Source organism: Vanellus vanellus, assembly GCF_965231255.1.
Source record: "Vanellus vanellus genome assembly, chromosome: 20".
Classification (NCBI taxonomy): Eukaryota; Metazoa; Chordata; class Aves; order Charadriiformes; family Charadriidae; genus Vanellus; species Vanellus vanellus.
This window is the reverse complement of record NC_138925.1, coordinates 5,412,167-5,516,489: the sequence shown is the minus strand read 5'-3', so window position 1 is coordinate 5,516,489 and position 104,323 is coordinate 5,412,167. Positions and strand designations below refer to the sequence as shown.

At 42.5% G+C, this 104,323-nt stretch overlaps 3 protein-coding genes across 3 annotated transcripts; 2 read left to right on the top strand and 1 right to left on the bottom strand.

The window, feature by feature from the left end:
• Positions 1-1,412: 1,412 nt before the first annotated feature.
• On the top strand, positions 1,413-2,090 carry LOC309680019 (uncharacterized protein; the record flags this gene model as incomplete). Its single annotated transcript, XM_082493504.1, has 1 exon — positions 1,413-2,090. One exon carries the CDS (start codon positions 1,413-1,415, stop codon positions 2,088-2,090), a length of 678 nt encoding a protein of 225 aa, XP_082349630.1.
• A 31,994-nt stretch (positions 2,091-34,084) lies between these two features.
• PIK3CD (phosphatidylinositol-4,5-bisphosphate 3-kinase catalytic subunit delta) lies at positions 34,085-54,727 on the top strand. The gene is made up of 24 exons (XM_082493579.1): positions 34,085-34,377; positions 34,972-35,048; positions 35,418-35,581; positions 37,071-37,299; positions 37,705-37,934; positions 38,785-38,964; positions 39,619-39,768; positions 40,074-40,163; positions 41,408-41,629; positions 44,733-44,829; positions 45,240-45,370; positions 46,284-46,343; positions 46,545-46,712; positions 47,500-47,621; positions 47,772-47,915; positions 48,633-48,732; positions 49,590-49,768; positions 49,962-50,071; positions 50,683-50,761; positions 51,016-51,183; positions 51,989-52,112; positions 53,239-53,384; positions 53,557-53,689; positions 54,255-54,727. The coding sequence occupies exons 3-24, from the start codon at positions 35,441-35,443 to the stop codon at positions 54,390-54,392; spliced, it is 3,141 nt and encodes a 1,046-aa protein (XP_082349705.1). The 5' UTR covers positions 34,085-34,377; positions 34,972-35,048; positions 35,418-35,440; the 3' UTR covers positions 54,393-54,727.
• A 2,250-nt stretch (positions 54,728-56,977) lies between these two features.
• Positions 56,978-100,237, bottom strand: CLSTN1 (calsyntenin 1). Its single transcript, XM_082493611.1, has 19 exons — positions 99,873-100,237; positions 89,911-90,033; positions 81,941-81,970; positions 80,319-80,514; positions 78,005-78,213; positions 76,847-76,996; positions 76,563-76,748; positions 75,133-75,381; positions 73,268-73,389; positions 71,655-71,817; positions 69,895-69,945; positions 67,952-68,109; positions 67,169-67,317; positions 66,438-66,664; positions 65,847-66,017; positions 65,116-65,261; positions 63,508-63,643; positions 62,611-62,795; positions 56,978-61,925 (listed from the first exon to the last, which is right to left on the bottom strand). The coding sequence occupies exons 1-19, from the start codon at positions 99,970-99,972 to the stop codon at positions 61,731-61,733; spliced, it is 2,946 nt and encodes a 981-aa protein (XP_082349737.1). The 5' UTR covers positions 99,973-100,237; the 3' UTR covers positions 56,978-61,730.
• Between the last annotated feature and the right edge of the window lie 4,086 nt (positions 100,238-104,323).

The following is a 104,323-nucleotide window of genomic DNA, read 5'->3' as shown; positions in this document are numbered from 1 at the left end:
AATTTATGTTTTTATATTGTAATGTAAATTAAGAGGTGGCATAAGCTTTTAGACATAGGCTTTCTAAGCACAGACTTCAAAGGCTGTAGTTTCCTCCATTTATACTTTTATGACTCATGTTTTACTTTGTTAAAATGTGCTGCTAATTTGTTTTAAGACCTGGCAAGGTATTCTGTCTTGTCTTTAAAACCCTGGAGAAGTTCTGTGTATTGCTGCGCAGGAGGGGATGCACTTCTCAAACACTGTTCCTTTCTCTCCCTCTTCTTTCAGTGGTAGAGACCTGTTTGGTTCTGCAATCTGTTTTTATTTTCAACAGTGGTGTTCTGTTTACTTTCTTTTCCATGACACAGGGCTAGCAGAAAAAGAACTAAACTGTGGTCATACAGGTGAGTCTTCCTGTGCTCTGTCAAAGACTTTCCTTCTCCTGCTGTTGGCAGATTTGTTATAACTAGTAGGGAAGTTTCGTTCTTAATAATTTAAATATTTCCATCTAGCCCAGTGAAGGTTTTCTGTTCAAAGACCTGTACAGTATTTTTAAAATCTAAGACATGACAGCATTGTTTGACCCACCACTACTGAGCTACTGTTGATCGTTTTTGTAAACTGAGAACAGCCTGGCTGTCATCACTGTTTTCCTTCTGTTTCTTAGCTCTGTGCAACTTTTGGAAAAGAGGAACTGATTCCTTCCAGACTAGTGTGTCATGTTTTTTTTTTTTTAATTAAGGCCTGTTAGTGTGTTTGGGGGTTTTTTAAAAAATAATAGTGATCAAAGAAACACTTTTCAAAGGAGGACATGTGTTTTAATTAAATTACTGGCATCATCCCACTAATAATTCTCCGCATACAGATGTATTTTGAAGCATTCGGTGAATTGTAGCGCTTGCATGAATGCAACACTGATAAAATCGAGACAGTGGCAGCAGCGAGCTCTGCTCCTCCACCGTTCCCCCTCGGTACCTGCAAGCATCCGAGAGCCGACGCTTCCCCCTGCGGCCGCGGAGCTGGGGTACCGGCCGCGGAGCTGGGGTACCGGTGGGGACGGTGATGATGCTGTGCAGTGCATGAGCGCCAGATGTGTTTGCATATGTAAGTAAGAGGTGTACAGCTGAGCACCTGATCTCACTGAAACGGTAAGAATCGAGATACTGGACTGGTTTTACTGCAGGTAACCTACAGTCCAGCGCTGACCTTTGCCGGGGGTGCCCCCGCCGCGGCCTTTCAGCCCTCGCCCCCAGCTCCGCTCCCGGCCGTGCACCCCCCACACCCCCGGCGCCGCCTTTGACCCCTCGGTATTTGGGTTTGCCAACCCAAAGCGACGTCCTGACCCGCCCGCGACCCCAAACAACCCCAAAACGGGGCGGGGGGAGAGGGTTTAGAGGGGTAGCGGCGGGCCCAGGAGCGCAGCGGGGGCCATGGGGGAAGCGGACCCGGGGGAGGCGCGGCGGGCGGCGGGCAGCCCGGACGCGGCGGAGCCGCTGCAGAAACCTCCTTACTCCTACGTGGCGTTGATCGCCATGGCCATCCGGGCCAGCCCCGAGCAGCGGCTGCCCCTCAGCGGCATCTACGCCTACATCGCGGGGCGCTTCCCCTACTACCGCGGCGGCCCCAAGGGGTGGCAGAACAGCGTCCGCCACAACCTCAGCCTCAACCCCTGCTTCCGCCGCTTGCCCCGCCGCCCCGGCCCCGCCGCTCCCCGCCGCGGCGGCGACTGGGCTTTGGACCCCGCTTTCCAGGACATGTTCCCGGGGGGCGACTACCGACACCGCCGCCGACCGCGCCGCCCGCCGCCGCCGCCTCCCGCCGCGCCGCCCGCCGCCGCCGCCCCCGCCCCCGCGCCCTGGCCGCTGCCTCCGCCGCCGCTGCCCGGCGGTCCCCCGCACGGTGCCTGGCAGCTGCCGCTGCCCCTTGGGTGTCGCTGCCCCGAGCTGCCCGGTTGGGGACCCCCCGCCTTCCTGGGGGCGCCCGCCTGGCCCGTTCCCGGCGGCGGCGTCGGGGGGGCGAGGGCGGCTCTGCGCCCGGGCGAGCGGGATCTGGGGGTGACCTGCGAGTGGGGGGCGAAGCTGCCGCCTTCCTCCTCCTCCTTTAAATAAAGTCCCCGAGGGGAGATGCGGTGCCGCGGGACGGGCGCTCGTCTGCTGGGCAGAGCTCGAGGCGTTGCGGGGCGCGTCTGCATCTCGGCTGAATTCCTGAGAAAGCGACTTAAAAGCGCTGAGCTGTGGGGAATGCCTGAAAGGAAGATTGATCTGAAAAGTTCCTGTTGCAGTGACTTGAGATGTGCCACCTTGTTCCGACCCTCTGGGCTGCGAGGAGCGTGACTCGTGATCCTGCACTGCTTTATCCGTTTGGATTTGGGGACGGGGGGGGGTTACGGTCCTGTTGTTTGAACCTTCAGGCGAGGCTGAAGGGGCTGCAGAGCTTGCGCTGATCGGGATCTTGTCTTCTCGGGTCTGAAAGTACATGAAAAGTCGTGCAGATGCTCATCCTTGCAAAAGTGAAACTTGGTCTGCGCAGGGAAATTACTTTTTCAAGTGTCCTTAAACTCATCTTGGAGCTTTTTTTTCAAGGTTTGTGAAAAAGAAATATATGTAGTTTTGGAAAGGGGGGGTGGGGGGAACACAAACAAAAACCAACAACAAAACACTCCAAAGATCTTTGGAGAAATACCCGTAATCCTGTGGGTTTGTATTTAAAGTGAATCTATATGGGATTTTTCATACAGTGAAGGATTATTTTATATTGTTGCTTGCTATACGTGTTTGCATATGTTCGTTGTTAACGTTTCTTATAAATGATGCTGTAATTGCTATGTAAGGGTCTTTTCCCCTTTTAATTTTAGAGGGAGTACTTTCTATGCTTTTCCCTCAGAATAAGGATTCAGAGACAAAATATACTTCTAATAAGAGCTGTGTTTACGGGAGAAAAGAGCTCAAATACTGTTAGGTGAAGAGCAGCACTTGTATGTTATATTTTATGACTTGTTTAATAAATAGTACTTTCTGAGAGTTGTGGCTTCAGAAAGTACTTAAACTATTTTGATGCTTTCTTGATGATCCTTGAAAGAAGGTGGAACTTTAATCCAGTTTTATAGTTGTTACTTGTTATACTTACAGATACTGAATGTAATCTTAAAATTCTAGCAATATGATGCAAACAATGCTGGAAATACTATTAGATTTAGCAGGGGCAACAAATTTACGGTTGTTCTTGCAGGATGCCAACATATTCAAGAGCAGTTTTATGATTTTTTCAGGTTGCTTTTTGTTTTGTTTTGGTCTCATTTTTCATGTAGCTCCTGATAATTTTGAACACTAAGCCACTTGCTATAGTTTGAAAAACTGTATTTGAGCTTTGGTTATAAAATCAGTTCAGTGCCCAAAGTGGAATTACAAGTCCATAAGAATTATTGCATTTTGAACCTGGTGGTAAGTCTGTATGTAATTGAAACAAATTGTTCTGGGGGTTTTGTTTTAAATAATACATGGTTCTGTTCTGGTTTTGGCAAAGTTCTTTAGTTCCTGCTGCAGTTTAGAGCATCTGTGAATAATACATGTATGTGAAACTACAGCTGCTGAATTTGGTGTATCAAGTTTGACTCTACTCCCATTAATTCCACTGTGCACGGAATTATGAAAATAGGACGTGTTTCTGAAAGTCTGCATTTCTCTATGTGTGCTTCTCACAGATTTTTTTATCAGCTAAGCACCATATGCAGGTTATTGAATCTGATGATCTTTCAGTTGATATTTGTCTTTTCTGTAAAACAGACCTTACTCTTTGGAGTTTGAAAGAGTAATAACTCTTTTCTTCTTAAGGACTCCCATTTTATTCTAAAATATTGAATATGGAGGTGTGCATATGAAGAACAAATCAATCTATGATGTTGGATAATCATTTTGGTTCAAATAAAATCGCCTTCAGGGCATGGCATAGCTGGAGTTAGTACAAACAGACCCAGTATTTCTTCTTTTGGTATTTCTTTTTCCTCTTCCATTGTAGGTAGTGCATAAAGAGTGAAAATGTCCACAGCCACACATGAAATTTATTGTGCGCTCATACATTAACTATTTGCCCAGGTATTAAATAATTGTTTGCTTATGCATCAACTAACTTTGTGCTCATGCATGCACCAGTTGTGTGCTCATGCCTGAATTTTTACCTCATGCATGGACTCATTATGCCTTCAGGCATAAACTAATTGCTTGTGTGTAAACAAATAGTGCCGCCCTGCTTTCCGAGTAGGTGTAGCCAGTGTTAGTAAGATGGACCTGGACTCTGATAATATCTTCTTTCTCCTCTATTGTGTAGATAACTTGTGAAGAGTGAAAGTGTCTGCTTTGGTGTGTGTGTGTGCGCTTTCTCACACGGGTCTCCAGAGCTAGAAGCAGAGGGAAATCAAGTCTTGGAGGAGACTTGCTGAGGGTTTTCTCTCTGGCCTTAGCTGTAGTCCTGCCTTGACAGGCCCCATTGCTCCCTCGCTCCATTACACCCCATTCCCACAAAGAACGGGATTTTCTGGTTTTCTCTTCCCCAGGTGAAGCTCCAGTGCATGGGTCTCCTCAGAAACCCCGTGGTGGGCCGCAGCCCTGCATGCCAGGAGGCTCTGTTGCAGGCAAAACACTCTTGGCTCAGGGAGTTTTTCCACAATTGAATTTATTCTCAGTTAGTACAACTTCTGCTCACTGATTTACATACTGGAGGAAAAAAAAAAAGGATAAACAATCATCCACTTAGGGAAATGCCTTTCCTCCCCCTTCCACAGGCACAGTTTCAGCAGACACCTATATTTCTCCTTCCTAGCCCCAATTCCCTTGTTTTCACCCAGAGTTGGGCTCAATCCATCCCAATTGCTCTGGGGGGTGAGGCATTGGTTATGGGCATAAGGATTTCTGTGTGCCGCTCTTGGGCCTTCTCAATGGTTTTCTGTCACCTGTGGGCTGCAGGCTGCCTGGGTCATCTTAATTGCGCTAATTGTGCCCTCCTGTGTGCCAATGCAGTACAGGCCCAGTGCAGGCTGCAAAGCCAGGGCCTGAGAGGGGGATTTTTTGAGAAGGCTTCTCTGGTGTATTTTTTTGTGCATGTGGAAAACCCTCTCTTGAGGGCAACAGCTGCCCCACTTTCTCAAGGGCCAGTTAATAATTTTTATCAGGTAACTTCATGTTACCCAAAAGTCTAGGGACAGCTGGGGGGGCGGCAGGGCCCTCCCCTCAGCCTGCCGTGTGCTGGTGAGCACAGGCAGCTGCAGCTCATTATTGCTAATGAGGGCCAGAGCTTCTTTACAGGCACTGCCAATATCAGAGCGTAATGGTGGGGTTGAGAGGCTCTCCCCGTGCTGGGGAGCCCACCCCTGCCCATGGGTCCCCTCAAGCTCTTGGGTTTTGTCGAAGTTGTGTGCCTCTGTGTGGAAACAAGACCCGAACCAGGGATCGGTTTTGGAGCAAAGCGGCGGTTGCCTGACAGGGAATGGACTGGGGTAAGTGACAGAAATTCCTGACTTCCATACTGGTCTGTTCTGTGACTCAGCGCCCTCACACCGAGCTGTGTGAGGTGAGGGGAGCGCTCAGCCTTCTCCTTTGTGGGTGCTGTCTTGTGAACTCCTACTAAATCCATAGATAAGGCTCCTTTCATGTGTCCTTAAGTAAAGATTTTTCCTGCTGCCAATATTCCCCTTGAAAATAAGAGATTATATGGAGTGTATGAAGGGAATTTTATAGGCCGAAGAAAACAGTCCAGGTGGTTTTCTGGGGGCCTGTGTGCCCATGGCTCGTAAGGCACTTGGCAGTGTTGACTTTACATGGTTTAGAGGGAGGTATTTGTTACCAATTTCTGTTCAGTGTGTGCTGTGGTGGCAGCTGCAGGCCTCAGTCCTGGGCCAGGGCCCAGCTGAGATGGGCAGAACAAAAAGATGGTTTATATTTACAACCGTTTACAGCAACTTACAACTAAGCAAACACCTCACTGTAGGCGTTGTCCAGCTCGTGTAATTCTGCGTGTAGCAAGACATAGACATGTCATACTCAAAAGTGGACTTTGTTGTTTTTTGTGGCTTTTTTTTTGTTTGTTGTTATTTCCTGTTTTAATTTTCAGATGACTCTGTGACTTTAGTGTCTGAGGCATCCATTCTCACACAGGAGATGAGGGAGGAGCACAGTGGAAATTATTAGCTATGTCTGGTCCAAGGTTTTCAAAACTAGTGAATTTGGGTCCTGGACATGTGATACTCTCAAGATTTTTGAATATCGGGCATTTAGAAATATTTCAGTTTGGACTTCTGCAGTTGAACTGAAATTTGTAGCTAATTTATTATTAATCCTCTATCTTTGCTGATTTAGTAGTCAGAAGTTCTTTTGTACGTCTGAAATCCTTCAAAGACTGTCTTATCCTTCATCTTTGTGTGTAGTTCTCTCAGTAAATGATCTTCACAATTAATTTTGGCTTTTAAAGGGCTGGGGGAGGGAGGTGTTCTTGATGTTTGGAGGTGGGGTATTTTGGTTTGGTTTGGTTTTTCTGTTAAGTCTTCAGGACTTCTGAAGTGAAGCAGTTCTAGTTTTTAACTTTTCTGGATGTATTTAATTATAACTGTAGTTTCCTGACAGACTTCTGTGTAATTGTCTTCACAGCTACAGCGTTCAGGCCCCTGGCATTTCTATCAAAAAAATGATTACTGTCTAGAAAAGGAAATTGTGGTCAATACATGAGCTTCTGTTTTATTCAACAACTGCAGTAGAGACACTAGAAATGACATTTCAAGCAAGCTTTATATAATTACAAAGACATAGCAAGAGCTCTGGTTATATGTTAGTTTTCTGAAGAACAGGAAATAGATATGGATTGGGCTAAATCCTGAAAGAGAATACTGTGTATTAGAAACTGGACTTCCAACTCCTAAGATAAATTTTCTTTCCTGATCTTTGGGCACCACTTGTTGCAAAGACAGATTTCTTGGAATTCAGTGGTAAAGGTCTGAAGGGATGGTGGCAGTGCAGGGGAAGAGCTACTTGAAGTGTCATTGTATCTGTGAGGCTCTGGTCACACAGTAGCTCTGCTGCGGGATCGTGAGGCAGGCAAAACTGAATTCAGTGGCGTGCTAGTGCCTTTGTGCATTGGATAGAAAGTTGTATGTGATGCATGAAATGCTGAATGTCTGGTAGGCAGCAGAGGCTGTGAAACAGAACACAGTCTATCAGGAAAAGCATAAGAAAGTTGTCTGAAATTTCCAGTTAAATCTTATTTTAAGATTAATATTGTGAACAAATGGGCACAGTTCTGTGCATCAAGAAATACTTAATAATGTTGTTAAATTATGCAAGGTAATTATAGATGCAGGAATTTTATGTCTGCTCAGCCCTTGATTTTCATCTCTCTAAAAAAAATAAACAGGTGTATCAAGCTTTCGAGGACCCATAGAAAAGCAAAGAGCTTTGTCTTCTCTCTCCAGTGGGTTCATGTGTCATGGTGGCCCTTCACTACCTTTAGCAGCCTGTTTAAATTGGTAAGAGTGATTTATTTGCCAGCACTGATTGATTTCACAGCTTTTCCATTTGTGATTGCCACTAGGTGGTGCGTTTGTGCCAGCACACCAACGTTAGGGGTCGTTACTAATGAGGCTGAAATGGGTTTTTAGTGAAAGACCTATGCATCTCCATCCCTTCTGGAAAATGAAACAATAAATACACATTGGAGCAATGTCAAAGGGAGATTCTAAAAGTCTGCAAATGGAGATGGGAATGCAACTGCCATTTTCACCTGCAGTGGTTTCTCCTGCTCACCCCCTCTCAGCAGTGTTCCCCGTCATGCTGGGCTCGATTAATTTTTCGTAAGGTGGTGGAGCCTATGGGAAGGTCCAATCAGGTGTAGGTGGAATTTATTGTATTTCTTGTAAGAATAGTAGAAATGCACACAAAATATCCGTGGTCCAAGTATTTGGATTGCAGACCACGTTGTAAGGGACCTTGTTCTTCCTCCTCTCGTGCTCCTTATTGCACCTGATTGTCTTTTTTTTTTGAGCAGGTTTGGATAATGAGCCACAGACCCAATAGCAAATAGTTAGGTCTCTTACAAGGGTATGTTGATGTGAGTGCCGTGGAAGAGTTAATCATCTCTTCTAGCTGTCTGCCTTCTCCAGAGGCTCCTTCCATTGTCAGCAGAGATGGTCTCTTCCAAGGAATGATTCAGAGCATTTAGATGAAGGTCCTGCCCTGAATCACTGCTTGTAGGAGCTTCTCTCTTCATCGGTTATTTAAAAAGACAAAGCAAAATACCTAAGAGCCTAGGAAGGCTATCTGGCTAGCTCTGCCAACAAAGGGAGGTGCTGGGAATCCCCCTCAGTCTCATTCAGGCACTCTCATGCACCACCACCCCCCCTCCCTGCCTTACTTCTGTGGCTGGAACACAAAACTGCAGTATTGGCTGCATTTAAACCAAGGGGATTGTTTGTGGTTTGCATGGCTTTTTTCGCAGCTCAGAAGTCCTGGGGCCTCTCCTGTGTTTTGCACCCCTCTAACAGCAGGGGGTCTTATTGCTAAGCCTCTCTCTTTCGGGTTTGTGAGGACATTTACAAAACTTGACCTCTGCTTATTTTTTTTAAAGTTACAGCCTTGGGTCAACATTCTTATAGGTTCTATAAATAAACCACAGCACAGCATATCCCTTTGCAAGCAATACAGAGGCTTTGAAAATGACTGAGGAAATATTGCATTCCCCTTTCCCACCAGCAGATATCAGACTGTTTAATTCTTTTCCATTGTGTTGCCTCACATCTGTCTTCACTCCTTCCCCTTTTGGTTTTAGCAATTAAAAGATTGGTTTTATGTATTACTAACCGTAGAAAAGAAGGACGTTTCACCTGCGCACAGTGGTGAATTAGTACAAGTTTAAAAGACTCTTGACAAAATACAAACTAGTACAGTGTAGGAGAGATGCTGTGCTGATATCCCATCGTGTTAAGGCCTATAACTGATCCTGAGCTGTCACTATAGGATGTACTAGGTCATTTTGTGGCTTCATATTGTGAACTGTTACCCACTATGGCTCAGGTTGTGCATGCTTATCCCACCTGCGTTCACTTTAAATTTTGAGCCCTGGTCCCCAGAAGCACTAGTCAAGCTGCGTTTTGTGTTTGGCTTTTTCCCTTGCTTTCATCATCACCAGGATTCCTGTCACATTGCTGCTTTTCCTTTTGTTTTATCCAGTTAGTTGGCTGACATAAAAATAGATGTGGTTACATGCAGAGATAAAGTTGGAAATCCTTTACGTGAAATGGAAGCCAGAGTGTTTGCTTGCTTGTCAGGGGTTTGCCTGGCCTTTCTGTCCCCTGCTAGTGTTTTTGCCCCTAACTGTTGCTTCCTCATCTCCACCCTTTTAATCTCTCGGCATTATGTAGAAGACTGAAAAGATAAGGGTGTGAGCAATGAAGACTGCTGCAAAATAGAAACCTTTCTGTGAGAAGCTGCCAACAGAGGGTGAGTTGGGAGAGCTGTGAATGCTGAGGGCTGTAGACAAGCTGATCCACTGTCCTTCTTCAGTAGACAGATGGGACTGGAACATCTTTCTTATGAGGAAAGGCTGAGGGAGTTGGGTCTTCTTAGTCTGAAGAAGAGAAGACTGAGGGGGGATCTTATCAATGCTTATAAATACTTAAAGGGAGGGTGCCAGGGGGATGGGAACAGTATTTTTTCAGTGGTGCCCAGTGATAGAACAAGAGAAAATGGGCACAAACTTGAGCATAGGAAGTTCCATCTAAACATGAGGAGGAACTTCTTTACTTTGAGTGTGGCAGAGAACTGGCACAGGCTGCCCAGAGAGGTGGTGGAGTCTCCCGCTCTGGAGCCCTTCCAAACCCACCTGGACACCATCCTGTGCAACTGCTGTAGGTGCCCCTGCTGTGGCAGGGGGGTTGGACTAGATGATCTCCAGAAGTTCCTTCCAATCCCTATCATTCTGTGACTTGGAATCCTTATTCCTTAAACAGGTTATATACGGGTGTAAAAATGGTGCTAAGTGCTGTTTGTATGCAGCAGGTCGTAGATAAAGCTCAAATAGTCTGTAGAATGGTTGTCAGTAGATATCTGAAGATGCAAATCTGAATCTTGGTGATAAGGGGGATATGTACTTTTCCTTGAAGTTTAGAGCATAAAAAGGATGCAGAGCTGCCTGTAGAGTAGTGTCTGTTTTGATCTGTTCGTTTTACTCCGTTGCGCCCAGCCATCCCCACCAGCAAAGCCTCCTAAAGCAGAGAGCGCAGTAATGGGACCTCTTTGCCCTCAGTCCTGCCTTTTCCACCACACAGGAGTGGACAGCCTGTGCTAGGACTCATGTTGATAGTGAAGCGTAGCAGGCACTCCAGGAATCTCTGACACCTGCGGGTTTAATCTGGCTCTCTTGATATCAACTGCACTCCCGCCTCTCCCCCCAAGACCAGCAGAGTCTAGTGAGACGTGTTTCCCTTCATGCTGCAGGATTTCCCCTCCCTCAGTGGCTCTCTCGCCATGCAACTCCGTAACCGGTTTCCCGTCAAGAGCAAGTACAGCGTTTCTCACCCAGAACGTGGCCTGTGGTGAGGGGGTGGGGTGTGTGTTGGGGGAGCTGTTGCCGCTGCAGTTTCGTGCCTCAATCTGTATTCTCTCTTCTCTGCATGGCTTCCTGTTTTTTCACACCACTGCTCTTTGAAACAACAAGCTGCAAGCAGCAAGGAGGACAGGGGGTGGAGGTTAGTAGGCTGGAAGAAGCCTCTGGCGACACCTGCAAAAGGTCTGGATGCAGGCTCTGGAAAAGGCGCTGCGTGCTTATGTATTCCTCCGGGTGTGATCCTGTCATTGCGTACAGAAGCGGCTCTCTGAGGAGGTGGTGCTGCGGTATGCCTGTGCTCTGCAGAAATGCGTTGCTCAGTGCTGCGCGATTGCAGCAGAGCTGTCCATTAATGTTCCCCTTTGGCAGTTGTCTTCCTCAGCTGCTCTTGAATGGACAAAACGAGAATTTGCCCTATACTTAGGCATCTTGTGATAATCAGTCAGATGTAGTCAGTGTCAGAATAAAGCTGAAAGATGAACCACCAGTGCTGATTCCTGCAGAATTTGGGATTTTATGCTTTAAAAAGACTTCATGCAGTCCAGGTTGGCTTAGTGTGTGAAATGAGCGAGCATCTGGTTTGAAGTGCCACAGTTATGAGTTGCTCCCCCTTTCCCTGACCTTGGGCAGCTGGCAGCATGTGCAAAGCCTGGATGATAGTGAACTGCTCAGAGGAGTGATTCCCAAATCATGAGCCAGACAGCAATTGCTAACTGTCCACAAAAAACTCAAAATTCTTGAGAGCTGTGACTTCTGGTTTTCAGATGCCTGACAGCATTTGTAGAAAACAAAGAAGTTGCATTAGGAACTCTGCTGTCAGTGTAATTCCTGTATTTACTCCTGTTTTCTCCCCTCTGTTTTGAGAGGGGGAATTGTTCTGTTTGATCATCAGTAAAAGGCAAAATGTGAAGAAAGCTATTTCTTGGATATCATTGGGATGAGGGAGCTGCACCATAAGGTGTTCTGCTTGAGTCAAACCTATAGCAGAGTCCTCTCCCAAACAGAACTTGTTAACAATGTTATTTGAAAACATGTTTTCCAGTCTCCTAGAGACTTAACATGAGTGAGTTAAATGAATAACTTCAGTAGATTAATAACTTGTAGGGTTGAGGGAGCTGCTGTACCATAGAGAACCAGTATCATACTTGCTTCAGCATCTGATCTGTACACTTTGGAGAGAGGCACAAGGAGTACTGTGCTCTAGTCACTATGATTGTTGCAGAATGGCAGATTATTTTTAATCTGAAATCATTGTGTTACTGCCTTGTCTGCCAGTGAGTCAAGGATAAATTCTCTAGAAGCAAAAATTTTTTGTGGAATGGAGCTAGATGGCTACAGATAACTTTGGTTCGAGGCATGAGACAAATGGGTGTTTCTGAGATGCTATTTTTATGGGTGACATCAGAGCCTTGGTTTGCTAACATGTTGCTAAGTGACTTCAAAAGCTGCTCCCCTGGATAATCGTTGCAGGGTCCGGAGAAAGGTAAATAGAGGATTAGGTTGCATAGTCTTGTTCTGGCAATGGTTTTGCTCTGCAGGAGGCAGATGGGCAGCCAACTGAGCACAGCTGCTTGTGGAGTTCGTTGCTTGCCAGACAGTGCTGTAGAATGGAGATGAAAAATGGGAAAGATTGCATCAATTATTGAGCCTTGTAAAAATAATTAGCAAGACAACAGCAGGCAAATGGGCAGGGAGGAGGAGAAAAACAGCTGCCAAAGCATGGAAAGAGAGGACTTCACTGGAGATAAAAAAGGAAGGGTAAGGCGCCCCTTTAATCAGTGGCTGGGGAGAGAGATGAAAAATTAATGTATAAGCTTTGCATGCACATTAGAGCAGGGCAAAGAGGGAGGGGACATCTCCTCATTTCAGTTGCCCACCCTTGGCTTCCACCAAAGGCTCCTGCAGATTAAATGCCATTTTTGTGGCTTTTCAACGGATGTTACCAGTGGTACCAGGGATGACCAGTGACATAAGGAGAGGCAAGAACACAAATGCTTGTTGAGAAGGATTGCTTGGCTTTTTGTTTATGAATTGGTACCAGGGCTGTAAAGGAACTGGCGGGAACGCTGGTTAGTCCAGGTTCCCAAATGACAGGAACAGGCTTCCATTAGGATTCAATTTTCTCCTTCATTTTACTTTTCCCTTCAGAGCAACCAGCAAGTATATGAATGATTTCTGCACTGTAATGCTGTGGTCTCTGATTTGTGGGCAGAGCTGTCTACTGTGATACAAGGATGTAGTTAATAAGATTTAACAGTGAGTATCTACTGTGTGCTGAATGTAACTTTGTCATTGGTGATTTCATGGTGATGCCCATTCATGTCTTCCAGATGAATTCCTAAGGTTGTTATACTCCTGGATTTGTTTCCCATGACAAGTCTTTCAAGCGCTTTGGTCTAGAATTTAGCAGATGCTCTCTCTTCCTGGAGAGCTGCATCTGACTTGTCTCTCATCTGGCTCTATGCAATCTCTTGCAGAGATCTTTTTCTATATTACCTTAAGCAGATTTACCAGAACATTGTTCTTCACTTAAGGCAACCAGCTGAAAAAGGGAGGAAAGCGCTGTCAGGAGAAGCCCTGTTGCAGCTAGAGGGCTTCTGAGCACTTGCAATCTGTAGAACTGCTGATGTGCTCCTTTCCTTCAGGGAGAGTCAACTACACATATGTGGTAGAGGGTGATTCAGTCACCCATGATAAGATCTAACAGATATCTTAATTGAAGTAAATAAACAAGTATCAGCATAAACTTAATGGCTGCCTTTACTAGAGCTCAGTTGCCTCTCTGTAATGGAAAGTTTCAGGGAAACTTTGGGGGAATTTGCACACGTGCAATCAGAGCTACTGACTCCTCTCCTCATTCAGAACAGAGAAAAACGTTTTTTTTTCAGAATCGGTTATGCTGCTTTTTTTTTTTTTATGGCCTCTTCCTCTATTTTTTTTTTTTTTGTGACAGAAGAGAAGCAGTGTGACTGGTTTTAATTTTCTGCCATAAGACTGATCCCAAGGGAGTAAATGGGGACTACTGCTGGACAATTCACACTCAGCGTCTTCTCCTGATGCTGCTGGCAATGACGAAAACCCCTTTCCCCTTGTCTCAGATGATGGGAGCACTGTTCATTGGGCTTGTTCAGTTTTTGCTAATTCACATGTGGGCTGGACACGTGTTTACCCATGCCAGCTTGTAGCTACAAGGTCTCCAAAGTACAGCCAAGGTAGCAGGCACAACCATCTGTCGATGAGCTGGAAACACTGGTCATCAAGAAGGTGATAAAAAAAATTAATCGAGGTTTGGTTGTTTTGGCTGGTCATTTTGCTATCTAAAGTGCCTGAAGGGGAAGAGTTTGCTCTGTGAACAGTATTTCCTGTGCAAGTTTGTCAGGTGTCTTCATCTTTGCTTTTTTGCAACATAGCAGGATTTTACACGCTACTTTTTGTCATTTGTAAATTTAATAGACATTCAGTTGCCTTCCCTCCTTTGGTCAGCAGGACCTCACAAAAGAGGTTAAGGAAGAGGAGTAGGGAAAAATGCTGTGGTGCTCTGGATTGAGCAATGCCCAGTGCCACGCAATCTGTCACCAACAAACATGCTGTGGCATCTGAGATAAGGGAAGACATAGGTTCAGTAAAGACAAGAGCCATGGGGGACAAGAGCTCAGCTATTCTGGTGGATGAGATGGGATTCATGTACTTGTGCATCTCTCCTCTTGGCAAAATACATTTCAAATCTCTGTGGGTTTTTGCTGGTCCTGATTCAGCAATGAAAAAAAAGATCAGGTGTGGGTTTTGAGGGGTTGGTTGGTTTGGTGTTTGTCATTTGCTAATCTGAGGGAGTTACGCCAATCCTAAAGTTTGCTATGCAGATATTTATGTGACCGCAGGGAAAAGACTGTCTGGTGTTTCAGGAACAGAAAGCAGTGCTAGCCTCTGTTCCCTCACTGCTGCATGTGACCTCCCAAAACAGGGGATGCACAAGCAGAGTGCACGGGAGTACGCAGCAGCAATCAATAAAGCACTGAAGGAAGAAAGGAAAGGTAAATAAATAATGTGTGTGGAGGAATAGTCAGGGCATGACCTTTTAGCGCTGAATGGTCTGTAAGCAGGTGCTGTGGCTCCGGTTGTAATGGCATGATGTTAAAAGCCCATGTGGCATCATCAGGAGGTCTGTGTTTAGAGAGGGCATTTGTCTGGCTCCAGGGTGGGAGCAAGTAAAAGAGACAAGTGTGACAGGCTGGGAAATGGCACAGAAAGAGAAATGCTTCTGTAAAAGGAGAAGTCTGAGGAGGAGGAAGGATATATTTTTAGTGTCAAAGGGCTTGTGAATTTCTTTTGCCTTTGCCACCAAAGGAATCACGTGTAGTAGCTAGGTATATTTTTGTTAGGGGCTTTTGGGTGTGGAGAGGAAATGTCTTTAAAGGCCCCTTTTCTTTGCAAACATTTCTTTAGAGAGTTGAGTGAGTATCTTTGGCTCCCCACAGTGTCCCAAAGGAACCTGAGGGATGAGCAGGTGGGTGGTGTGTGGTCACCAGAGAAGCAGATGGGACACGCTGCCATTAGGGGTTCAGTGGGGTGCTGCACCATGTGTCTGCAGGCGGCTTGTTAACCTGTTGGGCATCTGACTGGTGAGCCACACATCTGGCAAGCAGATAATCACAGCAAGAGGCATTGTCAGTCATGTTTTACTTTCACCCCCCACTTCTCCAGCCCGCACAGCCTGGGACAGTTGCTGATACAGTTGGCAATTTTGCAAGCCATGTGCATCTGCACAGTAATGACAATGCTGGGGTGGCAGGCTTCATGCTACAGGCAGTTTGGTGCCCGTAAGCTTTTTGGACAGTGTTGAAGCCAGTGCTGCCCTGCAAAACATCTACCTCAAGACCTGGCATCTCTGATCTCTCAGAGCAAAGCAAGCAAAGTTTCCTGCTGTTCCTCATCATGAGAGAGCTGCTCTTTGGCTGAGAATATAGCAGTTTGAAATGCGGTGGTAAAAAGAGACAGACTCTTTGCTGACACTAATGTGAATGGAATAGTTCCCTTTTCTGGTGCCTTTTTTCTTGTTGCTAATTCTTCCAAAACTTTTCTTTCTAGAAGTAGGGTTTTATGGTCAGGTCATTGGAAACAAGCTACATCCCCTCTTGCGGTATTCTAGCAAATGTCTGTATTCAGTGTATGTTTTCAAGTGGTTTCCATGTTTCTTGGTATCTCCAGTGGGAACTCCAGATCATTTCATTTTCAGAGTCACACAAAGCAGTGTGGCTTGGCAGGGTGCTTTGGCAATATTACCGTGCTGTATGTAATAGCACTTACCTATGAAGCAGGGGCTTATTTATGGAAAGAGGTTGCACAGATTTCACTACATTTTTCCATTACATTTCCAAGCCTAATTCTGAAAGCATCGCTTTGCCAAAGTTGTGCGTGAAGTCAGTGGCACAATCCATCTCCTTTTTGACGGTGCTGTGCCCCTGGTTTCTTCCTGTAGGCATCCAAGTATCATGCCTCTTGCTGCCTGGAAGCTCTAACTATGTGTGTCTGTTACTGTCCTCTCCTTACCCCTGTCATTTTCTTATTTTGTCTGGAGACTTTGCTCTGTGTCTTTCTACCCGTGGCCTTTAGAAAAAGAGCAAATTGAAAATCTGGCTCCTGACTGTAGCTAATTTACACCAGTCACTCAAAACACTAAACAGAATGTGGGTAGGAGGAAGGAAATGAGAGGTTGAGGTTTTTCCTGTTGCAGGTAACAAGGAAATAAAATAGGAAATTCAATGCAAAGTTGTCATCTTGCTGAGCCCCCACCAGCATCAAAGGCTGCAGGTGTTTATGGCTGCTTTTGTTTGTTGATTAATTCCTCTTAGTGCCAGAGTAAAGCTGGATTTAAGGTCTTCATGATGGTGCAGAACAGGCTTACAGCAGAGATAATTTAGAAAAGGGACTTCCAGGCAGTCTGGATAAGACTGAAATTTTTCCTGTTTAAAAGAGATGGGGGGTGAGTTGCTGTGTGCTTGTCATACTAATACAGAAGCTGGCTATTGAGGACCTAGTGGAAATAAAGTTGTATCGCATTCTAAGATCTTTACAATTTCCAACCAAGTGATTGAACAGTTGTATATGCAAGGGATTATGAGCTGGGGTAATTTGTGTTGTCCTCCTGTTAAAATAGAAAAATCACTTAGGTGAAGCCTCATTACTCAGGGCTGTAAAATGTACAAATATGAAAATAGATTGCAAACTCTTCTAGTAAGCAATTAAGACTGCACATGGAAACTGCCATCATTCAATTGATTAAATAATTTAATTAATATTCAGTGTTGTTTACCAATAGGGACAGTTTTATTATCTGTTTAGGAGTAGATGACTTATTTAATGTGCTAAACTCAGCTAAAGCATGAGTTAAATGAGTGAAACTTTTATGGGAAGCTTATACTATGAAAATAATAGGAAAAGATATTCCTTCTCATTTTTTTTCTCTGTTGGGCTATCCCAAAAAGTTGCTTCTAAGAATAAGGATGATGGAGATTTTTAACTCCCTTTTTAGGGCCTGATAGCCACAGGGCTCTGGAATGTCTATTGTGAGGAAGGTCAGCATAGTGGTTTGTACACTAGCTTTTTGCACAGGGGAGATCTGGGAGCAGATTTGCTGCTCTGGTCCAGATCTGCATATCCCTGTGTTGGAGAGCAGCTTGGTCTTTCTGGACCTCAACTCAGCAATCAAGGAGGAAAAAACCAGCACTGAACTATGAGGAAAAAATGCAGACAAGTATAAAATTCCATTGTAACAAGCTGCCCAGATCCCTTAGAGAAAGAAAATGTTACTGTGAGACTGTTTTTCACCGACCCAAGTTAATAATATTAGTCTCTGCATCACTGGGTAGAAAATCTGAGTGTCATACAAAACAGTTCAGTACGGTATCAGTTGTTTTAATTTGCAAATCACACCGCAAACGCAAGTCTCTTAAGTGGTCCAATACCAAACGCTGCTGTTCCTGCTGTCCTGAAAGGAAAACTGAGGCAGCAAATTTGTAGCATGCCAGTGTCATGGAAAGGGGCACCCTGAGACCTGCAAAAATCCTTTGAGGCAGCAAATTTAGTTGCTTAAGTACATCCTGCTGATGTGAGGGGAGACCCAACCTCACTCAAATCCTGGCTGCTGCCACATTTTAAATGATGATACAGTAATAATAAACAGTGAAGCTTTTTATTTTATTATGAGGGGCACACTCACCCTTGTAGCACATAGTATTAGTGCTTAAGGTAGTTAATACTTGTCTGGTACAGTTTCCCAGTCCTAGTTCTGTTTAGGCTGGCTGGAATGTTTGCTTCTGTGGAATACATCTTCTTGTCTTTGTAAGTATTTTTAAAGACTTAATGAAAACAAACATTATCTATTTCTGCACCAAAATTCGAAGACAAAAATTTTGCACTTTCCTGCTACTGGAAAGAGTTTGTTTTTCCTTCAACGCTGTTCCCAGGGGAAAAGTTGTAGTTTTACCTCCAGCTATGTAAATGATTCTTCATCAATATGTCTCAAGTAGAAATTCCCCTGTTCACAAATGGAAATTGTACCCTGGTAACAGTAAAAATAATAATTTTCTTTCAGCCAAAGCCATCTCATTTTTGAAAAAAAGGAATGTGAAGGGATTTTTTTTTTTTCTTTTTCCTTGTTGTCAATGATGACTCATGCAATGGCCTTTGCTACTTATTTCTGACTCTTAAGTGATTTTTCAGGTGGCTGCTAAAAAATTCTTAAAGCATTTGTCACTGGCATCTGCCTCATTTTGTAACACAATACATATATTCTGGTTTTTATGCAGAGAGTGTATTTGTTTGGGTTCTGAATGTTGCTTAGTTTGGAATGCACACTTTAAACATCAAATAAAACTAAACAAACAAAAACCACCCAAATATAACAAACTCATGAGTTTGTGCAAAATATTAGTGCAGGCAGGCACCTGCATCTATCTGTCTTCAGTCTGCAGACAGCCACCCACACAGAAGTTTGCAAGATCCGGTATTACTGGAAACAGTTAATAAGGACCCCCAAAATTCCCAAACTGGATGAAGGTGGGTTTTTTTTGTTGTTGTTGTTTTTTTTAGTGCTCTGACTTTATCACTGAGATCTAGTTTTATATTTTTTGAGAACCCAACAGTCATGTGAACTGTACTTCTGAGTGTGGGAAGACTGAGTGCTGCTTTTCTTCTGGTAGCAAAGAAAAGGATCCAGAATCCCCTAAGAGTAATTTCAAGATTAAATAGCGTGGTTTAGTTAAACAGGCGGTTACAACTCATAATGGAAATTTATGGTTTTCTAGATCACTTGCTTTCTGCAAAAAGAAGTACTCCCAAGAAACAGTATTGCAAAAAAATAAGAGGAAAGTTGTTTGTCCCTCCTGAAGAACTGATATTCAGAAAAGGGAGGTAGCTTCTGTCCGTCTGTATTTGACATTCTTTGTTTTTGTATCAAAGAAACATCCTCAACAGAAGGGGGGGGGATATGCTGTGTGTATGTATGCAATTATATTTTGAAGTGATAAAGAAGTAAATGATATTTTGTGTTGAAACACTGGTGCTTTGAACTTCTGTAGCACCACCAGTTAAAGACCTCAGATGACTTGTACAAACAGCAAAGCTGCACAAAATGCCCTCTGAAACACAGAAATAATATTATCTGTATTCTGCACACAGAGAAACAGGTGAAAACTTATTAAAGGCCATGGCATCGGTGTCGATATGAGGAGTAGAACATGAGTACCTTACACCAGGTCCTGTCCTTAAAATCATTAAGTCTTGGGTTTTCGGAGCAGCGTGTGTAATTTTGGTGGGGGATTTTGTTGGCGTTGGCTTCTTTTTGTGTTTTTTCCCCAAACCATTTTGTCTTACGTTTTTGTAGTCGGTAACTCAAACTGTATCCCTGACATAGCTCTAAGCTTCACTATCTTGCAGAACTGGGTCAGTAGCATCTCCTCCCATCTAACATTTGACTAATACCTTCCACTCCGTTCTCTGGGATGTTGTGCTGCTTGCAACACCAACAATTAAGAGAACTTGCTTTTTCCTTAATGCAATACTTTGGCATGGGCAGGGGTTGTAACTTTGAAATTCTGATGAAGAAACAACCAAGGAAGTATCAAAGGAAGGCTCCTCGTTCATTTTGATAACCTCCTAAGGAGAACAGCCTCCAGGGATTTTTCTCCTTTAGAAGTCCTGTGTGGTGTTGCTGATGATCAAGATAGGAATCTCAGCTGCTTGCTGCAGCTAACTCAGGTCAGTTCTTGTTGCTTATTTTTTCTCTGCGAACATGAAAACATTTATGTGGAAATCATGGAGGAATGCATTGTTCTCAGGTCTGTGATATCCCTCATTTAAATGCGTAGTCGCACAAATAAAACAGTATTTTTGTCTGGGCAAGGACACCAAAGTACGTGATTCTGGCCTTCAGCAAGAGAGCTGAGTATCTTTGTCATCGTTCTCCCTTCTCTCTGTCATTCAGGGGTCCCAGGCTTGACATAATATCAGAGACTCTTTGAACCAACAGGCTGCTCAAGTCCTTGAATCCCACCCCTAATAATTCACCATCAGCTCCTATAAAGCTGATGAAAAGGTTTTGCTTCGTGAGATTTTCGTTTGAATGCATGTCCATCAAACGAAGAGAAAAACGTGATGAGTCTTTGTTGGGGTTTTCTTCTCCGAAATATCTCTTGTGACAATATCAACAAGCAAACTGTGGCCTTGTTCTTGAAAGAAAAACAGTTCATGTTGTAACCACTGTGCACTCAGCTGCCCTGAAGTCCAAGCTATGAAATAACTGCTGCATTTTTCTACAGAGAAATATCCTCCTTCTGGGAAGGTTGCTTGAGTATAGATGAAGAATAGGAGAAAAACAACCCTGAAACAGCTGCTGGTTAAGGATGTGTGCTTCGGGATGTGACAAGTTAGCAGCGCAAGGTGGTGCTGAGCCCAGGGCAGCGGAGACCTGGGTGCTCAGTGTCCCTGTAGCTGTGGTCCCCCAGCGTAATGCAACCCATACTGGATAAAGCTCATAAATATGCCTGTAAACCTTTGGTTTTTCTTCCCCTGAGTATCCTCACCTGGTGTTTGTGCCCTGCCTTGTCCTTAGCAGGGGATGTGTCACTTTTGTGGGACTTGAGCTGGGAGAAAGTGGAACCTGAGACGTGTGATAGTGACCTCTTGAGAGAGGTGGAAGTTTTAGTCTTTGTTTTAAGGTGTTGTGGTGAATTTCTCCTCTCAGTTTTATTCAGCGCAGCCTTTTGCTAGTTTCTGTTCTCTCCTAAGACCCATGTCAGGGGCTACTGCCCTGCAATCCTTGCACCGCTGGCTGCAACAAATCTGTGTTTCCTGACTGCTGCTCTGCCCAGGGAAATTCTCTCTGTGCCCTCACAACTTTCTTCCTGGCTCTTCCTTAGCCCCAGCAGGAGCCAGCATTATCGTAGGAATTTTGGGATCGTCTTTCTTGAAGCTCTTTCCTGGGTGGTCATTGCCCATCATCTCCTTAGGTTTCCACCAGTTGTGGGCCCCAATGCACTTCCTGCCCTTTGCCCAGTCACCTCCCAACCTGCTGCAATTATTATGGACCTAATTGGATTTTTAAGTCACCATTTCCTCCAAATTTCTTCTTCTCTCTTCTTCTCCTTACTGAATATATAGATGTTCTACAAGTAAACTTACATTACCCTAATAAAACAAGTCTTTCTGCGAGGACTCCAGAGATCTAACCTGATTTTTCCACCATCCCCCTATGTAACTTTAGGCCAATTTGTTTCTGTGCCTTGATTTTCTTGCGCATCAAGAACAAAGGAGGAAAAGCACAGGCATCCAGAATTTACAGTATATAATATTTAAGTTTTTTAAGCAGTACAAATGAAAGTGTATGTATTCTGAATATATTAACATTTACTATTTATTATTTAGTAGTAGTAGTGCTATATTCCTATGAAACAGGAATTTACGTCAAACTAGTTGGTGCTGTTGCAATCCCAGTGCTAGATCAGAGCTTGGTTTCCCTGGGATGAGTGTTTGCTTTGATAATATTTCTGGCTAGTTGAGCAGTTTGTGCATGTTATCTCTAATGTCCTATCATAGTGCTGACTGCTGTATGAATAATCATGTGGGGCTTGACATTAAAATTGTGAATTCATATCTGAATTTCCCTGACAAAGTTCAGGAGGTTTTGGATCTGGAACTGGTTTAAATTAGTCAACGCTTTCTTTAGAGCACTAGCACTGATTTTCAAAGTGATGAAGGTCTACTTTTCCCCCTCCTCTTTTGCGTTGCGTCCTACTTGAATAAACATCTGTAAAATACAGCAGTGTTAAGCTGTTTATGAAGTTCACCATAATTGGTAAAGCTGTGGCAGCTCTGGCTATTTGAAGATGGAGAATTGGAAAGTTCAAAAAATCAAATGTACAGCAGTTGGAGGCTGTAATGTGCAGTTAAAATATTTAGTACAGTTTATCCTAATAGCCTAACTTCCCTTCAATGTGCACATTGTTTGCTTGCAAGGTGCCCCAAATATATATGTGTTTAAAGGAATCTCAACAAAGAATGAAAAGCCTGTAACAGTGCAGCGTTATGCTATAGCACAGAAACCCTTCATCTAAGATGCAAAAAAAGAAAAGCCACAGTGATCTTCAAATCTTGAAGCACTGTTTGGTTCGGCCGTAGGCATTTCTCAGTGAAAGATGTGTCCTGGGCCTGTACATACAGAGATGAGCTCTGCTGCTCACCTCTGCGATAGCTGGTGTGGATCAGTGTTGTACGCTTCATCCGGCTGTGATGCTATTTCAGATCTTGTTGCCAAAAAAACCTCTTTTGACTTTTAAATAAGAGCAAGTTAGCAGCCGTATTTGCAGACCAACTGCATAGCTGAAGCAAAAAAGCGGTTTCCCGCCTCCTGGGTAGTGTTAACCACATGGAGCAAATAGTTTCAACTCTCCTAAAACTGCTCTGGCTTCCTGTTCACTTTGTGGTGCAATTAAATGTGGTGAGTTTGGCGGGTTTTTTTTGTTTGTTTGTTTACCCCATAGCCCAGTAAGTGGAGGATAAGAGAGGCTGCTTCTAGCCTCATCTGTAGAAGTGGTGAATACAGCTTCACAAATGTTACTATTTACTGAAATTGCTGGCATCTGTGTGGCTTGGGACCCAGGAGGGCAGGCATGGTGGTTTTTCCTCCAGGTGCCCCATTGGCAGTTGGAAGTGTTCTTGCCAGGCAATCCTGTAAATACCAAGGCACTGTGGTTACATTACTTGCTTGTTGTCATCCTCTTCCTCCTTCTCCCCCTGTTCCTTTTTCCTCCAAAAGTTGACCAGCTGTCTCATCTGGGCCATGAACATTGGCTAAATTTCTCACATGGCAAACTGGTGTAGAGAAGGGATTTGGAAAGGAGGCGGTTAGGAGCTGTACAGCCAATGTTTCTAACCATGTCTGTTATGTAAAGGGATGCCAAGATGGTAAGCAGATGTGCAAGAATGGTGTATCTGGAGCAGTGAAGAGAGGAAACAACCTGAAAAAAATGTGAGGATAAATGCCAAGAGGCGGAGCTATGAAAGACTGATAATTAAGACTAAGGGCTCAAAAAAGGTTTTGTTGACGAAAAGGGACATAAAAAGAAGGTATTCATGTGAGTAGTCATTGTAACTGAGGTACAGCCAAAAGATGAAAAGAAAATCACACTTTAGATTGGACTTTAGTATATATATATAATAGACAGGAGCCCTTAACCCTAGCCAAGCGCTGCAGGATTTTTATCACCATCTGCAGGGAGTCTCCCCTCTCTCCTGTGAGCTCAGGGCACTCCTCATCCTGCAAAGACTTGTAGTCTGAGCCAGCAGTTGTGTGACGCAGAATGTCTGAAAACTTGTCATCCCTTTCCTCCTCTCCATTTGTCTTTCTACTGTTTACAGTTTTATGTTAACCCTGGGTAGTCCCAGTGCATGTCCTTTATAACACAGCCTGAAAGAATATCCCTTCTTGTTTTCAAGTGAGTTTGTTTATGCATGGCAAATATGAATTTTTGAAATGAAAGTAATTTTGTATTATCAACAACTATGTCCACATCAATTTTGGATACCAGTTGTTCTTCTTTGCCTGATGCTTAGCTTGGAGCCCTATTTGTTATTATTGCAGGGCTCTTAATTGGGGATAGAACTGCCATGTCCCCATGGCAGAGATCAGCCCCTGCAATTACACAAAAAGTAACCGTTCTTCTCTCCTCTGCGCTCTCCCAACGAGTCCTGCGTAACACTTGGACCACACTGGACAGTCGTGAATCCCAGGCTGAGGGCTGCATCGTTCACTAAGCAGGATGAGGCTGACCCCTGGCTCAGCAGGAGCATGGAATTGTGTTTCTGGCAAATTCACCAGAATAAGTGGCACAGAGCATGTGCCTGCCACGTGGCAAGAGAATTTACAAGTTGAGAATATAAAACGTTCAGAGTTTTATGAACGACTCTGGGTAACTTTGTACCAGATTGGCATGGCATGGGGATGGTCTTTTTGAACTGGCATGCCTATCATATGCCTAATATTGGATACGTTTGAAATAATGCCACATGGATGCTACTGGTCCTTCTTAGCAGTGCTTTCTTTAAACCCGTTAGCACTGTTTTGTTCTCAGTAACGCAGAGGGAGAACAATTGACTGACCTTTCCCTTCTGTTTTTCCTGGAGGTCTCGGATCTTTAATCGAGCAGGTTGCAACTATTTTTCTGTCTTTGAGTTGCTTTTTCCCTTTCCTACAATTTCTGTTGTCCAGTTTCTCACAGGCTGTGTGGGCAAATGTCCTATAAGTGTTCAGTACAGTCCTGTATGTGAAACTTGGAGATGATGAATAGAAAAGCTGTTGAAAAGGAAAAAAATAGCAGAACAGAAACCAGAATTCCTGTAAACAGTCTGTTAAAAATATCTTCAACACATGTCAGGGCCAATGATTTAAAATAGACAGTTCTGAGCTTTAAAAGGTCACATTAAGACGTGATAGTAGATTCAAATGGAGTTGAAGAACGAATGTTTCAACAGTCACATTTTGTACGAATGGTAAGATATCCGTGTTGCCAACTAGTAATGTTCAGGGGAAAAAAATGAGTCATATTGCAAGAATAATGAGCTTTTCCTGGATTATAACATGAAAAAAAAAAAAAAAAAGAATTTATACCTTAATCACATGCCTCCAGCAGTAGAAGCTTTAGGAAAAATGGTGATTCTGGGAGTCATAAAATTGCAGGATGGGTTGGGGCAATGCACTAACGCTTACCATGTCCTATACCAAGATTGTTTGTTTTCATGTGTGGGAACGAAATAATTAAAAGCACAGATACAGGTTCACAGTCTCTTATTATTTGTGACCCAAGGTGTGGTGGGCACTTCTCGAGTGCAAGAGGAGATGTGTGAAAAGACAGAGATTTTTTTCAAATGAGCAAATGGTCTTTGGGTATCTAATTGCTGCTGAAAATTTAATGAGGCAGAGGAGAGTGATTGTCTTTGAACACTGGAAACATTTCTTATCCCCATCTGCTGCTTCTTTGGAACCACTCGTTTCCCGTGATGTGTCAGAGAGCTGTTCGGTGCACAAAGGGTGATAGCAGCGCTGCTGAGAAGTGGTGACCGTTGGGACACCTGGGGGCTCTGGTGGGATGGATGGCCTTGCACACTGGTTTGGTGCTGGGGTGGGTTTCCCTGTGCAACACGTCGGGTGAGAACAAAAATGTGTAGATGGCCTGTATGTCCCGGGTATCCAGCATGTAAAGGTGTGCGTGGTTCCTCTCTCCCCCGTCATTAGCAGGTGCTAGTGAAACACCAGGCCTGTTACAACCTATTGTTGCCCTGCTCCATCCGTGGGCCCCGTGTGCACCTCGCCTGCCCTGGAGGCATTTCGTCTCGTCCCCCAAGTCACTTGACTCCCCTTTGGTATCTGGGGTCCTCCCTATCCTTATGGCACAAAAGTTTTCCAGATGAAGAAAGGAAAATTGCATGACTGAAGTTGTCAAAGGAGCCCTTTCCAGTGAAGAAATGAATTCCAAACCATTTTAAATGTCCTGTGTGAGTAGGTTTGCACATACATGTGGGTTTAGGGCCTGCCTTCAACATTGTGTGCTATAGTTCATCCTTCAGCTTTGGTAGTAATGGGGCTGTCTGGTGTTACCAGCAGCGTGTCCCTGCTGTGTGCCCCACGTCAGCTGTGTCAGGACGGTGGCAGCTGTGAAACGCTTTGGACATTTTCTGTGCTTGGCTGCCAGGATTGATTTCTCCTGGGGGTGTTGCATTCCCTGTCATACATCTTCTTGTGCATGAGGCTGCACCAGCCGGTGCTCCTGGGACTACTGGTGTGCCGCACACAGCTAGAGCAAGCTGTGCGTGACAGAGGGCGACTGCTGGGCAGTGCTGGATTACTGGGCACAACACAAGGTCCCTGCTGCAGTGTTACTGGTGCATGATGCACAACTGCAGCTGTGGTTACTGGGGCCCAGTGTAGAAGGGCCGGCACAGGACCAGTGGTGCGTGATGCACACCTGGTACCAGGGTTCAGGTGCATGGCTGGTGACCAGTGTGGGGTAACTGGTGTGCAGGGTGTTACGGTTTAAAGAACTCACAACAATTTATTGTTGTTTAGACAATTATTTTATCACCCCACCCAGGAAGGGGAATCGGGGGAAAAAACAAGGAAACCCGAGGGTTGAAATATAAACAGATTTAGTAGAATAAGACTAAATAATTAACGACACTAAAGAACCAATATTGGTCCTGATACCAACATAAAATATACGAGGATTATATTCAGACCATTCTGTCCATAGAAGTGGTGTGCTCCGCAGTGACAGCAAATGTGGGACCCTGCGAGCTCTGTGGCTTCAGAGAGAAGGGAAGGGCTCAGGGCTCCGGCACCGGGGCGAGGAGTTCTCAGGATGGCAGCCATCACAGGAGAGAAACTCCCCAGCGAATGTTCTAATTTATATTAAATGTGACGTTGATGGTCTGAAATAATGCCGTTGGTCAGCTTGGGTCAAGCGCTCAGGTCTCGCTCCTCCTCGTCTCCACACCTGGCCAGCTCAAAAACACTGAGACCTTAAAACCCGCACACCATAGCTGGCTAGAAAGTAAATATTTTCACAAATTCTGGCACTGGAGTCTTCTAAAAATACAGTGTTCCCTAGCATTAGAAGAGACTCTCAGTAAAACTACTGAAGTGAATCCTGTGTCGCTCACACCGGCACACGGGGCTACCGACGGCCCCGGCGCGCTCGCCGCTGCCCGGCCGGCGGATGGGCGGAGTGCGCGCCGGCTGCGCGGCACTTTGCAGACGGTGCCCGACGCCGGAGCGCGGGCGGCCCCTTTGCAGACGGTGCCTGGGCGGGGCGGGGCCGGCGGCGGGGCCGGGCCGGCAGCGCGGGAGCCCAGCGCGGCCGCCGCCGCGGGCCGGCACCGCAGGTGAGGACCGGGAGCGGGGATGGGGGGAGCCCGAGCGGGGCCCGGCGGGGGGGTGGAGGGGGACGAGCGCCTGTACACGCCGGGAGCCGCGGCCCGGGGTGTGTGTGTGTGGGGGGGGGTTCGCCCTGTGTTTGGCGTCTCCGTGCGGCACATCCGAATTTTTCCTCGGGCTCTTTTAACTGGCTGCGTTCTTAAGAAAAAGCGTTATGAATAAGAGTCGGTAATCTACGGGTTGGCGGTGGGTTTGGGGGTCAGCCCTGGACGCCGTACACCCTGCAGGAGATGCGCTGGCGGCAGCACTGGGTTCCCACGGCGGCGGATGGCAGCGGCCTTTCTTGTGGGCCAGGAATTGGGTGGCACCCACTCGTGTCACCTGCTGACCGGCCCCATGGGGTGCTGGGGGGTCTTGTCCTGCTAGGGTTCCTGCCCAGTGCAAGGTTTGGCACCTTGTAGCTGCGATTAAGAGTCACCTAGGGGTGGGTGCACATTTGGCAACATCTGGCCACATCTGGCCATCTGTACCTCCTCTGGCGTCGGAGCTCTGCTGCCCAGGTTAGTTGCTAACGGTGGTGTGTGTCTCTACTAGGGGTTGGCTTCGGACTGGGTGTTTTGGCAGGGCATGAGGAAGTCTTTTAAGAGCTCAGCAAAGGGTCTGTTAACACCTAAGCGCAGCGTGCTGTATGTGCTCAAGATGGGAACCTGAAAGTAAAGAAAGTTGAATGTAGCGATGGAGGATGTTTAGAAATATACAGCTTGTTTTTTGTGTTCATCAGCAAGATGCACTTGGGTTTCTGGTATTGCCCACTCATGGGAGCAGTTGAAAAAGATTAATTTCAGCAACCTTTTCATTTATTGCAACTTCCTGTAACTCCCAGGCTATGCCCACGTTAGCAGTAATAGTGAAAGCTCAAAGATCCTAAACCACGTTGTCACAATTCTTAAATGCTGACATCCTTCATGAGATGTAGTTGTGCATATGAAAAAAACGAAACACAGAGGAGTTAGTTGTTTGGAGTCACACATCAAACATTTGTCAGAGTTGAGAATGGAACTTTGCAAGTTGTTGTTTTCAGGCTCTTGCTTTAACCACTAAATATACTGTTTCCCACTAGATGCTGCCTCAGACAACACTGAAAGTACAGTTTGACTGAACTTGCCTAAAAGGCTGCTTGAAAGTTTCCACCAGAGCAGGGTTCTCAAGTCCTCCTGTCAGGTGCTTTTCTTACTCCCTGATGTTCCTCTGCCTCTCTTTAGTGATACTGTTTTACTTCCAGAATGAGGTATGGCTTTACATTTCCACTTCTCTTAAGTTACTTTACCTGAGCTCCTCTTTTCCTCCCTCTGGGTATTACTTGTGGTTGGATCTAATGTCCTGCTGAGCTTGAATGATGGTACATCACTCTGATGCTTTTTCTCCAGTTGCTCTGGAGCTGGGAGCCCCACAGAACTGCAGCCTGGTTTTATCACCACGTGTATGTTCTGCTTTCCTATCTCCTTCCTTGCTGACAACCCCTTTCATCATCAGCCCTGCACACAAACAAGGTTAGCTCCAGTTCAGATTGCATTAGTGTAGTTCTGCTTCCCATTACTTTTCTCTGTGAGGCTGTTTTATGGGGGTGTGTAAGGTGGGCATTGAGCAATATAAATGCTCAAAGTAAAGGAGCTTTTATTTCATAAAGGGAAGGGCACAAGCCAAAGGGTGCTTTGGATCCAGTGGTTGTTAAAAGCTTGATCCTTGTAGTCTCCACATAGCTAGAAGGAAGGTGGAAAAATCCATGGTTCTCTGCTGACATTTTAATGCATGGAAGATGCTGATTTTGGTACATAAACACTAGTTTATATCAGACTCTCTGGTAGAGAAGGGGTTGCTCTGTAGTGTTTTAGAGGCCTAAAAAGTTAGGTGTGTGCATTTTCATCCCTTGCCTAGTTAACCTAGGCAGATTCCACTGTATGTTTACCTCAGTCTAATGGTCTGTGTAAGCAAAGTACGGAGTAAAGGTGATTAATCAGGAGCTTAGAAATCTCTGATAAAAGGCGTTATCGAACCGCTGTAACTATGTTTCTACTATGTAGGGTTGGATGAACAACAAACTACTGTTGAAAGAAGGAATGAGTCGGTGCAGGGAATTGGGTGGCTGGATATGAGATCAATGTATAAAACAGAAGCTGATAATATGCAAAAACTTTTGTATGATTTTTATATTTGGTAGAGGTAGAAGTCTTATTACAGTAAACTAAATAAAGGAGATTAGAATATTCTAAACTAGGATTTGAGGAAATGAACCCTGAAGATATAAAAGCATTGATTTTAGGGGTTGTTCAGTATTTGAATGCTTCTCCACACCTTTTCAAGGGATCCTAATTTTTTCCTACCTAGTTCACGGACAGAGTCTTAACACTTGTGTGTATGCATTGAAGAAGGAACTACAGACACGTAGAGCTCTGGTGTAACTCAGGTCTATACTGAAGGTGCAACACTGTCCCAGGAATTGAAAGAGAGCAGTGGTGGCCCAACAGCGCAGTAGGGACTCTGACCCGTATTTTACAGAAAGCTTAATAAAAGTTGTAAATGAAACACTTTTGTTGACATGAGAGCAAAATCTGTCCTATTAATGCCACTTGCAAAATGAATATTAGCAGGTAATCAAGAAGGCAGCAAAGCCATTATAGTAGTATAAAAGGCTGCTGCTAGCTGAATGTCCAGGCTCGGAGCCACTCTTGGTGGCTGTGGGTTCTCAGTCCAGCTTGCCATGGATCCTGTAGGCTGGCTTGAGCATCAAGCCTGATCTGCTGCGTTGGAGGTCCCTGCTCAGTTGGGGTGGATGGGGCAGCACAGCAGACACTTGCAGCTCTGCAGGCCAGCAGTCCCTGGGGCTGTTTCTAGCATCTCTCACCAGCATGTGTTCATTTTTGGATGACTAAAGAGCCAGGTTGTCAGTACTTGTCAGCAGGCAGAGCTGCAAAGGCCAGTCTTACTATGAGCTTCCATTGGCTGCATCCACATCATAGGACTGGAGCCTGAGTCAGGATTTTTTACATTATGCCACAAGGGGAGCAGAGTATTTTTTCTGTGTGATTTAAGTTAAGGGGCTGAGTGTGAGTATCCAGCTAGCCCTGCAAGGGGGGAGTCCCTCTACAAAACTCCCACATACAGTCACAGTTTGACTTGCTTCTGTCTCTCTGGAGGCTTGCTTACCTGCTATGGGAGTTTTCCCAGTCTGTTCTTGGAGGGGAATTTGTGAGTTAATTTTACAGCCTGTCAATACTCAAATGACTTACCCGCAGTGTACAGTGGACCTGTTTTATTTACTCTGTGACCTCCACTAAAAAAGCAAGCCTGAGCTTAAAACACCTCCAGAACACTTGCTGAAATGGGTCTGCGCCTATGAAAGCTTAGAGTTGGTTCAGATCCACTAAGTGTATTGATTGTGGGGTAAAGACATGCCAGACACGTGTGTACGTAAAAATTCCTGTGGTGTCCTCCCCCAGCTAAGCTGGTGCCTGCAATGAAAGTGACTTCCTGTTGTCTCCCACGCGATGCACATCACCTGTGAGCTCTGTGCCACTTATTTCTTATAAACTTGAAAGGTATTTTTGTAGTCCTGGGGTTTAGTAATTTTGTAATCTGTTTGTGGGCGTTAGAGCTTCCGTGTCTGTCTAACGCTGCAGCCTCACAGAGGTTTGTGGAACGCTACTCCATGTGTGATCTTGCTAGCTTGCTGCTTTTTTTCTCTTTTTTTTTTTTTTTTTTTCTCTCTTCTTAATAGCAGTTGTATGTTGTAAACAGCAGAGCTGTGGTTGGTAAACTTCATCAGAGGAGATTTGTGTTAGTATGTTTTGTGTTGACTGTTGGGCTTGTTAAATACTGAGTGGGTAATTTCAAATGTGTCTGTTACACTCTGCATAAATTTGCCTTTATGTCCTCAGGGTGTGTGATCTCAAAACATATGTTACCTCTTATTACTGATGTTGTGCCTATGTTTGTTATATGGTGTCCAGTAACATTGGGGTTTGTGTTCTGTCCTGGCAGGCTAGTGCATGGACTAGTCCCATGTGCAAATCAGCTTTGCCTTGGTCATCTCTCCTCTTTGGGAAGGATACACGCTTATTAACTTCACACTAATTAGTGCAAAGGGAAAACTTAAGGAGGGCAAAGCGGTCTGCAGCTTTTCTGCAGAATAATGGGTTGAGGCAAAGGTGGGAGAGGAAGCTGAGGACATGCCTTCATCTGAAACCTGGAACTTTGTCTCATAATTGTTTTCTTCCACCTCTCTTTCTGTCCAGTGATGAAGTGGTCTGGGCACTGTAAGATGTGTTCATTGCCCATATGACTCTCAGCAAGGAAGGGATTCGTACCAATGAATGCATCTTTCCTGGTTTCTCCCCTAGGAAATGACTCCACATCTCAAAAGTACTGAGGGATTACGGAGCAGTTGTCTACTACTAGGAGTTTTTGCTGCTTGTTGGGCTGGTCTGAACCAGAGGCAGGGATTAGTATGGAGAAGGGTCCATGTATATTTCATTCCTGGTTTCCTGAGAAAGTCTGTCTTGCACAGATTTTTACTTTGTTCTTTGTGGAATATTTTCATAAAGGGAAATACATGTGAAAAGGGGAGTATGCTTGAAGCCTCTGGGAATTGTGGGGAATAGCTTTGTGTTTGGACCCGTGGAAATCTATTGTCGGGCTCGTGCTTGATGCTTTGGGACCTGTGTTGTGTGACAGCATGCATTTCTCTTCCTCTTACATGCTCCGAGAGGTCCAAAGTGATACTGCGCTCTGCAGTGTGAGAGCTTGTTTATCTGCAGGCTGAAAGAAGCAGCTGTGATGGCCCCACACAGACCACTTTGTACGCCCGCCAGTCCACATGCTGCTTGTTCCGCCACTGGGCTCTCCTGTTGGGTTGTGGCTGGTGACTCCTCACATTTTCTTAGCTAGATCTGAGGTTCCAATCAAGTGTCTTGCTTCTTTTGGCAAACAAGCTTCCGTTACTGCCTCCCTGTGGTTTGTTCTTTAGGGCAGCGGGGGCCCTGCCCATCTTAGGAAACAACAGAAAAACGTTTAGCCTGTGCAATACCCTTTCCTGGAGTTAGTATAGCTGCATGGCTTGTAGGCAGCCTTTACAGCATGTGATCTTGGGAATCCTGCCCAAGCAAGTCCATACCATGGGGCAATTTTTAGGTCAGGCTTGTGTACAAGCGAACCCAGATGAAAATTGCTGCCTGAGGTGAATGAGGAGGTATTTGAGGCCCTGTGGTTTCCTCAAATGTTCTGTGCATGCCTCCAGTTCAGGGGCTACGTGAAGTTCACAGAGCAATATACTTGGCCCACACGAGGGCCAGGTCTTTAGCTTTGGGTGTACATGTTGTTATGGCTTGTTTGGCCACCCAAACAGATCAGCTGGCCAGTCAGCCTTGAGGTATGTCTCTCTTGGATGGAGTGTATGTATGCGCCAGCTGTAGACCAAGAGCTTTGAGCATTCTGGCAGTCTGTTCTGCTGCTTAGCCTGTAGGGTGCTGAGCGCCACAGGCGTCCCGTCCTGCTGAACTGTCTGGCAGAAGGCAGCAGTGTACCTGCCTTGCGCTTGAAACAAGTATTTGAGGGTTGTGGAAGATGTGGCTGGTGAGGGAGGAAGAAGTGTTATAGGAAGATGTAGGTGGGGGAATGCGGAGGTGTTCTAGCAAGGTGTTTTGGGGTGTATTGCAGCAGGAAGAGCGAGGACTGGGGGCGTCTTAAGTTAGAAACTGGGTGGCTGCAGCTCGGTGTTGATAAGCAGGAGTCTTTGATAGCCTCTGTACTTGCTTGAGGTTGGTTCTGTGGGTTTGCATCCCACTAAAACACAAACTTCTGTCTCGCCTTTGCTTGCCCTAGCTTTGAGAGATAAGCAAGTTGTGCAGCAAGCTAGTTTCTGTCAGTGTGGGTTGATTAACTTGAACCTTAGGCTACCAGACGTACAGGTCAGAACCCTACCACAACATGGGATTTTTAACAATAATCTGTCTATCTACCAGGCTGAAAGTCTGAGATGACATTGGGGCTTTTGAAAATTGACAGCTGCAATGGAGAATCCTTTTTTAAAGACTGTTGCAGTGAAAGACAAAGAGTGTACCTCGAACAACCCCAGTAGTGTAAACCCTGACAAAAAGGAGTGATGCTGCATTTGGCTGTTCACAAGTGGCAAAATGACCCAGAGAAAAAGGGAATTGTAATTACTCATGAGGTCAAAATAGTGCAAACGAGGTTACAGCTTCGAGAACTCTGTTCCAATTTCCCAAGGCAAAAGGGAAGATGAAAGTGGGGTGGTGCAGGAGTATTAATCTGTGCAGAGCTTGCTTCATGTGAAAACTGTCACACTGGATCACGACTAAGGTCAAACTAGTGGAGCATTCTGAATTTGGCAATGGGAAGGGGAGAGACATGATAAACAAAGTATTGGAGACAGTGCAAGTCCAGAGTTATTCTTCCTTTGGCATATCCACTTCAGGTTCTGTTGGCAAAATCCCTCTACCTGGGGAGATAATCAGTGAGTTTGGAAAGACAAGGTATTTAGCCACTTGAACTTGACATTGTAGTGCTAATAGCTTAGATAAGGTGCTCCATATCTGATGACATGTGGCATCAGGTAGAAATCCTCAGCAGAAGGAAGCAGTTCATCCATCGTTGTGTCTTCTGTCGCTGCTGGTCAGTAGAGTCCTGGTAGTTTGTTGCCCTTGGGGAAAGCTGAGGTAGCAGATATTCTAGAAACTTGCTGGTTTTATTGTTAATGAGCAGAAGATGAGGCAAGCTTGTTTTGCTTTATCCAAACTTGTAAACCTTGCCACCTCCCCCTTTTACTTCCCTCCCTCTTAAGGCACATGGGTGGTTTTGTGGTCTCTGTATCCGGTCCTTGTGTGATACAGCATGTGTGCTGAGGAAGCAGGACAGATAAAACATAGCTTGTATTTCTGGGAATCCTTACCTCACTGCTGATGGGGAAGTGTTGTGTTTCCAGGCACGGGCAGATAAGCTGCTGGGCTTCTTGTCATACTGAAGCATAGGGCTGGCTCATGGGAGGCTGCCAGCAGGACTTCATGATTTGGGAGACCCAATCTCCAGCAACATGTTGCTCAGTTTCTTCCGAAGTTTGTACGCTGTCTTGACAGCTGCAAAGCCATATTGTAAGTTGTGAATGAGCAAATTTTGTACTAGTTTCATGGGCTGAAGATAAGCGATACTGTTAGAATTGCTCAGGGCACACACAGGGCTGAATTTAGAACCAGCAGAGTCAGACTGGCAGGAGGCTGAAGCCTTGGTTTCCACAGCAGCTACGAGCCATGGCTACATAAACACCGTTCAGGCTGTACCACTGGCATGTTTCTGTGTTGACCTGGTGGAAAAACTCTCTGGTAAGTGAGAGGGAATTTAAGTCAGCTGGTTTCCCTGCTGAGGTGGTTGAAGAGAGTTAGCCACTTACTTGTCTCTTGCAAGGAGCTAATGCTAACAGCTCTAAGCTCTTCCTGCACATGGGGACACCGCGCTCTGCAGCCTGTCATCTGTGGAGGAAAACGGAGTTCTATACTGCTGCAGTATTTTGCTTGTGGGCAAATGGATGGGGCGTGAGGGGTTCTCTGACTTTGGTATTACTTCTCTAAGAAAGAAACCGTATCACGGGCTTCTGGTGAATGCCTTTTGGTTTAGCTGTTCGTGTGTGTGCTTATCCTGTGTTTGGGAAAAAAAACAAAAAAACACAAACAGTTTATACCTGATAGCATTCAGATTCTTTTTCTCTTATTTGCATTCTTTGGATGTACTGAGAATAAATTGTTGAGCCCTGCCAAGTAAAAGGATGAAGATGGAATTAACAAACCCATTTTGATTGCCTCAGCCTTAAATTTCATTTCTCCTGTACTCATGGAGGGGGGGATATACAGTGGACTGTTATTTGTGTGTATAAAAATGCATGCATACTCAAACCTATCAACACCTCTTTCTCCCTCTAGCAGACTGGGACTGAGCTCTGGAGAAACAAAGTGGAGGTTGGAGCATGTGGCCTGAGGATTGCTGTGCAAAGCCAGGGGTAGGGACTCATTGTTTCTGTTGGCTGCTTGTCCCAATAGCTAACCTATGACCAAGTGCCTTCATTCTCAAGTGAAGATAATTCTTTAATTTCATTGTAAAATACAGATGTAGATGCTAATCCCAGTCTAGAAGAGATTAAGAAGAGTTGCATTGAAATAGAAATAGATTCTGTAGCAAGAACGCCTCTGTGGCTTAAAGGCACTGGACTGGAAATTTGACTAAGGTGCATATTTTCCTGAGCTATGAGGATGTGCTAACCTTCCTTTCTTTGGGTTCTTCTGCACTTTAACTTTCTACAGAGCCCAGCACAGATCTACAAAGATATTATGTAGTCAACAGCAAGAGACTTTTTTCCCTTTTCTTGCAGGTGGTAGCTAAGAAGTGAGCAGGATGCCCCCAGGTATTTACTGCCCTGTGGAATTCTGGTCCAAGGGGGAAAACCAAAACATCCAGGTGGACTTTCTGCTGCCCACAGGCATATACTTAAACCTCTCTGTGTCCTGCAATGCCAGTTTGGGTACCATCAAGCAGGTAACAGCCTTTTTCCACAGTTTTATCTGCAATTCCTGGAACGCGGAGTCTGTTCTTGGGGAGCACTTGAGAAAATGTGTTGGGTCTTAACTCAGTGCAAGTTGGGTTTCTTCTGTGTTAATTCTGAGGCAGTTCCTTGTGTCTCACTGTGAGAGCCTCTCCTTTGTGACAGCCTCTGCATCCACTAAACCCACCTCTAGCTGCTGAGACTGCCAGCAGCAGGGTCCTGGTGGTGGTGCTCAGGCTCCATTCTCTAGGTATTGTCCAACCTTGGGATGAGAATTAGGGTAATGATGGAGTGAGGGCAGATTTGAGTGCTTGTGGACTGTATGTTCAGTTACTGCTCACCTGACCCAACTAGTCCCACGCTGGATTTTTCATTATGAAAGCTCTTGTGTATGCATATGCAAGTAAGAAGTAAGAGAACTCACCCCAAAATAGTCAAATACAAATGCTGGACTGACTCAAAGTATTCAGGATGCTGGCCCAGCCTTTTCTTATCTCTCAGAAACTGAATACTGAAAACTGGGAATGGTAATGATAGAGAGGATTTTTCTCAGTGCTTCATTTGAAGAATAAAATGCTGTAGTGAAACCACACATAAACAAAATGTAGCTGCTTTATTGTGTCTCTGGGTGGAAAGCAGGGGTAGGGGAGAGTGAAGGAAAACAGTGGAAAAGGTTTTCTCTGCGGCAGCAACCTGGCCTAGATGAGTCACAGATCACAAGGGGCAGGAACACAGTGCCAGATAATTCCAAGTTTTCTCATGCTGCAATTTTCAGGTAAAAAAAACCCAAACTCAAAACCAACCAAAAAAACCTGTAAGTAGAGCTGATTGGTTGCAGCTGTTAAGTTACAGGTCTGTGTTTTACAGCCAGTAGGCAGGCTGGGTCAGAGCAGAGGCCCATCTGCTCCAGAGTTTTGTCTCCCATAGTGAGTGCTTAGGATGAGAGTGAAGAAATGGAATATGAACGTTCATGTGAAAGTGCCATCCACTAGGAGCAAAGGATCTTTGGGAATTGGATAGTGTTGAGAAGACTTCAGAAAAGTTCTTGGCTCTTGTCACAGATTTCGTGTTACTGGGGGAAGTTACTTAACACAATTTTGGTTCCAGTGGCAGTAACAGCTCTCTTTCACAAGGCTAGCAGTCAGCAGGTACTTACTGTGAGGAATTTGGGTGAGGGTTATTTAAATACTCAGGTTGAGGGATTTCCTTTGCCTGAAACAAATGGCAAGCATGAAAAAAGGAAGTCAGTTAAAGCTACTTGTAAATAAATCTACCCAGCAGTTCAGCATGAGTTGGAGCCACCAGACTTGGCTGAAAAGCAGCCTGTGATTGCTGGTCCAGGAATGCTGGGAGAAGGTTTGGCTGTGCATTCCCTTCACTAAGGTGTGTATCTTGGGAGATGAAGATTGTGGGGTGACAGAAGAGGAAAACGAAGTTCTAGCCGCGCAGCAGTAGTTTCACCCTGCTGTTGTTCTGGCCCAGGTGGTGTGGAAGCATGCTCAGTATGAGCCGTTGTACCATATGCTCAGCGATCCTGAGGCCTATGTCTTCACGTGCATCAACCAGACAGCAGAACAGCAAGAGCTGGAGGACGAGCAACGGCGGCTGTGTGACATCCAGCCCTTCCTACCAGTACTGCGGCTTGTGGCTCGAGAAGGCGACAGAGTCAAGAAGGTGATTAACTCCCAGATCAGCCTGCTCATTGGAAAAGGTCAGTTCCGGCATCGTTGGTCTCGCCAGGAGTGTGGTAGGGGTGTGGGCTGTAGGTGCTTCTGTCCCAGCCAGCCTGGCCGTGTGTGGAATAGTGGTGGAGCCCTGCTTATGCAGGAGATTAAACGAGCAGTTTGGTCTCTGTTAGATCTGATAAGGGAACAGTGTGTGTGCAGACCCAAGAAGGGGGTTCTTTCCTGCTGGCAGAGGGCTATAGTAATTGAGTCAGTGCAATTGTACATAGTAAATAAGCGATTACTAGTAGCTTGGCTGACTCTTCTCCTTTTGTCCAATATTAATTACGTGTTCAGGAAGGCTGTTTCCACAGATGTGATTATCAAAGGCTGATTTTTCCCCCATTGGGTGGAGATGCTTATTTTGTGTTTCTCCCTTACTCTCCTCTTAGGTTTACATGAGTTCGACTCTGTGCAGGATCCAGAGGTGAATGATTTCCGCACCAAAATGTGCCAGTTCTGTGAGGAGAGAGCAGCAAAGCGGCAGCAGCTCACCTGGGCAGCTTGGATGGAGTACAACTTCCCCTTGCAGCTGGAGCCCATGGCCAAAGGCCTGGGGACTGGTCCTCTACATACGCCCACCAAGAACATTTTCGTCAACGTCAAGTTTCAGTCTGGCGGGGTAAAGCACAAACTTTTCTGTGACAATGTTTAACTGGTTTGTGCTTTCCATTTGGGAACCTTTGGGCATTTGGAGACAGAATAATGTGTGCGTGGACAGTGTTTCCATGTGTTCAGTGTTCATCTTCATTCTCCAGATTCCTTTGCCTGTGGAGATGGTTGGGAGGGAGACTGAGCCTCCAACCAAGAGAGCTGTTCCCCTTCCTGAACATGCGTTGGGTGTACTGGTTAGCTGGTAGCTGAGGTTGCTGCATGTACATGTGGTGGAAAGCTTTTTGGGTTTGGGTAGGAGAGGAGCACAGAACCCAATACGTGCCTTTTCTTTTGAAGCTTAAGAGTCTGCTTGGCTCATGCTCAGCATACACTTGCAGGTGTTGGTCTGCGTTGCCCATGGGCCCCTGTTCTTGCCTGTTACTGTTATTAGTTAATGTGATTTTTGCATGTTGTGCTTGGGCATGAAGCAGGAGTCCCCCCTCATGGAAGAAGGGCCTTCCAGAGCAGTGTGTTTGAGCATGGTGACCCTAGCCACCCTCTGCCTTGCTGGTGGAATGACAGTGGGAAGATTTTTAATAACTAGCAACCACATGAATTGGTGATTCTGCTTAAACTGGACTTGCAAGTTTTTGATTTCCAGCCTTGTGCTTGCACTGCTGAACATGCTCCTGCCTAGTTTGGCAAACACCCCTACTTATTTGCTAATGTGTGGGGGGGTAATTCTGACCTCCTATCCTTCTCTTTATTGTCAGCAACAGGAATGTTGTTACCTATCCGCTGAGCTACTGCTGCTCCTGGTGTTGATTTCAGCCCTTTGCTGGTGTTTGACAGTGTATGCTATGTTGTTGGGATTGCAGGAGAGCTTCACTTTCCAGATCTCCCCAAAGGAGTTCCCCATCACATTAATGAGCTATGCTATCAAGAAGCAGGCTACTGTCTTCCGCCATGAGACAGTGGAGAACCCAGAGGACTACACCCTGCAGGTGAATGGGAAATGCGAATACCTCTATGGGAACTACCCCCTGTACCAGTTCCAGGTGAGCCTTTTGCCTTGCTTTATCAATGAGTCTGTTCCCTTATGGCGACCTCCTGCTGGGAGGGTGGACTGAGATGTGTTATGCTCCAACAAGGAGGCAATGCATTTTACAGGGATGGAACACATCAGTGGCAGGACCTAGATGCTACTTAGGGCAAGGGATACTTCTAGCAACCTAACAGATCCTTAGGGTTTTGAGGTTAGTGAGTTAAGCTCGTCCCTGGGTACCAAGTGCTGTGTAAATGCATTTATAGACTATGGTTCTGGAAATGTCTGATTGCTTGCATGGTGGGCTGCGGGTTCTCTTCCTGAAAGTTGGGCAAGTAATCCTGTATCCTGTGTTCTGCTGGCAGGGCAGACTGCTGTTGGGAGTGTTGAATCCTTCTCAGTGTTTTCCCTTAATGGAATTGTTTGAGTCAGTTGATGAAATGCCAGCTATAAAAGGCATTTCATATTCTCTGTTCTGGCAACATGAGTCCAGTGAGTTGCAGGTTTATAAAGCAAGAGGAGATAAATTAAAATTGAATTTTGATTGTTGCTGTGTCCTTTCTGTCCTCCTTCCACCTGTTTCTGCTTCAGCCAGTTCTGATTTGCGTGACAGCTCTTGCCTGCCTGGCTCTGTTTCATCCATGCTGACTCTGTCCTCTCTTTGCAGTATATTCGCAGCTGCCTGCACCGAGGCCTGACGCCCCACCTGACCATGGTACACTCCTCCACGATCATTGCTATGAGAGATGAGCAAACCAACTGTATTGCCAGCCCCCCAAAGATGGCTACCAAGCCCCCACCGCTCCCTAAGAAAAAGGTAAAAGGGGAGAATGATCCAGCGGGGTCACCCTCAACTCATCTGTTGATGGAGATGCTGCTCTTGCCTGGGAAGAGCAGCCGGTTCTCCCTGCCTCTCTTAGACCCCAGCTAGGAACCTGTCCTAAGAGCTGGGAATTCGCAGTCAACCTTCCAGCCCCCTTCACATATTCCATGGTTGTCACAGGCTTCATGCTGCCCACCATTGTGCATTGCAAAAAGCATGTGATGAGAGATGAGGTCTGGCGCTGGCTTGAGAAGTCCTTGTTGCGTCTATTTCTGATTGAAACCCTTTTCTCTTTCTAGCCAAACTATGGTTCTCTCTGGTCCTTAGAGCAGTCTTTCTACATTGAGCTGGTGCAAGGCAGCAAGGTCAATGCAGATGAGAGAATGAAGGTAGGTACTGACTCAGTTTAGGGTTTTGGTTTTGTGTTTTGACTTTCCCGGCAGCATCTGTCTTGTTTGTGTGGTGAGGAAAGCAGGGGCTGACAGCTTGATCTCACGTGATCCCCCATTATGCTTCATTCAGCCTTTGGGCAGTTTCTGAACTGAAGCACAACAGGAAGGGGAAGGGAACTTGCTAGCCAGCAGCCCAGCAACGGAGCAGTGCATTCGTAGAAACACTCCACTGCAACAGTTTCCGCGTAGCGAACGGAGCTGCTGCCCTGTGGCGGTATTGCTGAACAGAGGTGTGGAGGGGCAGGGAAGTTGGCAAAATGCAGAGAAAAGAGAATGATGGGGAGAGGTGGTGACTGGTAAAGTTAAGACAGAAAGCACAATGCAGCAATGCCCTGGGGTTTGCAGGGTGTTTGCCACGAAGGGGGAGCAGGCGGATGAGGAGGAGGGGTATGGCGGCCCTTTAGGAAAGGAGGGAAGCAGGGCAAGAGTATATCACAAATACTGGTGTTCTGTAGGGCAAGGCTTTATAAAGGAACAGGCAATGAAATAGTTATTTCTGCCCAGTGCCCCATCATTTGCAGGGAGCGTCTCCTGGGGAGGACGCCTGTGGTTCAGACTAGCCAGCAATACTGTAATAAGAGGTGAAGTTGGGGATGAGCTCAAAGCGCCTGTCAGCTGTACAGCAATCTGGCAGACTGCAAGAGCAGCACAGATTTGCAGGCAAATGTGCCCCCGGAGACAGCTCACCATTGGCACTGCTCTGCAGGCCTGTTTTGGGGCCCAGCTGTTTGCCCATGCCCTTCTCCTGTGATGTGGATTTGCCTCATCTTTGGTGTAAGCACTTGCCCAGCTCTTGGTATCTGCCCTGCCTTTTCAGCAGGACAGGTTCCTCAGCTTCTGCAGCATCTTGGTAGGCAAGGTTTGGTCGATATTTATTGGCCTGGCTTTACAGGGTGAAAACTGTAATATTCTTACCAATGTATTACCCAAGCATTTTGCAATGATTAAGCATGTCTTGCAAGTCCTCATGAAGTAAAAAGATAACAATGCCCTTACTGAAACTGAGTAAATAGGAAGATCAAGGAACTTAGTGTCTCAGTGAATCGGGAAGGAGACAGGAGTAGGGCATCCTGCTGAGAGGTATGGATGCCCTGTCCCATTCCTCTTCTAATCATGTGTCTTCAGCAAACAGGTCAAGTCCGTATGGATTCATGATATTCTCTTATTTCTCCTTCCCTCAGCTGGTGGTGCAAGCAGGTCTCTTTCATGGCAATGAGATGCTGTGCAAGACAGTGTCCAGCTCTGAAGTGAATGTATGCTCAGAGCCAGTGTGGAAGCAGAGGCTGGATTTTGATATTAACATCTGTGATCTTCCCCGTATGGCACGGCTCTGTTTTGCCCTCTATGCTGTCATCGAGAAGGCAAAGAAGGCACGTTCCACCAAGAAGAAGTCCAAGAAAGCTGTAAGTAAAGGCAGTGTGGGACTGAGCCGGGCTTGCCAGTGCTGGAGGGCACAGGACACCATTCTAAACCAAATGCCCTTTGCATTCAGAAAAATACTTGATTTAAAAAAGAGCTTACAGAATGATGTCCAGTAACTTCTTCTGATGTCCAGTAACTTCTTCTACAGGAATAGGAAACTGAGGAGTTGCTGCCTGTAGGAAAGGTTGTTTAAACGTAATTTCTTCTGCAGAAAGACCATTAAGAAGCACACTTAGCGTATGAATTCACATAGAGAGCAATCATTTGTGTTAGTGTCTCTGTTTTGCTGATCCGCAACTTCCTTGTTTTGTAGTTGAGGTTAAACCATCTTCTAGGTTGCATCTTCTTTCTAGTAAAGTCTTTTGTGCAAATTCCCCATGGACCAAATTAACAGCTAAGAAGGGGGAAGAAAATGAAGAATATAAGCACTGGTTACAGCAAAGCTTTAGGTGAGGTAAAATGAAAGCGCAGAATCTTCAAGGTTACTGTTCAGATGCTGCAAACTGTGGATGGGAAGTGTTAAATCACTTTAGAAGCTCTTGAGCTTCTGAATCGGAGATGTAGTGATATTTTTCACTTTCCTCACCTCTATTCCAAAACTTTCAGCCCATTAATAATTCAGTAACTAAAAGTAGATTTAAGTGTAGTCTGTAATTGAATTGCCGCTTTCCCAGTTTTATAACTTAAGCATGATTCCTCTAGCTCTTTGCATGTGAGGAGTTTTCTTTATGAGCAACAAACGCATTTGCTCCTCTGCAAATTATTGTTTCTGCAGCCATAAAAACACCGTTACCATGCTTTAAAGAGAGGATTAGTCATGCCATCTTTAGTAGAGTGCAGAGAAGTGAGACAGACTAAGAAATATGATCACAGAAGAATCTAGTTGCAGTCCAGCTAGCTCCTTTTCACTGCTGGGAGGGTCACACTGTCATTTGGCATCAACAGGGTTCTCGGGATTACACTGCATTAATGTCAACCCACGAGTCCTGCTTGTGTGGACCAATTTCTGGGTTGGAGACTTCAGACTGGAAACATTTTGAGGCTGGGACCAGGATGAACCTTTTTATTGTTGGGTTGTTTCTTTTTTTTCACTTAAGAATAGCAGAACTCCAACTCCTGCTGGAGGCTTTGGTTGAACAAAATAGCTGATTCATCCACAGGCTGCGTTTTTGTGGTCACGCTGGAACAATTTTCAGTTTTGAAGCAGTCAGAAGGAAATCTTGCTAGTCTGATTGACAAAACAAAACCAGCATGGTTAGCTGAGTTGTTAAGAGGATCTTGTTCATAGGCACTGGCAAAAGGTTGATGCATTCTGGTGAGCTCTTGATATAAAATCACAATATTTGCTGGAGCTGAGCTCTGCAGAAATGGATTTTTCCACGTGGTCAGCTGGAGCCCTGGGTAAGGTGCCCAGATCTGATTTAAATGTTTGGTAAGAGAAGGTTACAGTCAGAGTACACCCTGATGTTTGGTTTTGATTAACAATCTTGCTTTCTTTGCTTGCAATGTCCAGAGATCATTGCATGCATGTTGTTTGTCTATGCTGACTGTCCAGAGCAGATAGGTGGGACTAAATCATTTACTACCACAAAAACAGGCGTGTTTGCAGACTGGCTGGGGTGAGTCAGAGGGGTAATGTCACCCAGAGGGCTGGCTGGCTTTCAGTGTTCTGGAAGTCATGCAGGAGATATTTCTGTCCTTACAATGCTGAATCGTTTCTTTGCTGGACCTTATCCACCAAAAAAATCTTGCCTTGTGTTTTGGCAGGCTTTGTGCTGTGGTTTGATGTCATTTACTCTGTTAAAAAAGGTTATTGCTGGTGGTGGCGTTTTGTTTGGCTTTTCCCTATGATCTAGAAGCTGATGTCTCAAATGGGATTTTAGTGAAGATACTTAGTCTAATCAAATCAACTCAAAGGTTTGCGAGAGGCCACTTGGAAGTGATTAATTTTGTTGCATTAGAGGAAAATGCTGACTTTGCTACCTCCATGAAGTCCTTTGGTGTACCTTCAGGGTAAGCCTGATAGATCCTCTAGAATGTCTCAGTGGAACAAGATGATGTCTCACTGTGGTTCCCTTCAAATATTACACTGTTTGTGGGTGCGTGGCAACTTCTTTGCAAGTCAGTTTCTGTGTTAGTGTATGCTTAAGCCTGTGTTGCTGGTATTGCTGAAACTGTTATATGAAGTAAACTGTTCCATTTGGGGAACCTGAATGCAGGAAATCTTAGGTCACTTGTGGAAAATATGTCTGTCTGTCTGCTCTGGTGGCAGGGAACTGGGTTAGAGCAGGGAGATGGGTTCTCTTTCTTGGCCGCGTCCCGGTCACTTTACTTGCTGGAGTCTCCCACCTCCAAAATGAGACTGGCTTGTGTGACTGGGTTGGGCTTGTACGTTTTATTTTGGGGGATGGGGGGGGCATTAGCAGTGTAAAATTTGATTTCTATAGAAAATGTTTATTACTGTACTAAGGAGCCAAGCCTTTTCTTCCTATTATCAGCTGTATCTAGCATTCTTTGCCTAGTTTTCTGAAGTCATGCTAACTCTTGTGTTCCCCATTTCAAAATTAAGGTTGTTCTCCCTCGCCTCAAACTGAAATATATGAAGTATGTATGTTGTAGCTTCGTCAAATATCGTTGAATGTAGAGTTGCAAGGCATTACCAGAAACTTAGAAATTCTTCAGCTTTGCGAAATATTGGGTGGTGAAGTTTTAGACATGTTTGTGAGGAGTGTTTGGTGCTGTTCAGCACTACACAAAAGACCCTGGGTTGTGGCAAATATCTGAATTTCGTGCTGTCTTGTACTCTGATTTTAGGAGAACTTGAAAGGTAAGCATGCCAGGGGTGGTGTATTCTTTACAGCAACCCTTTGGTGAGAGGCTGCCTACATACTCTTGAATGGCTGCAGCATTCTGTGTGGCAATTTGTAGACTTAGAAAAGATCAAGATAATATATCTTCTTATTCCTGGCTATTGTGAGGGCTTTGCTTTGCATGGGAATACCTCACTTTCTTGTTAGTTCTCTTGCCTTCACCCAGCTTTTGCAGTTACAGCTACCCGAATGAGCTTCTTTCTTTGCTTGGCAGGACTGCCCCATCGCCTGGGTGAATGTCATGCTCTTTGACTATAAGGACCAGCTGAAAACAGGGGAGTGCTGCTTGCACATGTGGTCCTCCTTTCCAGGTATGTCAGGAGAGAGGGATACTGTATTGTTTTGCACCTTTATTCTCTGCCACAATATCCTTTACTCGACATTGCTGTCCAGGAGGTTGTAGGAGGGGCCGTAATAGTTCAGACTAGCAGACCCAGTGTGATTACTGCTCTATATTGTGATGGCATCTAGAGCCCTGCCAAGGTGAAGGCCTCGTTTTGCTTGGCATTGCATGTATGACATAAGAGGTTGCTGCTGTCCTAAAGATGTTATATATATACTTCGCTTGTGAGGGGTCAGGAGAACGAGGTGAGCTGCTAGGGCCAGGCGACGTCCAATGCCAGAGGTGGAAGCAGTCTGGACTTTCTGCATTTCAGAAGATCGTGGTTTATGACAAACCATGGAACCAATGGTTCATGAGTTGATGTACTTTGTTTTTCAGATGAAAAAGGGGAACTTCTGAACCCCATGGGCACAGTACAGTGCAACCCCAACACGGAAAGTGCAGCAGCCTTGGTCATCTGCTTCCCCAGCGTTGCATCACATCCTGTGTATTACCCGTCATTTGAGCAGGTAGGGGATGTGGACACTGTTTTGGGACGCACAGAAATTCCCCAGCTTTGCTGGTGCAGGTGACACCGTAGATGTCACTGTATCTTCAGTGGCTGTCGACAGGGACTGGGTACAAGCAACCTTGATGAATAGATACTGTTAATTGAAAATGTGACTTTTTCTCTTAACTGGTGGACCTTTGAGCGAATACTTTTCCAAGCTGTGAATTACTGAGGTAAAGCTGCTCTCATCGATGAGCATTTGTTTAAAAAATGGGCTTAACTGAGCAGCCTTTAAACAACGGGCAGCATTAGGCTCTATAGGAAGGAAGAGGAATAAAAAAGGAAATGAGTGAAAGTAGACAACTCCCTCCCTTTCAGCACGAGTGATAACATGCCATGTGGTATGGGGATTTTCCATCTGTCACTGCAAATGGCCAAACACTTGAAATGGAAGAAGAAATGTGCCTGTTACAGGAAAGAAAGGAGGTCTGCTCTGCCAGCGACATATACACATGCTCCCCCATGATGCATGTTCTGGCTCAGAAGCTTTAATGGATTGTGCCAGTGTGCATCGTGGCTTTGGCAGTGCTGTCTGCTTGGCAAACGCACTCCAGTTCTAAGAATCTGGAATGGCTCATGTTAGCCGGGAGCTTGGTGACGCGGAGCCCCTGTTCACAAATTGCATGGGTGTGCAGATGTGCCCTTTTGGGGGGAAGGACTCATCCCTTCATTCTTGTTACTCCCAGGGAAGGGGCTCTATGGGCAGTTAGGTTACACCTCTGAGCAGAGGGGTCCTGCTGAGGACATTTACCTACACCTGGGCTGTGAGAGGCAATTCCCTTCTCCAGAGGTGGCAAGTGACTGAAGTGATGGTGAGCTAGAAGTACAGAGGAAATGAGGAGCCTTTCTCAGACTCTTTATTTGTGTCCCAGCTGCTGGAGTTGGGGAGGAATGGAGAACAACCCCGTGCTGCATCAGAAGATCCTGAGGAGGTGAGTCTTCTGGCATCAGTTTTTCAGCTATGTGCAAGCCTGGTTTCATAGATAGAGTTATCTGTTTCCACCTTACCCCCAGCTAGCTTTTTTTCACCAAACTGGGTCATGCCCCAGTCCTACAGGGTCTCTCTGGGCTGAGCAAGCCCTGGGTTGAGACTGAGCCCTGTGTATGCTCTTCCCTGTGATTCCCATGAGCAGAAGCTGCAACTGAAGGAGATACTGGAACGGAGGAGCCACACCGAACTGTATGAGCATGAGAAAGACCTGGTGTGGAAGATGAGATATGATATCCGTGACCAATACCCACAAGCTTTGGCAAAGCTGCTTATCATCACCAAATGGAACAAGCACGAAGATGTTGCCCAGGTGAGGATGCTGGGGTTGGCAGCCAAAGCTCCCTTTTTCGTGCATCTTCATGTCTTACGTTCCTGTGTTTTGTTTGGGATGCCAGCTTAGCGGGGATTTTTCACAGTGCTCCTGTGCAGGTAGGTGTGGCAACACTGAAGCTGAGGAAGATTTTCTGTTCTCAGCCAGTTGCTGTGAACGTATGCTGAGTGGTAACCAGTGGAGTTGAGGTTTGTCTCTCTGCACTGTCCCAGACTCATTACTGACCAACAAGGTCTTGCTTATTCCCTCTAGAAACTGGAGGCAAGAAAAAAATCTGTTGAATTCATGGCAGAAATAGGGTCTGGATTGGATATTCTTTACTGACAGTGAGAGACCAGCACAAGCTACCTCAGTGGGTCAGTGAATCTCTTCCACTGAGATTGTCAGACATCAGTTAGGAATGTTCTTGGTGCATCCCTCCTTACTTCAAGAGGATCTTCTAAAGGTCCCTTTCTAGTCTACATTATTATGCTGCAGAAAAGTGCTTTTCCCAAAGAGCTTATTCCACTAATTGAGGTACAGCAAATGGCAACCCCACCATTAACAGGCTCCTCCTGTCAGCCTTGCTAGAAAGTTTAGACTGATGGGTTTTGACCTGGTGTCTGCAAACTTGCTCTGAGGCATCTGTAAATAATGACTAAGATAGAGGGTTTGCCCCCCACGAAAGAGCTGCTCTTCCATCAGTAGAATTTTAGGTTTATCTCCATTGTTATAAAAATCTTGTTCCTTTTTTTAACTTTTTTCTTTTTTGTTTTTCCCCTTACAGATGATTTCCCTGCTTCAGACCTGGCCAGAGTTGCCTGTCCTGAATGCCTTGGAGCTGCTGGATTTTAGCTTTCCTGACCGTTATGTTGGTTCCTTTGCTATCAACTCATTAAAGAAGCTGACGTAAGTGTTATCCACAAAGGATATGCAGAGCCCCTTTCTATTTATGTTTAGGGCTGCTGAGGGGGACTGTGAACAAGGCTGACAGTTTTTGCAAGTACGCTTGTTACAGTGAAGTTAAGGTTGTCTTTTATTTTTCCTTTCTGTCCCCAGAGATCATGAATTGTTCCAATACCTGCTACAGCTTGTCCAGGTGCTCAAGTATGAATCCTACTTAGACTGTGAATTAACCAAGTTCCTGCTGGACAGGGCGTTATCCAACCGCAAGATCGGCCACTTCCTCTTCTGGCATCTGAGGTAAAGAGCAAATGTTTTGGGCTTTTTCTCAGTAATCAAGCGAAACCAGCATTTACTGGTTTCCTCATTGCTCTGTGAAGTGAGACAGCAAACATGTCTGTATGTATGGATGCCACGGTATTTAGTTAAAGGCTATTGGCTGTCCTTTAGCTAATGTCTTTCATCAAAGCATTGGTGGGATTTCCTTGCTGTGATTACCAAAACCCAGGAACTGCTGCTTTGTACTTAGGAGACTGATTAAGGGTTATTCCAGGGCACAGAATCTTTGTTTTTTTTTTTTTTTCTCTGGTGGTGGTACTGTTTGGATTAGGTTCTGTTTTCAGAATTTTTATATATATAATATATACATACACACATGCCTGTGAGTTAAAGTTTACTTTGGACATCCATGGCCACCTGCCAGTTCTGAGCCATAAGGCTCTGAGCCATCCTTGCTCCTTAAGTAATGTTCTCAAAGGAGTGGTTAGCAATTTAGTCATCCAGAAAGAGGTCTCATCACTTCAGGCAGTGTTTTTTCTCCATCACCTTCTGGGGTGGCTGTATCTTTTTTTTTTTTTTCTTTTTTTTTTTTTTTTCCCTCCCCGGTACATAGAAAGAATCTAAACAGCAGCTAATATTCTGCACCCTCCTCCCCCCCTTCTTGTGCTGGCATGAATGAGAGAATTAGTCACTCACTGCAGTGAGTCAGAATTGCTTTAACCTCCCTTCTCCCCCTAGGTCAGAAATGCATGTTCCTGCAGTTGCCTTGAGGTTTGGCCTGATCCTGGAAGCATACTGCAGAGGCAGCACCCACCATATGAAAGTTTTGATGAAACAGGTAAAAATTGCTTTTAGCTATGGCTAAAAAAGAAGAGGTTGACTTCCCTCTTGCTTGGAGCTGGATCTCAGCTGTTAGCTTTTCCAACTTAGTGATATCAGTAATACAAAAAAAAAAAAGCCTTTTAACTGCTGTATTGGTTTTGGCATGTCCTATTAAGAGCTTGGAGTTCTCCATCACATGTGACTTTGCTCATCTCTTACTCACCCACACATGTCCTGAACTACATAGTGTGGAATGGTTTGAAGTGTTCCAGGACCACTGCTGTTATTAGATGAGTCGAATGAGTTACCATTTAGTAGGAGCTGATCACAACTGGCTGGCTGATCCAGAGCAGTACACACTTTCCTTCAGTTGCTGTGGGGAGGTAATCCTGCTATTTACCTCTGAAACTTCTCTGTTAGCTGTCAAAGATGTACCTAATTCAGAAGTGAGGGACTCATGTATACACGAAGTCGTATCTAAGATGTGCCCACAAACCAGTGCTGTTTCTATTTTCAAGACTGAGTGGCACTTTTGCATAACCAGAACTCCCCAAAAGCATTGAAGGACAGGGGTGATAGGTCTCATCCTCACTTTTCTAGCCAGTGCACCTCACTTTTCCATTGGTACTTGATAATATGCATTATTCCTGGTATTTGGGACTGCAGTTGTTACCTTGCAAAGCATTTGTGCCCAGCAGAATATCCGTAATTGATAATGGATCTCCCTCAAGCAGATACTACTATATTTGTTTTGTTGCAATGTGTGAAATAGTTAGAAATTGACAAGAGACACAACCAAGGTTTACATTTCACAGTAGGCTTTCTCCAGGAATTTCCTATTTGCTAACTCTGTTCCATCCCTCTCTTTTTCAGGGAGAAGCACTCAACAAGATGAAAGCTTTGAATGACTTTGTTAAAGTGAGTTCTCAGAAGGCCACCAAGCCTCAAACCAAGGAGATGATGCATGTGTGCATGAAGCAGGAAACTTACCTTGAAGCACTTTCCCACCTCCAGTCCCCCCTGAACCCCAACATTATCCTCACTGAAGTTTGGTAAGGAAGATAGCTGCATCTCCTAATTTGTGCCGCAGGCTTTGTCTGGCAGTAGAGCCAGGCTACCCCAAGGTCCTCTTTTTTCATGGAAGTCACCAGTCTGTTAGCATTTGTGGATGCTGTTGAATTTGCAGCTTAGATGGCCACTTTTTTAATAGCTGGAAACTCTGATGGTAATACTTGTTTCCTCTAGTGTGGACCAGTGCACCTTTATGGACTCCAAAATGAAACCTTTATGGATTGTGTTTAATAATGAAGAGACAGGTGGAGGAGGAGTGGGTATTATTTTCAAAAATGGAGATGGTGAGTCTTTAAAGGATATGTCTTCACAAGCATAAAGTCTCAAATGTTTATTGTGGTGAGTGGGCCTAAATATGGACCATTAAGATGATGGGTGAATGAGGACCATCAGTGTGTTTGAGTTTTTTGACAGTAATCTGGAGCTATAATCAATTCTCCTCTTTATTTTACTTGCTGCCCTCTTCATTAAGATTTTAGCACAGTAGTAGCTGGATGCCCCATGCACAGTAAAAAGGAACCTGATGTGAAGTCTGAAAGAGCTACAGCAGTCCAAGCTTTGTAGGGTTGGAGTGGCTGCTGCTCACTGTTGTGTCCAGACAGGTGTTTTCTAAAGTGCTACACAGACTGCTATGGGAAGAGCTTTGGCAAAGTGAAGTAGTGTATACTTTAACTCAGACATGATTGTACTGCTGGAGGTATCTTGTATGGGGGCTTTACACCATTACTGCACAGGTGCATGTGGCTCTGTACTGATGTTCTTTACTAGCCAGACCTGGCAAGTGACAAACATGGCAAAGGCCCCCCTAGCAGCCTGCTGGGGCAGAACAAGAGGAGGGGGAGAATGGGAGGTACTTATGACCCTCTTTTTTTTTTCCCTTTGTAATGCTGCATAGATCTTCGTCAGGACATGCTGACTCTGCAGATGATCCAGTTGATGGACATCCTGTGGAAGCAGGAGGGCCTGGACCTGAGGTGAGTAATGAGTGCACAGTTGTCCTACTGCAACGATAAAGCATGTGGGGTGAGGCCATTTTGTCTGCAAGCTTATTTTGTCCCTGACAGGTCTGTCTCGTATTCCGTGAGCAGCTTGTCAGGTTTTGTGGTACTGAGGAGTAGAAATGCAGAGTAGATATGGAGTAGATACGGCAGACAAGGGAAAGCTTAAAAGTCAACGCAACTCACTTCCGGGCAAGATTTCAGTGGAAGGGTTTCTTTCATCTCTGCAGGATGACCCCTTATGGCTGCCTCTCCACAGGAGACAAGACTGGACTGATAGAAGTAGTCATGCATTCAGACACCATTGCCAACATCCAGCTGAACAAGAGCAACATGGTGGCCACTGCAGCCTTCAACAAGGATGCACTGCTCAACTGGCTAAAGTCCAAGAACCCTGGGTAAGTGGGCTTGCCTTGTACTCAGTGCTGCTTTTCTGCTTCCTTTCATCTTGGGACATTTCTTCTGCTTTATTCAATTTTTTCCTTCAGTTATGCATATTTCCAAGCTGTCCCACAATATCTATGGCTGGTTCACTGCCTGGCACACCAGAAGGCATCATGTGGCTCTGTATGGGTTTTGAGCTGAAATGGAGGCATCAGGGTTACCTTTTGCAAGCTTTTTTTTCATCTTTCATAGCTTAAGGTAGCACTGTCCACAGGCTGGATCCAAACCTTGATCTTCCCCTCCATCCTGTTACTTTCTCCAGAGAGAGATAGTCGGTGTGGTGGCAGCTAGAAAAGGGGCAGAAAGAGTAATGCCAAAACTGTGAGGTGAAAAAAGAAAGCAGCATAAAAGCTGAGTAGCTTGGGGTTTTACTAGATACAGAAACAGAAGCAATACATCAGTGCTGCTCTGATGTAACGGGGCACTGACAGGAGTCATTCTAGGAGGCCGCTTTGTCTTTTGGATCTGTGGCTATCTAGAAAATGAGTTAATTTAGTTGAGACTAAACCATTTCTGCTGAGATTGTGGACACAACCTTATCTGGACCTCTCCAATTACAGATAGTTGTTATTGCAGCTGGTTTTTGTAAAGCATGGATGGGAGTACTGCCTCTGGAGAGCACTACAGAAATTCAAATGTGATGCCCTTACCTTCTCCTGCAGGTTTGGCTGGGGGAAGCTATAAAAACAACTTTCCCAGTGGTGAAGTACTGGTATTCAGAGTAAAATTCTCTTTTAATCTTTTTCTTACCCTCTTTAGCGACGCATTAGAACAAGCAATAGAGGAGTTCACTCTTTCCTGTGCTGGGTACTGCGTGGCAACGTATGTGCTGGGGATAGGCGACCGGCACAGTGATAACATCATGATCCGGGAAACTGGACAGGTATGGGGAATCACTGCTGCTGTTGAAGTACTCGAAGAGGGGCGTGAATGCTACTTAGCAATGGACAGACGCATCCCAGTGCAATCCCTCTGCTAAAGAATGTACCTCCTCCAGCTGAGAGGCAGACTGGACAAATGTTCTCAATAGCTTCTATCATTAAGAGGGTAAATAGAGTTTTATAATTTGAATTACGATTCCATAAGCATCACTGCCATCAGCTGCCGCTGTTAATAGCCGCTTTAAAATTACAGTGGAGCAATTTGTACCTCTCGGACCTAAAATTGTCTGCAGATGCAAACTTGAGCACTGTGCTTATCAGTCTGAAGACTGACTTGGCTTCAGCAGAGTCACAAATCACTTGTAGTTCCTCCTAGAAAAAATGTTTCTGGTTTTTAAATGAGTGCAAGTCATCAGCATGGTTCTAATTTCACATTGATACCTGTACCGATTCCTTTACTTCTCTATTGCTGGACAGGGGAGGGAGCTTACAGAACTGTTCTGCAGAGGAGAGGCCGCTCAGTTATTTGTCCGCTTGGGGGAGCTGATGCCCTGCGGTGTACAGCCCTGGGGTTTGTACGTCTGGGGTTTAAAACAGCTCTGTAAAATTGCCATGGTGTGCAAGGATCTGCACGCCATCCTCCTTCCCAACACTGCACTAATGGTGCAACGGCTTCACTCGGCTTGCTATTAAAAAAAAAAAAAAAAGGGGGGGGGGGAAAACCCACCTTACCTGAGCAAGTAATATGTTGTAGCAACTCCAAAACAGGACCTCTTTCCACACACCACCTGGGACTGCAGCCTGCGCTGGCAGGGTGCCTGCTGTAGTTCTCTTTCTGCTTCTACTAGTGACACACTAAGGCTTTACAAAAAACAGAAATTTCTTCAGATATACAAAGTATTGAAGAGGTAAGTACCTTTCCTGTCCTATCCAATTACAGTAGAGAATATCTCAGCAAGTAAACATTGCCTCTTTTCCCAAAGGAGCGTCATGAGAGAGGTCCTTTTTCTCTCTCCCAAAATCCTGTGGCCAGTATCTCTTGAATACAGTCACTGTGAAGAGAACTCAACACTGATCAGCTAAAATAGATACTATTCTGAAAACTGTTTTTTTCTTCTTTATTTTCAGCTGTTCCATATTGATTTTGGTCATTTTTTGGGGAACTTCAAGACTAAATTTGGTATTAATAGAGAACGAGTTCCTTTCATCTTAACCTATGACTTCGTGCATGTCATCCAGCAAGGAAAAACTAACAACAATGAGAAGTTTGAAAGGTAAGTGTTAGCAGTTAAGCTTTTTAAGCTCTGAATTTTCAGAAATTATTTCCACAGTGATATGTAGCCTATAGCTGTCTATACACAGGAAAGCAAATAATTGATTATCTACTTGTTAGAGAAGGTGAAGGAGCACTCGTCATTCTTTTGTCTCATCTTCCTTTCCAAACAGATTCAGAGGTTATTGTGAGAAAGCCTACATGATCCTGAGGCGCCACGGTCTTCTCTTCCTGCACTTGTTTGCACTGATGAAAGCTGCTGGCCTGCCAGAACTCAGCTGCTCTAAGGACATTCAGTATCTAAAGGTAAGAGAAGCAGAGCCCATATACAGTTAAAACTGAATACCTGATCTTGTAGCTCAGTGAGGAGGAGGAGTTCAGTGTGAAAGGGCGTATTCTTTGAAGCAAACTAGCTCCAAAGATCATGAGTAGACATCCGATGTTCACGTGCAGGAGATCAGAAATGCCCAATACTGGTGCTCAGGAAATAACTTCAGATTGTTCAGCACAAAGGCAGTCGGTACCTTGTAGAACCAGCTCGCAGGGAAGGAGATGGGGTGCTCTGGTTGTGTATCGTTCCCAGCTTGCCTTTTCAATGGTAACAACCTAGCGCCGGCTGACTGAAAGACAGTAGCTTTGTACAAAAGCACTAAAACCCTACTCTTTCCCTACTCCCAGCATAAGAGTAGGGTGCATGTATTTATCAGAATGAAAAACCTGTGCAACTACCGTAACTATTTAAAACAATTAATGGCTACTCATTGCCTACTTGGTGCTCCTTTCAATGGAGTAATTTCTTAGTGAGTAAACAGTTGAGCAGTTCAGTGTAGCCTCACTGAAAGTGCAACTGATTTCTGCCTTTTACCTTCAGGATTCCCTCGCTCTTGGGAAGACAGATGAGGAGGCACTGAAGCACTTCAGACTGAAGTTTAATGAAGCCCTGCGAGAGAGCTGGAAAACCAAAGTGAACTGGTTGGCACACAACGTATCCAAAGATAACAGACAGTAGAGCAACATCAGCCTGCGCGCTTGCTCCAAGAGAATGTAATACCTACACTGAGTCCAGCAATTGTAGACAGGTTTTAAAGACTGATGAATGTTGCTATGTTGAAGGTCCTGCACCTGCATTCCCAGAGATCAGACATTTCTGCATGACCGAAAAATTGTTGGACTGTCATCAGCTTCCTAATCATGTCTGCTATAGATCTTTGAGGGAGAAGGCAGAGACGTGAGGCAATAAAATTACTGCATACAGTGAAAGGTAGGTAGATGTACTGTATCCTTAAGAACTTGTTAAGCTTCAAATACATCGTCTAATGGAAGCATTCCGGCAGTTGCAACATCCTTCCAGTGTGTTAATGTGTCTGTTTCTATTTTCTTGAAAATTTAGCTGGACACTGAGAACCTGCTATCCCTGTAGCTCTTGTACTATAGCCCATGTTCTAGGTCCCCACCATTACAGCTCAGAGGCATTAACTTCATGTGGTTGCTCCTCCTGCCCTTTTTCAGTGTACCCCAAGGTAGGTCAGCTTGAATCCCCACTGAAGCTGTCTTGGACAAATTGTTTTACCCGGCATTGTGACAGGGTAAAAATATCCATGCTGTCGCATTACTTTGTCTGCTACAGAGGCCAAAGTGTTCTTCTGAAACTGAACTGGAACCCATCTATTGCTGTTTAAAAACTGATGCCGCAAGAACAGGCTTGGATTGGCCGATGGGTTTGGTATTTTTCTTTGCCTCAAGTTGAGCCTCAAGCAGTTCTGGGTTTCTGCGTTTATACTGTTTTTAAGCCTGAAAACAGTAAGATTGCATTTTCAAAATTGGCATGTAATGTTGGTCGCTATATGTGTCTCCTGCTGGGGTACACTGGAGCTCGTTTGCCACCTGGTTTCCCTGTAATACATGCGTGCAGGGCACTGGCCTACACCTACGTAATCACTGGGATCCAACACTGCAATTCCAGTGTCCGCTGGGACAGATGGTGCCGTTCTGTGCCGAAGGTACTTCGCCAGTCTGTCTTCCTGCGTTGAGGCTAGAGGAGTGCCAGAGGGGGTTTAGCACTGAAACACACACTTAGAGGAAATTGCGTCTCAACTCTTATCTTCTTAAAAATCCATTCCCTGTTCCTTTCCACTATCTTCCTCCTCTCAACCACGGTACATGACTCTGATTGCTGTTAGAGCTGGTGTGCAAAGACTGTGTCTGTAGGGAGGTCCAGCCAGAGAACAAGCTGCGGTCATCTGTGCTGGTACCTAAATCAGGACAAACCGTCTGCTCCAGCCGCCTCCTGTTCTCACTGCTGCCTCCGTCTCCTTCCCAAGCAGAATCTGTCCCATCTCCCACAAGGTGCTGTAATCAATCATGTATTTCTACTCGTGTGTCATATTTTTGTCTGCAGCTAGTGTCCTTACCTGGTGAGCAGTTGTGAGCACTGGTGTCGCACAGGGACAGGTGAAGAGGAGCCACTGCTGCTGCTCAAGTGCCTCACGTGAGGCGCATCGAGCAGGCCACAGCCCACGGGTCATGCTGGAAAATAGGTGGGAGTAGCACGGTTCATACCTGCTTCCTTTAGCAGTTCCATGGGGTGCTTCCTTCTGTTTCCCTGTTTTCCACACCAGCAGGTTCCTGCAGAGGTGCTATATGACTCTTGCCTTTTAAAGAACAGTGTAGTCTAATTTTCAAGACACCCCTGAAGCCAAATCCTGTATTTGATTTGTGTGTCCTTAACTAGATTAAGCAACATTCTTGTACTCTCAGAACTGTTTATATTTTAAATTCTTTTACTTATGTAGGTAAAAAAAAAAATACAGGCACTTCAAATCCTGTTTCTCAAGTGACGAGCTGCATGTATTGTCAAATGACAGATTGCGCTCTTGTGTCAATTTAGCTTTCCTGTCTGGTTTAAAATTCCCACAAAACCAGCAAGTTTAGGCCCGAGACTGAACAGTCCTGTTCATTCTTATTGAGTCTTCCCTGTCATGGAAAAAATTTGATTTGGCAGTATTTTTGCATCCAGCACATAGGTACAACTCTTTCCTACTTTCAGCTCTTTCTAGTACTTTAAAATTAAAAGAATGGTGCCCTATACTGGCTGTTTAAGTCCACTTTTTTTAAGAGGACAAGTTCAAATATATTTGATCTTCATCAGCTGTACAGCTAAGCTAACACTGCCTTAAAAAAGTAACTTCTACCCGAAGCAGAAATGAGTAGTAGTAGGTAATAACAGGTTTGGTCTGTGAGTGGCATATGAAATGCCTTTAATAAACCCTTCCCTCATTACCTTTACATAGATAGTAGCAGATTATGATTTAGTTATGCTGTAGCTAATTTAAATTCTGATTTAAAGTATGTATTGTTTCTTTTCATAAAAGAGATTATGCTATGAAGTCTATTCTATACTGTTTTGTATATATTAATAAAACCAGGTTGCCTCTCATAGAGCACCTGTTACTCGAAGAAGCAGTTATATAGAAGACAACCCATTTTAACTTTATATAACACTTGGAGAGCCCCTTTTTCTACCCCTTTCAGATACTGTACATGACTGAGAAGTGGCCAGAACATTTCAAGGTGGAATGGCATATGCCCTTCCAAATGACCCAAATCATTTACTAACACATTCCTCTCTAGTTCTTCAGCATATTGTTTAATAGTAAATAATACTGAAAGTGTGTTTGTAGCAAGTAATAGTTTTTAGAAGTACTGCTGCTTCTAGAGATGAGCCAAAAGAAACTTCCTGTCGTCTTTGAGTATTGTCCTCTGTGGAAGGTGAGCTCGCTGCAATATATTACAAATTACTGTCACTGATGTGGCTCTCGTAAGTATAGTATATTATGATTATGCAATTGTAAGTACAGTATTTTGAAACTGAACTGGTCAACAAATTATTACAGTAAACCATCAGACTTTTTTTTTTTTTTTTCAACCTGTTAAGTATTAGCAGGGCAATTTTCCTTTCCTGTGCCAAATTACATAGCCTCATGCTTCACAGGCTAGGGAGGGTGCTGGGTGTCACACTTTAAATTAGGAGTAGGAAGATGCTTCTATCTCTTACATCCAATAAGAAAATCCCTTGCCACAAGGGCTTGGACAAACGCACGTTTCTGTGGGGCAGCAGATACGTCAGCTGCCCCACCACAAGCGACAGTGTCTGTGCTGTCACAGCACGATGCTGCTCTACCCTGTCTGACAACTGCGTTGCTTATTTTTTTCCTCCCAGAAAAACAGGTCATGTGATGCTTCTCCCCAGTTATTGGGCAGGACGGGATTAATGCACACACCGAGTGCCCAGTAAGCACCTTGTTTATGCATTGAACCTTTGTGTCACCTACCCTCTAGGGTGATGCTTTTACAAGGTTCTACCGTTGTCCTTTAACAATTTGATGCCATTTTTTGTAATTCTTTGAGGTTGTTTTGTTGTTTTTTTTTTAAGAGCCAGATTTGCAGAGCCGAAGCATTCTGCACCCAAGCTTAATGGAACATACAGAAAATTTGCCCCAGTCGTGGAATAGAGTAAGGTTGGCAGGGATCTTCCTGAAATACTAAAACGGAAATGCAAAAAGGAAAACAGAAGCCAAACACAAACTGTAATGGTGGTTCTGATATTAGAAGAAAATCCTGCCGAGTTTAGAGCTCTTTGCCTAATCAGACAGTGAGAAAACAGCACGGCGCTCATCTGCAGCAGAGGTTTATGACCTCTTTGCGTTCCCTCCTGTGGGGTGGTACGCCCAGACTCTGCTTGCAGAGTTCCCCGTGGCCACACAACTTTGCTCCATTTTAGAAAATAGATAAATATGGCTATTTCTTTCCTTACAGAACTAATTTACAGAGCATAAAGTATGCAGAACTATCATCAGGCCAAACACAAGCTGAGATGCACTAAAACCACAACCTCATTGGTGGTTTGTCCATTCTCGTGGCAGGGAAGAAACAAACTACAATTCTGAAACTGTAAAAGCAATTCTTGTAGATCGCCACAAACCCATATCCAGGATCCTGCCTGTCATGCCACCACCAGGCAGCCTTACCTGGCAGTTCCTTAGTCCCTCTCAGGTAGTTGGTTTGCCGGCTCGCAGCAGTTCACACCTTCAGCCGTTGCGCTGGTGGTGTTTCCAGAAAACTCGTGCCCTGATACAGTTTTACAGAAGTACAAAGCAGCAGTGGCTCATGTCATCTGTCCTTCAACTTTAGAAGTGCAATAAAACAAAGTTGTATCAGTGTAAACTCCAAGAACTGAGCAATTCCAAAGGTGTTTCTCAATCCAGCAGAGTTTTACAGAGATGTTACTTCATCTAGAAAATGGACTTACCTACCAGAAGTAAAAATATCAATGAGTCAAAGTGGACCTCCATCCTCGTAGGCCACTTGAATGAAACCAATGCTGTATCAGGTCAGCAAAGAGCCTCTGACTCCAAATTTAGAAAGCAGCAGCTCACCTGACAGTTTCCAGCAAGCTCAACTGTACTGAAGATTGAAACTCAAATCACTCTCAAAAGTATTAAGTTTCACTATAAATAAATAGCTTCTGATTTTATAAATATGCTTAAAGTTATAACCCTATTTCTATTTATTTAGAGATGTTTCTGTGATTATTTTTTTTAACTCTGTACAAACTGATTGTGCTTATTCTGTTGCCTTTGAAAAAAAGAAGTATTTTTTTAAGCCAAACCATGGTTCTGTAAGAAGAGAATGTTTACATGTTTAATTTTTCAGTTGCTTTAGGTACATGTTTTGTAAGTCAAAAAATAAAACAAATGATTGATAAATTATACACACAGATGCTGCAGAAGTCTTTCTATGCTTGAGAGATTAACGAAAACAAAACAAACCTACTGCCAACAGCAGATGCAAATGAACAAACAGTTAATGTAACTTGATTCAACTTTGTGCCATTCGGTAAGAAATAAATGCAAACAACCTTTAGAACCAGAAATTTATTGTAGCTTATAGACTTTCCAAACTGACCTGTTACCAATATACACATCTGAAAAGTTATACCCATAGTGGCTACAAACTGCATCAGGACATTTACAACCTTTCAGTATTACCATTAAGCCATGATCAGTTTTGGTCTAAAATACAGCAGCTACAGCAACAGTATATGGAAGGGTAAGTCTTCTACACATTAACACAGGACAACTGTCAGACATAAGTTAAAAGTTTCCCAGTTTACTTAAAACTAGCAGTTATATTACCACATAAGTAGTCAAAACCATTTCCCCATTTTAGAAATCTAAAATTTTACATAAAAAAAACAACCCCCAAAACGGTAAGCTAGTTGTGTGGGTTCCCTTCCCTGCTTCCAGGTCCATCTACTATTGTAAAAGGCACTCCGCAGTCAAGCGTTACCCCAGATAAAACCCACCATCAGATCCCATTACACACATCACTAGGTGAGAATAGGTCTGCGCTGAAAATCAAAACTACAGAAACACTTGGATCAATCCTTATCTTTTATCCCGTTGAATTATAGCCCTCTGTGCCCCACCCTTTGGCTTGCTTGTTGCTCCTCTAGCACGCTTACCCAGCGCAATGCTTCCCTGCTGCATACGGTCAGCCACTAACCAGCCTGCTACGAGACGTGGGGGCTGTGCACCTACAACAAAGGCATACTATACACACAGTCAAAAACCAGAACTTTGCTTACCATGCTGAGGAGCGAATGGAGTCCTAGTCTCCTGTTACAAGCAAAACAAGTTATGCTTTTTAATCCACCTCCAAATGTAAAAATCAAGTAAGCAGATATTCATTATTCAAGGCTCTGCATAAGACCAAATAAAGTTAAATAAATGAGACCTGCCTGACCAAAAACCTAGCACTTTCCACCATGGGGTCATAACTTACTTTTCGTACCTTTCAGCTATTTCTTTAGAAAAGTCCTTTGCAATTCCAAGTTAGAACTTTGATCAGAAACAACCAAAATAATCTGGACTTGGAATAATATTAACATGATTCCCAAGGTTTTCTGGTTGGCTAATTTATGCTATAGCTTTTCACCAGCAGGAAAACACAATTACTAAGTGTAAACAAAGGCTTAATACACCAACAGTCCAAGTTACTGTACAAGGGGCTACAGGGAATGAGCAGGAGTGTGTTTAATAGAAATGAAATCAGCTATGCCCCAAACCCTCCCGCTACCAAATTAGAAAAACTGAACAGCCAAAAAACCCACCCCAAAATACCTCTCTATGTAGACTGGTAGCCAAGGTGCGCAGGTACACGGGTCTCAGGCTTTCCAGCTCCAGTTACCAATATAACCACCGGTCAACTAAATGAATAATTCACCCTGTCGGCACTATGAACAGAGCGGCATTGCACTACAGGCAGCTTTGCTGTAATTAACAGGAGCTGTGGCAACACACCACAGCAACAGCACACTCATTTGCCCACCATCCAAGTAGTGTTTTTTCCCCTTATGCTAAGCCTTAATTGGAGGAAAGAAAAAAAAAAAAAAAGGAAAAAAAAACAAAAAAAAAACGAAAACTGTATTGCACAGGGCAGTCGAACCTCTGCAGAGGTTCCTAAAGCCTTTACAATTTCTCACAAGCTTGTCTGTTCCCTCTGCAAAAATAAAGGAAATTAAAGAAAAGGAAAAATTAAAGAAAAAACAGAGCGGGGCATGAGCAAACATGGCAGTCACAGCCAATGACACCGTATTACTGAAACATCTACACTAGATAACTGTGCCCGTGCTCCTGCTGCAGTAGTATGAGACTTGTAATATTTCATGCTGCATGATTTTTTTACTTTAGCATGTTTTAAACCCCAATCCCTGTTTTCACTACCACAAATGACATAATTACATAATTCCAATATATTTACAAAATATTAAAAAGTCTGTTAATCTTCTACATATTAACCTCATTCTGCCACTTTACACATGCACTAATCTGGGGGAAAAAAAAGAAATCAACAGGCTGAAATGAGCAGCTTTATCCTTTGTCAACTAGCAATCTTTGCATCTTTTAGAAAAAGGAACAAAGCCAAATTTGTTTCACTGAGCAAGAAAAAGACAGTTCAGAAATTCATGTGCAATGGCTACAGATCTGTAGAGTCACTGAGCTGAGATGACATGAAGAAAAAAGTGCAAGGTGGTTCCTCACATAGCGTAAAAAAAAATCCAGTCACTGAGGGATGGCTGAAGGAAAAGAGGCGCTAACTACAACTCTAGGAACAGCAGCAGGAACTAGCTGACATAACACAAACACTGGGATGTGTGTGGGCTCAATCTACTGGCCAGAATGACTTTTTTTTTTTTTTTATACACCATGAATCCTCGGTAACAATGGAGTGTATTACAGTGGCATCTTCTAGAGCAGAAACATAACAACAAAGGGAACAGCTAGAATCAATAACTGAGGGTAGAGTCATCCCATTCCAGCTGTTGCTGTCTATTGACATTCTGTTGGTCCTCCTCCTGCTCTCCCTCTTCCTCCTCGCTGCTTTCAGACTCTGCACTGGTGATGTCATCTTCTTCTCCATCTTCACTTTCTTCTTCCTCTTCCTCCTCTTCCTCTTCACTGCTGTGTTGATCCTCATAAGTCTGTTAAGACATAAATTAGCAGTTGGTATCACACTGGCTGAAATTCTGTTTATTCTTTTGAATCCAGGCACAAGGCACTATACTGAGAAAGCTTTTACAGATTCCTTACTGGTTTCAGGTGTTCAGCAGTAATTAGGCAACCAGGAAAGAAAAAGGAAGTAGCAGTCTTTAAAATAGCTTTGTAACATCACTATCAATCCTGTCACTCTAAACAAACCAATTCTCAAGTCTGATCCAGTACTGGATTCGACTGGAAAAGGATCTTGAGGTAGGGTCACACAAATAGCATTAAGGTTGCACATCTTTCTTGTTCCCAATATTCTAAAAATTCAGTTATCAACCACAGCAGAAGGAAACATCATAGACAGATGTTTCAGCGATAAATTCTTGCAACTTTGGAAAAAAACAGACCATGGTTAAGGTAGTGCGCAGCATGATAAACACTAGTGTTGGACACTGACCTGTAAAACCCAATTACATATCATGAAGCTATAAACCACACAAGATCCCAAACGTAACTGCTCGAGAGTTGTCACTTTGGCACATTCATTAAAAATTCACAGTTAATGTCCCTGCTCTGTGTTCTGTGGTTGTTCTTGCTCTACTGCTCTGTCTGTGTACAATCACACCCATTACAGCTGGAAAAGGGCATTTTTTTGGTTAAGTGCTGACACACCAACTTTACCTCCATGGGGTTCACAGTGATGGTCAAAGCAGAGTCATCCCAGTCCATCTCATTTTCCTTTCCAGTATCCTGGTCACGCATCGTTCTCTGATGTGCAGCTCGGATTCGGAACACTCCCAGAATAATCATAAAAACCAGGAAACTGACACAAACTACAATCACAACAGTGGCTGTACTTGGGACAACTGCAACAAGAAAATAAAAGGAGTTTCTTAGGTATACTGATAAGTAACTCTTATACAATGCTAATAACTAGTCCTCTGTTCCCATCACCTGCAAGAAGGAAATGGCAGTATACAAATATTATATGTAGCTACACAGAGGCAGTTTGTCTAAGGAGACTTAAAGTCAGCTGGAAAATAAGAACTAAAACTTAGTTCCTTAAGTATGATTACATCAATCGGAAGGACTGACAACACATGGAAAGCAGATTCCACCACACACAGAGACTCCTTTCTAAAATGCCTATTTTATTTCCTCTCACATCCTACATCCAGGCTAAATATAATTAAAACAGAAAGGACAGATACCACAACTCATCAAGGGAATAACGGTGCAGTTCTTTCCTCATGCCATTCAGAAGAAATGCTGTCTCAGTTCCTCACAGTTCTTTATCTACGTCTTACAGTCCCCTCCAGCCTAGTACACCTCCCATTTTCCAATGTACACACACCAACACAAAGCTCTCCTGGCAGGGAAAGATACTGCCTAGATCTCTAGTAATCCACTCCTCCCTGCTTGGGCGACAGCAGAACAGCACCAAGTAGCTGCTTAGATTATTAGTCCACCACACTGGTTTCAACTCTGGGGAACAAACCTCTCTGCAGCAGGAAGCCTCTGTGACAGTTTAACACCAAAAAAAACCCCAGCTGAACTTCAGTGACTGAGAATTCTTACCTGAAAATGGATGAGGGTTAGCCAAATTGTGGCCAGAGAGATCAACAAATGTATGATGCACTGGATGAACAAATTGTGGTTGTGCAGCTATGTGATTAGCATGTTCAACTGGGTTAGCTGTGTGGATAACATTCACCTAGGAACAAAAAGAAAATGTTAAATTCCAGAACTCCAGAAATGCAACAGTTAACTTCTGAAGAGATAGATAGACAGACAGACAAAGAAAAAATAAAATAAAATTTGAAAAATAATAATTTAAAAAAAAATAATCTATTTCCCAGAGCAGGAATCCAATTCCCCTTCAACACAGCAATGGCTTGTCTCAGGGGACAATCATCCCCATCAGTAGCTCCTCATATATTACAGTTCCTTGTCAACCCCTTCATTTTCACAGCTCTCAGATCTGTTTATGCGTCTGGCAAGTTTGTGTACAAACACCAGTATTTCAGAATAAAACAGATAAAGCCAGTTTATTTTCAAATTTGGTAGCCAGCTATTTTAATCCCAAATTTCTTATTCTGTTGTATAACTTCAGCTAACACCAAAGGAAAAAAAAAACCACGTTACAGTCAAAGGGTTAAGAGAAAACTAGTCTTTAACCCACGCTTAGAATAGCCAGCTTTTAGGTACAATGGCAAGCTCATAATTTGCACAGCGTATTTATTGTTTCCTTGCCAAACAAGCAGAGCTAAATATACCCCTCCTATGGCGGAACACTGTGATACAGCATACCTGACCAGCTGCACAACAGGAAGAGAGCATGTTTACTACTGAACAAGGAAAGCACTTCCAGTTTGGTAAGATCCCAGCTCAAGCTCACAAAATTTCCTCAGGAAACAAAACCACATTACTTAACACAAAAACTTCTATTCTGCAACACTTGAGGCTGCCCAGCCCACCATAACATCCAACTAGTGGTAAATACAATTAACTTCACTGTCATCCCTTTGGCCAGCTTGAAAATGCAGAAATTCAAGCTCATAGCTGGAAGATGCAGATATATGTGACAGTTCCTCTCAATAAAAGTAACTTCACATTCCAGCACCTGAAATTTTAGTGCCCTTTACGTTATCTTCTGCTGCCAGAAAGTAAACATACTAAGTCATAAGTAACCTGTATTCTACTGCAGAGGAAATGCAGCTTTAGCCTGTCTGTGCTCTTACATAAGCTCTTGGTATCAGCAATTCAAGCATCACGCAAGCAAAAGAGCGAAAGGCCCCGCAAGATCGTTTGCAGAATGCTAGAAGTTGTACATGAAGGCCACTCAAGTCTACTCTTACTCTATTTGCTAGTTTTTTGCTAAATTAATACGCTGTCTTTCCAATTCAACCTTTTTGCCTTCACATTTCCATTAGCCATATTATTTCTTCTACAACACAACAGTTTCACCTCTGTTGAGGAAGCCTTATTTAAACCTGAAATGTAGAATTAAGAACACATTTATATATAAAATCCAGCCTGAAATGCACACATTTGCTAACATTTCTTTACAGGACAAAAATCTAAATCAGTAATTGATGAATTATCTATCAGTTGAGGCAACAACTTCCATCTTCCTAACCATACACGCTCTAGAACTTCTCAGAGTGATCGGATTAGCTTACATACCTCCACTTTAAACTCATTGCTGACATAGCGTCCATTAAGCTCAGAACAGACCAATTTGAACTTTCTGTCAAAGAGAGAAACAGTGTGCCAGTTTCTGTAGCGTATCAAATGCAAAACTTCTTCATAACTAGCCATAGTATCAACCCCTGTGGAGAGAAATAAACAAGTAAAGTAACTGCTTTGCAGAAGACAAGTACAACATTCATATACTCGACACGTATTACTCCCTTTCTTCAAGTAAGTTTTTTTGGCTGATGAATTTTCAGTTAGTTGAAAAAAGTAACACCATAGACACACACATATGCAGCTCCACTGAAATTCTGTGGATTGATTTTGTGACATAATCCCAGACCCAGTTAGCCTTTAAAGGGATTCTGGGAGCCTTTCTTTCAAATACATTAACATAATCTGACTATAAAATGGGAAGCAATGGTGCATGCTCCCAGGCACTGGACTATCTGTGCAAGGAACAAGCCTTTTCTGGGCAAAGTGTACTTCATTTCCACAGCCCAGAGGTAACCTGCACTCTGGGACATGAGAGAAGAACAGCAAGGAGGTTCTAGAACGAGGTATGTTCTAGAATCACAGCTTTCAACAAAATAGTTATAACACCTTTGAGCTTTAAATTCTTGTCAAAAATGAAGTATCTGCAGTATCTCTCTAGCACACTGTTCCCGTTATCACTGTCTTCAGACCCTTCCTACAAAAACACCAGTAGTAGTAACCCCTACCTGTGATTATCATGCCCAGGTTGGAACTACTCATCTCAATGCCTTTCTGCTGCAATCGTGTCATGTCAACCTCCAGGCTTTCTTGTTCCTGATTTAGTTCCTCTCCTAGCACTGTCACCTCACATGTATCCAGGTTATGCATGATCTCTTCAGATACCAAAGACTCTTGTACTAAAAAGCAGAGAAAAAGCCAGAGAGGTAAGCAGAAACAAAGGTTAAGCAGACAAGAGCCCAGGAGCTATAAAACGTCACATGCAAACTCAACCCTTCTTCCAGAACAAATATTAAGATCTGGGCTTGAAGTAAAGAGAGAGCAAGTATTCATAAAATAATGATTAAAAAAGTGAAAACAAAACACAAACAAGGGATATTTACACAAAGATAACAGCCTGGTCTTACTACCATTTCAAGGTAATTTTTTGTCAGCCCAGAGCAAAATATCTACACCTTCTCAGAAGAGAGATACACCTCCTTTTCCCCTCCTAGATTCTGTATTAAAAGAGAAATCCATGCCTCTTTGCAAGAGGAAGATCCTCCAACGCGATTAGGGTGAGGTAGGCAACAGTCCTAAGCAGAAAATGATGTTCTTACCTGTGGGATCTTCATCTCCATCTCCCTCTGGCTCCACCTCCCGTGTAATGGTGCTTATTATGCGAAGCTCAGGAAAGAGGGAAACACCCTCAGAACTCTCAAACTCTGAAGCAGAGCGGGCAAAATGGTTGATGCCACTAAGGCTGATTTTCGGTTCCTCTGGTTGCAGGACCATTACATATCCCTCCACAGAAGGAATGGAGACGCAGGCCTCTTCATTGAAACATCTACAAGAAACAGAAGCAGTTTTGCACAGTCAAGGAGACTATTTGAGAGGGAGGCACAATTACACAGAGTAATTGCTTTATAAATTTTTAAAAAGCTCTATCTCAGACCCAAGAGTCTTAGATAAATTCATCAACTGCACTGGAAAGTAAGAATTCCCCACCAAGGGAACAATCTTACAATTAATTTTTACTTACTATTAACATTTGGCCCCATTTTCTACGCTATGACTAACAGCCACAGATAACACCTTTAATGACGGCTGTGATACTGGAGACGTATTCCCAGCAATACCCTTGCAACACGTTCCTGCCTATCCTACACACTCCTCACTATACTCTCAGCAAGAAAATAAGAGTGCTGGTGTAGAAAACATTCGCACACATTCAAGTGTGTGACAGTTACATACAGCAAGACTCCTTTGTTTATCACAACTGAGATACAGGAACATTGTTCCAGGCTTCAGCTTCACTGTTCAGAGACATTATTTCAGCACTAGGACATACTTGACAACACTGGTGATTTTAAGCCTCCGAATCCCAGGTGTTGGGAACTGGCGGGAATTCAGATAGGAAATGTGTTGCATGGCCTTATCAACTCTGTCAATATCATCCCCTTCTACAGTCAGTGTTGACTGACTTGGGTTCATGTGGATCTGAAACAGAAAAAAAATAAAAGAGAATTCTCAAACAGTAACACTATCGAGTAATTAGAACTGGAAGTTCAGCACTGCTTAGCCTGGTAAGTGCTAGGATAATTCCATCTCTATTCAAAGCAATAAGGCCATTATTTACTGGCCTTGTAGTACACAGTCTAACTTCCCTAGTCCCTTCCTTATTCCAGTCAAGCATATTTAGTGTTTCATTCTTATCATAGTTCTGATGTGAAGATTCTAGTATTATGGAAGAAAGACAGCTAATATAAAGGAGAAATTTAACCCTGTTCACACCACCTTGCTATTAAGGAAAGGCATGCAAGTTAGTCTTATTCTACTAAGCTACTCGTTAAGAATCTTTACCTTTTATTAGACAACCTTGTTTAGCCGGTAAAACAGAGGCATACAAACATGGAATTTCTCTTCAAGGCTTAAATAGAACACGGTAACTTCATTCTTAAACTCCACTAAGACCATGTCTATACAAGAAAGATTTCCTAGTTTTCATGTAATTTTAATGCAAAATGTCACCATAGACTAGCTTGTTTTATTTGGGACACCCCTACTAACTCTGCCAGCAAAACTTGTAACTATTATCAGCAGAGCAACATACATCATTCACATCCAACTTTACCTTCACGCCTTTGCCAACACCATCAGCCATTTGCAAATCCAGTCCCTCTTTGCAAGTATACAGGCAATCTATCACCTTCTTGTTTTCCAGTTTACCAGAACGAATCATCAAACCCGCCAGATTGCCTCGGAAAAACTGCGCCATGTGGAGTTCACCACCTTCATAAAGGGAGGAAGGAAAAAATCTTTATGTGTTTTGATTCTTTTTTTGTTTTTCTTTTGCAAAATAACAAATAGGCTTTCTGGTACCATAAAGTATTATATACATGCGGGTTAGTTTTTATTCATTCTGGGTGTTAACCTTGTGATTATGTTCAAGCATAAAGAAAAAAATTAAACAGTTCACCATGCATATGGCCTTCAATCAGGTGTGGCCATCTTGAACTGTGAAACTAAGGGTAATATTTCTGTTAACAAACATTTCAAAAGGAATCGCCCATACAGCGAGGTGGTGTTCTTCAGCAATGAAAGACAAAACCAGTGAGATGAACTATGAGACCTGAATCTTCATGTTGAGGTAATGCCTCCTCCTAGTCAGTTCTCTACAGAACAGGCAATGCCCATCAGCATAGCAGACAACAGCATCCTCCCTCTAGATGTTAATCTACATCTAAACCAATCATTACAGGCTCTCTTTACACTCAAAGGATAGAAAGAAACTTTACAAAGTGATTCGGCTCATTTCAAAAAAAGGTGTCTAAAAGTTAAGTGCTCCCCTCTAAAGCTGCCTTCTTCTTGGTATGGACTCAAGGGAGCAGTTTAAACTCAGGTAACTCATTTTTAGATACTGGAGTTAAGTCCAATGAATTGCAACCCAATAAGGCCCTTACTGCTTAGATTTTTTGAAGATGACCTCACAATGATCACCTAGCCTATATCCTGCTAAACAATGGGGACCACAGAACACCACCTGCAAATTTGCATTTCAAGGTTATCACTCAGTAAGCTACCAGATTTTTAGAAAAATATTTAAGCTTGTTTTAAAGATTCTAAGTGATAAAAGATCCCTGGCATAACTCAGTAAGATTTTCAGTAGTGAACTGTCCTGTTACAAATCACATGATTTCCAGTTTAGGTTTGTACAGTTCCAGCTTCTAGCCCCTGGATTCTGTTACAACCTTGCCAAATTAAAATGTGACACACAGTTAGAAACCTCTTGTCAATTATGTCTAGACCATTCCAGGAATTCCTGAACTTTACAGAAAGAGTACATATCTTGAATACACCTTTTAGAAACAAACACTAATTTTAAGTGCCTCAACTTAAGACATAAAATCCAGCAAATTATCACTGAAAGTTTCTAGGAAAATAAAAGCCTGTAGCCAACCTGAAACACCTGGTAGCCAAACCTTTTATGCCCATTCACTGTAAATAGAACTCTATATCAATTTCCGATAAAGTGAGTATCCATTGTAAACTGCACGTCTGTCTTTGAGTTACATACAAGCAACCTCATCTAAATATGAAACCGGTCTTGAGTGAGTAGAGCTACCTGACTTCCAGAGGCCCTGCCGAATCTACTGAATAATTGTATGATACACACACACCCCTACATATATAGATATGCATATATTTATATAGAACAAGGTGCATTTATGTTTTAACAAAACCGGATTAAAGAAATTATAGCTGATATTTTACACCAGTAACTTATTTTACACCACTTCACTGAAATCACAATGGTTGCAGATTTGTACATGGATGTGCATTTGGGTGCAACCAAAAAAACCCACCAAAAACCAAAAAGAAAGCAAAAAAAAAAAAAAAAAAAATCAGCTGATGAAGCTCTGGAAATAGAAGCACAATGAAGAAACAAGCCTAGGAGAGGATTACGTGAAGGTCAATGGCCCGAATGCAATGCCTGCATTTCATGCTGTGTGCAAGATGAAGCAATGTCTTGGCTTAAAAATGAAATAAAACAGTAGGGAAAAAAACTCCAGCAACCTGCAGAGGTCTCAGGCACAGTTTCATTGTCATTTTCATTTCCTGTATATTCTGTAGAAAAGCAAGACAAAGAATGGGACAATAGGGAAAGGACCAAGCAGTTATAATTTGGCAAACTCTCTTATCACAGAAAATACACAGCAGTACTTCCCCCAAAAAGTCTGCTTATACTTGACCCAGCGTCTCAAGGATTATGAGTTCTTTGAAACACTAATAGCTGCTATGCAGGGAAGAAGCATTACTATGTTGTTACAAGAACATAACATTCATGACAAGACAACTTGAAGAGCCCCATACACAAGTTGCAGTAAAAACAGTCACACTGGAGAACACTTTAACCAGAGGTACTCAATCTCACGCAAGTCACTATTAGTAATGAGATACAGGTCTATCAACTGGCTCGATTTATTTTCTCCTCTCCCAACTGCTAAAGGGGAAATTAAGAGATCCAGCCCGTATCAGCAAATCACCAGAAGGTATTAAATGGTGATCAAAAGGAGCCATTTACCAACACAGATTTTTTTATCATAACAATAGTGTCATACGTATTAAGGAGTCAATTTATCAGATGGAAGAATCTGGGGAGGGAACCACCAAAAAAGAAAAACAGCTTTTAATCTTTTAAAAGAACTTTTTCAAAAGCATAAAATATCTCTCTCTCCTTAGACGTGAGCTGAACATATAACTTAGAGCAGCCTGATTTATTTTAAAATCTTGGCAAGACAAAGAGGATGTACTTAAGCACTAGCTTCACTCCTTCGGCATACTTTTTGTCCTCTGTGTTCCACTTCCCTAAAAAAATCAGGCTTTTGGTGGAATTTTTAAAAGATAGTGCCTCAAGTTTTTGTATTCCAGACATTTAATGCTCCTATTTCAGTCTGCTGTCATTAAAAAGAAAATTCATGTCAGAAGAAGTTACAGAGTCATATAATGGTGCCAATATGAAAGCACAGGAATTTTTAAACTAAATGTATATGCTTTTGTTAGGATGCAGAACATACATGGAAGCCACTATACAATCCATACACTTAGCTGGAACAGAGTTTCCAAGCTCCGTTTCTCGAAGACCAGCCACTATAGCTTCCCTTTGAGCTAGAATAGAGTTGGAAAGTCACAAACAGAATGAGATGAATTATGGAGAAAATAATTAATTGACTCAAAGGAAGTGACAACAGAATGAATTTAGCACTGAAATAACATTAATACTGAAAGACAGTGAAGTCAGAAAGTAGTAAATTTGATGGAGAAGATATTTTGATAACTCAACCGTCATTCACACCTCAGAGCCTTAAAACTCGAAGAGAAAAGAGACATAAGACAGAAGACTTAATTTGATTAAAAAGTTTCAAAGCTTTCCATTTGTCATTCATTCACAAGCTACTTCTATGCATTACTGCAGAGTACAACTACAGTCTATATTGTGAACTACAATAAAACATGAATTATTTAACACTGTCTTATCTCTGACCAAAAAGATCAGCTTTATTCCAGCTAGGGTGTAATTTAATCAGCAAGTAAACATTTCAGTTCAGGACTATGAAGCAAGAGCTTTGTTACAAAGATCTCTGGTCATCAACCCCCATGTTCAGATGCATTCTTCTCCTTCTTCTCAAGCTTTGAAGAGTACATTTCATAAGTATTAAAGCACATGAATCAGCATTTTACAGCTTGCAGAATGTAACATTTTAAACGATAGTCTGCATACAATAAAGCAGATGCTTTGGTATGTTTATTTTTATAAGCAAATTGTAAACAGTTACCTTGCCAACATGCTCCAACCACTAGCTGTGTTTCTATCTTTGAAGGATGAAGTGGGTAATCTTCAGTGACTGGGAAAGGATCATATGAAACACCGTCTACATAAAGAGTTACCGCAGGAAATTCAACACTGAGGACATAATGATGCCACTCTTTGTCACACACCTGAGTGAAGAAAGTTTTAAATCACTACTTCATTTTTTTTAATTACAGTTTTAAGTACGGTTGAGTAACTGATCTGATGCACATTTTGCATATACATATATGCAGACATACTGACAACCTATAAACCTGTATGTTTCACACACATGGCACACATCTGAAAAAAGCAAACCAACTGTCAAACATTTATAGTTTCTTTCTTCTATTGCCAATGTAGAAAGCGGCATGTATTTCCGTTCCTTTAATTTTTATAATAGCTAATAACAGCACATTTAAATTTAAATTTAAAAACACATACCTACATGCAAGCACATTCTGAAACACTGTTATAAGACATTACTTGACGAAGGACTTGTATTTGCTGAGAGGGATTGTTTAGAAAAAAACATGACCACTTTGAATAGAAAAAAAGTCTTCCATGACAGGATTATTTATAGTGAAAGCTGATTAGTTTTTGCCAAGTAATCATCTTCTAATAAGGACATACATGGGCATTTTACCATCAAAACAGTATACAATGCCCTGCACAGAAAATAGGTTAAAGTTAGCTATGTCAGAAAGTAATTCATTGTTTAGGTAACTGGCAAAACAGACCTGTAATAGTAATCTGAAGCAACTAAAAGAACCTTTATACATTTACAGATATTTACAGATATACAGGGTTATTTTATCACTCAGATCCAAAGGGCTGGAAAAGCACACAAAATACTTAGTCCCTTCTGTCTCATTCTTCATGGTCATAACATCATGAATTCATAGACATAAGTTCTGCAGACCTTAGTAGGACCAAAGTAAAGATTAGTTATCACCGCTTTCACTTTCAAATCTAAAATAATTAAGAATACATGACAAAGAATACAACCAGACAGCTCCTACCTGCATCCCTCAGAGGCCTATTAACTCTATTATTGTAGAGTAAAAATTAAGAAAACTGATTTGCAGCTACTGCTTAGAATGTGTAAAAAGTCACAAATTTTATTTGAGAGTGAAAAAGGATTAAGAAGATAAGTTCTGTTATCCTATTAACAGTTTGATCTGCAAAAGTGTTGCATGCTCAGAAGTACTTTAATGCTATAAACAAACTGGAATACTTCTTGTTTTCTCACGCACAGTACCTTACAGGGTATTTAGTGAAGATAACTGGTATCACAGCTAAAAGACTGACATTGTATTTTCACATATAAATCCACATTTTATTACCTTTCAGGACAATTACTTTATTTCATGAGTGTCCCACTGGGTTTAATAAAACCACTAAAGCAGTATGATATATTCAAGATGAAAAGGTATAGGTATAGCTGAAACTATCTCTGACACTTGATCACAAATAAAGTAAGTATTGTTGGGTTCTATAAAACATGACATGAGGACTCTGGAGCTGCTATCAGCGAGTTTAGTCTCCAATGATTTTCACTGCATTCTAATGTCCTACCAACTGCCCTTCCAAACTTACTTGATTTAGCTTCCAGTGAAATTCAGCAGGTTTGTATGTTTTTCCCTCTGAAGGATCTTGGCGGAAGAGGAAAACAAGTCGGCAGTTGTGTACATAGAGCGTGTAGTGGTGCCGGTTCATATCTGTACAAGAGTTTTTTAATTAATATTATTATTTTCTGTAAAGCTTAAGAACTCCAAGAAATTCACCTGGTCCGTAATTTCATAGATAAATCCCCAAGTAACAGATAGGAAGAAACAAATGTAGAAGTAAATCAGGCATGTTAAGAGGAATGAAGAACATTTGTAATAGTACTTAGGGCAAACATTCCTGAACAACCCATGAGTAATAATAATACACTGTACAAAAAATAGACATGTCTATCTCAAAATCCAATCTAAACCAAGGCATAGGACTAAAGACTCATGGAGACAAACCTGTCAGCAGGAGAAAAAGAAAGAGAGCTCTATTTGCAAATAGAAGAGCTTTTTTGTTACAAATGAGTAGCTTCTACCACATCTAGTTACTGGTTTGGAACGTGTACACAGGATGGCAGGTGGACATGCTTTCCTAAGAAAAAACTGTACAGTTGTAGCTCTAAAGGATTTAAAATAAATACAGAGGTGAGATGCTAGAGAAACAGGTAAGAATAAGGAAAAGAAATATTTATCTACATCATCTATTCCATGGCATGGATGAGTCAAGAAAGGAGGGAATGAAAAAATGCTAAAATCATGTAAATCTTTCAGCCTGATAGCATTAAACTGACTGTATTGTTCCAGTGCAATACATTCTAAATTGCCTCCCTCCAACAAACCTAGTTCCAGTCTTTCAATATTGTATAATATACTATTGAAATGAATGCGAATGGTATTTCTACTACCAAAAACTATCTGTCACAAAAATTATATAGTTAGGAATAAAGCAAGGAATAAAAAAGGAAAATTTGTTTTAAAGGTCTGCTTCTTTAAAACAGGAAAAACTGTATTTAAATTTGCCGTTTTTCTCCAGTTCACTTACTTCCATGAATCCACAGGTTTGGGTTTTGATTAACAAAAATGAAGGTAGGGAAGAGAGGAGAATATTTGTACCTGGTTCTGAATGACAGTCACTTTTCTCCTGTTCAAACAAACGCGTTTAGGATTTAACAAATACTGTTAAACCTTTCTTATTTTCAAATAAAATTTAATTAAGGGTGAGGGCTGCTGTGTTTGCTCTATATTCAGCAGAGTTTCCCTTGAAAAATCTAGCATTTTAAATAAAGTATCTTTCTAATACACTGAACAAATCCACTGCTCCCGGTAACAGAGACAAGAATTCTTCTACCCCCGTTAGATGGCAATTATGGAAACAGGGTTATCAGATTTCCTTCTTATTAATAGTATCTTCAAAATGTTTGCGTCTGTAGCATTCACAGAGACTGAAATTATGCACAGGGTGAAAAAAACTTCCTCACGGGAGAAACTACCATCTCCTAGAAAAAAAAGATATAGCAAGTATATATAGTAGCAAACGTTGCCACTAAATCTGACGTATGCATCAATGATTTTAGGTAGCATCAAGAATAGGGCTGTCTTTGGAGTCACAAAACGGAGACTGCATTGCCAGAATAAGTCATCTACCATGGCAAAAAGAAATGCATAATATAAATTGAAATAGAATTAGAAAAACAAGTCTGTCTAATCTGAACCTAAATAATCTAAGGCCATACCTTTATAGGCAAGCACAATGAAGAGCAACTTTTACAGCCCACTTCATCTCACTTCCAAGAAATAAACAACCTAGAGAAAAAAACCTTAAGGTTCTCACATATGCGGCCACAACATATAAAAACAAATAAACAAAACCCAACAATGAGACTGTTTATATTTGAAGTATTGACAAACCTGTCTTGTCTGAATTGCACAGAATTGTCTCTTTCTCTTTGGTTCCAGGCCCGTGCCTCATCCATACCGAAATCATGAAGGGCTCTTTTAGATTGACTGTGACAACGCCATCTGGAATCTTCACAGCTTGTGTGCCATTAAATTCAAAGACTTGGTCACTGTCATGACCATTATCAGTAGGAAGCCCTATTGTCCAGTTAGCAGCACTACTTGGAGGGGGAAGTAGCTCAGCTGTGCCAGAAGCAGCGCCTACAATAAAAACACTCCAATGAAAAAACATAGAAACTAGAAAGGTCACAGCTAGTTTCAAACCAAACTGTTCTTCTAAGCGCTAATTTTTCAGCGCCAACCATCAGGATTATGCACTACCATCACACAACAAGCAATTCCCCTTTTAAATAATGTGGCACTAATAATAGACATCTAATACCACAATGAATTCCATAAATTTAACTTCTCTGTAGACAGCTAATCTCACTAAGTGTTTTGCTCACTACCACTACAGCTGTAGAACCTTATTTTGCCTGCATCTCAGGAACCATTACATTAATGCCACTCGTCCCTCAGGCCCATGAACACGATGCCCTTCTCTTGACGCTATACTAGTTGTAAGACTAATATCCATGCAGTTGAATAGGGCTGCATAAGTATCCCCTCAAGAGATCACTGTCTAATAATATCATAGTAAGGAGCAAAAATACCTAGCAGGTACTCAGCTTGCTGCTTTTTCCCCCCCACTTGAAGCCTAAATCATTACAGTGATCTAGTCAGGGAATAGCTTAGGACTTGCCTGGGTGTGTAGGGTTAGACTGTATTCACACTTTCAACTAACTTCAACTGAAGTTGAAGACAAAAATCACCAGTGCTAATCTGTCCTGTAATCAAAATTCTTTCATATCGGCTACAAAGGATTCATAAACTTTTCATGAGACCTTTAACTGCAGCATACACGGATGCCAAGGTGCCCTTTATTCCTAGGGCAAGCACAACACAATTTTAACTGATGCAAGTAAACCTTTTTCCAAACCACACTTTCTTAGTTTTCCCATCTAGTTTTTCACCATGTATTTCTTACATTGCATCCTTCACAGCCATCATGCCTCAGTAAAACAGAGAGGTTTTAATGGCTATACCCTTCTGCATATAACTTTCTTTCAGCTCTTGAACATGAATCTCATGTGAAGGAAATTACTCGTCTATATAAGCTAGTGGAGACACAGAAGAAACAAATTCTTTGCTGCATTTGAAAATTATTTTAACAGTGACCCTCAGCCAACTTTATGCTTTTTATTGCCGGCTAGGAAAAAAGTTGGAGGAAACTACATGCAAATGAAGACCATATCTACTCATTGATTTGTGGTCTAACATAATATTTAAAGAAAAACTAATAAGCAAGACAGACCACTTTATTTTAACAAAAGCATTCTTACCACAGAGTCTGTGAATGGATTTCTCAGAGTAGGTGTCTCTGTCACAGCCTTTACCAATATGGTTGGTTTCTAGTTCAACCGTTGCTTGAATTGAGGTTATTGGCTCATCACATGTCTCCAAACGCATACTGGGGAAGAGAGCTAACGAACCAGTACCAGGCTCATATTCTATTCTTTTGCTCCAACCTGTGTATTTATCCAAAGAAACAATATTAAAAACCTCTTATGTTTAACTGAAGGTACTGACAAATGCTAAAAGCAGACAGGAAAGAGATGAAACTAACCTTGCCAGCCAGGCTTGCATGTAGGCTTAATGCTAATTTTAACCAACACATCCTCAGCAGCTCTCTTCTTCCCACAGTCGTACGCTGTTACTGTTAGTTTATACTGATGTTCTTTACCATAGTTTAACTTTTCTGTGTTTTTTATATAACCTGACACACACACAAAAAAAGCAATAATCAGACGTCAGTATCCACTCATTTCTCAGGATCACTGCCACATTAAATGCATCCAGGTACCACCTATGGACTTCACACGGGTACCAACATTTTAATACACACACCTGCACGTGAACTAGCCCTTCACTATTTGACTTTTCAATGCCAAACATCAGGCCCAGATCCCTAAAAATTACATAAATCCAGAGATTAGCACACATACATAGTATAGCAGGTATATACTTACCAGGCTTTTAATAGTGTATTATATTACTCAAAATGAAATTGTTCATAGGTAGTAACTAACAAATAAATTTTTTGGCATGTTCCAGGACTCTCAAGCTTTTTTTTCTTTTTTTAATTTGCACACCCATGAAAATTATCCATTGGCAATGTGGATCCCCCAAAAGCTCAAACTAAAGCCCACTAAAAACTGTCTTGCTTTGCTTAATCAGCTTGCTTGAACCCCTAGTAGTAGTCTATAGATTCTGAAGGGTCTACAGATCACCGGTGGAAAGGAAGTGACCTAAACAAATCACTACGCTTCAAAACAAATAACCATGTAATCTCTAGAGCCATGTAAGCATCTCAAATGTGAAAAGCAAACACACAGAATCCCATTTTTGAAAGCTAAGTAGCAAAAGCTATCCTAATATAGAATAGAAAACTACAGGCAAAGAAGCGCAAGCCTACTAAGAGCTGGTTTAAAACCTAATACAGCTATTATATTTCCTTTATTTTGAAAAGCATTTTACAAGAAACAACACACATGCAACAGACCATCTGCTCCTTAGATCAGGAGATAGCACATGGTACTATCACTGAAAGACATCTCACTTTTCATTATCAATTCAAAGTGCTAAAGTGAACACCTCCATTTAACTACATTGTAGGAAAGGGTTAAAATAGGGTTGCTGTAGTTTTATGCTGATTGGTTTGAAGTCCTATTCTTAGGGCGGCAAATTATAGTAATTCTCACTCCATCTTGCACAGTGTTCTTACCATCTTTGTCAATAGTGAAAGGTACATCTGGAGTTACAATTTCATAACTGCAAATCTGGCTGAACTGAGGTGAACAATCTGCATCCACTGCTTCCACTTTCAGGATGTTGTCATACCTCTTCCCTTCAATAGCTGTTGCCTTGTATGACTTCTCTTTGAACACAGGAGCATACTCATTAACATCATTCACCTGAATATGTACTGTTGCTCTGGAAATAAAACAGAAAAGTCAGTTTCCTATATATTGCAAAACTCCTATTAACGCAAGGAATTTGATAAAACAGCTCCCTCTTTTTACAGATGAAGCTATCCTTCAGAATTTGAGCTCCCTGAAAGAAGCAATTAATGACTAATAAAAGTAACAATCTCAACTATCCTAACCAGGAAAGCAGTGTATGTTTTTCCAGTGTGTTGCTATATAATTCAGTGTAGTTCTAGGTTACTGCTTACTATTGCTGTTTATTTGCAAATAAAATTCAAACCCCTTTAAATTGCTGCCATCTTACAGAAACACAATAAAATACAGCTGTGACAAAACAGGCTTTTGCTTCTGCTAAAACTGTACAATCCTTCTAGTTCTTTCCTGCTGTCAAAGTATTTGCTATAAACACCCAGTTTTTATTTCACATGAACAGTGTCCAGTTAAGACTGGTCTTAGATTAAGAGCTCAGTCAAGTGCATTTGATTAGCTTTCTTTTGCTAAAAGTACTAAGCTGTGTAAGTCAGTGAAAATTAGTTTATTTCTTAGATGTGGGAATGAGATATCAGACAATTTAAATGGAAGAATCACAGAAGTGGAAGACACACTTTAACACACCATAGCTAGATAATCCTAAACAGATTGGATATTGAATTCCATTATTTTGTGCTTGTTGGTATATAGAGAATAGGAAAATATCACAGTTTCTGTGAACGACCAAGGGAAAAAGGTGAATAACAAAAAGTATCTGGAATGTAAGCTAATAGAGAGTTCAATCACTAGAGTCCTATAAAAGCAAAAGTTTTCTATTGCTTATGCTAAAAAAAAAAAAAAATACCTTTAAGGTTTTATTTTATCCCATGTGCTAAATAAATGCCACAAAATATGCCCTTCTGTACCCAAACACACTTTATATTCCTGACTTTAAGAACTAAAATCCAAGACGGTTAAAAGCCACAAAAAAAACCTAACACAGTCATGGGGCAGGGAAATTTCAACAGTGGATTGTAGGGGCAAGTCTTGGAAAACCATCATTGTGCTGTGGGCAAAGAAAAGTTGCAGAGCATGCTGCTAGACCCATACTGGTTCATTACATAGCCGTGAATTTGGATAACCAAAATCAATTAATCAACACAGGTAGAAAAATATAGACAAGTTCTGTATGATATAGATTAATATAGGTAATATAGATAAGTGTGAAGAAGGAACTGTACGCCAGCAAACTGAACAAAGAATGTAATTCCAGCCAACCCAACAAAACATTCACTGCCATCTTTCTCTTTGAAATCTTTTTTCAAAAGACAAACTGAGTATCAAATAGAGTTTAAGGGCATATGTATTTTCCATAAGCGTAATCCTTAGGCAGTAGAAAGTTTACCTGCTTATTTGAAGCATACAGCTATAGAGTAACAAGATTGTATTTGTCACCAAGATGACTGTTGCTACTCTATTCGTCATCTTATTTATGCCCTTCTTTGCTTCACACAAACAGTAATCTCCCACATGCTCTGCAGATGTTTACACCAGGGTATTAAACAGTTATTCTCAAGTGGATTTTCTAGACAGCATTTTACATTGTGGTTTTTTCTTTAGATAAAGATTAGCTAAAGATTGCTTTGTTCCCACTCTTTAATCTAGGCAGAGATGAACCTCATGCTATTGATCTTGCTTTTTTTGGTGAGGCTGGCTGGAAACGACAGCAACATGTATTCTTTTCCACATTGTCAAATTTAATACAGATTGAATTCTTGAACCAGTTTTTTGGTTTTAGAAACTGAATTCTGAAACAATGTCCAGGTTTGGTATCCCATGAGAACTCCTTATATCAACTCAAGCCAGATTTTTAACTATATCAGTTTTCCTGCTTCTATCCCCACACTATTTTCTCATGTAAATTCAGAGATGTCAAGGGATAAATCAGTATCATCTAGAACACAGCTAAAGAGATGTCAAAACAGTTCATTTCCATTTTGCTGCTATTTATATTACCACTATATGAAAGTATTTCAGCATTAACACTTGGTTTGCACTTACATATACACAGACCATAAATCACCATGAGCAGGAGACTGCTTGAAACCAAACTTCCCCTCAGCCCACCACAGATTTACTTACTTGTGGGATTTTTTTGCATTCGCTCCATCTGGTCCCTTTCCACAGTCATAGGCCTGTATGGTGAACGTGTAGTCCTTCTGTAGTTCACAGTCAAGCTTTTCTTTAGAGCGTATTATTCCCTCACCAGTGGATTTATCCACTACCACTGCTTCAAAGGGAACATTTTGCCCGTGAATTTTAAATCCACAAATCTCACCTAGAGATTCAAAGTAAGAGAGGTTAGAACTGGACAAAATTACTACGCATTTTTAAAATAAATGACCAAATATTTTGCAGCCAAGGGTTTGTGAGGGTCTGTGGACAAAGCAAGAGCATTGTGCCTTAAAATGGGTGATTTCTGGGAACTTTAGTAAAAAGAAGCGTACGTCTGCCTTCCAAGCAACTTGCTTACTTTGCATCCATTCATGCAGGAATACAAAAGAGAAAAAGAGAAATGTAGACAGGCATTTCACAGGAGTACTTGAGATAGCTCTAGGGTAAGAGTAGATCTTATAAGAGCATACAGCCAAGGCCACTGGTAACGTCTTCTATGCCAAGCTACTGGGAATAGCTGGGCAGCTTGTTTATTTTGACCAGAGCAAAAGGTTAAAATGCACAGTTACAAGTCAAGGGGTGAAAAAGCTTCAAGTACAGGTTCAGCACAATAATTACAGAAATTCTGCCAACAGATCAAAGAACAAAGTCTTCCTGTGCAATGTACCTGGCTAAAATTAGGGAATCAAAATAAACTACTGAATGAGAAAGGTAGAAATACCAACTTCTCAGGCATCCATTTCAACAGCTATCTACTAACACAGACCAAATATTTTAGTCAAAGATGCTCTCACATGGAATGATTTAGTAGGCTTTCCTTTCCATTCAAACTCTGCATCCTAACAAACTTGCAAGAAAAGTCTAGTATATCATTTTCAAACCCATCTGAGCCTAAGATCACACTACAAGACCTCTTGCTGGCACAGCTAGGTCAATCCGCCAGCACGTTATACGGAGTGAGCCTAGCACACCTAGCTGTGCTAACAAAAGCCACTCAATAAACAGTTTGATCACCAACTCTGTTAAACTTGTTACGTTTTGAAGGCGATTTTCTCGCACCAACGTAAACCACTATTTTGCTATTATAGTTGCAGTGGTATCATAGTACCAAGAATGCACTCCTACTGTAAACATGTCTAGAGGTATTCAAAGAAAGGTATTTGATTCAGATTTTAAACTACTGAAGTACGTACTGAAGGAAGTGTACTGCAGGGAAGGTGTTACAATGCTTCAGCAGTTAAATATTACTTTACAAAGCATATGAAAAAACTTCAGATGTCCCAAAGAAGTAAGCTATGAGTGAAAATATCAGAAAATGCTAATTTCCCCCAAAACAACTTCTTCAGTGTCCATACAATGTACAATAAACCCAAATGGTTCAAATGGATGTCTGATTTACAGATATTTCTAACCAAGGGTTTGGTTACATAACAGTTTTTATCAATATATTTTAAACTAGAAAAAAACTGGGAGAATAAATGGGACAAAAGAGCATGACAGGATCTTCTGTTTAAGTGCTGATTCCCCATTTCATAACCAAAGTTAGTAGGTTAATATTCATAAAAGGGATAGAAAGAACCCTTTATCACCTTCTTTGGTGACTGTCACCTCAAAACTCTCTAAAGGGAGAAAAGATAAACCCAAGTCAGTAACAGGAAAGGTTGAATGGGAGCAAATAAGGAAAAGGCAAAGATGCACACATTACACAGAAAAGCTTTGCAAAAATTGTATTTTAAAATTTCAATGGTGATTTGCTGTAACTCTTACAATTTTAGAATTTTAGTTATGTTAAATATGATTTAATCTTTTAATTCCATGTTGACATTTGTAGAATTCTGAAGTATTTAATAAGTTTATAAAAAAGCTTTTTTCCTTTTCTTTTTTTTTAATAATACCAACTGCTAAACAAAAGATATTTTTTAAATTCCTTGTTGATGAAGAACTATCTATAAAGTAGAATCTATCAGAATTTACTTATATTATTCTATTTAAAGGAGACATTAAATAATTTAAACAAGCTTTTATCTATTATACTGAAACCACCATGTTATACAATTAAAAAACTTCATAATGCCCTTCTGAGTTCCAGAACTTACTTTTCTTTTTTTTTAAAATAGTCATGGGATTTTTGTGTTTCCACATAAACTTTCGTTGGTATAGGTTGTATAACACCTAGCATTTGCAAAATTTAAATTCTACATCAAACTCAACTTGACAGTATTGCCATAATTAATGACTAAAAAATATACATATTAAATTGTGATCTTAACGAATATAAAAGATTTAGTGCAAGAACAGGGGGTGGGGAGGAAGCTATCTATTTTCCTAGCAGCACATTACTTTTCCAGGTTAAATGAGCAATCAACAGCTTCTGTCATTTCATTCAACTACTGAAATACTGTAATGCTGGACAGAAGAGATTCAGGTACTCAAATCATAGAATGGTTTAGGTTGGAAAGGACCTTGAAGATCATCGAGTTCCAACCCCCCTGCCATAGGCAGGGACACCTCCCCCCAGCCCAGGTTGCCCAAGGCCATGCCCAGCCTGGCCTTGAACACCTCCAGGGATGGGGCCTCAACAGCCTCTCTGGGCAACCTGTTCCAGTGCCTCACCACCCTCAAAGTGAAAAACTTCTTCCTAATGTTCAATGTGAACCTGCCCTCTTCTAGTTTAAAGCCATTCCCCCTCGTCCTATCACTACATGCCCAAGTAAAAAGTCCTTCCCCAGCTCTCCTGTAGGCCCCCTTTAGGGACTGGAAGGCTGCAATAAGATCTCCCCGGAGCCTTCTCTTCTCCAGGCTGAACAGCCCCAACTGTCTCAGCCTCTCCTCACAGGAGAGGTGTTCCAGCCCTCAGATCAGCCTCGTGGCTCTCCTCTGGACATGCCCCAGCAGGTCCATGTCCATCTTATGTTGGGGACTCCAGAGCTGGATGCAGTACTCCAGGTGGGGTCTCACGAGAGTGGAGTAAAGGGGCAGAATCACCTCCTTTGACCTGCTGGCCATACTTCTGATGCAGCCCAGGATACGGTTGGCCTTCTGGGCTGCGATCGCACACTGCTGGCTCATGTTGAGCTTCTCGTCAATCAGCACACCCGGATCCTTCTCCTCAGGGCTGCTCTCCAGCCATTCCCCACCAAGCCTGTATTTGTGCTTGGGATTGCCCCAACCCAGATGCAAGACCTTGCACTTGGCCTGGTTGAACTGCATGAGGTTGGCTTGGGCCCACCTCTCCAGCCTGTCCAGGTCCCTCTGGATGGCATCCCTCCCCTCCAGCACGTCTACCTCGCCAAACAGCTTGGTATCATTGGCAAACTTGCTGAGGGTGCACTCAACCCCACTGTCCATGTCGCTGACAAAGATGTTGAACAATACCGACCCCTGAGGAACACCACTCGTCACTGCTCTCCACTTGGGCATCAAGCCATTACTAGTACTGAGGATGCTCTACAATAGCCTGGCTTGCCCCCCACAGCCACTCCAGAAAAGTAAAGGCTTCCACAGCATCCTGGACCTTCCACGCTTATGAGATCTCAGATATAACTGAGTTTTACAGTGGCATTAGATGACTGTGACAGGCACTTGGAATGGTTTCAGTTTTAATGAAAAGACTGTTGACCCTGTTCTTCACTCCCCTGGAAATCACGGTTTGTTAAACCCCCAAACTACTACCTTTTACACATTGTCCAGCATATCTTTTTTTTTTTTTCTCCTGATTACCATCATCTTTGACCTGAATTCCAGTACAACAAGGCAGACCCGTACCCTTAAAATCACTTTGGGCAGGTCTCCTGTTAATTCTCACACATTTCAAACAACTTGTAGTAACACAGTTATTCAAGTCTCCATTTTAGACTGGTCTTAAAAAGAGATGAGGCATTATAGTTACAGAGAAATATTTTTCTTAAAAAGGCAGATTTATCATTTAATATTGAAGCAGAAATATAATTAAGGGAAAATACCTTATAATGTAACATGATTTATAGTCCTTCATTTTAAAAGTATCCAGTTTCTCAAATAGCTCTCATTAGGTTCTCCCTGAAACTCACTTCTGGTAATCCCTAGATTTATAATCAGCTCTTTACTTTAATGCACCAAGTAAGCTGCCTCTTGCAGCACCCACATCATTTATTTCAGTCTATTCTTACCCAGGATATAAATATAATCCCAGATTTTAATGTGTTTTGGCAATAGGATCATTCAAGAAAATTTTACACTGCTTAAATTAGTGGCTGACACCACTGATTAGCCAGAAGAGACATTCCAACTGCAAGCTTTTAAATACTCCACATCTCTTACTCCTGTACACCCACCTCCCTGCTCCCCTCCAGTAAACTCTAACCTTGAGAAGCAAGCATTGTGTGTGAAACATTAAGATTACAGGAAAAAAAAAATATATATGGAAGAGAACATTAAAGCAGGAAGCCATATAACGGAGAGAAGAGGAAGAAGTGTACTAACGCAGCAATTACCTGTTTGGATAAGGGGAGGCTGTTTAAAAACTGGTCAGTTCTTTATCATCTGAAGTGACCTTTAACTCTGTCACCAACCCCAATTTGGCTCCTAGGAAGTTCAGGCATTATATTTTTGGCTCCTGAGCATTAAGACATAAATAAGCTCTCTGGTAAATATCCGTGTGTCTCCAGATGCTTTTTAAGGTGTAAAGGTTCTGTTCAAGGTGTACTACAGCTCAATTCCTACCAGATGTTTCTCAGAGCAATAACTGGCCCAATACAATCGTATTTTCCACTTCACACATTAGCAAGATTAACAAAAAGCCTTTTTATTGCTACATAGGCAAGGTTCTTGTGACTGAAAAAGTTATAATGCATAAAAATTATGGTGTTACTTATGATATAAGTACTCTAGATAAGCAAATGCAGAGCTCCCAACCTAACAGGCTTTTTAAGCTCCCTTCTTCAAAGTGTCTCTGCAATGAAAAGAAGCAAAACGGAATAATTCTCTAAATTACAAAATATTTCAAAAATTAAAGCTCCCTCTCCTTTCTCAAAAATATTAGACTGTTACAGAGCTGTTTCAAGACAAAAGACAATTTACAAATTAAAATTCCCATACGCACAATACTAATTTTCATCTCAGTTATGAAATGCATATATTTATATAGTATAGGTAACACTCCTCTGTAATTACAGAATTCTTGGCAGTGAATTTTTTTTATTGCCATTAAGCAAGCTTAGTCCCATACCATGTTCCCTAAGGTTTCATGCTTTATCATATGTGCTTAATGCTTTTTCTCATTTCATTCTGAAGCTGAGATGCATTACTGAAATAAATTTCTACCTCTCCTAATCTTAGAACAGAATGATGATCAATCTGTAAATTAGTTTATATTTGATATATTCAAAACTGTTCAGCTAAATAAACTGTAGCTAGGATAGCACTTCAGTGTTTCACTCAGCTGTAATTACAGTTAAAAAAACATTTCATTTTACAGATAACACAGGTTTGTGGAGCCAGAAAACATACAGTAATCCTATATTCTAAAGGCATTCTGTATTTCCCCTTTCTAGTGTAGCACAATCAAATTACAGTGAGGACCTGGTAGAATTTTAAGGTTTTGTTGATTTTTACTTTTTATCTCTTTCTGCACTGTTATGATATAATGATGGACAATACTTCATTATATCATATAGTTATAAAAAAGGTTCATAAGATATTTAAACCGGACATAGAGTATTTCAAACTCTGGAGTTCAAACTCTTCAAACTCTCGAGTCAGCTATCCCTCTACGTTTCCATTCCACAAAGGAGAGGAAGGGTATTCTTCCAGCTCTAACCAAGCAGCAGTCTACATGAGGACCATGGAAAGCCTTCAGGAAAGCCTCCCATTTCAATACCTGCAGAACGTTTTCTAAGCAAGCATTTCTTAGTACCATAGAGAACTATTAAACTGATTTTAAATTTCTCAATTAGTGATAACTCCATTTCAGTTTGTATTTGTATGCATGGTAGGTACAAAACAAGATGTCATTTCATGCGTGCTTTAAATTTGATGCAAAAGTGGCTGAAATACTATCACAACAACATATTTGTTGTACAGTCAATGGATGTGACAAGATCAAAAATCTTTCTCTGTTTGATTACACAGTGCCATTCATCTTCTCTACGTATCATTTCTTACAGCCATCACCCAGCCGAGCGCAGCATTACAGACAGACGTAGTGCAGACAGGACGTCAGCACAGCTCCCTGCGCTAAACACAGCCGGGCTGGCAGTGCCGGCTGGAAACACGGCAGCAGCATTTGCCTAAGGAACACGGGAACCCTGCACACTGCCAGGGAGAGACTGACAGAAAGGCCTGGTGGATCTGTTGGGGATTTTTTTAAAGAATTAATAGAGATTCCTCAAGGTCATTTTCAAAGCTCTATGTATATTCATGCTCCAAGTTGAAAAATTCCTAACCCCCACAAAAATACTTCTTGCATCCCAGATCAGTAAAGGGAAAATACAGTACTGTGGTAGAGCAGTGGTTTTCTGTAGGGCTGGGGTAGGGGCAAGAGGGATTAAAATCCTATTACAGACACATCAAAAAACACAGGGAAACATTTCCTTCCACAAAGGAAACATTTCAAACATCTTGCTAGCAAGACTCTGCATTATACCCTCATAACAAAACACAGTCAGCAATGTGAAGGCTTCCAGAAAGAATACTGTTTCAAATGCAATAAAAATTCAGTTCCTTTTTGCATGGTAAAGGGAAAATCCATACTGAGAGCTTCAGATATGAAACTGATTTTAGACACAAATTACTGTAAAGTACAATAGGAAATGTAGCTGTCCTTTATTTTTTCAGCAAAACCATTTTGGATCAAATTCCAACATGACTCCATTTGTAACACAGAAATCTTTCACTGAGGAAGGAGAATGGTCATTGTCTTCTCAGGCAGATCTCTAACAATCACCGTACAAAAGACTGATTCCATAGAGTCTCTACGTGTCGGGCAGTATGACAAGGCAACCTGGCATGGCTATATTCAAACTCCATTTTCAAAAGCGTGTCATTTCAGATGTAAAAACATACAAATTGCCCTAGAAATAAATGTCTATATAACCCTACTTATTTTTGCACATCTGAATCTTAGGATCCTACCCACAGCACCAAGTACGCAAAGCACTAAAATAATACTTTTACTTGCCCCACAGTTCACATACTACAAAACACTTAAATGAACTAGTTTCAAGATGTTTCGACATGCTCAAAATTGAAATAAAGCAAAAAGCTCTATTTAAAATATCTCAAACCTGCAAACAGTTCAGAACTTTCACGGCTCAGCTAGGGGGCACAGTTAATTAAAATATCCAACCTTTTGAAGCATGAATAAACTTGATTTATAAGTACGAATATACCACTTAGGGCTGAAACAGCCATTTAATCCTGAAAATGCTTTGTTTTGCTGTAAAAACATGTCACTGATCTAACAGGCTTCTCACACTTAAACACCCACATAAATGCTGCTGGACAATAACGACACTATTCTCCATCCTAGGACATGACTACAGCACCACCAACCAGAATCGATAACGCTGATTCAACACCACTCCCACACTTGGTCTCCTCAAAGACAGATTCAAGTATTCTTCTATTTAATGGCAGATGAATACTTTTATGGATTCCCATAGCGCAGTCATTCAACATTTACACAATACAAATCCAAGAGTCATATCAAGGAAAGTATCTTGACAACATTAGTGTGCTATACTCAGAATTTAAGTTAACTATTTCAAAACCATTGCTCTGCTGCTACTTAAGATTTGTTAGGTTTTGAAAGCCAAAATATATAGCGTTTATACAAATGTTTAATAAAAACAACTTCCAGTTGGTAAAAATGTTCATTAAATGAAAGTAGGTTTAAACAATTTAGATCAACACAATGCAAAAGCAATCTCATTTGAAGAGATGCTTTGACATTGGATTTTCCCCTGCAAATTTTACAATGTATTTGAAGATATTTTGCCAGTACTTTCTTAAAGCTTCATGACATTCAGCACTCAAGAAAACGTTACTATTCACTAAGAGGTATAAAAATGCAATTTCCAAAATCTGTCCAATGCTGTCAAACTACCAGCACCTGCATTTAAAGCACTTAAGAACTGCGAGAGATGATTCATATTCTCCTAATCACCAAGTATGCAAGTCAGCCTTCTTATACCTCTTTGTACTTAACAGATTTTGTGTATCCTGATACAAGCTGCTTCATTTGGAAATGAGAAGTTCTTTTATTCATAGACAGCAGTCTAATTTCCAGTTAAGATCACTTAAGAGCCCTCTGCCCTGTGTACTTAAGACATGAGAAAGTTTGGATTTCAGAGGTTTACCACTATCTCTGAACTTCCCGAATTTGTAAGGCAGCCTTGGAGATAATTACAGCCTTATGATAATGCAACAAAACTGTTACTTTAAGTACCACTTTAGGAAACTGTGACTGTTGCCATAATGCTGTAGCACACGATGCAGTAGTTAGCATGCTGAAGATAGCATGCTGAACATTTCCAATGGCTGTTAATTTAATCACTCTATTTTTCTATCACTTCCTCCTTGAAGCCAGGCTAAGCAACGTTCCCCAAAATGGCTAATGTCAAATCCAGTAGGTATTTTACTAGGATTCTTAACTCTGAAACTTAACCAAGAAAGCTTTTGCAAGTATCTAATTTAAGCTTGTGTTATCTACTGCAACTAATTTAAATACCTGCAATGCCCAATGGTATTCTTCAAACAGAGTTTTCTAATATTTTGTCAAATCAGAAAAGTAATTTCCATAGTACTGCATCCAATTAATGAATACAGTATTCTTAAACAGTAGTTTCCAGGAAAAAAAAAAAGCTACTGCAGAAGCTTGTAAGAAAATTGTCATCTGTGAGTCTTATGTTGAAAGTCAAGAGTTAGCCTACATTTTGTAAATAGCTTGTGTATCATTCTCTATATTCTTTGTCAGAGGAGAAAGAGCTTTTTCTTCAGGTAGAAAAGGCCATCCATTTTATAAAATGCACAAAACTGTTAAGCAAGCTTATCACAGGAAATCTAGACTTCCACAGGAATTCTCAGTCCAAATACTGCACAAAAGAAATGCAATCTTAATTCTACTAATTACAGTTTTCAATCTATTAAGACACAAATCAAAACCACTAAGAAAACCCAAAACTCTCTTCAAAATTATAAGAAAATAACTGTTTCAGAACTCCTGGATTGGATACTGTGAAATGTGGAATCCAGAGGATTGAAGAAAAGGTTAGGCACTATGCAAAAAAAACCCTAAAACAACACACCAAAAAAAAAACCATCAAAACAGAAAAAACTAACATATACACATGAAATTGAAAAAAGCATAGAATATCTGCGATACAGAGTACTCTCTGCTCTGGATATTTGGTTACAGCTGTAAATATGAAACAAAACTGGTCCATGTACAAACATTTCCTAGGGTCTAAAAGCTTTGAAACATTATGCTGCTGTTAGGGAAAACACACTAAGTAACACACAGCATTTGTCATCAAGAAAGCATTTCCACTTCTTAAAAAAGAAATGCAGATGATTTCTTTACCTGCAAAACGCAGAGGCGCATCTTTGTCCAGGGCTATTAAAGGGGGGTCCAAGAGCACCGTGTTGTCGTTTTCTGTAACTATACCATGATAGGTTGTTTCAATCCATGGCTTATGCTTGTTAACTGAAAGGAAAACAAAGTACAAAGTCAAAATGTTTGAAACTGACAGCTTCTTTAAAAAATGCTTTATAATACCGATTTCAGTATTTTCTTTCATTTTTTTAAATCTGAATCAACATTTTACTAAATTAAATAATTAACACAAAATCCTGGCTAAGTATGTTCAGAAGAGTTCAGTGTCCCTGTAGGCTATCCAGCAGTTACTCAGAGAATCTGAATTACTCTTTTAACTATGCTGGGATTTAAGATGCCCCTGAAGTACAATTCAAAAACCTTCTAACAGCGATGGGGAGCCACTGCCATCAGTGGAAAATACACCAGAAAAACCTATATTCAGCACCAGACGAAGAAAGACTGGCCAACATGAAACACAAGGCTTTGTTCACACTCTACTTCTCTCCAACTTGGAAAATGGGACCCAGTTGGTGGACTATTCTTCAGAATGCGAAGGCTTTTTCTAGTTTCAGCATTTTGTCTTGTGTGAGGTTTTTTATTACCCTTAAGAGACCAAGTAGAAAAGAGATCAAACTTAAACAAAAGAGGGAGTGACAGCCATTTCTGTCCCAGTATAAGACCTATACCTAGAACCTCTGGTATCAGTTTTACCAGTCATTTATACGGCATCCCAGGCAAAGGAGGACTCCAGGAGTTCTGCTGAAGCTGGGGATCTATGCAAAATGCAAGAAAGGGAGAGAGGGGGGAGGCAATCAAAAAGGGCGAGACACCAGCTTCACAGTCCCACACCTTGGCTGCAGAGACGCAATGCAAGCGTTGCAGGCCCTGCTGGCTTTGGAGAACTTGTACTTTGTAGTCTTTAATCCAACATATGTCTAATGCAGGTTCCAAACACTACTGAAAGAAAGGACGAAAATCTCAGGCCTGTTCTGTCATCTATTAGAATGCCTTGAAATATGAGTAAATACTGACTACTTCTTATAACTAGTTGATTTAAGACACTGGGAAAATCCACTGAAAGATTGCCCATAAAAGCATTCTTCAATTCTGCATAGAATAATCTGTAAACTGATCACTTGAGCACATTTAAGATGACTGGTTTTCTTCCTCAGCTTGCAAAAGTATTTTTTCCTATTACATCACAAAAGATGCAAGACTAAATCATGTTATCTACTAAGTTATCATCTACTATGTTACAATCTGATGTGAGAGAGCACTGATTATTAAATCTTTATGTTACACTCTGCAAAGACAAATACAACTCGTAGTCCACAGAACCTGTATATGTGGTATAACAACTGATTCTTCCTGACAGTTGAATATGTTGTTTCTCTTGGTCTAGCTCTCTTCATGCTGAGGTTCTACATGCACCAATTTCACCTAAATTGTTTTGGGCAACGTGAATCTGCTACTTCAAAAAACCTCTCTTGGGCTGCCACATACTCTTGCTTCTTAAATCAATACTATTTTCCCAGATCTAATTCTGGAAGGTTATACGTATCTAGCTATTTAGAACCTAAGGAAAACATTCATCTAGAGGGCCTGAAAACTGCTCCTTACCATACATCATTTGCTAAAGATGACTTGGTTTTGTATGGTCAAATATAAGAAACACTTTGCTAGAGGTTATAACAAACATACCAAATAGCATTCAATAGGTGACATCACCCAGATTTTGGTCTTCATGAGATCAAGTATGTACAACTTCTGAAATAAATGCCTGTGCAATCACAGCAAAGTATATACTACAGCTAGAACACTATTAGACAGCTGAGTCCTGCTATTTCACCTTTCTAAAGAACTATATAAGCAGATTGTCAGAAGAGGCAGAGATGTCAGGCTAACCTAGACTTTTGAATCCTGCCTCTCCAGCAACCTAAAATGGATTCATGATGTCTGTCACATGCTTACCCATGAGGATTAAAAAAAAAAAAAAAAAGGTGGTAAAAGGACAATTAAACAAATTATTAAGTCTAGAAGTAGAGAACTCATACAGGAAACCATAATACTCTCCCAGTATGCCTTCATCTGCAATCTTTTACTGGTTAGTAGCAAAGAACTGCTAGACAGGATATAATATCTCCATGCATAATAATGCAGCAAGAGAGAACCCACAACAAACTATCTTAATGCAAACAGTGTTTAATTACTACCATGTGGTTTTACTCAATATGGCAACACTATCTTTATTGCTTCAATACACTCACATGGGCATGCTTTCAATATTCAGCATACCAAATAGCCAGCTAAATGTCAGCCACATTGTTCTATTTACCCAGAGAAGTGCATTGCTGCAGCACCCTCCAAGGAACTTGGCGTTTTAAAACAAACTTCATCATGCTCAAAGGGACTAACATATTGTTCCTCCCTCAGAGGGAAGGCACCAGTAACTGCTGAAGTGCGAGTCTCCAATTGAAACACTCTCTCTAAAACTGTATTTCACCAATACAGTTACATCTTAACTGAGTCCTTTAATATGTTCATCTTAGTCTTTAAAAGGACCTAGCATAAAACACTAGAACAGATATCCACCAGAAAAAAAAACTCCATCTCCATTCTAATCCATCTGAAGGTAGCTTACAATTATTTTTTTTTTAAAGCATTGAGAAACCTCCTAGTTTAGCAACCTACAGTAAATCCTGCTACTGTAGGGTAGGGAGATCTATAAAAGCTTGAAGTACAGTAACCACATGTGAACAGAATTATGAGTATGCTAAGCATCTGCAGAGTCTAATGAACCTTCAAACAACAGGCCCAGTTAAAAGCAAAGTCATGTCCTTTCTTTTATTGTGCTGTAGACAATAAAATCATAAAGCTTAAACCCCTTTGTGTTTAGGAAGGCTAAAACATCACCAGATTTTAAAACATAAAGCTTAAATCCCTTTGTGTTTATGAAAGCTAAACATCACCGGATTTTAAAACACCAAACTTAGTGCTGAATATCCAGGAAAGGCCCATTATCCATATTTGTGATCTACTGACTCTAGCACAACCACACGCTGTAAGAAATTCTCAAGCTAGCATTTGAAATATGAGGCAGAGCTTATGAGCGATACACTACTGCTTCCCTTGAACCAACTGCAGAGTTGAACCAAGTATTATTCTCATGTCAGTTGGCTTAAATATTATTAAACGTTGGACTGAAAACTATCCTTTTACATTTTTTCCTCTTTTATTGTCACAAAACTCCTGAAGTCTTCAGAGAAAGCTGTCAAAAGCCAGACTGTTAATTTGAAACCAGAACAGTCAGCCTATTCCAAGCTTGACACTAACAAAGTGCCCTGAGCTGTTAATCTCTTGCCATTTAACTGGGATAAACTACACTGGTTTCCTTGAAATACAATATTCACACTATTTGTAAGCGCCTCAACTGGAATCTGTTGTAAATCCCAACTAGCATTTCATCTAGTCAAGTGGGGGAAGCTACCCTGGCACAACACAGCAAGCTGACTTCTACTTAGTTTTTAGCAGCCAAAAGAATTTAGAAGACAGCTGAGCATACCCCTTTTTCCAGGTAGCAAACTGAATTGTAAAGCTCCTGCTAGAGCCTTTACTGCTGCCAAGCAGTGACTGAACATGCATCTGCACAGTGAGCACAAGCCACCTGTCTAACGTGGTTTATCTAAAGATAATTGCCGCTAAGCTATAGGAGGAAAGGGAATTGGCGCCTGATGAGATGTGTGCCTTCAACACTGTTTTTTAAAATACCATTCGTTCTAGGTAAGTGTGCTCAGTTTCTCATGAAACGGAACAGACCAGCTTTTACTGATACTGACTGGAACTACTACTGACTGTTCTGCAGGAAAGGAATGTACCTTAAAGAAAGGATGCTCCACCAAGAGCAACAGCTGATGCTGCAGAATGCAATCCATCAAATCAACTTGCAGCAACTTTTTCCTGCTGTTTAAAAGAATTAACAAATGTAAATGAGTATGTAGGCAGGGCAATGGGGTTTAGGGCTAGTATGGATACTTCAATTAAAAGCTATAATCTTAAGACAATCAGAATTCATTCAATTCTAGTATTTGAATACGAACATAGTAAAATTAAATGTACTCATTCAAGTCCCTTCTGAGGCCTTTGGTTACCTTCTTACAAGTGGTAAGAAGTTCATTTGACTTAAATGGGATCTGGCACCTACATAACTGAAGAATAAGACACCTCAACCAGAAAAGACTGTAGCTGAAAATATTTTTTTCTTTTGGATAACTACTTCTAATATACAGTGTTGTTTAGCCATGCTACATATCTTCAGAACTAGATCAAGATAATTTATGTCAAAACAATTTTTTAAGAATTAACTAGCAAAACACATTGAATGAACTCAATAACAGGTACTAGTGACAGCAGATAAACGTAAAATATTCATTTTAAAAATCCACCTTTGAGACTTCATGAAAAATCCAGAGATTGCATAAAAAGATAATTATATTTTCTGTCAATTCAAATGAACTGCACTCAATGAACTGAGTCAACAGTCCTTTACTCCTATCCTGAAGGTCTGACAAAAAAATTTTGATTACTGTTCATCTTTTGTTTGTCTTCCTCTTGATGTAAGAGAATACAAACATGCCTTTCAGTGAGACAATAAAAACTCTAAAGCATCTTTCATCTTGAATATTCATAATTTAGTACTGTTCTGACGAAATTTCAAGCAATAACATTAAAATAACAAGTTTGCGTAGTACATAACCACAGAAGAATATAGCTCAGCCAAGGAGTAAAGATCTACACAATAAAATATACCTTCTCCACCCTGAAAGCAAAGTTTAGTAAGAAAGGGTGCAGCATGGCCTGATTATTACGTGTGTTCTGGTCCTGCCCTAGACTCTCCAGCCTGCATTTCAGGGCTGTGCCCCTATTTTCTATTACAAAAGGGTGTGGATTAACTTTACATATAAACAACTTGAAATATATCAGTGATAAAGAAAAGATTTATTTTCTTTATTTAATTGGGTCCTCTCGTACCTAGAATTTTAACAAAAATTATTATCTTATAACCAGGTAATGGGATAAAACTGAACACAACTTTTGCTCAAATGCCGAGCTTCTTGAAACTACTCTTACCTATAGTACGGGTTTCCAAGAACATTTCTGTTATTGGGACATGAAAACTGTAGACAGTAACAAAATATAGGGTGATGAATCTGCTCTAGGAGAAGGATTAAGTAAAGAAGGGAATGGGCATCCTCTAACATTAACCTCTACAGTTCTTAGGTGAAGGAAAATCAGGTGGCTGAAATTCATCCCACAACTTCATATCTATCCTTGGATTCTGTGCCGCAGTTAAGGAGCCATTTGTCATTTGTACTCTGGAAGCTCAACTGTCATGCACTGGGAGCACAAGTGTCGTGGTTTAGGCCAAATCCATGTTTATACATAAGTTTTCAGGTGCCTACAGTTTGAGCCTGTACAATTAACATTAATTCTTCAAACACCATATTCAAACTACTGGCAGTAGGAATTCAACAGGTTTTATTAAATTATATTTTAACTAGGGAAAACTGTTTTACCGCTACTTACAGAGTTTCCTGTTCTACATCAAATCAGTTGCCTAAATCTGATTTTATTTATACAAAGATACATGGAAATTTTGCTATAAGCCTGAAACTAAGGTACATTCAAATGACTGGTGAGAAACTCATTACAATTTTTATTACCCACAACTGCAGCAGAAGTTTAGAGCACCACAGACCTTAGACAGAGGATATACTGACCAAATTTCAATTTGGATAAAAGCCTGGCAGGGAAAACAGCAAAACAAAAATAGCCCACCACAAAACAGTCTAAACAGGATTAAGGCAACAAAGCCTTAATTTCTGAAGCGAAATTTAAAATGTTTTAAACTAAACAGAACACTGAAATAGAAAACATAAGCCTCTAACTGTAAACATCCATTTAATAAATGTTCTCTTAAATGTTGCTAATTATAGTGCAACAGTGGAAATCACTTACTTTCTAACTGTTGTCATATTTATAAACTTCACTCCTTGAAAGGGAATCTTATTTACAAATACAGTAAACATCATCTCAATATAGCTGGCACTTCTGGCTCTACTTGTTGACTCCATTTAAAAACAGGGAAACCAACTGGGAGCAGTAGCAGCAACTTGTTTTCAATCTGAATACAAAGCAAGTGAGATGAGACCTAATACTATAAACAAAGGACAGGCAGACAGTTCTTCAAAGGCACTGAGGTTTCTAATAATCCTTTCTAAAGGCTCCTAAGGAGGTTTAGTCCCTACTGAAGCCAATGTGAGTAAATCAGTACGAATCAAATAAATTAGAGTGCAAAACAATATTTATTAAAGACTAAAGCTTCCAACTTTCTAAACTCTCCCATGTTTTGATGTATCGCTTCTGTCTTTGACAATAATGATAATGCTACAAGATGTATGCCCCTTAATATCATAAACAAAATTTTAGAGAGAATTCTCTGAATACAACTAAATAGAATGAGAGATAAGGCTCAGAAAAATGGTAAAAGTGCTTTTGTTCAGAAAATGTCAATGACTACACAAGTTGTTTTTTTTCCTCTGCAGAACAGTTTCATAGCTATGAGCCACTAAGCTATCAGATACTTAAATTTCCCTGGCAGAAAATGCTGTTTTACCCAGCATATCAGAATTCTAATTTAATCTGTTTGAGAAGAGATGCTCACATTATGCTATCTGTCCTGTGGCCTGATCTGGGTTTAATTTCCAGTCTTCTTACTTCCATGAGAAATAGAAGTCCATGAGCCTAGCTTCTGTCCTTCTCCTTAAAAAAACCTCTTTGCAATAATCTGAAACTGGCGATTTCAAGTCTGCAGAAACATTAAGACCTCCAACCAAAGATACATTTAAAAGTCTAGAAAAGTTTCTGTTGATAAATTCTCCTGATAACTTGGCACAGACAACACAATCTGCAGTCTAATAATATAGGAGACAGCAACTGGCACGACAGTATTCCAAACACACAAAGTAAACCATTCTTGCCCAGACCATCTCTCCTCCATTTCAATTTCCAGAGCAGTGTATTATTTTATATAATATATACAGAAAGAGATTTGAAAATTGTTTGCATGAACAGATGGCTACATATAATGCTTTCCCAAGCATTATACATCGTAGCACTGGTTAATTCTGTCTCCTCTGGATGGTCTCTTACTTTCATAAATCCTTAGAGGAAAAAAAAGCAGCCCCCATAAACAGCCAAAATGTCTCTTCATAATGCCTTAGGGTAGCCTTAAATTTCTTTGCCTCTAGAAAGGTGATAGAAACCTCACCACCAGCCCTATATCATAAAGGCTGTTCCTGTGTCAAAGAAACATCTGCACTAAGACCATGGCAGTGAGAAAGTGGTTTGTGGTTTGGATTTGAGACATTCAAAGCACCACATAACTTCCTGAAATAATCACAGATCAGCAAGCCTTCCTCAAGATAGCATTATTATCATAAAGGAAGGGTATTGATCAAAATAAGTTGTAAGGGGCCCAAGGCAACAGAATTATATTGCTCTACCTGGTCAGTAACTAAGGAAGGGGCAGCCATCAGACACACTAGCTTCTTGCCTGAAAAGTCACTCCATTCCACTCCCCATTCAGCTCTGTTGATATATATCCAATTGCTTCACTTTGACAAACGCTATATGAATGCACTGCTAACTACTGCTTCTCCACTGCAACATTAGTCCAACAAGCTTAGAAATATTTGCGTCAACTTGACCAATTAGAAGATAAATTCGGTTAAATGAAGAGTTCTGCATCAGCTGGATAGTAATATGCCTCTTTAGAGCCTGAAGCCACTCTTTGCACCCCTTAAAATAACCACAGGGAAGACAGTAGGCCAGCTGGCTCACACCTAACTTTTGTGTAAGATCACATCCCCCAAAAGCTATTTCCATTTCTTTGCATCATCAAAAAAGAAACCACTTTTCACTCCCGTTCCAACCACAGGAATACGCAGGACTGGACAGTGAGACTCACCACTCCGGTTTTGCCTTTCCAATCCTTTTCTGCACATTACTGAACCAAGCACAATTGTTTTCACCACTTACAATAAATCTTAGTGACCTCAATAACAAGGACTTCTGAAGTCACAGATGAAAAAAAATTGAAGCCGTACTTGAAAAAAATGGAACCAACAATACAGCACAAAAGTGAAAGTTTACCATAAATGCTTCCAAACAAATGTTTCTCCTAACAATAGTAAAATGAAAGTGAGTTGCCCTAGCAGCTCTCCAGGTGTTCTCCAGAGCCTACTTGTCATTAAATGCATCTATGTAAGATTACTAACAGGCCTACCTAGAGTAGCCCAAATGTTGTGAGGACTACGGCAACTGCGCACACTAAGCCAAACCAGACCTCACACTGTAACTCAGTTACATGTGATGAAGTTTAACAGATCAGGACCCGAAGCCCAGCAGCTCTGCAGATTAGACTGAAGACAAGTACAGCCTATAACAAACTGCAGAAGAGCTGACTAACAGACCTGTCCTGTGTAATGCAATCCAAAATTGCCATTCATTTCCAAGCACATATTTGCTTTCTTTGAAAATGGGTTTTGATCTTATGTTTTACTCATAATTTCAAATGATGGAAAAGCCTGGTATTGCAATGAAATTCTGCTTCTGTATCAGTGTGATAAGCATTAATGAAATGGTTCCAAGAATACTAGTGAATAGGTTGTACCTAAAAGATCTTGTGCAGGTAAATTATGGCCACTATCTAAACAGCTGGAGATGACTTATTAGAGCAGCAGCTTCTTGATCCTATGTAGGGAAATTGCAGCAGGATGTGTCCTTAATGAGCCGGTTTTGTTTAATATCAAGAACTTCCCTTCCACGTATTTGCAAGCCATTTTAAAGCCACGCTTCTAATCTACATTCAAATTAAATGCAAGATCTCAAATCTCATCATATGATCAGCTAAATCTTGCAGAAATGGCATCCTCAATTCAAGGGGTAACCTTCAGGTAAGGAAGCCTTCGCAAGCCTCTTACTGAAATCTGCTCAGGAGGAGACCTGCAATGCGTATGCTTTTACTCCACAAGATCAATCAATAGCCACAAGGCCAACGTTTAAAAACGCCGTACCGCTTCAGGTTTAGCAAAGCTGCCCGCCCTCGCTCGCAACCAAACGAGCGTTCTCTCCCTCAGCCCGAGAGCCAGGCTCCCCAGGGGCCCTCCGAGGCGTTTTATTTCCCCTGCCCACCCCGCTGCCCATCCAGGCTCTCCCGCCAGCCCAAACCCCGTCGCGGCTCTACCCGCCCTTCCCCGGCCCTGAGGAGAGCGGCGTTTCCCGCCGGCAGCCCGTTCCATTCCATCCCGTTCCGTTCCGGGCCCGACCAGCGGCGGGGCCCGCTGCATTTCGCCCAGCGGAACCTTCCCCTGCAACAAGTGAGGGCCCTCTGCCACCCTCGGGCACGGCGGGCCGGCGGCCGCAGCCCGGACCGGCGCCTGAGGGAGCGGTTATGCAACGGGCGGGCCACCGACAGCCAGCACCACCGCCGCCGGGCCGCACAGCCCAGGAGTGGGAAGGTCTCGGGGAGGCGGACAGCAGCCCGCCTCAGGTGAGCGGGGAGAGCGACCCGCCCCCCCCCCCCCCCCTTCCCTCCCCGCGGCCCTGCAGGTGCAACGACCGCGGCGGGGGTCACCTCAGCGAGCCCCGGGGAAGGGCGGCCAGCGCCCTCCTCCGCGCTCCCTCCCCCTTCCGAAGGACGAAAGCAGCCAAGGACAACCATCCCCCCCGCCCAGCAGCTCCGGCCGCCGGGGACGCAGCCCTAAAGCGCGCCCGGCGGAGCGGGCGCCGAAGACGCGGGTAGGGGGGCCCGGACCTGCCGCCCTCCCCTTCCCCCCCCGGTACCGGGCAGCCTCCCCCGCCCGCCCACCCGCCCCGGCTCTGTTTACCTCGAGCGGCCCCTGCTCCTCCGCAGAGCAGCGCGACGAGCAGCAGGCAGGAGGCGGGGGCCGGCAGCGAGCGCGGCATGCCCAGGCGGCGCGGCGGCATGGCAGCGCGGAGCGGTGCAGGGCAGCGCGCAGCCCCGGCTGGCCGGGCAGCTGTGGCGCCCCCGCTGGTCCGGGCTCCGCTCTGCGCCGGGCGGAGGGCTCGGCTCGGCCCCGAGGAGGAGGAGGAAGAGGAGGAGGAGGGAGGAGAAGCACCGCGTCTGCCCCCGCTCCGCTCGCCTTTTCTCCCCTCCCCTCCTCTCCTCCCTCCCCCGCTGGCGGCACCTAAAATGGCGGCGGCGAGTGCGGCCCGTCCCCCCCCCGCGCCGGTGAGTGGGCGGGGGAGAGAGCGAACCAAGTGGGGGGGGGGGGGGGGGGGGGGGGGAAGAGCCCATCTGCGCACCGGGGCGGGGGAAGAGAGCCCCTAAAGCCCGTCGGCGACATAGCCGCATCGTGTCGGCGACACAGCCGCCCCGAGAGCCCGCGGGACTGCGCCGGGTACTACAACAGCGCACCGCTACCGCACCAGGGGCTCGTCCACCTCTAGGGTTTCGGTTTGGGTTTTTTTGGTTGGTTGGTTTGGGTTTGGTTTTTTTTTTTTGGGGGGTGGGGGGTGTCTTTTGGTTTTCTGTCTGCCCCTGCGTTGCTGCAGCTGCGGCCAGTTGTAATCAGGGCTGAGGTGGTACCCCCACTGAAGCCTCCCACACCTGATTTAAGTAAAGGCTGATGATTAAAACCCCAACATTTTTAGAAAGAGTTAAAACCCCCACGTAAAGCTATTTGAATTATTTCACCTTAACGTTCACAGATCGCAGCAAAAAAAAAGGCAAAAAGCTGTTTTTTAACCGAAGACAGCAAGGCCAGCAGCAGCACAGCCGCCCCGCGCAGCGGGATGGGGAACCGCGGGGATCGGCAGGGCTTGAAGCACCCCGGGAGGAAGGAGCTGGAGCAGCCACCGTGAGACAATCACTGGCTTTCACCCCTCTAAGACTGTGATTCCTGCAGAAATGTGTCTGATTTGAGCGTAAACGCATCTTCGAGCACCCCTGTGCCTCCTGCTGTTGATGCCTGTAGACCATGGTGCTCACAGCCCGGTGCGCGCGACCATCCCAGTGTGCGGCATCGACCCTGCCCAGATGGAGAAACAGCAGCACTCATAGTTTAGAGACTCTGCACAGCAAAAAAACAACTTTTTTTAGTGTAGTTTTACTGACTTTTATTAAGGCAAAAGTCAGTTCTGTTTGGAAAAACTCATAAGTACTATCTAAATCAAGAAGTTTCATAGTTGCACAGAACCTGTCCTGTAATAGAAAAGTTATTTGCTTTTTCGTCAAAAATTTCAATTAGAAAATGCTTCAACAGAAGAAAAAAAAAACCACCACACCACCTTACCACGATCAGAGTTTTGACAACTAAAATGCAACCAACTTATTTTATAATTAGATATGACTACTCATGCTTTGTACCTATTAGCCATTTCACTCCCACAGTGAAATAAAAATAAAGTCCAGAATGTTCAAAATCCTAGGGATGTGGTATTTCTTTATTTTAAAACACTATGCATTTTAAATACCAAGATGGATGTGTTCTGGAAAAGCCTCCCCCTCCCTGCCAGGCAAGCCCCATGCTGTTGCCGTCCCTGCTGACGACCCATTTACCCCAGGCTCCAGCCGGGGGGACCAGCCAGAAACCAAGTGGAAAAGCTGGAAATGGGGGGACCAGCCAAAGGGGAGAAACCAACTCACTGCCCACGGCCGCTCACCGAGGTCTCGGCAAATTGCCAGAATCTGGCCAGCAGCGAGCCAATGTCTTTAGCTATTCAAAGACAAGCTGTTCTGCCCACCCAACAGCTTCTTCCATCCTCCAACCCAACCATCTTTACTTGCTGTATCTGAAGCATATTTGCTAATATGAGTGTGTTCAGAGCAGAAAGGGAATTTGAAGAGAAACACGCACTGTGGGCCGATACAATGAACACCACCCCAATTACTATCCTGTGCTCTGGAGCCATCCCTCAACCAAGCAACCAAGTTAGTCCACGTTTGTTTCATTGACTGTGTGCTGTAGGCCACCTGCTCTATGAAGAGCTAAGACATCTTTCTTTTTTTAAATAAAGCTAAAGTCTCCGTCTAAAACCCCTTGATTTCTCAGCCTGTCTAACATATGCTGGATGGCAGATCATGTCAGAAGAAGCCTGTAGCCCATCTGTTGCCAGATAGCTGAGTCTTTACATTCTGCCAACGCAGCTTCAGCTGACAGTACACTACATTACGGATTTTTCTTTTGTATGGAGAGTAGAAGGACTGTCCAGCTCAGTACAACTCTCAAACTAGTCTTACAAACTTAATGCATGAGTAAGAACCACCCTATTAGTAAAGATTTGCGAGGCAAGATGTCACCAGTTAAAAGATGATTGCCCATTGATGAAAACATGATACAACGGAAATCTATTTGCCCAAATACTGGATTTTGATTAGGAATATAACTATGTACAGAGCTTGAATGTCAATATAAAAGTATCTGAAGAGGGCTTGTAAGGCAGTGGCCAGCTGGCGTGCAAACATACACACACTCTTAAACATTTTCTGCAAAACAAATTATTATTACCTTTAAAGTGGAGCACAACCTAGGTTCATTAGGTGTGGCAGAAAAGACAGTTTAAAGAGCAAAATTTGCTCTGCAGTCTACTTCGGTGATATCCCACATTATCGCAGGGAAAGCACGCTACCGTCCGCCACAGTAAGAAGGGGACTTCAGCATTACCATCAGGACTCATTTAAATGATTCTGATTCTGCAGAATTAGGAGAGAGACACATTTTTAAGAGAAGAATCGCTATGTCCAGGTAAACCTTATTTACTGCACAATGACACTACCAGCACCAGATTAATTAATCAGCTGAATCAGTCATGATGAAACTGGGAAATTTCCAAGGAAGGAGAAGGCAGTGATCGCATTTCACTCTCTAGCAAAACTCCCCCGAGTCAGTTGTGACTAAGGCACTGATTCAGTAAAGCCAATAATTCTTTAGTCTGTATTTTAAGATCAGTTAGATGATTTTGTTTAGTTAGATGACTAAGAGGTTTGAACTGGCAGCACGGTGGTTGAGGATACAGACAGCACGGGCACTCCACCTGTGGTGGAGACAGCAAAAAGAAATTCTGATCCGTATCACCACCGATGTTCCATTGGCACTTACTGTAGAAGTATGGCAAATACAACATCCTCTCAAATACCTTTTGCTCACAAAACGAAATTTGATTTAAGTTGGCCAGTGTGAGACCCGCTATGCACCAGTCCTGTCTGCTGTTAAACAATAGCTATGCTCTTTGCCAGAGGTGACTGCATTTCACAAGCTGACAGAGATTCTCACGTTCTCTGAAATGCCACATGCCATTATTGCAGGGAAACTCAGAGAACTAACTTCAGCACCTTCATTTTTACCACCTATCTCACTCCTACTCTCTGACCTGCTTCTCAAGCTCCAAAAAACATTGATTTTTATTTTATTAGTAGGCAACAAAACTGGAACAAATGGCTGCTGGCAGAACATGTTTTCTGTTACAGCTGAAAAACTATCGGACTGATGTCCTTGAAATGCACAGTGTGACAAATGCCCAGCTTGCAAGGACCCAGGGAGGACACATTTATTGCACTTGTCAGAATGGAGCTGAGCAGCCAGAAATGAAAAGATAAGGTGATAGGTAAAAATGAATGCCTTTGCTTGCTATTTAAAGGAAGGCAGTACATACCATAAATACAGAGAGAAGCGAGACATGCTCAGTTAAGTCAACAGTAGATCTGGATCTGACTGTTAGAGCTCAGGATCATAAATGATTTTGAATACACACAGAATATGCACCGTTACTTCTAGATATTAGACTTGGACCCTGCTCAAAAGGAGAGGTATAGGGAAAGGGTCCAGACTTCAAATAGTCTAGCATTGGGTTGAGAAAATAGTCCGGGCTTTATTTAAGAGGCTGGAACTGGGTGTGGGCTTATTTTCATCTCAGTACAATTAATATCTGCATATTAGTTTGCTTCCACATTATGATTGCTTTTAATGGGAAGTTAGAACTCAGAACCCAGCTTTATCTCCTCTACTGAGCATTTGGTTTATCACAGCTGCCTGAGACCGCTTCTGAAAGGGGACCAATTGCCATAGAGACTATGCAGTAAAGTAATTAAGCTTATGCGAGAGCATCATGCACAGCCAAGCAAAAATATTAGATGAAGGAAACAACAGACCAGGTTCTGAGAAGCTGTATTACAGCTCCACTCTAGCTCTGCTCATTGCCACTAGAGAAAGCAACAGGAGAATCCCAAAGTACTTTGGGAATTTGATTTACAGTATTTTTTGGCTCTGATACGGCTTTATCAGTCTAAGCCAAGCAGGAAGAATGAACAATAATGACA

Excerpts from the sequence above, each read along its gene's own strand:
- CLSTN1 (XM_082493611.1), bottom strand. The coding sequence starts at position 99,972 with ATGCCGCCGCGCCGCCTGGGCATGCCGCGCTCGCTGCCGGCCCCCGCC. Across the intron at positions 76,997-78,004 it reads TTTCACTATTGACAAAGATG|GTTATATAAAAAACACAGAA; the intron begins GTAAGAACACTG and ends TGTGTGTGTCAG. Across the intron at positions 66,665-67,168 it reads AAAATCACCAGTGTTGTCAA|ATGTTTCAATGAAGAGGCCT; the intron begins GTATGTCCTAGT and ends TGTTTCTTGTAG.
- PIK3CD (XM_082493579.1), top strand. The coding sequence starts at position 35,441 with ATGCCCCCAGGTATTTACTGCCCTGTGGAATTCTGGTCCAAGGGGGAA. Across the intron at positions 47,622-47,771 it reads AACTCATTAAAGAAGCTGAC|AGATCATGAATTGTTCCAAT; the intron begins GTAAGTGTTATC and ends TTCTGTCCCCAG. Across the intron at positions 52,113-53,238 it reads TGATCCGGGAAACTGGACAG|CTGTTCCATATTGATTTTGG; the intron begins GTATGGGGAATC and ends CTTTATTTTCAG.